This window comes from Hemiscyllium ocellatum (assembly GCF_020745735.1).
Source record: "Hemiscyllium ocellatum isolate sHemOce1 chromosome 27 unlocalized genomic scaffold, sHemOce1.pat.X.cur. SUPER_27_unloc_2, whole genome shotgun sequence".
Lineage (NCBI taxonomy): Eukaryota > Metazoa > Chordata > Chondrichthyes > Orectolobiformes > Hemiscylliidae > Hemiscyllium > Hemiscyllium ocellatum.
The window spans coordinates 1,438,983-1,583,161 of NW_026867487.1; the positions used below are offsets into that span (position 1 = coordinate 1,438,983).

Consider the following 144,179-nt stretch of genomic DNA (forward strand, 5'->3'; position numbering starts at 1 on the left):
CATCAGATTGATGAAGCAATTGCGATGCTAAAGCAGACTATACCATGAACCAAGGGCAGGGAAATTGAATTAGAACAGTTAGGTGAATGCTTTTGTCCATTGTGCACTCAATCTTTCCAGGAATGTCAGAGGATAGTGTTCTGTATACACAATTTCTCCAACGCATTGCTTGTCACATAAAATTTAAAATGTTGTGACTTCAGTACCAAACTTAAAACATCTTTTTCGACGGTGGAGTATTTTGTCTGGTAGATATTACGGTGTTTTTGAAAAGTAGCCAACTAGCTGTTCAATTCCATCATCATCTTCCTGCAGCAGTCCAGATCCAACTCCAAAATCGCTACTATCAGTTGCAACATTGAAGTGTTTAAAACAATTTGGTGTTGCTAAAACTGCTGCATTTGTTAGTACATCTTTTAAATTACCAAATGCCTCTTGGTGTTGTTCTGCTCAACAATCCATCAGCAGTGTCACGAGACAGCTGATGTTTGGAAGAAACTTCCGGTAGATTCCGTTTGATGCACCTCCTTCTTCGAGGGTCGTGATAGAAATTTCATGACGCCCATCGTCTTCACGTTCCTTGGGGTCAACTGTCCATGACTGATGTTCAATCCGCGGAACGGCACCTTTGTCTTTGCGACATCGGTTCTCTTTAGGTTTATTGTCAGTTTTGTTTCACTTTATCGTTCCAAGAGCTCTGCCAGCCGAACCATGTGATTTTTGTATGACTCGATAAAGATCACTGGATCATTCACATAAAGTGCATAATTTGTTAATCCGGCCATAACTACATTTGTGAGTCTTTGGAATGTGACTGATGCGTTCTTCGTTCCAAAATGCATCACTTTGAATTGATATAGCTCAATTTTGTCATGGCGTTGACCTTCCAAAAGTCCACAAAAGACCAAAAGTCTCTTTACGGCTCATATCTTCTAAGCCAGGAAGCAACCTGCTGAACCACTTCTGCGCCCTCTCCAAAACCTTCTCGAATCTCCTGTAATGCGGCAAACAATATTGAATGCAACACTATAAGTGTGGCCTCAGCAAAGTCTGATAAAGTTGCTCCATCACGTCCTGACTGTTGTGCTCAATCCCCTGAGCAATAATGTCAAACATGCGATATGCCTTTTTTAACAACCTATCTACTTGTGTGGCCACTATCCGGGAGCTATGCATTCATATCCCAACATCCGACCGTTCGGAAATGCTGTTCAGAGGCCTGTCATTAACTGTAAAATCTTATGTTCGAGTCCCCTGAATGTCGATGCATGCCATTCGGCCCATTGAGGTGACATCAGCTCTCAGAAGAGCCTCCTACCGAGACACATCCCCCTCTAAATTGTTTCACATGAGCAATCTTCCAAACCAACATGTCCCTTAACATTGATTAGTTTAGATTAAATTAGATTAGATTAGATTCCCTACATTGTGAACAATTTACAAGGCCAATTTACTTAACCTTTGAAAGCACACAGATATGGAATAATGTGAAAACTCTACATATACAATCACCCGAGCGTGGAATTGAATTCACATGCCCAGCAATGTGAGGCTACAGTGCCAACAGCTGAGACACTGTGACGCCCTCTTAACATTTGATCTCCCAAAGTGCAACACCTCACACTTCCCCGGATTAAACTCTGCAACTGATCCATGACCCGCAGTATCATTTGATAATCTTCTTGAACCGCTGCAATCCATGTGCAGTCCATCGACCCGCAATGCCCTCGGTGAGGGAGTTCCAGGATTTTCCAACTGTTGAAAGTCGGTTCTGCCAAAGGGAAAATCCTTACATTCACTGGTGTGCGGGAAGTATTGGACACTCTCCACAGCAAGGTAGCCGTCCTTTTCCTTTCTGGTGGATTGCCTTAATCATTGTCGTCAGGGCGATTACGGTGAGAAGATGGGCCAGCTCTGAATCCCGCACAGGGACTGCCATGCTCAGCTGCTGATTTGACGCATTGCGGTTCTCAGTTTCTCAGATGTGTGTTGCTGTGGGTACTCTGTAGGTCCCGACGATATTGTATGACATTAAACACCAAATGCAGAGAGAAATTCTGAGCCTTTGTTGATTCATTTTTGATTCATTCACACTTTCAAACTTCACTCCAGCACTAAGTGTGCCTCATTACAGTCAAAGATTGTCAGACACAAATGCACAAAAGAACAGTGGTGCACACATGTCAGAATTTGTCTACATGATCATTGGCATTGTATCACTTTAACCACACGAGGGACAGACAAGGAGAAAGGTGTGAAGGAGTTAACCTCATTTCAGTGGACTCAACCCCAAAACAGCAGACATCACACTGCACAGAGAGACAGGCACAGGCATAATCTCTGTAACGTTGTTTTTTTTTTCGCGTTCTGCCTTGTTTATTTTTTTCTCTCGCCATGTCTCTTTGTTTCCCCATTTTGACTTCAAAATATTGACTCAAAGTTTCTGCTCTCTCTCCAAAGTGCACCCTTCAAAAGTTTCATCTCCAGAATTTGTGTCCCTCCAAAATGTTGTGACCTCCAACTTTCCACCAACAAAAATTTAACCTTCCCAATTATGTCGTGCAGCGCAAAATTTGTGACCCCTCCCCGTTTATTTAGATCCACACCTCCCATTTTTCAAGACTCTGCCAATACTGCACCACACATTGGACAGGATCCCATAGCTGCACCCTGCTCCATCAGTGGTAAGGACTTTCTGACGTGTCAGATTCTGCGCGTTCTTGCCAATTGTTTGAATATTTTGAGCGCACATCTAACAATGGGACGTCAACCTAGTGAAGCTAAAAATCAAATTTACTTTCATGACCAATAGTACAGGCTATAAGTGGTAGACAAAGCTCAGCTATCCCACATCGATGTATAAAAGAAAGAGGAACAATCCACCACAAGAATTGGCCCTTAAACCTTCCATGTCTGTGGAATAAATGACACGTTTCTAAACTAAAAACCTTTTTGCTGCACATCATCCGTATCCCTGCCTATTCATAAGCCTGTCAAGACGCCTCCTAACAGTTGCTATTGTACATGTCATCATCACCTCCTCTGACACCACATTCCAAACACTGACAAACATCTGTGTTAAATAAACGTGTCCCTCACATCGCCTTTAAATTTACCTGTTTTACCTTTAATGTATGTCCCCTACTAATGGATATTTCTAACCTGGAACAAAAAGATTCCAACTCTCTGACAATTCTATCCGTGCCTCTCTTCATTTTGTAATCGACCTACAGTTCCCCCCGTCCCGGTCCGCGACCCCCTCAGCCTCGGAAGTTCAAGTGACAACAAACTAAGTTTGTCCAATGTGTCCTTGAACATAATACCCTCCCAACCAAGCAACATCCTGATGTAGCTATCCTGCAGCCTTTGCAAAGCCTCCACAAACCCCTGGCAATATGGCGACCTGAACTGTGTGTAATATTCCAAATGAGGCCTCATTAATGTTCGATAAAAATTTACCTGACTTCATAAAAATTAGACCATATGTCAGGAATGTTGCGGGAAACATGCCAGATGACTACTTGACCATGTTACCAGTGCGCGTTGCCATTTTCAGAGAACTCCAGCTCTGAGGTTGAGATCCATCCGTACGTTAACTTTTCTAAGTTCCCATCCATTTACTTCCTTCAATGAGCCTTCCAGAGTACTCACACAAACTAATACACTCACACTCAGAGATACAGTTGCTCAATCATAGATAATTCTATCTACTCTGACTCACTCACTGCCCCTCATGCACATTCACGTAGAGACATAACCCCGTCCATCGAGAATATGGCGATGGAGGGGAACATTTCATTCAATGTGGAAAAAAAAGAGAGTCATAGAATGTTTTGACTCGACACGTTTGAAAACCTCCTTCATGGAGTATGAGAAAGCATAGCATAGCACATGGAATTTCTTCATTACTTATTTGATAAACCATACGACCACTATCCACAACAGTGAGCAAATTAATTCACACTGAGAAATGAACTGCATAATATATATACACATTAAAAATAACGAAAAAGCAATCTGTTTATTTTCACTTCCAACTTGAACTTTACAAGGATAGAGAATTCAAATATAGTCATTTCAAAGCCAAAGTAAACACTGATAAATTACAATCAAATGCAGTTTGTGTTGAGTAAATTATTTAGTCGTTTTGTAACGATCGTCTGTGATTTTCTCGCATCTGTCTCCGGCCATCCCGTCGTGAAATAGACTCTAACATTTACCTGAAAAGATAAATATAATAATTTGAGTCCACTTAAGTTCAAGTCACCTGTGCCTCTATTAACAGCACTTGAACCTGCTCATTCCCAGCTGAAGCTGTCACTCCAGGAGTTCGGGGAATAAAAGGTTTCTGCAATGTCTGTCTGATGATGGGCCATATTTGGAAGGCACGTTGACTTGTATCTCTATCTACGCACTCACCTGTAATCAAAAGTCAGCCTGGAACCTATTCTGAAGAGTAGCAGAGGCGTGACCAGCAAGGGATCACGCGGTCAATATTTATTCTACAAACAAAAGTCACTGAACTTATTATATAGTAACTATCGCCTTCAGATTTGCAGAAGTTTTCTGTGCATATGCTGATTGTGCCTTATACTGAATTACAACAGAGATTTTGCAAACAGGATGTTGTTAAAAAGTTCAACATAAAGAAGTGTCTGTGCTTTCTTTCACACTGATGAAACAATTTCAATAATCTCTGTGACTCGGTAAAAATTGTTTTGCTGACTAATTACAAAATTCCCATCGCATCTATCAATCAATTAACTGAAAAATAATTGTCAAGCTTTCTATGGTGATTTTCAACATTAAATAATGCTCAGTGTATTTCAGAATTCAGTAGAAAGTCAAGGAACTCCATTCTCTCCTCTCCATCAGGAACACAGGAACTGAGAGCAAAAGGTCGTTCTTATTGGTGAAATGGGTACGTTGTAAAAGTTTGTATCACAATTTCACTGCATGTCAATACCAAAGGCACCATAGATACATGAGTTATCAGTAGGAAAAGGATGGGGTTTTCTGAGAGGGCAAAAGAAGTAACATTGCAAGGCTAGCCATTGCAAGTGGTAACCTGGGCTGGGCTGATTCAAGTCACAAAATGACTCCTTTCAGAGGTTTCCAGACTATGCTGGCTTGGCGTTCAGGAGGATCGCAGCCATATCACAGGCTGTTTTATGAAGATATCGAATCATGCAGTACAGTAAATTTCCTTCAGACCATCGAGTCTGTACTGTCAAAAAAACTGTTATGACCTACAACTGTCTCAAATTCCTGCATCCCAGACATTCCAGACACCCACCAGCCTCTGTGAAGTGAATAATTTCCTCAAATCGCTTCGAAAATGTTGTCTTTCATTGTTAACTATGTCTCCTTGTTAGTGACACGATCATCAGTTTAATAAGAATGAGCAACAATATTCAATCATTTTCACGGTCAGTTAGGTTTTTATCTGTCACTTAGATAGGATTTATGGAAGTATTGCAACATTTAAAAATGTATCGAAGCGATTCAAACACACCATTACATTATAGAATTCGCAGACATTTAGCCAGCTAGTTTATATACAGTGAAGCGAAACAGGAAGGAAGTTTGAGAGGAGATGCAGAACACTTAAAGAAATGTGGATGGTGGCAAACAGAAACAGAAAAGGAAAATGCTAGAAAACTCAGCAGGTCTGGCATCATCAACAAAGAGAGAGCAGAGTTGATGTTACGTCTCCCATGACCCTTCTTCAGTGAAAATGCCAGAGCTTCGTTGGCAGTGTGGTGAAAGGCACATGTTGAAGGTGGGATACCACGATAGGTAGTTCAACAAGTCAGAGAAACGACCTCAGTGGGAGAGAATGTGGAGAATGATGAAAGCTGTATCAGGAGGGAAATCAGGAATATTGTAGCAAATTTCTTCCATTGGCCAGTTGTCAATATTTAAATAGCTGAGATGCTGATTGGATGGTCTGGGTTTTCACCTGGATGGCACGAGTTGCTGGCATTTATGATGTTCAACTTAGCGAGACTCATTCTTCCTCGGGAATGGGTATGAGTGCAGTTCCTCAGAATAACCAGATCAAACACGCCTCTATTTGTACTTTACAAGTGAAGGTCCTCAGGCTCTGTATTCCCAGTGACCACAAAGAACTAAACATTTAAAACGTCGAGCACTTCAAACCCCATTGTTCATATTCTCCAACCAGCCAGTTGACGATTCATTGTTTTGCAGATTTGGAATCAATTCAATGAGCTATAAAACGGGGTGTATGATCAAGATCATCGAATTTGCTTTTTCAAAGGTAATTCTTCATGTTATTGAAATTAATTTCGCTTCCAAGTGCTCCAGCGCTTCTTTCGTGACAACTTGTGGACCTAAGGCTCAGATAGTTTTGGATGGCGTTCTTGGATTTTCACTAAAAATTATGTTGGTCACAAAATGGAAAGAAGTGAAGGCAGTGTGAATGCACAGAGAGCTGGAGAAGATGCAAGTATCAGAAATTCAACTCACCAAGTGAAGAAAGACAATTGTCAGCATCTGTCAATGTGAGGGGTTCATCAGGATCACTGTCCACGTGTAACTGGCCTTCCTCCAATTTAGCGTCTTCAGCCTCAACATCGTCATAGTCACCACGAATTTGACCTGGAGGAAAAGGTGAGTATCACTGACAGAAATTGCAACCCACAACACTTAGAACAAGAAATTGAGATGCATGCTGCCAGATAAGTGCTGGAAAGTGGGATCCAAAGAGTCAGGTGGTTTAACATAATTCAGCAATAGCAGCACGAGCAGGCAGTACGCAAATTAGGAATGAGAAAGTTAAGTGTTAACTGATCGAAATGTTCCAGATATTAAGCGGATAAGACTGGGTGGATGAAGAAAAACCAATATCAATAAGTTGGGCTATTCCAGAACTAGGGGGTGTATTTTAATCGCTAATGTCAGACCGTTCAGCAAAGGTACAAGCAAGAGTAAGGAGCTGTACAAAGTTTAGAATTCTCATTGGAAAGCAGAAGGCTAAGAGGGGATTTGATAGAGACGTACAAGATGATCAGAGGATTAGATCGGTTAGACAGTGGAAGTATTTTTCCTCGGATGATGACGTCAGCTTGTATGAGGCGGCATAACCACAAATCGAAGGATGGAAGATTTAAGACAGATGTTTGAGGCAGGTTCTTTACGCAGAGAGTGGGAAGGGCGTGGAATGACCTACCTGTTAATGTAATTAACTCAGCCACATTAGGGAGATTTAAACAATCCTTAGATTAGCACAGGTATGATTTTGGGATAGTGTAGGGAAACAAACTGAGAACAGTTCACAGGTCGGCACAACATTGAGGGCTGAAGGGCCTGTTCTGCGCTGTATTGTTCTATGTTCTACGTTCTATGTTCTACATTCTACGTTCTCTGTCTTATGTTCCCCAAAAGACAGTTGATGTCAGATCAATTCTTAATTTTATATGCGAGCTAGATTATTGTGGATCAAATGTATTATGGGATGTGTTTCAAAGACAGATATCTGGATTTAGGTCAAACCAGAGCCAGAAATCAACTCATTGAGTGGAGCAAGAGCTTCGAGCTGCTAAGCAACTTACAGCTGCATATATCGTCCTGTTGAATGACTTGGAGCAGTGGACACAGTGTCGCGGCCATAGTTGAGGTACATGATAAAATTATGATGGATATAAGTGATGAGGACAGGAAAGAACATATCTTTTTGGTGGAGAGATCAATGATCAGGGTAATCTATTTTAGGGAAGCGATGGGAGAAGTAAAGAGGATGTGAGGAAAATTATTTTCCCCCAGAAGCTATTGTGAATCTGTGACTCGCCACCTGTAAGGGCGACAGAGACAAAAGACACTCATAACATTTAAGAAGTTTTCAGTGGTTCACGTGAGATGCCAAGACATACAAGGCTATGGGTCAAGTGTGCTGGTAATTGCAATTAGAATACTTTGAGTATGCTTTTGACAGGCTCTGTCTGGATGAACCATGTCCATGACCACGTGGTACAAAAACAGCAACTTTCTTTCTACCTGACCCGCCTCATGAAACAGCCAGTAGTGACATTGCCATTCCTCAGTCTTGTGACGTTTCACATCTTTCAAGTTTGGACGGCACAGAAAGTGAATTGTCAGAAAGTGATCACGGACACACATGGAATACTGTTGACGTTGACCTCAGGATTTTCCATTTCTGGATCATTTTCTCTCAAGTTGTGACTGGTGTAGTATTCAAAGTGATTGAGGGAATCAATGGAAGCAGAAATTGCTAAAAACAAAACTGGACAGTTATTGTTAAGTTCAATATCTGAGTGAAGCCATGACTCTTTCGAATTGTAATAAGGTGAAATATCTTCAGCCTAAGGGTGGCGAATCTATGGAACACAAAAGACTATGGACAACAAGTCAGTGAGCATCTTTAAGACAGACACAGAATGGTTTTTGATTGACAAGGGTCTAAGAATTTCCATGTAGAAGGTAGTAGGAAGACGTTGAGACAGATCTCAGCCATGATCGAATGGCAGAATACACTCGATGGGCCAAATGACCTACTTCTGCTCCTACATCATGTGTACACATGGACTATAGATGAAAGTTTTATGTTCTTAACTGGTATTTGAATGAGATTTCGGAAGACAGGAAACCGGTCCAACCTTAGCGACTGCACAAATATTGAATACAGCCAGAGGAAAACGACGAGGCACCGGACGGTTCATGGCCACCCATGGATAAAGCCAAGGCTCCCAATGACTCCGGTACGGCGGAGCATGGCACGGAAACCTGGTTGTCTGGCTTGGAAGGCCATTGCCTGGGAGAGGACAAGTGACAGGAGCCCGAGCCTGAGACCAGTCCCAGAGAAGGTGAGGCCTATGCCCAGCTACAGCAGCTTTGGCTGTGCTTCGAGAACTAGAACATCACCATTTCCCAGCTCTACAAACGTACTGGAGGCGGGGTCGAGAGACAGAAAGAGATCCAGAGGGATGCCGGTGTGAGGTTGGGGTCTGGGGGCAACAGCAGGTGAGGTGGGGAGGCGTCAGTTTGGCAGAAAGTGGAATGGGATCTGGGGTAGAGAAACATGGGCAGATGGTGGAGGGTGAGGGAGAGAGAAAGATGAGAGTGGGGCAGAGACCTGGTTTGGGGGTGGGGGTGTGAGAGTGAGACCTACAATGATGTAAGTTATGTGGGACAGTTTGGTAAGGTGGGGGATTGAGGATATAAATGATATAGGAGTTGAGTAAGGAAAGGAAGATTACGAGAGATGTGGATAAGGAGGGTTGGGAGAGATGTGGATGAGAAGATTTCGGCAAGACGTGTATAAGGAGGGTTAGGAGAGGCGTCGCCCACCGTCCCACCCACCCCCACCCCACCCAACCCACCCACAGGCGGGCTGTTTCCTGGCAAAGAGAAGGAAAATTCTGATTTCCAACCTCCGCTGCCTTGCTGTCAGAACCATTTTTGGGAACGGATTCAGGAGTAAACCTCGAGGCAAAATTCAGAGCCGGGGCCCCAAAGGCAGTTCGTCGTTATCTACAATCTCAATCTCGAATGCCTGAGAGAGACGGATGGTTGTCCAGCAATATAAACGAATCTGGATATTGATGAATGTTTATCTTGAACCGCTGCACCGCTCCGGATCTATTCAGAACATTGCTTCAAATGTGAACAGAGTAAAGTTGCGCTGAAACTTTGGAAGCTGTGTTGTGCATCACTCCCTCTTGAGCAGCACCAAACTACGCTAAACCGTTTTAGTTCGCCGTTGATGTGAGTAACATCGGCTGTGGTGCAGTGAGACAGGGATCAAGTGATCAATCCATCATGTTTGATACAAATTAGACGCATCCCAAAACAAAACACAACACAACTGTGAAAAATAAATTGAATGCTTGCTGTGCATCAACTCGGAGCTGACATATCTACATCTTGTGACAATGCTTTAACGAGGTAAGTTTGATTTTTTTTTAAGAGGAGTCGTAAAAGTAGAGGTGCCATTGGGTCAAGGAAAAGCCTAATTTAACAATTGCAAAGGAGTGGCTGGTCCTCACAATTCAGATTCCTTCTGGTTAAGTTGAGCTGTGGCGGTGACAACATGTTGCAGTCCAGGAAGTTTGAAAACTCAGCAGATGATTCCTGACTGACTATCCCTCTGAACTGCTTTTGGGATGTTGTTCCCTCCTGCCTCTAAGAATCTGTGTTTCAATTTGCCTTTATTGTCAAGAGGCGTGTTTATGGGATGTTGCTCGATTGGAATAGCTCATTACTGCAAATGTGTTGCTGGTCAAAGCACAGCAGGCCAGGCAGCATCTCAGGAATAGAGAATTCGACGTTTCGAGCATAAGCCCTTCATCAGGATACCTGATGAAGGGCTTATGCTCGAAACGTCGAATTCTCTATTCCTGAGATGCTGCCTGGCCTGCTGTGCTTTGACCAGCAACACATTTGCAGCTGTGATCTCCAGCATCTGCAGACCTCATTTTTTACTGGAATAGCTCATTAGTTAAGTTGCGGTATCGTGTCAGTTAAGCTCTCCAATCATTAAGTTATTCTAAATTAGGCTTTATTTTGTTCGTGTTTCAACTATAGTATTTAAATAAATTCTGTTTTGCTTAAAGCCGAGTGGTTTGATCACCTGGGTCACAACTGGAACACACACTTCACATCTGCCTTTAAAAGATGTAGAAGTTAGAGCCTAGGGAAACTTCTTGAAATACTTTGAGGGGGTTCTGGTCTGGTCCATAAGAATATACAGCATAGAAATGTCGGGGATGAATAGCCTCCTTTTGTCCTGTAAATCCTATGATCTTTCACAATCTGCACAGACTGTATTTTGTACTAATTGTAACCCCCTAACTCACCTCCTGACATTTCACGGCAAACCTCATGATGTTTTATTTGGGTTTAGTACTTCAAGCAGATAGTGTTGCAGTGATCCAACAAGAGACAATATGATGGTAAACAAATGTGATGGTCGACATGGGCCAGTATAGAAAATGATTGCTGTGGGACAGCCACTGTGTATTTTCTGCTGCAGAGATCGTAACAAGATCAGCCATGTGGACCTCATAGAATTGGGGCTGTCAACGTGCTCCAATCAGGGAGCCCTGGCTGACAGACATAAACAGGAATGTCAGAAGTTCTGTTTACTCTCTGAGACCTGGCTCTGAAGAAACCGGTTTAATGTCAAGTGCTACGTACATATAAATAAAGGGTGACTCGGTGAGTAGGATACCAGGCTATGTGCATTTATTTCACAATGAATATATTTTTTACAATTGAAGTAAAACGTTTACAATAAAAACAGCGATTATGAGAAGCAATTATCGGAAGAAAGGGGAGTGACGTTGAAATATCAATTTTTCATTTTCTCAACCCCGGAATGTATTCTGAAAGCACAACATCTCTTGTCATTGTTCGAGGAGGAAAAAGTGGTTCTCATTCTCAATTTTATGAAGGTATTTTGTTTTTATTTGATAAGGTCTTGGAATGATCTTTGAACAGTGACACAAATGAAGGGCATTTCCAATAATTGTGGTGATTTTTCACAGAATAGCTGGAAAGCCCTGTGCCGATAATTGATGAGATTTTAGCTGAATTGGATTCTGTACCACAGGAAGTTTTTTTTTCATTTGATTTGATGTATTACTCTCACGTGTACATCAGTACAGTGAAGTTTTGTCTTCCCTGAAGTACAGACAGATCATAACATACAAGGGCAGACAGATGATAGAGCAAGGAGCATCCACGTTTAGGCACAAGCCCTTCATCTGCTCCTCGGTTGCTGTCTGACCTGCTGAACTTTGCCAAACCCACACCTTTCAATTCTGACCTCACTTCTGCCAGGTCCACTCAGGAGTCTAATAACTGCGGGGAAGAAGTGGCTTTTGAACTTGTTGTTGTGTGTGCTTCAGCTTTTGTCTCTTCTGCATGCTGAAAGAGGTTGTAAGAGAGTTTTTCTGGTGTGCGAGGTGTCTGTGATGCTATTATTATTGTAGAAGATTCATTCAATAGTCTGCAAAAAATATTACAGGAAAATCCTTCACGAAATTAAACTGTAGTCTTGCGAAATTAAAGCTGTGACAGTCAGAAAATGTCTTCCCTATCTGCCCATGAGACCTTTGTTTCTCTGCTTTTTATACAGTCTTAGGTTCCCGCACTTATCTGATAGCATTAGCATTCCCAATTATACTGGCTTGCTCTGTCTTCCTAACCTACTCATCTTCTGCCAAACTGGTTCACTACATTACACTGAATCTATTACATTACAACACCAACGTCTTCAGTATTAGCTCATCTAATAGTGATTTAACTAGCCCATCACAATGCACTACCATTATCTCTTACCGCAGCTCTGTAATATGATCCTGTGCATGCATTACAACACTAGGTTACCTGCACAACTGCCAAATTAACTTCCATATTAGGTGCCTTTACGATGTTTGACAGTCGTAGATGGAAGCAATATTTGTGAGATTGGTTTGTGTGATGGTCTGGGTTATGTTCACAGTATTCATATGGTACAGTCAAGAGGAAAGAAGGAAGCTCTCTTGAGATTGAGGAGGCAAGGTTCGGGCAGGGCTTTTGGGGGTTACAAGGTAGCCAGAAATGAATTAGAAAATGGTCGTAGGAGAGCCAGAAGGGAGCACGAAGAAGCTTTAGTGCGTAGGATTAAGGAAAATCCTCAGCAAAATGTAACACATGGCTGTGATGAACCCAGATAGAAAGCTTTCTGTGGTGTATCCGTAAAAATTGGTGAGCGACCTCATGGAAATGGACAATGTCCTGAGCCTGCTGAGGACGAAGAGGTGTTGTTGCACCTTCTTGACCATCGCATTGACGTGGGTGCACATGGACAGTTTGTGGGTGATCGTCAATTCAAGGATTAACGCTGTTGAGCATCTCCATCTCAGCGTCATTCATGTTGGAAGGGGCGTGTACGTCTCCTTGCTTCCTGAAGTCAATGGTCAGCTCTTTCGTTTTTTGACATTGAGGGGAGGGTTGTTTGCACCACGTCATCAGGAATTCTATTTCCTTCCTGCATGCCTTCTCAGCATTGTTTGACATCCGGCCTACAACGGGTGGTGTCGTCAGCCAACTTGTGGGTGGAGTTCAGAAGAATTTGGGTCACGTAGTCAGAAATGTGCAGGGAGTACAGCAGGGGGCTCAGTACCTGCTTTTGTGGGCTGCTGATGTTGAGGATTCGGGTAGGGGGTGCTGTTGTCTGTCTTCACTGATTGTGGTCGATGAGTCAGAAGCTCGAGCATCCAGTTGCAGAGAGTGCAGCCGAGACCAATGTCTCGGAGTTTGGAACTTGAAGTACGTTTGAAGAGGGATGTAGAAGAGGGACCCAGGAACAATGGTACTCAGAGAGAAACGAAGGTCATGGAAAGGGTGGCAGGTTCATTCAGAGAGAGAGGAGCTCATTCACAGCAGAGGGATCGATTAACATCAATTGCTAGAGCAGTTAAGGTCCATGGGGAAGAAAAGGCTGTTTTTATTTTTTTGCTCTGTCTTGGAAGAGAGACAAACTCTGAAATCCGTTGATCCACCAGATCAGGAGATATGAACAGAATCTTCTCTGCATCTTCTCTAGTTCAATCACCTCCTTCCCAACAGTGTAGGGACGAGGAGAGGATACTACACTGGAGGGAAGCATCACCTTCAGCGAGTTTTGGGTGTCTGGAAAGCTGCCAGTTTTGGAAAATACGAGTCAATTTTTTTCTCCTTATGCTTTTAAGGAGTTAATTTCAAGCACTACTTGCGTTGGAGGGTGAGGTTTGGGACTTTCTTTCATTGGTCTGTACTTTCTGGTCTTTTGTTCAAAGTCGCGTTCAGTAAGTGTTCACCATGGTAACTAAGTGGTGCGTCAAACGGGGGTTCACTATGGGATTTGACTTGCCCAGTTTTTCCATCATCTCTCCAATTACTTTCTTCCCACTGAACTCCTCCACCTCGGTTTCTCACCTCTTTCTAAACTCTTCTTTATGCACAATGTGTCATTATGTGTCATTCTCGGACTATCTCTCTTCACCTTCCCTGCCACTAGTGTTTACTTTCTCTTCTTATTTCGCACTTTCCACGTTTCTCAATGTCTGCTACGTTTTGCTTTTGTTTGAATCTCTTCAGTGATAGTGATCGCAACTCCTTAAACTTTACAATACACATGGACGAGGTTAGGAACCGATGGTATGGGGAAGTATCTAATTGGGGGAGGGGGAATTACAATGCTATTAGGCATGAACTGGGGCACCTAAATTGTAATCAAATGTTCTCAGGGAAAGGATGCAACAAATGGGGAGGTTATTTAGGAAGCATCTGCTAATAGTGCTGGACAGGTATGTCCCACTGAGGCAGGGAAGGGATGGTAAGTTGAAGTCCTGAGTGACAATGGATGTGAAACGCCCAGGCAAGAGGAAGAAGGGAGCTTACTTAAGATTGAGGAGGCAAGGAGCAGGCAGGGCTTTAGAGGGCTGCAAGGACGACAGAAAAGAACTGAAGAATGGACTTTGTAGAGCTAGAAGGAGGCTCAAGGAAGCTTTAGTGGTTAGGATTAAGGAAAACCCTAAGACGTTCTCCCCTTCCGTGTGGAACAAGAGGATGGCCAGAGGGACGGTAGGGCCAATCAGGGATAGTGGAGGGAACTTGCAGCTGGAGACAGAGGCAGAGGGTGAGGTCCTTAATGAATACTTTATTTCAGTATTCACCAGTGACAGGGACATTGATGTTTCTGAGGACAGCGTGAAACAGACTGATATGCTAGCACAAGTTGATGTTCGGAAAGACAATGTGCTGAAAAACTTGAAAAACATAAGGGTAGATAAACCCCCAGGGCCAGACGGGATATACCCTAGGTTACTACAGGAAGCAAAGGAAGAGATTGCTGCATCCTAACTGTCCACTGGAGTAGTTTCAGATGATTGGATGGTGGCAAATGTTATTCCCTTGTTAAAGAAAGGGACTAGGAGTAATCATGGGAATCATAGACCAATCAGTCTTACGTCAGTGGTGGGCAAAGCATTGGAGAGAAGTCCGAGAGACAGGATTGATGATGACTTGGAAAGCCATAATCTTATGAGAAACAGTCAACATGGCTTTGTGAGGGGCAGGTCATGCCTCACTAAGCTTACAGAATTCTTTAAGGATGTGACAAAACAGGTTGATACAGGTAAGGCACTGGATGTGATATACATAGACCTTGGCAAGGCGTTTGATAAGGTTTCTCATGGTAGGTTCATCCAAAAGCAAGGAGGCATGGGAGACCAGGAACTTTGTCTGTCTTTCTACATAATTCGCATACCCATAGAAGACAGAATGTGGTGGAAGATGGAAAGCTTCCAGAATGGACCATGTTGAACATTGGTGTTCTAGAGGAATCTGTTCTGGGAACTCTGTTCTTTCTGATTTTTGTAAATGACTTGGATGAGGAAGTGGAAGGGTGGGTTAGTAAGTTTGACAATGGCACGAAAGTTAGTGGATTAGTGGATAGTGCGGTAGGCTGTTCGAGGTTGCAATGAGACATTGACAAGATGCAGAACTGAGCTGAAAGTGGCAGATGGAGTTCAACGTGGAAAAGTGTGAAGTGTTCACTTTTGAAGGTCGAAGTTTGAATGCAGAAATAGGTTTAAAGGCAGGATTGTTAGCAGTGTGGATGAACAAGGAGATCTGGGATCCATGGCCATAGATTACTCAAAGTTGCCAACCAGGCTGATCGGTTTGTTAAGAAGGCGTATGGTGTGTTGGCTTTTATTAGCATGGGGATTGAGTTTAAGAGCTGTGAGGTTATGCTGCAGCTCAATAGAGTCCTGGTTAGACTACACTTGGAATATTGTATTCACTTCTGGTCACCTCATGACAAATACGATATGGAAACCTTAGAGAGGATGCAGAGGATCTTTACCAGGACACTTCCTGGACTGGTGGGCATGCTTATGAAGAAACTTTGAGGAAACCAAGGATTTTTCTCATTGGAGTGCAGAAGAATGAGAGGTGACTTGATGGATGTGTAGAAGATGATGAGAGACAGAGATAGAGTGAATAAATAGAGATTTATTCCCAGGGCAGAAATGGCTATCACAAGTCGGCATAGTTTTAAGTAATTGGAAGAATGTTTAGGGGAGATGTGAGAGGTCAGTTCTTTACTCATTAAGTGGTTGGTGGGTCGAATGCACTGTCGGTAGTGGTATTAGAGTCAGATACAACACGAATACTTTAGCGACTCTTGGATAGTCACATTGAAGTTATTACAATGAAAGGTAAACATGTTAGTCTGATCTGAGAGTAGGATAAAAGGCCAGCACAGCATCGAGAGCGAAAGGGCCTGTACTATGCTGTACAGTTTGATGTTATATGTTCTCTGGTCCTCCCTCTTTCCACCTTCTCTATATTTCCCCTTTCTCTCTCTCTCGCTTATTTGACCCTTAGAATATGTCTCTCCATCTCTTTCTGTGTCATTATGACGTGCTCTACTTCCTTATTCCTTTCTCTCAAGTCATGTCTTTGTGTCTCCCATATGCGATCTCTCCTCTCACCCTGTTGCCTTCAGTGTTTCCTTCTAATACTCTTCCCGTCTTCATTCTCTCTTTTTTTTCCCGAACTCTCTGCCTTTCTCTCAATTCCATAGCTCTCTCTCCCTCTGACCCGTTCTGTTTCTGCCTGTCTATTTCTGATCTGTTGGCTTTCCATGTTGATTTTAGCGTCTCAATTCCTGTCTCTGTCACTCTTGCTCGTTTTCGTCTTCTCTTTCTGTCAGTCTTTCTCTATCTACTCATTGAAATTGAGGAGTTGGGTACTTGAACCACAGTTCTGACTCCACTCCGCTCCTCTGTACACACTACTCGCCAACCCACACATCCATAAAACGAGACACAGCTGGAAATGACTGATCAATGAATACATTGAAGAATTATATTGAAAGGATGTTTTAGTACCTTCTGGAACTGCTCTCTGAAACTAGTCTGGGTCACAGCATATATTCCAGTGTTTGTGCAGCAACTCAAGAGCTGCAGCATGAAGCCTAAGTCGAGCACATATCTATCTATCCACACAGACCGATATCCCAAGAACCACATCCGTCTCCATATGGAATAAACCATTAGCATTGACCACAACAGGATGAAATTGGTCGACATAGCAAACAGTAAAATGATCGATTTTTTTCGACTCTCCATCTCTGCGTCTCTCGATCTCTTCCCACTGCTTCCCGCCCACAGTCTGCGGCGAGCTCTGCTGGCCATTGCAATGTGCCTTACAGTGAGAACATTGAGTAGCAAAATTAACGCAAACGGGATGCAGGGGTTGAGGATGTTGTGGGCGAACTCAAATGCTGCCCAAACTGGAGAATTGGTAACATTCGCCCTGATGAAACAGAACCAGGGGTAGTTCTGCATCCAATACCATCCACTGAACATAAAGTACCAGAAAATGTTCTTTAACAAGCTCAGCACCGACACTGTCCCCAGAACCACAGCCGCCGTTTTCTCATTGCAATATTTACTTTTCAGCTTCTGGCAACAAATGGCCACAAATCGCTCAAACGTGAAGGTGACGGTGAACCAGACAGAACAGTCAGTGGCTGCATAAAGTAGGACGGCGTGGATATTACACACGGGGATTTTGCGAAGGAAAGTAAACTGGTTACGATAAACAATCGGAATGTGTCTCATTATCAGGTCGAGGATAACCACCATTTGATCCGCCACTACCATAGCCGCTAGGTAAAGAGTGACACTTTTGGAGAGACCACATTTCTTACAAGATAGAATCATAATCGTCAGAAAGTTAACTGTCAGGAATGGAAAACAAATAAACAAAAACAAATTTGCACATTTGGATTAGACAAAGTGTGCAGTTTGAACGAGGACTTGTTCAGATTGTTTGCAAAGATCTACAGCTTCCAGTGATGTAATTAATTAACTGTTGGAAACATGGGAAATTAGTGTAAAGTGGGAGAGATGGAATCTCAATACCTGTAAGCCAGTCGTCAATATATTCACGAATATTAATGGGCTGTGATGTGGAGTTTTGGTCAGTGCGTTGATGGATGCAAGTGAGGGAAATGGAAAAATGTTATTGATGCAAGAGGGAGAAACATGGATACTAAGGCAATGGCAAAAACACAGTGGATGGTGGGAGATGTTTCCATTGATCGGAGATACTAGGATCCGAGGACACAGCCTTAGAGTAAAGGGAAGATATTTTAGAATGGAAATAAGGAGAAACAGCTTCAGCCAGAGATTGTCCAATCCATGGAATTGATTGCCACATAAAGCTGTTGATATCAAGTCATTGAGAATATTTAGGACTGAGATAGATAGGTACTACATTATCAATGGAATCAAGGGTTACGGGCAGAAAGTAGGAGATTGGGTTGGAAAAATCTATCAGCCATAATTGAATGGCAGAGTAGACCCACTGGGCTGAATGGCCTAATTTCTACTCCTTCCTCTTATGGTCTTATAGTTTTATCGTTATCAGAGGAAACAAAAGGTTTTCATGATGAAATACACCAGCAGGATCCCAGAACATCAAGAGAGTTGGGGCAGAGGTGATTGTAGTTGCCGTGACTGAGTAGAAAGTGCTGTGGAAGCTAAAATGTCTAAAATCATGAGGGGCTAAGATAGGTTGAATAGGCGATGTCGTTTTTTCTCGGGTAGAGAGGTCCAGATCGAAAGGTTTAAAAAGGGATAGATTTAAAAAGGACCCAATGGGCACTTTTTTCACACAGAGGATGGTTTGTAGATGGAATGAGCTGACAAAAGAACTGGTAGAGACAGTATAACTACAACATTAAAAAGGCACTCGGACAGTTAAATTGATAGGAAAGTTTTGAAGGGACGTAGGGAAAATACAGGTAAGTGCGATTAGTTGAGGGAATCTGGTCAGCACGGGCGGGTTGGACCAAAGGCTCTAATTCCATGCTGTATGACTCAATTACACTGTGGTCAAAAGGAATAGGATATATTATCCGTGCTTTCTGTTGAACTCCAGATGGTCACCTCAAACCATTTTGTATGTCAGAGAGGCCACAATCACTCAGCATATACTTATTGACAATGTCACAGAATTGTGGGCTGTTGGAAGCCAGATTAAATGCAAGAATTTCAGGAAAGACCAATTACATTTAACGCAAACAGAGGGTTATGAAAATTTGGAAATAAGTGAGTAAAGCTGAGTCACATCAAAGTATTGTTTGGATATCCACTTAAAAAGGAGATTGAAATGAAGGATGGGGCAGGTTGCTACATTTGCACAACTGATTAAAAAATGTTTTGAGTACGCCTATGTTGTAACTTGCATGTGGTTAATTGCAATTCTGTCATTGCTAGGTCACTGGAAGTTCATTTTCATGCACGTTAAGACACAAGGAATAAAGGTGGATACAAATTTATGAGTTAAGATTTGCTTTCAAAGCAATTCTCCCGAGAAAATTGCATAAATCCCTTATCCTGAAACCTCATCTCTCTCTCTCTCTATGGATATATTTAGATTAATCATTCCAGATGGTATATCATCCATCACTGGAAACTGTTGAGCGTATTGGGTGTTATTGGAGCTGCAATCATTCAGGCAAGTGGGAAGTATTCCACCATACTCCGGTCTTGTGACTTGCCAACGGGGAAGACCCTTTGAGGAGGTAGGAGGTGAGTTACCTGCTGCAGGATTTCCAGTCGCTGGCCTACTCTTGTGACCACTGTGTTTGTGTGTTTAGTCCAGGTCAGTTTGTGGTCAATGATAACCCAGAATACCGGCAGTGGGGGATTTAATGATGGCAAGACCATTGAATCTGAAGGTGAGATGGTTAGATTTTCTCTCTGTCAAGATAGTAACGCCCAGGCTATTGATGTAGAGTTGATTCAATGTTAGAGACACCGTTGCATATCAAGTAACGATGATTATATTGTCTCTTGTTGAAGATGGTCTTTGCCTGGCGTAAAACTTACTTACCCCTTGTCATCCCAAGCCTGGGTATTGCCCAGATACAATTACATTTGACCACGGACTACTTAACTAACCCAGGATGGTGAAGCAACGACATTGGGGATGGGAATGATTTGGAGTCACAGTTTATCTCAAAGTCTGCAGTACCTGATCGGCAGTGAACAGATTGAACAGCATTGGTTATTGGCTCTGTGGGAGATAGGGGAGCAGGATAGTGAACTCAGCTTTGTGACTAGGATAATATTTCATATATTCCAAAAATTGTAATCACTAGAACGGAAAGGAATTACAAAGTCGTTTTGAAATATAATCTATGGATTGAGAGACTCACCAGGGACTCCAACGAGAGCCAGAATTGGATAGTAACCTGCTTGAATAGCATGAAGTGTATACACGATCCGATGTATCAGAGTTATCCACTCATAGTCTGAGGAAAGCAAGTGAATTGCCGTGGATAAACTCCTCCCAGTTGTTGTGCCGTTCACTTCCATTGCTCCCAGATTCTGATTTCCCATTTCCCTCTCTTTCTCTCTGGACCTGCTGATCTGGAGCTGTTTCTCCCTCTTGCACTGATGCGGTAGCACACTGCATGCACCCTCCACTCTCTTTTGAATAGAAATAGCAAGGTCCTCAGAGGCCCCCGCAGTGAGGATCCACTGGGAGATCCAATGATGACACTCAGTCAGTACACAGGCCGAGTTCGTCCAATTCCACAGTTTCCATCAGCACTGCAATGTGGAACAGGTCCCTGCTCTACATGTGTGGCATGTAGCAAGAAACTGGTCAGGTTCAGCGTGGGATCTAATGCCTAATGGGAACTACAGGGACCAGTGTTCGACCCTCGCTGCTCACAATATGTATCTTCATGAGTTCGTGAAGGGAAGCACATGCATTATCTCCACCTTCACTTCTGACCCCGGCCTGGTTGGGAGAGTGGATAATGTATTGCTGGAAAAGCGCAGCAGGTCAGGCAGCATCCAAGGAGCAGGAGAGTCGACGTTTCGGGCATGTTGTTTGCTTATTATGACGCCAAATTAAACTAATTCATTCTCCTGCCCAACATTCATTTCCCCCCATTCCTTGCATATTCGTGTGCGGATCGAAAACAGCCTTCAACCTCTCTTTAGTATCTCCTTCCAGAACTACACAGGTTCTTTTCAGGAACCGAACATTCTCTGTGCAAAGAAAAAAATCTGCCTCACATCTCCATTCAACATTCCCCTTCCCATCTTGAACTCGTAATTCGTCCTATTAGAAATTTCAAATCTGGGAAATAGATTCCAACTGTCAACCTTATCTATGCCGCTCCAGAGCAAGAAAACACAGATTGTCTAACCTCTCCTAGTAACCCATGACCTCCAATTGAGGCAGCAAACCGGTAAACCTCTCAAGCAAACTCTTGAAAGACTGGACATCTTTCCTGTGATGTGGTGAAGAGAATTGAATGCAACAGGCAAAGTAGCGAACCAAGCAAATTTGCAACTTGACTCCCTGGCACTTGTACTCAATTCACCCACCAATAAACGGAAGCAGAACCTCACACTTGCCCGCATTAAGCTCCAAGTGTCATTTCTCTGCCCACAAACCACAACTCATCTAAATTCCACTCAATTGTTTGACAACTTTTTTTCAATCACTGCAGACCATGAGCTCTAGGCTGACACCTAATGCCCTAATGGGATTTTGGGAGTTCGATCTGATCACCTATGGTCCTGTTATTGCGGGATTTCCTGCATCCCGACTGTGTGGGCGAACTTTTTTGACACTGTCTGCACTGACATCGCCGTCATTTCATCCGTGTAGGTAATACTCTGAATCAAGAGTGAGTTCTGTGCCCGGCATTGGGACTGCCACATTCAGCTCTTGATTCAGCGAAACGCTGCTCCCAGTTTGCAAGAGCTGATTTGCACTATGCACCACGTGGTTCCCGGTGACTGGTAGATGTGCTTCATCCGGTCTCTCGCCACGTCCACCATTTCCAGGTAGGGATAGAGACAGAGAGAGAGGAAGGAAGTCGGCAGAGAAAGGGAGACTGAGAGACTGAGCAAGAGAGAGGGAACTACAAGAAGACACATAGAAGGACGGCTGTGAGGGCAAGAAAGTGAGAATCAGAGAAAAGATGGAGGTGATGGAGAGGGTTTGAGAGCGAGAAAGACAGACAGAAGGAGGCGGGGAAGAGAATGTGTGTGTGTGAGAGAGAGCTAAACAGGAATACAGGGATAGATAAAGAGAGAAGGGGAGGGAGGAAAGGAGAGCGAGAGTGTGAGAGAGAGAAGGAGGGAAGAGAGTGGCAGACAGACAGAGACAGTGCACAGAAGAAACGGGAAGATGCTCGGAGGAGAGCCATTTCGAGAGACAGTGATAATGTGTGAGAGAGAGAGTGAAACGCAGAGAGGGAGGAGGATTGGAGAGGGGTAGATTGAGGGACAGAGAGTGTGAGACAGAGTGAGAAAAGGATAGATCAACAGAGAGAATGAGAGAGAAAAGGGGAGACATTGGAAGAAGGACAGAGGTAGAGAGAGGGTGAGAGCAGGAGAGAAAGTGAAGAAAGAAGGGAGACAGACAAAGAACGAGACAGTGAGAGATATAGAGAGAGGAGACAGAGGAAGAGCGGATGGAGAGAGACGGGTGGGAGAATGAAGCAGCGACAGAGAACAAGGTAGAAAGAGAGGAAATAACATATAGTAGCATTAAAGGCAAAAACACACCAACAGAAACACCACGCTTACTCAAACACATTGATACCACACAGGCACATAAAAGTTGACCCCTGTATCCGTGGAACCATTTTCCGTAGTTTCAGTTACATTGCACCGAACATATTTTCGGGAACATGGGACCAGGAAATTATCGGGAAGGTACTTCTCCCATTAAAATAAATGAAGTTTCTCCTATCTGTGTTTTCGGAATTCTGGGGTAGGTCCTGGAACGTATCCCCTGCGGTTATCGAGAGGCTACTATACACCACACAGCCACAAACATGCTCAAACTCAGACATAGACACACACAAAAAAACATTCTGGTGAGGAATACATTGGCATTGTACTACGTTTTCCCTTAGAATGAAGCATCCACATATTCAGAAAAGTGCGTATTCCCCATGCAATGTGGAAATGATTTATCTTTGGGCTGTATTCCTGACAATTTACACGTTTAAAACTGCATCTTTATTGCAACTGCATCCAGGCAGTTCTGAGTGAACCGTTTTGTAAGGAGACATGATAAACTCTGTCGTGCATTCTACAATTTGTCGTAAGTGAGGGCTGCAGATGCTGGAAAGTCGAAGAGTGCGGTGCTGAAAATGCACAGCCAGTCAGTCAGCATTCAAGGAGGAGCAGATTCGACATTTCGGGCATAAACCCTTCATCATCAGGAATGAGGCTCTGCAATTTGTTATGTTTTGTACTCCACACGTTCAATTGTTCAGTGAGGAAAGAATTCAAAAGTTAGGGGAGCAGACAGGCGCTGGGTTTGTTCCTATCCTTGTCAGGCAGCACCCAAGGAGCAGGAGAATCGACGTTTCGTGCATGAGCCCTTTTTCAGTAATGAGGAATGACACATTCCTCATTCCTGAAGAAGGGCACATGCCCGAAACATCGACTGTCCTGCTCCTTGGATGCTGCCTGGCCTGCTGCTCTTTTCCAGCAACACCTTTTCAGCTCTGATCTCCAGCATCTGCTGTCCTCACTTTCTCTTTGTTCGTATCCTTCCAGTGATATCTGAGGGGCAACGTGGATCAGAACAAACCAACTGCTCCCTCTCTACAAAGACATTGTTTGAAGAATGAAACGATTGTGCAACCTAACAGATTCACAGACTTTGATAATCCCCTAAAAAAGCTGCTTCCGCTTGTGTAGTAGCGTGGCGAGGCCACCAGAGGGCAGCATTGTATCATTTTGAACGAAAGAAGGAGACACGGAACTTTTAATTCGTTTGGTAATTAATTCCACCATTCAAATGTGCCTCCAGTACAGAGTGTGCCATAGTGCAGTATGAAAAAAATGCACAGCCACAAAAACACAGAGACACACAAAGAGAAGCACACATCAACATGACCATCAGCTTTAAACACAAGAAGGACAGACAGAGAGAAAGGTGGATGGGTGTTAACCCCATTTCAGTGGATTCACCCGTAAATGCAACAGAGGCCTCATTGCACACAGACGGAGGCACAGACATGCCATCTGTGTCTCGTTTTCTTTCTTTCAGCCAGTCTCTTTTATGTCGTTTTTTCTCTCTCTGGCTCACTTTGACGCTCAATTTCTGCCCACAAAATGTTTCCCTCAATTTTTGGCCCTCAAATATTGACACCTCAATTCACATACTTCCACAATTTCCCCACCTTCGCACTTGGACCCCTCCAAAACTTTGTAAGACCACCCCCGCCAAATTAGCACCTCTGAAGTTTTGTGCCCTCCCAATTTTCCCCTTCACACCCACAAATTTGGGTTCTCTCAAATATTTATTCCCCACTGACACACCAAAAACACCCCAGTTTGCAAGACCTTGCCAATTTTACACCACAACTGTGCAGGATCCCACAGCTGCGCCCTGCTCTGTCGGTGGTAATGAATTTTCCCAGCTTTCAGAGTATCAGTGTCCTTGATTGTTTTGGATTGTCACAGCACAGCACACCTAAAACGGAGAGGAGGATCTGGTGGAGTTAGCCATCAAGACTACTTTCAAAACGATCCCACTTCCAATTTTTGCAAGCAACCCCCAGATTTGTCTCCTTTCATATATTTAATCGCTCCTCTCCGCCCGGTTTGGAAGTCCCTTCAGATTTTACACCAAAGCCTGTGTTGGATGCCAGGGATGGATCCTGCTCCATCGTCAGTGATCAATTTGGATCACTGTCAGAATCCAAGTGTCCTTGATTTCCTGTATATTTAGAGATTAGGACAGCAGAACTAAAAGTGAAAGGGACAACTTGGTGAAGGTGTCAAACAAGACGAATTGCATGATAAACAGTACCTACTCCAATCGATAGATGGAGCTAAGTGATCCCACAATTGATAGATCAAAGAACAAGAACTCATAAACAGTACCGTTGGCCCTCGAATAATTAATGCAGTATGGCGACTTGCTCAACTGGAAACCTTTCATTTCTAGGTGACAATTTCCTTTTATTCACTGCCTATTTATATGCAATGTCTTTGGCGATAGGCTTCTAAAATCGTTGGCATTGCTGACATGCGCGGGGCGGGGGAATACATTAACTATCCAATCCATCCGTCACTCCCATCAATTTGTAAACATTATCAGCTCGACCCTCAGATTCCGATGTTCAACTGACAAAACGCCAATGTTGCCCAATCTCGCCTCGTAGCCAACAACCTCCAAACCAGGCCTTCGTGATGAACCGTGTCCTTAGTCTCTCCAACATGCCTCCAGCAGCGTGACGACCTGAACTGTACACAGTATTTTAAAGCGGCCGAACTAAATTTTCAAAGCAGTCAACAGTGCAGTGCTGGAAAAGCACAACAGGTCAGGCAGTGCCCGAGGAGCAGGACAATCGATGTTTCGGGCATAATCCCTTCAGGCATAAGAAGGGCTTATGCCCGAAACGTCGATTCACGTGCTCCTCGGATGCTGTCTGACCAGCTGTGCTTTTCCAGCACCACACTATAGACTCTGATCTGCGGTCCTCACGTGCTCCTAGTTAATTGTAATCTTACTGTGAAGCCTCTGCCAAGGATGCTACCTTGAAGACGTTCTCCTGAAGGCCGTACACCCGAAATGTCAATTTTCCTGCTGCTCGGAAGCTACCTGACTTGCTGTGCTTTTCAAGCACCACTCTCCTGACTCTGATCTCCAGCATCTGCAGTCCTCACTTTATCCTAAACTTTGAAAGAAAGCTATCTGACTTTGAAAAAAATTATGCTCTGAGCCCTAACTGATGACGGAAGAGAAATGGCATAGGACATGTTGACCTATAAATGTTGCCACTTTCATTAAATTGTGATTTTGTACACCAGTATCCTCCAGATGTTAATGTTCCAAAAGTTTCTATCATTATTCTGTTTATCCATGAACTTCCCTCCTGCATTAAAACTTCCAAGTATTCACACAAACTCCGTTACACTCGCATTACAATCGCATACATAGTTGCAAAATCACAGAAAATTACACCACTCTCACTCATTCTTCCGCATTCGCACACATTCAGAAAAACACAGATAACTGAACTCACATTCTCGCCCACTGTCTTTCATAAACATTCATTCAAACACAGACAACACTCACTGACACACACATATTCTCTATGGCACTGACGGTTGCCAAGAGACACAGAATTTCAACACAGGAATGAATTCACTGCAATTTTATTCATAAACGGCAACTTACATGATCACTTACAGAAAGATTACAAAGTCACGACAAATACAGCAAATGGAAGGGAAATTTCAGTCAATACATAGCGAAATAATACTTCGGGCAATTGTTTGATTCAAGATGTTTTAAACTCTCCCTCGTGAGCTATGAAAAAGCAAAAAAATTACACATGGAATTCCTTATACTGCTTCATTAACAAACGACAGGAACTTCGCCCCCAATACAGAGGCAATTGATCCATACAGAGAAATGAATTAGATGATGAATACAAACACGATAATAATCGATCCAACCTGCTCACTTCCCATTTTAAGTCATGGCAAAACACACAATTAAACAAAAATAAACGAATGAATGCAAATATAGTTTTTCCAATAAAAAGTAAATGCTGATGAAATGCAATCAAGTGAAGCTTGTATTGAGAAATAAAGATGCTCAGCCTGTTAAAAATGTAAGTGGACGGTTTCTTGCAATATTATCTGCCTCGGGGCAGCCCATGCTGAAATAGACTCTAACATTTACCTGAAATGATAAAGAAAGTAATTTCAATCTACTTGATGCGATATCACTTATGACTCTATTTACAGCACAACAAACTGCCAATGCACAGCTGAAAATGGACTGGGGAAAATAGTAAATCTACACTTGAAATGTCAGACAATGACGGGTTGTATTTCAAACAAGGTGTGACTCTATCTGCGCGCTGTAAAAGACTGCCTGGAATCTGTTCTGAAGACTATTCGCAATGTATTTCAAAGATTCAATACTAAAGGTTGGTCTTATCTGTTTGTTGTGTCTGGTGCAAAATTCAGCGTCACACTTTCAGGGCATGTCAACACTGAAGGCACGATGGACACCTGAGTGATCAGAAGATAATGGATGAATTTTCTGACAGGGCATCTGGGAAAATGCCACAACACCTGGCGTAGCATATGATGCCCTTGACTGAGTTGATTCAAGTAACAATTGGCTCGGTTGAGAGCTGTCCATGAAGCTGGACAGTGCTGATGATGTTGAAGACGATGATGTGTTCATGTCAAAGGTTGTGTCATAGAAACAGGGTCTGCATTAATTTCTAGAAATATTTTAAGGTATCTGATAACACACAACAAAACAAGCTCTATTTGATTTGAAAAATAAGCATCCATAGGTTTTGTCTTCTAAGTGAGCAGTAAGAGCTACATCATTTAAAACCTGGACCACTAAAAATCCTACCTCCTATATTTTCAATCCAGCCAGTCGCTGATTCATTGTGAACAGTAGTTTTATAGACTTTCTCTCTCACCAGTGAATGAAGCCAGTGCCTGCTTTTCAAAGAGCTGACTAAACGCACTGCCTGCTCAATATCAAAGTAGTTTATTTTTCAAAATGATGTAATTTTTCATGATATTGAAATTAAGATCCTCTCAATGAACACTACACCTTCTCAGAGACAATTTGCGGAGATAAGGCTTCGACTTCGCTTTGCTGTAAATGCGATATTGATCTTAGAATGGAAAGGAATGAAGACAGCTTGTACACACAGAGCGGCGATTATGATGTGAGCAACTGTAGTTCAACTCACCGACTGAACAAAGACCATCATCAGCATTTGTCAGTGCGAGGGATTCATCAGCATTACTTTCCAATTGTGACTGACCATCCTGAGATTCAGTCTCAATGTCATCGTAATGGTCCTGAACTGGAGCTTGAAGAAAATGCATGATTGATTGTCATTGATGCAAATTGCAATACATAACATGGAGAAAAGGAGATCCGTGCTGGAATAGAGTATTAGTGCTGGAATGTAGAATTCGAAGAGTTAGATGGTTCAAAGGAGTCCAGTGTTTGGGGAATATATAGACTTTTAAAGCAAATTAGGTCTATTTTCTCTTTAAATTTGAAAACTAAGCACAATTTTGAAGGTATTACAACTTTTTAAAATGAGTAGATAAGGATGAACTACTTCGAATTGTTGTAGATTCTAGATCTCATATTCATAATCTATGATTTAGAGAATGGCAGTTCTGGAGGCATCACAGAAAAGAAACGCTGGGAGGGATGTGGAATTGTCTTCCTCTTAAAGTAGCTGATTCAGATCAGTTGCCAATTTTTAAATCTGAGACAGATTATGCTTTTTCTTCAACGAAGTCAATAAGAGATAAGTGCCAAAGGAGACATCTGTATTTAGACCACACAACAACCAGCCATGATCTCACTGCACGCCACAGCACGATTTGGAGGCTGAATGACTTGCTCCTGTCCAACCATTATTATTTCTTTCCATCGAACTGAGGACACTGAGGCGTTGATATGAAATTACGAAGGACATATGTGGGGTAGACAGGAAGGAATGCTTCTCTTTTGAGGGCGAGATAAAACATCAGGGGAATCGATTTCAGGGAAAGGAAAGAAGAATTAAAGATGATTTGAGGAAAATTGTTTTAGCCAGAAGCTGGTGAGAAACTGCGACTCACTGACCATCATGATGTAACAGGCAAAATATGCTGAGAATATATAACAGTATTCAGTGGTGCACCTGCGATGTCAGCCCATATAAGGCAAAGAACCACGTGCTGGTAAATGGCTTTGGAATATTTAGGTACTTGTTTTTACAGGCACAGTCTCAATGCACCATGCCTCTATGAGTCCAAAACAGCACATTTCTTATTCATTAACTTTGCTCATGTAAGCACGATCAGTGCCAGAGTCATCCTCAGTTTTGTGAGCATTAACAGTTTTATGTTCAGACGGCAGTGGGAGAGTCAAGGACAAAACTGAACTGACAGTAAGTGAACACATATACACCCAAACTTCTGTTGGCGTTCACCTCAAGATCGTCTGATCCCGGATTATTGTCACTGAAGCCATGGCTGGTGTAGTATTCAATGCGATTAACTGAACCAACGGAAGCAGAAATGACTAAAAACGGGAAATGGGGAGTTATTGTCAGATTCACTGTCACAGTGAAGGCATGACCACTTAGAAATTTAATTAGATGAAATTTCTTCAACCACATGGTGGTGGATCCTTAGAATTCATTAACACGAAGAGCTGTGGTTATTAAGTCTTTGACTGTAACAAAACAATGGTGAATGGGCTCTTGATGTGTAAGAGAGTAAAAGGTTTCTGGGAGAACTCAGGAGAAAGAGGTTGAGAAACATATCAGCTGTGATTGAAAAACAGCAGACTGGAGGGGCCGAAAGGTCTAATTCTACTGCTATCTCTCTCAGTCGAATAGACTATGGATTTATAATTTGTAGTCTAATCCGTAACAACAAAGACGAAAACATAATTCTTTCGTCTTCTCTTTAACAATAACGGGAATATTTTCAATGCAACCTATTATAGAAAAAGCATTCAATGCACAGATTGCAGAGAGTCAATGGAAATTTACTCAAGTCCAATTTAACTGCAATGAGAGATTTGAAACAAACTTTTATCCTCACATCGGACAAACATTTTCCCAAACATTACGTTTAATGACTTAATTCTCAATATCATAGTACGTGAGAAAGTGAAAGTATTGCCTTCAGTCTCTGGACAACTCCTTTGTGTCTGATTCGCCTTTAAGTGTTCTTAATTAGGTAACACAATGTGCATTTGTTGAATCTATTAAACACCATTTCTACACTTTTGTTTATCGTTGTATGCCATTCTTTGAGAATGCTTTGATACATTATTTTTCAGTATTATTCTCAGTTTGACAACTTAGTCAATCATTTCAAGCGATGTCGTGTAATATTCCCTCTCATCTCTATCGTAATAATCCTAAGATGAAGATCAAAGTCTCGAGTTCTAACCTAAATTCTACGTTCTATTTGATTTGTCTCGTCCCTCGTCAGCAGGTTTATTAGGCAGTGGTTCCCATGCATGCCAGCCTCGGATGTTTTAAGCATCCACTTTGCACGCAGTATCAGTCAAGTAAAAATGTTGCAGCACAAATTCTCGTTTGATAATTATTTTACTGCCGATCAAATGGATAATGGATGATTATTTGAATATAAATTGTGTTCAGAGACATGGGGAAAGACAGGCGAATCTGCAACAGGCATTCGAATTTGTGCTGACACATTGCGGCAAACGACTTCTCTTTGCACTGATGACATTTCGGTGATTATCTATATTAAATCGTTAAAAAATCCTACCAGAATGAAGGCATGTGTAACTGACAGTATTGCCTATGATTATATTATTGTACAGTCAATCAATGATTCGATTGATTATTCACAGTATCGGAAATCTGATATCGTCAATTTGGAATCAGGGTTGAGCTAGAAAATGTCATCCTGCTCGTATTTAATGACAAGTGTCAGAAATATTCTTCTTTCATCAATTATAGGAAATGGTGATTATAATATATCAAATATGTCTGTCACGAAACACAGACAAATACTCATTCCCTATGATAACATCTTTCACACGAGGACAAGGATTTTATAACTAGCCATTTTTACTTAGTTCACAGACCATTCAAAACTACAAATTCAAGGGAAGCCAAACTTTTCCGGTTAAGATTAACTATGAGATCGTAAATACATACATTACCTGACCCATGTTTCTCAGAAGTCTTCTTGACAGGGGGAATGTCCGCAATTTCTTCATAAATTCCTTGATACAAACCAAGGCTTGAGCCACCAGTGTAACGGCCTGTTAAAGGAGGGATAGACAGGTCAGCATTAGTAACTAAACACCCGTGACAACACTGAGTTTATTTCTGAAACAACATTACTGCACAACACATGTAGTTCATGAATTCCAGGAAAATAGAGTCTTGGCACAATATTGACTGATCACTGATGGCAGCAACAATTTGGACAAAAAAGTGAACAGGCCATGATTAATTTTCATTTCTCATCAGTATGCAATGCTTATTTAGTTGAGGGTGTAGTGTGAAATGTTGCTTGTTGGGATCTATACCTCAGTTCTGTTCGAATCAGGAATGATTAATTCCAGATGCAAATGTTTACTAAAAAAAAGAATTCTCAGGTCATAATGGAGCATGTGAGGGAAAATGATGGCTTTCAAAACTAAAACTTCTTAACGCAAAGAAAAAAAATTTTTTATCATTATTTGATGAACAATAGAAAAACTCCTTGATGATTATGGGGCGGTTACACATCAATGTTGTGTAAAACAAAAGGAAGCTTCAAGTACAATGATGTATTTAGAATCTGAATATTGTAACTAAACAATTATATGGCAGCTAATACTAGTTGAGTGCAAAAATGTGAGCACGTGAAATATGGAGAAGCTTTTTGACATTGATAACCATACAGGAAGTTTGTATCTTTGACGGATGGCTGTAAACTATTCTTAAGATAACTTAATATGGACAGAAGCTGACGCATTTTATAATTCGTAGGAGAAAATTCATGCCTATGCTGGAATCTATTGTGACAGCAAAAAAGTCTGGAGATCACAGCGGGTCAGACAGCATCCATGGAGAGACAGCAAAGTAATGTTTCAAGTCGAGATTATTCTTCATCAGAATTGCGTGGATGTCTTCTGACCCGCTGTGATCTCCAGCGTTTGTCATTTTCAATATATGACAATATTCGTGTTGATCGTCATCGCTCACCTAGTGGAAGACAATTTATTTGCAATTGGTATAAATAGTGAACAGGTATGATCCGGTTACTCAAGAGAACGATGACCGAGAATTGCAATTAACCTTTTCATTGACCACAACTTCTGTCATCAGCACCAAGAATCTGAAAAACCGTCAAGGAAAACTAACTGATGAATAAATAATTAGAGGCAGAGGGCCAACCTCTCAATGAAAACTAAAGTCACATTGTAACGCTTAGTAATTTATTCTGGAGTGTCACGGACAGATTAATTAAATTAAGGGGTATCCAATATTTATGTTTCTTGCTCATTAAAAGTGATTCAGGAAAAATATTGTCTTAAGGGTTAATTCAGCTTCGCGCTCCAGGTATTGAAGGACTTGATGAATATTTAATGCAATTCTGATTTCAAAATAACTCTTCTTTGAAGTAATTTAAAGTTTCATCTTTGTGCCAATTAAAATTTGGCGCTTCAAGAGATGAGAAGACAGCCAGAAACGACCTCATCCTCATCATCATCAAGGCCAAATGATGGAAAAGTGCAGCAACAATCTACAACACCGACACAACATGAAACACGAGCAGAGGGTCACTGTTAGCTCAGTTCAGTCGGGAGACGAGAGGCTCACCTTTCCTTTGATATTTTCTCTGCATTACGACCAGCAGCGCGATCACATCACAGATTAACAGGACTGCCAACGCTAAGCAGATGATGCCAGGTATGGAAATAGATGCCCTTGCCTGTCCTTAAAGAAAGGATTAAAGAGAGATTTCGCTGAGTTACCATCTGCATTGTATAACTGTAAAGAAACCATGCATCAGAAAACGTTGAAATTAGCTTCAACACCGCGAAATGCCAAAAGTATCAAAGTCTCTAATCAGGATTGGAACAACACAAATGTTAATGATAGTATCAATCATAACTACCAGCAAGTGGAGTTGAACGGGATGGCAGCAACAAATCAGGTCCTGTGGAAGAGATTATACAAATATTCGTGAAGGTGCAATTTAATTCAGGAGGACAAATGCCAAAATGTATTTTGAAAACTTAATGACAAGCGATCGTCACAAAGTCAACATAATGCTTACCAGAACAGATCACATGGGCAATTCCCTTGTGATCACACTCCTTTTGCTTTAGCTCCAGGGAGAGACAGTCTGACAGAGAGGATTCACTTCCCTTACACTTCACATCGTTCTGCCAGATTATGCCTTTAGCCTGGGAATAAGCGGACCCTCCTTGGGATGATAGAGCGAAGCCACATCCCAGCTGTCTGCAGACAACATTGGCCTCAGTTATATCCCAGGAATCGCCACACAACGCGCCCCAACCTTCATCGCACATTATCTCCACTCTCCCAGCACAGTTGCTGCTTCCTCCAACCAGGCTCACGCTGTGTTGCGAATCTGTGGTAAAGAACTGGTTATTACTGAAAGCAGACAAAGCAGAAACGCCATTCCGAGAGTTGACACATTCATGAAACGCACCTGCTTGCTGATGGCAAGAACTTGAATTGAGGGACTGCTCCTTTGTTGCATTGGTCTCTGTGAAGAGGAGGAACATGTTGACTCCATTGTAAATCAGTTTTTGAAATGACAACTGAAAATTTAGATTTGCTGTGTTACCTGAACAAACAACACCTGCATCTTCCCTGTGGTCGCAGTTGTGTTGACCCCACGGATTTCTCTTACATTGCCACAGCGTTGGCTCGTGTGACAGGCACTCCACGTCATCGAGCCAAATAGGTCCCGTTCCTGCTCCGAATAACTTAGTGTAATAATCAATGTCCTGGAGAGCACCGCACTGCAACTGTTTACAAATCACTTCCCCATCGTGGAAGTCCAGACTTTCTGAGCACACCGTTCCCCAGGCCTCATTGTAGAACACTTCCACTCTCCCCTCGCACCGATGCTTTCCATTCACCAGCCGCATCTCCTTGTGTTCTGTTCAAGGAGAAGCAAGAGTTTGAGTTTTAGAATACATTGAACAATGTGCCAGGAGTACCTTAATAGGATTGATAATGCAAAGTTGTAGAGAAAGAAAACTGACAGCAAACCGAAAGTCTGGCGTCACAATAGGTTGTCAGATTTACAGAAGAGCGGAAGTGATCTGCTGGAATTGGGACAGTCGCATGGCTATTTAGTATTGCAGGAAGCAAATTAGATTCGGGAACCCCAAGCCAATTCCAAACATTCTGATTGGCAACAAATTACAGTGAATGGTTGCAGTTCAAGACAATCGCCAAAAACAAAAATGCATAGTAATAAATGGGCAGTATGGGTGTCCAGTGCGTGATAGAATTTTAATTCACTTAAGTCTAATGTGGTGAAATCTGACAGAAAGTATGAAGAGGGCAGAGACGAATTGTAAACAAGAAATGCTTCTGTTACTTGGTTGCAGACAGATCAAGGGAGACACAGAAGGGTGGGCTGACCATTGGCTGTGTATAAAACTTGAAATCATAAATAACAGCCTGTGACACGTAAGTCCCTTTCGACATCACGGAGAATATTCACTTCACCCAGACTAGTGATGCTGGTCCATCAATTACACATTTCACACTTAGCATGACGTATTATTTGGAGAAATATATGCATGGGAAGACAGTTTATTACTGATACAACCAGAAAGTCATAGAGATGTCCAGCTCAGAAACAGACTCTTCGGTCCAACTCATCCATGCTGAGCTGTTATCCTCACCTAATCTCGTCCCATGTGCCTGCACTTACCCCACATCCATCTAAACATTTCCTGTTGGTATACCCGTCCAGATGCCTTCCAAATACTGCAAATGTAGGAACCTCCACTACCTCCTCTGGAAGTTTTTTCTATCCAAGCACCACACACTGAGTTAAAAAGATGCCCCTTAGTTCCCTTTTATATTTTCCCCTCTCACCTTACACCTATGCCATCTATTTCAGAACACACTCACCCAGGGCAATCCTTTCCATGCCCCTTATGATTTTATCAACCTCAATAAGGTCACCCCTCTGTCTCCGACACTTCAGGGAAAATACCTCCAGAATATACAGTCGCTCACTATAGCTCAAATCTTCCAACCTCGCAATATCTCCTTGCAAATAACTTTTTAATGCACCCTTTCAGGTTTCATAACATCATTCTGATACGAAGGAGACCAAAATTGCACGCAATATTCAAAAACTGGCCGAACCAATGTTCCTTGCAGCTGCAACATGACCTCCCAACTACTGTACTCAGTACTAGTGGGCGGCACGGTGGCACAGTGGTTAGCACTGCTGCCTCACAGCGCCTGAGACCTGGTTTCTGTTCCCGACTCAGGCGACCGACTGTGTGGAGTCTGCACGTTCTCCCCGTGTCTGCGTGGGTTTCCTCTGGGTGCTCCGGTTTCCTCCCACAGTCCAAAGATGTGCGGGTCAGGTGAATTGGCCGTGCTAACTTGCCCGTAGTGTAAGGTAAGGGGTAAATGTAGGGGTATGGGTGGGTTGCGCTTCGGCGGGTCGGTGTGGACTTGTTGGGCCGAAGGGCCTGTTTCCACACTGTAAGTAATCTAATCTACTCTGAGCAAGAAAGGAAAGCCTACCTAACGTCTTCTTCACTATCCTTTATATCTGCGACTCCACTTTCAAGGAACTATCAGCATGAACTCCAAGGTTTCTTTGCTCAGCAACGCTTCTGAGGACCTTGTCATTGCGTGTATAGTTCCTGCCCTGACTTGCTTTTCCAAAATTCAGCACCTCGTATTCATCTAAATTAAAATCCATCTGACACTCCTCAGCCTATTTCCCTATCTTATCAAGATCCCATTTTATTCTGAGGTAACACTTTTCACTGCCCACTACACCTCCAATATTGGTGTCATCTGTAAACTTACTTTCTATGCCTCCTATCTCCATATACAAATCATTTTTTTATAAATGGCTAAAAGGAGTGAACCCAGCACAGATTCTTGTGGCGCACATCTGGTCACAGGCATCTAATCTGAAAACCAATACTCCACCACCACTCTCTGTCTTCCACCTTGGAGCCCGTTCTATATCCAAATGGCGAATTCCCATTGTAATCCGTGAAGTCTAACCTTGCTAAACAGTCTCCCATGGGGAAAATTGTCGAACACCTTACTGAAGTCCACAAAGACCACCTCTACTGCTTTGCCTCATCAATCATCTTTGTTAATTCTTCAAAAGCATCAATCAATTTCATGAGACATGACTTACCGTGCACAAAGCCATGCTGATTATCCATAATCTGTCCTTGCATTTCCAAATTCATGTAAATTCTGTCTCTCAGGATGCCCTCCAACAACCTGCCCAGCACCAATGTCAGGCTCACCTCGGTCTCCCGTTCCCTGGCTTTTCCTTATGGCATTTCTTAAATAGTGGCACCACGTCAGCATACCTCCAGTCTTCCAGCACCTCACCTATGACTATTGACGGTGTGAATGTCTCAGCAAGGGGGCCAGCAATCACTTCCCTAGCATCCCACAGGGTTCTAGGGTACACCTGATCACTCCTGGTGATGTAACCACTTAATATCAATTTCAAGACATCCAGTAACTTCTCCTCTGTAATATGAACATTTTTCAAGATGTCACCATCTATTTCCCCACATTCTGTCTTCTATGTCATTCTCCATAGCAAACTCTGAACTCAATTCAGCATTGGCATGATCGGGACCACGGAATTCAATTGCTGCCTCTGCTGTAAATACTCCCTAATTCACTATACAATCCTTCATATGAAGCTTGGTTGATGACATTGTATGCCACTGACAACATTGAGAGTGTCCTCACCTGAGCACATTATTTTTACGTCCTCTTTATGAGAACAGTCGTCTTGCTGACCGAATGGTGCTGAAGGGCATTCCCAGAGAAATGATTCGTTTCCAGAACAGTTCACGTCTTTCAACCAAACTGGCCCTGTGCCCGGCCCGCAGGAGGAAGGAAGGACCCTTTCCAGTGCACCTCCACAACCCAGTTGTTTACAAACCACTTCAGCGTCTCTCACATCCCAGGAGTCATCACAAACTGATCCCCATGTCCCTTTGTAGTAAATTTCCAATCGACCAGCACAACGGGTTCCTCCATCTGACAGCCTTAACTGGATATGTTCTGTTTGACAATAACACAGATGATTATAATTTCAATACCCACTCCCTTCCTCGTTCACAGTTTCCTGCGAGATGGAATAAAACCCTGAAACAGAATATCTGGCAACATGAGCAGACTAAATCAGACCTTCATCTGTGAAGAATCTTCTCACCTGAACAGAGGATGCCTACGCCCCCGCTGTCAGTCACAGACGATTTCAAAGAATTGGAAATGTTGCAATCTCGGATCTGTGATTCCTGTCCGTGACACTGGATACTATGCATCAATGGACGCTCATTGCTATCCACGTAGTTTGAAGAGTTATGCGTTTCCAAGGCATAACCGCATCCCAGCTCTCTGCACACAACATGAGCAGCATTCAGATCCCACAGGGAGTCCTGTACTCTTCCCCAGATTCCATTGTAGTAAACCTCAACTTGGCCATCACAGCGGTTTCTCCCATTCACCAGTCTTGGTGACCAACTATCATCTGCAACATGAGATTTAGTTAGAACAATCATTGCACTGAACAAGATGCAATTGAGAAATAACAATTATAGGTAAATGTACCATGTTTAAAAATCATTAGTGATGGCTGTTCCGATAGTTTTAAAGAAAGTTTTAGTATTGCAATCACCTTTCTTTTCCAAACATTTGAGAACAGGAAGTGGAATGGCCTGTGAAAGGCACAGAATGTTGGTTGGGAGGTGATACGAAGAAACTGAGAAGCAGGGAATTGAAATGATCCCTGCCTTTTCCCAACAGATCACTGCAGTCTGGCTACATTTTATCTCAGGAAACATTCGTAAAAATTCCAAAAAATGCACTCAACGTCTTTGTTTCTGACAGGTCCATTCTGATGCTGCAAACTCCCCTCCCCGCCTGCCACCCCCCACCCATCACTTCCCCCATCCCACACACCCAGACATCATGCCAATGTGTCAGAGTATTTCTAAATCGGATTTCCTCACCACCTCTGAAGCACGCATAGAATGTGCTAGAGGAACGCAGTGAATCTGTAAACATCGTCGGAGAGAAAGGGGATTTGACGTTTGAAGTATGTTCGAGATACATGCAGAGATGAAGATAGTTAAGTGTCATCTCACGTGGTATTTGTAAAAGATTTAGCGGATTTCAGACGCATTAAGTCCGAGAAAAAAAAAGCTGTGATATCTCAGAACACCGTTGTGCCAAATCAAACATGAAACTTTGAATAATAAAACGATGGAATGTGAGGTTTAGGAAGGATGTCACTTTTTTACATTTCAGAATGGCAGCTGATGGTGTTCAAACTCAGTGAATAGTCCCAGCATGAAATTTAGTCGAAGTAATAGTGACAAGGAAACCAACGTCAATTATCGCCAAATTTCACCTGATTAACTATCTTCCCTCAGGAAGGACATCTACCAGACTTACCAGACACACCCGAGCAGATGACATTGGCGACATTTCCATGGGAGCAGTTGAACATTTCCCCCTGTGAAATTGGACAGTCCCACAATCGTCTCGCGTTTCCATGGCAATTGTACTTATCCGTCCACACTGGTCCGGCTTCCCTCCCAAATCGATCATCGCTGTGAATCGACTTGACAGTCCCACATTGAAGATGCTCACAGACTACTCTAGCAGTTTTTGAGTCAAAGAAATCACCACACAGCGTTCCCCACTGCTTCCCGTGCAGAACCTCCACTCGCCCAGAGCACCTGTTCTTCCCACCAACCAATCGGGGTCCATGGTTTCCTGTTTTGGAGCAAATATAAGTGCGCAGACAGACTTATGTGGGAAGATGAATTGTTTGAACAAGGAAGTTGAAGAAAAAAATTAATCATAATCGTTGATCACCAGAAGCATGGTGGACACACATGTCAAGTTCGAGGGCAAGAGATGTGGTCTGCATTTGAATCATATTGATTCGGACAACTGAACACTATTGTCAAATACAGATTGATATTAAACTAAAATCATCGTGAAAGGTGATGGAACTAAAATGATAGCCTTCAGGATCAATATTAGGTTCAGAATACGATGGTGGAAAAAATGACCATGACGACATATGTCAGATGACCGGGTATTGTGAACTAGAAATTCTTGCTGAAGGATTTGTTGGAAAGAAAGGTATCCAATTGCTTTAGAGAGTTTGGAACCGTCCTTCAAACTATTACTGGGGCCAGGAAGACAAAAAAAACACTGTGTTCATGTGAATTTAATTGTCCGATATTCACTCCAATATACTTATATTAACTTGTGCTTACTAGTATTCTCATTCAAGAATCACACAACGACAGATTATCGTCCCCACAGATTTAATTGGAAGCAATAGCTTTTGGAGCGCTGTTCCTTCATCACAACCACCTGATGAAGGAGCAGCGCTTCAAAAGCCAGTGCTTCCAATTAAACCTGTTGGACTATAACCTGGTGTTGTGTGATTTTTCACTTTGTACACCCCAGTCCAACACCGGCATCTCCAAATCATCATATTCTCGTTATAGATTTTTAGACAATCTGGACAATACAATACGTTGTGTGCAGACAATTTACAATCATGAAGAAATCTCTTTTCCAATTCAAGTGTGATACATTTCAAAACATCCTGATTTCCAATAATTACATGTATATTTTACCAATTAAAATTAATGCACGACTACATTGGAAAACGCTGGGATTAGTTTAAATTTGGCACTGATCGAGCAATGCCAGAAATCCCAGCGCCATCACTTTCACCAACATTAAAGTGAAATGTGTCTTTTTGCCCAGTTAAATCTGTACTCACCGGAACAGATCAGGGTAACATTGTTGTGTCTATTGCAATCGAAGTGAGTTGTTGAAGACCGACGACAATTCCCCAGTTGAGTCTCGTTGCCCGTACATTCAAAGACTTTCGATCCCATGAGCACAGTACTGCCTCCAGAATGAGCAGAGCTTGAGACAGACACGGCCACTCCACAACGAAGCTGCGCACAGACCACATTGGCGTTTTTCAAATCCCAGTCAAGACCACACACCGTTTTCCAGGTGTCACCAAACAGGACTCCCAGTCTTCCGTGGCATTGAGAATATTCAGGTACTAACATGACTTGCTCTGTAGAAAGATCACTGAATCATAGTGAATTGCAAAAACAATAATTAACATTATTGACCGATTAATGTTCAATCGATTGATGTCAGATTCGAACGGGAATCATTCCATCACTCTGTGTTGGTGTAGTCACCTTACAATAAAATTTATATTCACCTCCCACATTCCTCCCCATCAACTGGTCCAACACAAAGCGATTTTCAGCCTGTAGATAAATTATATAAACTGATTCTGTCAGGTAACACAACGCAGAATCTTATTAGTCATTGAGTTAAATGTGCGATGGTTACAGCAGTGCAACTCTGTCAATGAAGCTTCAAGTGAAATCACAAAGTACACCTGTCCTGCATCTTCACCGGAGTGTACACAGTAACAGGAACTCAACTCTGTGATTACCTTTTGAAGTTCAACACTTTATATAATGATACCGAATAAATCGGTGATTCTATTATTACGACATTAATTGTGACTGGCACTTGCCATTCTGTTAACATATCCCTTTCTTGTTTTAGACAGCAACAGGTTCTGATGCAACTACACAGAAACAACAGTAGATTTTTACCTGAACAGATGACACCAGCATCATTGGAATGGGGAACGGTGTAGTGACCCCATTCATGTGATGGACAGTCCCGCAGAGTGCGCTCTGTCCCCTTGCACCAAACCATTTTAGTCACAATGGGTCCAGATCCTTCTCCAAAGTGAGCCCCAAGTGGGGCAGAAAGCGCGATCCCACAGTCCAGCTCCCGACACACAACAGTAGCAGCATGCATGTCCCAATAATCATCATGCACAGTCCCCCACAGACCCATGAAGTGAATCTCCACTCGACCAGCGCAAGGACTGCTCCCATTCTCCAGTCTCAGACTCACCGTCTCTGCAAAGTACAGAAATAGTAACTACGATTGATAATGTTTGAACATGAAAACTCTCAACACAGTCCAGATTCACCGTTCAGCATGCAATGGCTCTGAGGGAGTGGGACGAATGCACTTTGCCACAAATAACTCAGAAACCAAACTGTATAGGGTGGAAGAGGAAGGGACGTTTTAATAAGGGATAATCACACACAGGTGTCAGAGAAATGTTTCCACAGAAACACTTACCCTAAACTGGCCAAGTTGAGAAGATAGTTATTAAGCATTCAGTGGATATGGGCGTCAGCATTTATTACCCACCCCAAGTCGCCTCCTTGAGTAGGTCGTGGGGATGAACTGCTGTAGACCAGGTGCTGTAGGCGGAGTCACACTGTCCTCGGGGAAGTGGGGAGGGGAATTCTAGCATTCTGACTCAGCAATACATCTCCAGCACCAGATGGTGAGTGGTTTAGAGGAGGGACTTGCAGGTGACGGTTACTCCCTGTACATGCTGACCCTTGGCCTTCTAAATGGAGGAGGACTCAGCAGCTTTGGTGAATTTCTGCAAAGCCTCTTGTTGAAATTAGATTGGATTACTGACAGTGTGGAAACAGGTCCTTCGGCCCAATAAGTCCACACCCACCCAGAACCATTCCCCTACATCAAACACGACGGGCAATTTAGCATGGCGAATTCACCTGACCTGCACAATTTTGGACCTTGGGTGGAAACCGGAGCACAGAATGAAACCCGCGCAGACACGGGGAGAATGTGCAAACTCCACACAGAGAGTCGCCTGTGGCGGGAATCGAACCCGGGTCTCTGGCGCTGGGAGGCAGCAGTGCTCTCCACTGTGCCACGTGCCACGTGCCACCCACTGCTGGGTTACACTGCTGCGAGTGTACATCGATGGTGAAGGGAATGGATGTGGTGCCAATCAAGCAGGCTGATTTTCCCTGAATAGTGTCGAGAATCCAGTGTACTGTTGAAGGTGCACACATCCAGGCAAGTGTTCAGAATATATTTCAACTTCAGGAAAAACAAGAGGAACGGGTCGGTAATGGTTTCCATTCCATTGTGCTCAGCACTGACTGGCAAGAAAAAAACATGGACCCACGCTGAAACGTCAGCAAATGTCACGGTACTTTCATCTATCACGGCCAGAACTATTGTCGGATGTATGGGTATATGAAACTGGTGCACAATGAAATAATTTAAACGAGTTTCAAAAAGCGGCGTTGCGTTTCTCGCTGACCTTCCTCACTCTCCTGATTCACCATCTCTTTATCTGAGAACGCCCAATGGGAGATTACCGCTCATAATCTCGTCTTCAGGATTCTTGAAGATGGAGAACTTCGAGAGTAATGCATCCACCTTCCGTGTTGAACGGACGTACCAGAACTTAATGATGCCAATGCATATGATAATGACATGAAATTACCTGTGCTATCGGCCTGAGTGTCGACAGGTCTGCCTGAAATAGAGGAATAAGAATAAAGTGTCAGGGAGCAATGTAACCCTTAGAAATGAATTCAATAAATGCCAATAAAGTGAGAGTAGCAACTGTAATCATTTTGCGAAATAAATGATAACCAGTCTTGTGGACTCATAATTTCAAGCAATATATAGAAAACAGGAAATGAAGTTTCAGGAGCAAACACAAATGGTCATTTATCTTCCTAAATGTAACTTATTTTTGTCCACACAGGCTGACACACTGCCAACTCAATGCGGTGGGGCACTGGTGAGCCTCTTTGCATCCATGAGTTGTCAGTGTGAAGCTCTTGGAAAATTACTGAACGTTCTGCTTGGTGCTGCGCTGCCGACTTACTCAACATTGTTATGATCCCCATACAGAGCATTAACATTTCTCAATGACCAAAGCAAGGCGCCCCCATCGAAAGTTTACATATGTTTAAGATGCTTGTTCGAGCAACAAGGCTCAAATAAATAACAATTCAAAGTAACTAGTCAGCAAATAAATCCAGAAAGTGCGATTCTCTTTTCAACGTGTTGCATTTGACACCTGAAAGATTAGGTTACATTCTGTTCCCCTATCTACATAGCTGCAAAGGGTCAGTCGTGAATAATATCTGCTAGGAATCCTCAGTTTACCCAAGTCCAAGACATGCGGTTTGACCATGGATCAATTCAAACAGTTCAATATATAAATGTCTGTAAACAATTCCATTAGTCAAAACAAACCAAGAAATGTATTCGGTCCAAGCATATGATGCTACCTCTTTGAACACGCTGCTTCATTAATTCCATCACCTTTCCTCGTTGCCCATGTATGCATTACTCACGTTGATTTGCACTGGGGGCAGGATGGTGACGAGCCCATAATGCACTTCTGTAAAAATTCAAGGGTTTGCTGAGCTTGCCCTGTTAATGATGTTCATTATTAATAACATTGACTTCTATCTAAAGTCAGCGCAGGAACTGAAACATCTTTCAGATTTAAATTAAGTTAAAATTTCTCTGATTGTGTGGCAAACATAGGTGATTTCTAGCTTCCTACAAGTTATTTGCCATGCAACTTCTAAATATTCATAAACTACGAATTGTTTGTTTTCAATCTCTGAATATTTTGATTTCTGCTTTCACGCCTTCAGCCAACACGGGCCATCTGCCGGATATGTTCACAGATGGTCACTCAGCGCTGATTGTGATTCATTCACTCCCTGCTCTATGGCTTCTCTAATAACCTGCATTCACCGAACTGACTCATTTTCTTTTATCCGTTTAAGATGCGTGAGCAACGTCCCTTCAAGTCAATGCTGCATATTTACTACTTGCTTCTCAGAATGAAGGTCGTCCTGGAAAATGAAGTTTCGAAATCTGAAGCAATGTATTGTCAACAGCAGCAAGCACTGGGACATTGTCCGCCTTCAACCAATAAAATTTCCGCCTTTCCTATTTCTCTGCCTGCTTTTTTTTTCATTTCATTAGAACACGCACCGGATCACCTATGTACTGCTGAATAATTACTATGGTTGTGAAAATGTCAAACTTTGTTTCATACACTGTTGCATACATTGCAAAATACTAAAAATGACAAGAGTTCTTTTGAGTTAGTAGAAACAAATATAGTAACGATGTTAATTATCTTTTGAGACTCACGACACAATATTGTATCAGATAAGCTGTTGACCTGAATGTGATATATCAGACATTTGATGATCCTCACTAACTAAAAAGGTTTGTAATATAATGAATATATGATAGATCAGTGCCATTTTTTGAACGCAGTAACTGTTTGCAGCTCTGTTACACACTGAGACAGCTGACGTAATTTTGTTTGTGTCTCCAGACGGGATATTATGAGCGAATAATTCTGGCTGTTCCAGAACATGCCGAAGCGTTTGTAAACTGTTTTAAAATTTGCAATCTCACATGATAATTCTATCCCAGTGTTGCAGAGGGCGTAATTTTCAATGTGGAATGAGCCAGCAGTAGGTGTAATCACTGTGTTCTACACATGTCACTCTGAAATACTTTATCCATACGCAGTCTTCTCCCTCCATCCAGCTAAATGAGTGCAACTAGCAAGATGTCAAGTTCACATGGGGGATAGGAGCTTTCATTTTTAACATGCCATTTATTTAGATTTCAAAATGTAATCGCAGTTTGAAAGAAGTCACTGTAATTCAATCAAACGTCAATCGTGATGGAGACAATACAGAAACAAATTACAGGCAGTGAGAGAAATGCAGACCAGTTGTCACTTTTGAATGTGAATTAACGAAAGTAATACCCTAAATAAATAAAGTGCTCGATATTCAGAATACAATGGTGGAACAAATGACCATGATGATACACATCTGATGATGACATATTGTGAGATGGAAGTTCCTGCTGAAGAATTTATGGAAAGCGTGATGTTCAATAATTTCGAACAGTTTAAGAAAAGTTATTCAAAATCATTATTGGTGCAAAAGAAAACCGTCTGGGCATAAATTTAATTGTACGATATTCACTTCAATGTCTATATATTCACTCATGCTTACTATTACCGCGATGATCTACCTTTAGACAATCCAGGCAATAACTTATGTTGACTACAGACAGTTAACGAACTTGAAAACATTTCTTTTCCAATGCAAATACAGACATTTCAAAACATCTTAAATTTCCAATAATTGCGGGTATATTTTTAATGACTTTGTACTTAGCGCATGATCACATTGGAAATCACAAGGATTGGTTTAGATTTGGCACTGTTAGACCAATTGAGGAATCCCTGCGCAAACCTTAAAGTGAAATGTATCTCACTTTCTTTCATTACCTCTGGACTCACCAGAACATATCAGGGTGACATTGTTGTGTGCACTGCAATCCTGGTGATTGGCTGGAGACCGCGGGCACTTCCCCAGATGAGTCTCGTTGCCAGTACATTGAATGACCTCAGATGCCATGAGCACATTACCGCCTCCAGAATGAGCAGAGCTTGACACAGACACGGCGACCCCACAATGAAGCTGTGCACAGACCACGTTGGCGTTTTTTAAATCCCAGTCAAGACCACACACTGTTTCCCAGGTGTTAACGAACTGTACCTCCAGTCTGCCGAAGCACTGGGAATTTCCAGGCACCAATCTTGGAAGGATGTGATCTGAAAAAAAGCCCACAGAATCAGAAAAAAAAGTAACAGGAGCAATAATTGACAGATGAACATTCATCTGATTAATGACAAATTGGTGCATTTTTTTATGAAATATTCCATTATTCTATGTGGGTCTGGTGTCCTGTCGACCTCGTTTATAGTCACCATCAGATTCCGGAGTCTTAGCTCGTCTGATAGAGAGGGGGAAAAACACTTTCAGCCTGCAGATAAATGACACAAAGTGATTCTGCCGGCAGGCACAATATCGAATCGCATGTTCCATTGGGATGTATATATGATAGTTGCAGCGGTGCAGCTCTCTCAATGTGGCTTCAAATGACATCACAATGGACACCTGCTCCAGCTGCGTCACCGGAGTGGAAACAGCAGCAGGTACTCATTTCTCACATGATCTTCAAATATTCAACACGTTATGTAATGGTAACGAACAAATCAGTGGTACTGTTATAATGATTTTGATAGTTGTTGAACAACAGCCGTTCAGTCACAGTATTACTTTCTGGATTCACACAGTGCCGGGTTGTGATACAACTGTACTGAAACGGCGGCCTATTTTTACCTGAGCAGATGACACCAGCATTGTTGGTGTATGACGCGGTGTAGTGATCCCATCGCACTGATTGACAGTCCCGCAGAGCGCGCTCGATCCCATTGCACTCAACGTTCCAGGTCATAATGGGTCCGGATCCTTCTCCAAAGTAAGCCTGCCTTGGGGCAGAGACCGCACTCCCACAGTCCAGCTCCCGACAAACAACAGAAGCATCCAGAAGGTCCCATTTATCATCATCCACAGTCCCCCACAGCCAATCGTAGTGAATCCCCACTCGACCAGCACAAGGACTGCCTCCATTCTCAAGTCTCAGCCTCACTGTCTCTGTAAAACACAGGAATAGCAACGGACGTTAACAACTTATAAATATGAAAACTCTTATCACAGCCCAAATCCCCACTTCATCGTGCAGTAGCAGTGAGGGGATGGCACACCCTACACTCTGCAATAATATAACTCAGAAAATGAACCGAATATGTTGAATGTGGAAGGGACGTTTAATTGAATGGGGCTCACTCACAGAGAGTGGGAGTAAGAGAAATGTTTCCAAAGAAACAACTATTCAAAACGGGCCAACTAGAAAATTTTTGTATTATTCATTCATGGGACATAAACGTTGCTTCCTTAGACAGCATTTATCAAACATCCCTCCCAACCTCCTTCAGTAGGTCATCGTGAGCTGCCTACGTGAACCACTGCAGTTCATGTGCTGTCGGTAGAGTCATAATGTCCTTAGGGAAGGAATTCTAGGATTCTCAATCAGCAATATATCTCCAAGACAGGACACTGAGTGTTTCAGAAGGAGAGTGCACGAGCAGTGATTATCCCATGTATCTGCTGCCTCTTGTCCCTGTCGATGGAAGTGGTCCAGTGCTTGGCAGATGCTCACCTAGGAGCTTTGGTGCGTTTCTGCAGTGCCTTTTGTCGGTAGGTCACACTGCTGCAACTGAGCGTCAATGATGGAGGGCGTCGATGTTCATTGATATTGTGTAAATCAAGCGAGGGCTGCATTGTCCTAAATGGTGTCGAACCTCTTGTGTAATGTTGAAGCTGCACTCATCCAGGCAAGTGTTCAGAAAGTATTTCAATTCAGTGAAGCCGAAAGGGGAGGGTCAGGAATAATCTGTTTTCCATCGTGCCGAGAAAGCACCATGGACACGCCCTGGGAACATCAGAAAATGCAACAGCATTTTCGACTATTACAGCCAGAAATATTCTGGGTTGTGTTGTTACGTGAGACCCATTTCACCGGTCAGTAGTGACTGAAATAATAAAAATGAGTTTCCAACAGCAGCACTGTCTCTCTAACTGAGTGCAGCAATGCAAGTAGAAGCTGATCCTTCAGACTCTCCTCCACAGGAACCCTCATTCATTCACTTTCTACCTGAGAACAGCAGTGTGAGTGGGAGATCAAAGCTCACACTGTCATCACCAGGAATCTTAGAAATACAGACCTTCAGGTGTAAAGCATCCCCTTCAGTTATATAGACATGGTATTTTAACACATGAAGTTGAATACATGAGGATGAACACCACAGCATGGTATTTTGGACGGTTGCACCAGAATATAGCAGTTCTACTCCATGTGATAATGACGTGAATTTACCTGTGCTATCAGCCTGAGTGTCGACAAGTCTGCCTGAAATAGAGGAATAAGAATAAAGTGTCAGGAATCAATGCAACACATGGAAATAGATTCGATATATGCAACTGAATTGTAGGTAACAATAGTCATTAATTTTCGAAATAAATTTTAAATTGAAGTGTGAAATCCTGATGTCAAGCAATACACAGAAAACAAGAATTGTGACTTATGCAGCAAACATCGATGCTCATTTCTTTGCAAGAATTTAACCGAATTGTTTCCACACTACTAAGATCCGGGTGAGCCTCTTTGTGATCCATGAGTTGGCAGCTTGGAGTTTTCACAAAATTACTTATTGTTCTGCTCGATACTGCACTGACTACATACTTAACATAGTTATGAAATCCATGCAGAGCATTAATATTTCCTCGTGACCAAAGCAATGCGCTCCTGTCAAACACTTGCTGGAGTGTCAGGTTTTCATTCGAACAATACTGGAAGAGACAATGATACACAATAACTAGTCAGCAAATGAGTGATTCTTTCTAAATGTTGCATGTGGCATCGTACACATTAGGTTTTATCGTGTTTCCCATCTACAAAGCAGCAACAAGGGTCAGTCATGAATAATGCCTAACAGGCGGTAAGTATTGCTGCCACAGAGCGCTAGGAAACCCGTGCTCAACTCCAGCCTCAGGTGAAAGCCTATGTGGAGTTTCTACATTAGTCATGTGTCTTTGTGGGGTTCTTCCGTGTGCTCCGGTTCCCTCCCACAATCCAAAGATATGCAGGTTAGGTAAATTGGCCGTGCTAAATTGCCCTTAGTGTCCTGGAATGTATAGTTTAGTTGCATTAGTCAGAGGTAATGTAGGGGAACGGGTGCAGATGGGATACTCTTTGGAGGGTCGGCTTGGACTTGTGGGGCCGAAGGGCCTTTCTCTTCATTATTCAGATTCTATGATTCTATCATTCAAACTCCAAGATATGCAATTCTACTTTTGATAAATGGTGAGAGTTTGATAAGTTTTTGTCTAAAAAAAGAGTTTCAGTGATCAAAGCAAAAAAAGATGGCCATTCTGTGAAAAAAAGTCAGTCCTCCCTCTTTCAACAGACTGCTGAGTTCGTTGCAGTGCCTTTCCTCATCACCCTTAAATCAGTACTCTGAGTAGATACTATTCACTTTCATTTGCACTGAGGACAGGATGGTCACAAAGCCATTTGCATTTTATAAAAGTTCAGATATTTACTGAGCGTTCCTTGTTAGTTATGACCATTGATAATATTTTGTACTCCTTTCCCAATTTTCCCTCATGTGTCATAAACGTTGAGGATTTTTCGTTTCCTGCAAAGTCTCTCCCAAGCAAATTCTAAATAATCTGTAAGACTCTAATTTATTGATTTCCATATCTAAATTGTTTTTTTAAGCGCTAAACCAACACGGTATGTTTGACAGATGTGTTCACAAATGGCCACTCAACACTGGCCGTGACTCATTCCAACCCGTATCTGTAGATTCACTTTTAAAATCATTCATCGACCTGAACCATCTTCTTGCCGTTTTATTGTGATTTGACAGTGTCCTTACCATGATGTGTTAAATATATATTGTTTTTTTTTAGAATGCAGTTAGCCATGGTAAATGAACAACAAAATTCTAATCCAGTGTTTTATTGCCTGATGCAAAACACCAAGAAATTGTATTTATTCATCCAGTAAAATTTCAGTTCTTCTATTTTCTCAGAATGAACTTATTCACTGCATTAAACCACACACTTGGATCACTGGTTCTCCCAAATACTACTAATTAATACATTTGGCTGTGAGAATTTGTAACAATTGTTTCGTACACTGTTCCATATATTCCAAACACTTACAATATTAAATATCTTTTGAAACACTCTGCACAATATTGCACAGATTGGTTGCTGACCTCAATGTGATGTATCAGACCTTTACCATGCCTCACTAACTGGGCAATTTTGTAAACAATAAATCCACATCAGATCAGTGGCATCATTTCGAACACAGTAACTAATTGGAGCACTGTTGCAAACTAAGGCTACAGAAGGAATTTTGTTTGCAACACTAGACAGGATGCTATCATATAATAATTCTGATTATTCCAGAACATGTGCGTGCGTTTGAACACCTTTCCAAATGTACTACTTGACATGATAATTCTGTGGCAATGTTGTGGCGGACACAATTTTCAATGTGGAATAAACAGAGTGGGTGCAATCACTGAGTTCAACACAGTTTACTCCAACATGCTTTATCCTTACGATTAATGCTGTCTTTTATCAGCTGAATCCGGCTAACTAGCATGATGACACGTTCATTTCCGTGACTACTTCAGCGAGACACGGGGGACAGTTATTTTTATTCAGAAACTTGGACTGTTTAGTTTAATTTCAAATGTAATTGCAATTTGTCTGAAATCTCCGTAATTCAATGGATAGTCAGTCGTGATGGGCAATATATCAAAATAAATTACTGACAGAAACACAGGTCCGTTGTCACTTTTGCATGTGGATTATATTAGGTTCCTTACAGTATGGAAACAGACCATTCAGCCCTACAAATCCATACCGACCCTCCGAAGAGTAACCCACCTAAATCGATTTCCCTATCCTATATGGACGCTTGTCTAATGTAACTAACATTATGGGCAATTTAGCATGGCCAATTCACCTGACTTGCTCATCTTTGGAATCTTGGTGGGCGGCACGGTGGCACAGTGATTAGCACTGCTGCCTCACAGCGCCTGAGACCCGGGTTCAATTCCCGACTCAGGCTCGGGTGCTCCGGTTTCCTCCCACACTCCAAAGATGTGCGGGCCAGGTGAATTGGCCATGCTAAATTGCCCGTAGTGTTAGGTAGGGGTATGGGTGGGTTGCAATTCGGTGGGTCGGTGTGGACTTGTTGGGCCGACGGTCCTGTTTCTACACTGTAAGTCTAATCTCATACGGGGAGAATGTGCAAACGCCACACAGTCACCCAAGGCAAGAATAGAGCCCGGGTCCCTGGTGCTCTGAGGCAGCAGCGCTAACCACTGAGTCACCATGGATTAACGTTGAGCATAAATTACACTCAAAATGTCAGCATCAATTTATTCACGGCTCCTTTTGTCTGATTTTCGTCATTGATCGAAAAGAAAATAACGTCCTGATTGGATTTTCAATTATCCCCGGATAGTGAGTAGTTTGGAAATAATGTATTCAATTCAAATAAAAGAAATTAAAAAGAGTTCGAAGATAGAACAATACAGTGCAGAACAGACCTTCAGCCCTCGATGTTGCACCCACCTGTGAACTAATCTAAGCTCATCCCCCATGTGTTTATCTAAGGATTGTTTAAGTCTCCCTAATATGGCTGAGTTAACTACATACTCTCTGAGTAAAGAATCTGCCTCTGACATCTGTCTTAAATCTGTCAACCCTCAATTTGTAGTTATGCCCCTTCGTACTAGTCGTCTTTCACTTTCTACCCTATCCAACCCTCTGATCAGTTTGCATATCTCTGTCAAATCCACTCTTAACTCTTCTTTTCCAAAGAGAACAGACCAAAGCCTCTCCGACTTTCCTCATAAGAGCTTCCCGCCAGACCAAGTGACATCCAGGTAAATCACCTCTGCGCTTTTTCCAATGCTTCCACATCCTTCCTGCAATGGGGCAAACAGAACTGTACACAATATTCCAAGTGCGGCCACACTTGCATTTTGTACAATTGCAACATGACATTGTGACTCCGGAACTCAATCCCTCTCCCAATGAAACCGGTCTCACCATGTGTCTTCTTGACAGCACTATCAACCTGGGTGGCAACTTTCAGGGATCTACATGCATGGACTCCAAGGTCCTTCTGCACATCCACATTACCAAGAATCTCTCCATTGACCCAGTACTCTGCCTTCCTGTTATTCTTCCCGAAGTGAATCACCTCACATTTAGCTGCACTGAACTCCATTTGTCACCTCTCAGACCAATTCTGCAGTTTATCCAAGTCCCCCTGCAACCTGTAACGTTCTTCCATACTGTCCACTGCTCCATCAACTTTAGTGTCATCTGTAAACGTACTAACCCATCGACGTATTCCAGCGTCTAGGTCATTTATAAAAATGGCAAAGTGGCCGCAAAACAGATCTCTGTGGCACGCCACAAGTAACCGAAATCCAAGCTGAATATTTTCCATCAACCACCACTCGCTGTCGTCTTTCAGAGATCCAGTTTCTAATCCAAATTGCTAAATCACACTCAATCCCATGCCTCTGAATTTTGTCCAACGTACATATGAAACAAACCAACGTGTCTAACCGTTCACAACTTTGAAAGATTGAACTCGAATGAAAAATAAAAATATACAAGAGACCCAGACCCGGAGTAATTTTACTAATCTTACAAATCTGCTGGTTTCTCTTAGCAGTTTCTTCTCATTTCTTTTTTCTTTTGGGGAGGGGGAGCGATACTGAAAGGTCTACATCTGGGATACTCACACCCTTGAAATGTTAGAGATTCGCAGCATTTTTAATTCTATCTAAACACTCCTGTTCACGAAGGCTCACAAACTAAGTGTTGAAAGTTTTATTTTCAGTTGTTCTGAACACCTTCCTTGACTATGAGAAATGATGCTTGCATCATATTCCTTCCAAGTGCACTCCAAGATTTCAAATTAAATTGCCTACAAGGATTTCATAATTTTTCTCTCTGGTTTAGAACCACTATTTCGTGCAAAAATATAAATGTGTTCACAAAAATAGACCAAACCAAGTCAGACACCTGGTGAATGGATAAGTATTTTAGCGTCTGGAAGTCTGAAACAGATACAGAAAACGCTGGAGAAACCCCGGAGGTTCAGCAGGATCTGATCAAAGAGCGACAGTGTTAACTTTACGAGTCTGGTAGGACAGTTTTATTCTCTGTGCTTCACGTCTGAAGAATATTCATACCAGACTTGAAATGTTAACCATGCTTCTGTCTTTATAGATGCTGCTCAACCTTCAGAGTTTTTCCAGAATTCTCTACGTGTCTTCAAGGTACGAACCTGTTATCCAAACACTCCAAAACTTGTTGTGAGCAGAAAGGCATAAAACTGCGTTCTCTATGTATTAAACAGTTGCTTCATGAAAATTATCCCGTGACCTCGAAAACACCATGAATCCATGGTCAATGCTCAGCTATGGAATTAGCATATTAAAAGTTGACTAACACAACTCAACTCAGCTCCTTGAGACAACCTAACAAAACAGCAATCACACCACCTACAAAGGAAAATGGAACTCTGCCAAATGGAATTGCCAATCCTGACTGGAATGACATTGGTCTTAATTGACTGATGCTTGAACAAGGCTTTGTAATTCTCTTCCTCAGGTATTGTGCATATGCTTAGATTCAATAGAATGCAGTGTTTCCAGAATTAAGATCACCAACACTAATTTGGAATTTCAGTACTGCTGACCAAATCAGATATTGACATATTTTTGAACAAACAGTAAAAAAGAATCGCAGGATTGCTATCCTAATATTTATTGTCATTTAATCCAATCACTATTAAAAATAAACAAAGCAAGCGCTTTCAGTCAGGATGTTTCTGTGATATGGCTTTTGGAACAATTACGGTATAAACGAATATCTATAGCAAAATATCTGTACTGCAACAATATGTTTATACAAATTATGAATGCAGAATCGGTGACTTAAAATAACAGTTCCATTACCTATGTCACAGCCTGGTCAAGCAGCCCTTCCTCTAAGCACGACTGAGAGAAATTCTATGCCTGTGTCAGTTCAAACCATATTAAACACAGTATTGGCTCGTGTTTTACAGACACCAAGTTCAGTGTTAGCCCAGAATCTGCTGAACCCGCATGTAAAAGAGAATCGTTCTCGACGTTGAGATTATCTTAACAAGGTGGGACTATATTGGGTTGGGATATCTGATTGGCATGGACAGATTGGACCGAAGGGTCTGTTTCCATGCTGCACATCTCTATGACTATGACTGCAAGGTGATTTACTGTTTGCTTGACTTAAGCGAGAACACTCCTGGCATAAAACAAAACAAACAAGACAGGACACGTAAACTGCCTCGATATTTCAGTTCAGGTCGTCTCTAAAACCAAGTTTTGCACAACTCTAACGAGAGAAAAGGAAATATCTTTAAAATTTATTTAAATTTTCGAAGCGCTAACACTCTATGATTGTCAGACTTGCTTAAATTTGCAGCAGTTTGGCTGTTGGTTCGGAAAGGCAATTGTTCAAACACATTTCCAACAGCAAGAGGTATATTTACAACGCTGAATGAACAGCTCAGTAGTGTGTGCATTTTGCGTAAGTTTTAGTGTCCTGTAGATTCGGTTGGAAGAGGAGAGGTTGGATAGTGTTGGGTAATTCACTGAGCAGCATTTGCAAGTCATTTTTCAGATCGCCTCATCACGAGAACATTCCAATATATAACAAGGCATCAGTTGGGCTCGTGGTGAGAAGGGCAATTTCTGTGAAATGCCTCATGCACAGTCAGTAGGTCTGTGCCACCACACGGTGCCCTCGAATCAGCCGCCTGGGTGGACTGGGGGACGTGAGACTGTCACACATCTCCTTCCGAAATGCGCCTTTGCAAATGAAGGCTGGAGGAAGGTTCGGGACGTTGGTCGAGGTGAACCTGAGCTGCTCTGTGACGCAGGGCGGTGTAGTCATCAATCTGTTGCTGGGACACACACCGAGACAAATAACAACTGCGTCTGGCGGACAATTAACTATTGGAAGACATTGTTTGCCCTGTCTGAAACGTGTTCATCTTTCAGAGCAAGGAGACCACTTCAGCCAAGTGTTGCCGACTGGTGCATTCCAAGCCCAGGATTGAGCACTTCGGGATGCACCAAAGCATGGGGTGCAGTGAGGAAAGACCACTGCCTGAGATCTTCCTGCTTCAGTCAAATGGGGATCCGTTCAGGTATCAGACTCTCATGAAGCCTGAAATATATGTAAATACGATATAATCCAAAAAGAGATGCCATGAATTTCTCTGCTGGATAGAATCAAACTCCAGTATGGTTGTTTTAAGTTCAACATGAGACAGCACAGAACCGAAGTGTTTGAATGACTACTTCTACGGTAAAGATATTTTATCAAGACAGCAACATATTTTTTGGAAAAGAAAGAAAAGATTTTTTTTTGAAAAGACGTTAAATGGGATAATCTGCCTGAACTCTTAAAGACAACTGTTCTGAAACAGGTAGTGGACCTTATACAAGTTGAACTGGTCAGTCACAAACTTTCGAACACATTAAAAAAAATGCGAAAAACACCTCAAGATGAAGAAGAACTGCACATGCTGTGGATCAGCAACAAAATCAGAAATTTGCTGGAAATAATCAGCGGGTCTGTCCGCATCTGTGGTAGAAAAGCAGAGTGAACGTTACCGGTTTCAGAGCTCCTTCTGTCTTTCCAAGCTAATCAGCTAACTGGGACCCTTATCACAGTAATCTTGTAACACTTGCCTCCGAATACTTTGCCTGTCACGTTTCCAAAATTGCACAACAAGAAAATGCATCGAACTGGCGCCCAACTCCTTCATTCCAAGAAGGGCGGAAAATAAACGCAATGCTTTCTCCAAAATGGTGGTGGAATCTAAACAGCCGAAATACTGTGCAAAATTACTGCCAGCACATGCTTGCAAAAATTCAAAAAAGTCAGTTTATATTTTACATTGTCCCTGGTATTGACAAATAAATGAAGGAAATTTTCTGTTTGTCAACAGTGTTCTCTGTTACACACAATGTCAAACAAACGAGAGACACGATTAATAACAGACCCAAATTGACTTGAGGCTTTCAAATCCAATACCTGTACAGAAACTGTGAATAAAGTGCCAGGAATGGAGAGTAGAGTTGGGGATTGTGATCCCTCAGGAACAGTTGCATAAAGAATGAGAAAAATAATGAAGAGAACATAATTGTCATGACACGTTATATCAATATTTCCTCTCGCAAAAACTGGTCATTATATTATTCCTAACTGTATCTAAGTAATGGTTGAAGTGTCGATGGTTCAGGAAATATAGTAAAATAGACCATAACTCACAGTTCAATAGCTGAAGAAGAAGCAAGTTCAGGAGGGTTACAAACATCGTCCCAGTTGCTGGTAATAGGTGAAATCTGAACATTAGGTGAATGATACTTTACACATACAGAGCTTCATTTAACGCATCTATTGACTCATCGGTTTCTGTAAGAGTTAGTTCGTCAGCCACTGTTTGCAAAGAGGCACGTGTTTCTTTCCAACAACCAATAGGTTTTGATATGTGTGCACTGTGAAATTTACTCGGGTCTTCTACACCAATCGGAGGTGATGTGACCATTAATGGTTACAATGAAACCGGGTTCCAAACATCAGCTCATTTTGAGAGATCAATGACGTTTACGATTTCGAGTTGGAAGTGAGTCCTCACTCCGGAATCCATGTCATAGAATCACACAACCACAGGAAGTTACTGTGCTGGCTTGTTTGAAAACATTTTGCAACTGAACATCTCCTCGGGCAGGTGAAGAAACAACTCAGTTTCTGCTTCTGCACTCCACACTCTTCATGACGCAAACTGAACTCCAACAGTTTCAGAGCAGAATCTCTATCCTTCCTTTCGAATACTATTCGCCCTCTTTCTCCTTTACATATTTGTCTCTTTTCGGCAGACCAAACCCATTTTCACATTATCACTCCAATCACTAGCATCCACGTTTGACCCACACAAAGGCCTTGCTGATGTCTGTGCAAACTACATTAACTGCAATAATCTCAGACAGATATTTAATCAACGTTCCAACAGCCTCAGCTAAATTTAGCAGACAGGATCTCTCTCTCTCTCTCTCTCTCTCTCTCTCTCTCTCTCTGTCTCTCTCTCTCTCTCTCTCTCTCTCTGTCTCTCTCTCTCTCTCTCTTAAAACAAATCAATACTATGAGATAATAAGGACTTATTTTCCAATAACCTCCCTCCGCTGACATCAGAATAACTTGTCAGATACCAGCTCGCCATTTCCTCCTGCCTTTCCCAAACACCACCGTCAGCTATCGCCCAGTCACCTGGCACTTCCCTCGTGCAAGCAAAGTGTTTAATATGTCCTTCAGGGCTCCAATAATCCCCTCTTTTGCTTCACACAACGGCTTGGGATAGATGTCACCATACTCTGTGATAAAAGCAACTTGCTGCCCGCCACAGCATGGAACAGGTCTTCCTTATTGATCTTAACATTTACTGGAACTTCACCATTCTAACCGAATTCCCCGGCTACAATGTCTTTCCCCTTTCTTAATCGAGATGCGAAATATTCATTTGAAACCCCACTCACGTCTTCTGGCTACACACACAGGTCACTCCTTTGCTTTCCGTTCGGCTGCACTCTTCCCAGTTCGTCATTGTACACTTATAAAATGACTGGGGTGGTAGGTGAACATAGTTTCCTGAATCATATCTGCCAAAGATACCTCGTTGCTTCTCGTTTGATGTTAACTTCTACTTCAATAACCTCTCTGCATTCTTTATCCTTTTGAAAGGCCTCTCCTTCCTTTAACATACAATTATATCTGACATATTGCTCTATCTTTTGCTTTATCAAAAGCTCAACAGTCCTTTTACATCCAAAGTTGCCGAGAAGCTTAGGCCCTGGCCCTTCTTAACTTCCCACGTTGCCCTCGAATTCTCATTGCGCCAGAGTTGAAAGTCTCCCACTTCCCAATTGAAGACTTAGACAGAGTAGCGACTCCAAGTCGACGCTTGCCACTTCCGGTCTAATGATACTGAATTTATCCTCACTTCAATCTAAAAACTCTGCCATTGCTCCATCTCTTGCACGGTCTTGCAGAACGTTCTTCTCGATACTCTTTCAAAATTCCACGCTGTCTCATCCTTCCACACTGACATAAGCTCATTTAAATAAGCGAAGGTGAAACACTTGACAATTATCCTGTCACGTTATATATGATGGAACAGAATTTTTGGGTCGGATACCCTAATACTACTCCTATTGTATGTTTATCTACATGAACTCTTGATACAAATTGACACGGTAAGTCAACTTTCCCATAACAAACGTTTGGACAGGCAATTACCATTATTTTGTTTTCATATAGTTATAGATTTTTCGATGCGATTTAGAATTCTCCAGCTTGGTCGGCGTTTTTACTCGCACCTAAGTGACTTGGAAATGAATGGTTTGTGAAACGAACTCAGAATTCAGTTCAGATACAACGCTGAAAGTTATTGTAGCTCCAAGTATAAAAAATTGGCAACACTATGAGGATTTCCTTCCCTCTGTATTATGAGCAGATCAGATGGATTGCCACGGTAATTGGTTTCAGTAATTGATTTGAAATTTCATCATCCACAAGGCATGATTTGTAATCAAGTCCCTTCGACCTTAGAATTACAGATGCAGTGTCAATTCATTCCAGTCACTGTCTTGCCTCGGAACCCACGTTCCAATAGGCCAACGGCCTCATGGAAGTAACATATCGAAGTAGACCCCCGAACACCACTTATGCGTATGAAAGATTAGCTAAGGTAACCTCAATTTGACAACAGTTTCAGAGAAATGGATGGAGTAGCGAATGAGAAATTTAGTGATCCATTCAGGCCAGTTTGGAGTTTTGGCAATTACTTTCTTTGCTCTTTAGAACACGTGGGACAGACAGGTGAACTAATCGGACTTCTCATGCATTCAGTTATTAAAGTAGAACAAATAACGTAGAACAGGACAGTACAGTACAGTCCCTTCAGCCCACGATGCTGCGCCGAAAATTTCTCTTCATCTAAGATCAACCTAACCTACACAGCCCTCAGTTTAATGCCGTCCATGTGCTTGTCCAGCAGTCGCTTAAATGTCCCTAATGTCTCTGACTGTACTACAACCATTGAGAGTGCATTCCCCGCACCCACCACTCTATACGAAAAGAATCTACCTCTCATATCTCCGCTAAACCTTCCTCCAATCTCCTTAAAATTATACCCGCTCGTGACAGCCATTTCTGACCTGGGGAAAGGTCTCTGGCATTCACCTCTATCAATGCCTCTGATTCCTTTGTACACCATTGGCAAGTCAGCTGTCTTCCTTTTTCTCTCCAGTGCAGTACGAAAAGCACTCGCGCACTCAACCTCTCTTCACAAAACAAGTCCCTAATCCAGGCAGCAGGCTGGTAAATCTGCTCTGCACCCTGTCTAAAATATCTACATTATTTCGACAATGCAGTGAACAGAACTGGACACAACATTCCTCGTGTGGTTTAACCAAGATGTTATGGAGCTGCAGTATAACCTTACGGCTCTTCAACTCAATCCCCCTGTTAATGAAAGCCAAAACACCATGTGCCTTCTGAACAACCCTACCACTTTGGGTGGCAACTTTGACGGATTGATGTACGTGGACCCTAAGATCCCACTGTACCTTTATTCAGCCAAGAATCCTGTCATTAACCGTGTATTCAACATTCAAATTCGACCTTCCAAAAATTAATCACTTTGCACTTGTCCAGGTTGATCTCCATCGGCCACTTCTCTGCCCAGCTCCGCATCTTGTCAATGTCTTGTTGCAGCCTGCAACAGTCCTCCACACTATCTATATCACCACCAACATTTGTGTCATCGGCAAACTTACTGACATATTTTTTCCACTTCTTCATCCACAACATTTAAAAAAAAATACAAAGAGCAAAGGCCCAATAACAGATCCCTGTCGGACAGGACTGGTCACAAACCTCCATATAGAATGCTTCTCATTCACTAGCACTTGCTGCCTTCTTTCGACCAGACAATTCACCCATAACAATATAGCGAAATTTCCCTATATTCTATACCTGATAACATTCGGAATAAGTCAACGGTGGGTGGGTAACCTTACCAATGCCTTACTGCAATCTATACACACCACATCCACTGTTCGACCTTTGTCAACTTGGCTTGTCATATCTTCAAAAATCTCAAGAAGGTTTGTGAGGCATGACCTGCCCCTCCCAGAGCTTTCCTGACTCTCTTGGATCAAACTATGTTTTCTTCTTCAAATATTCGTAAATCCTATCTATCAGAATCATTTCCAGTACCTTGCTTACCACAGGCGTAAGATTGCCCCAAGGATTTCCCTATTCATTTCTCGCTTCCCGGAGTACACTTGGATACATGTGGTCCGGCCCTGGGAATTTCCTACCTTGACCCTGCCCAGAATTTCCAGCGCATCGAATTTCTTAATATCAACGTGTTCAAGTCTATTAAACTGGCCCACGATGTTCTCACTATCAAAAAGGTCCCTCACCCTAGTGAATCCTGAAGCAAAAAACTCATCTACTGCCTCTTCTTACCCCTTCGGACTGCAGGCACAGGGTCCCCTACTATCTCTGATTGGTTCTCCACACTGTCTGATCATTCTCTTATTTCTAGTCGAAGTGTATAAAGCCTTTGGGTTTTCACTAATCCTTCCCGCCTAGCCATTTTTGTGCCCCTCCTTGCTCTCCTCAGTCCATTTCTGAGTTTATTCCCAGCTATCCTGAAATTCTCCGAAGCTGAGCCAGGTCCTTGTTTCCTCAACCTTGCCTGTGATTACCTCGCTTATTGTTGCTGCCTTTCTCAATGAACAATAATATCTGTCTCTCGTCATCTGGCACTATACCGCTGCCCAGCGAAGTGTTCAGTATGTCCGCCAGGATCCCAACAATCTCCTATCATCCATCACATAGAAGCTTGGAAGAAAATAATAGGCCTTAGGATTTTATGCAGCTTTACAACACCACAGGATCAAATCCCTCTTCCCCATTAATTATTACATATTCTACAGCTTCACTATTCCAAATAAAATCCCCAGCTACAATTTATTTCCCTTTTCGGAATATAGTTGAGAAATATTCTGTTAACACCGCACCTAAGTCGTGAGGCTCCACGCTCAGTTTGCTACTTTGATCTCAAAGACTGCAGTCTTTACCTCTTCCTGTAATATGCTTACAAAGTGCCTGGTGATGTGTTCTCCTTCATCCTCTTGCGAAAGATATGCAGTGGTTCCTCTCTTACCTCCTAAGAGATTTTTTTTTACAAAACAACCGACATCCACACACACAGAGAGAAACACACGCACATACACAAAAACAAACACATATACATACACACTCAGACACACATACACACACAATCAGACACACATACATAAACACTCAGACACATAAACACACACTCAGAAACAAACGCAAACACTTACGGAGAAAGCACACGCTTGATGTCTTTTCCAGCTTTGTTTTTCATGCGCTCTCCCTGACATATCGTTCCACTTTTTTCATTATCAAAATCTCGAGATCTCTTGAATTGTAGTGCTTCCTGGACTTTCATATGCTTGCTTTTCACTCTTACCGAAGTATACTGGAAATATTACGTTTAAACACTCCCTCTTTCCAAAAGTAGACTGAGCTACAATTAACGGTTCCAATTCCATGTTTGCCAGCTGCTATCTAATCATGTTCAAATTATTCCTACCTCAACTCAGACATCTAAATTTCTCCACTCTCCTGATCTCTTTCCAGAATGACTTTCAAACTTGTGGATTTACGATCATTATTCCCAAAAATGGTCGCTGAAAGATGCTCGATAATTTGAGAAGATTCATTTTTTTGTTGTTAGGTCTCACACTGCCCGATCTCCAAAACGACAATCTTCATAAAGGTTCAAAATGATGTCCTAGAGACGTTATGAAATATCAACCCTGTCCACGGTGGCTCAGTGGTTCGCACTGCTGCCTCACAGCACCAGGGTCCCCGGTTCAATTCCAGCCTCGGGCAACTGTCTGCGTGGAGTTTGTATATTCTCCCCGTGTCTGTGTGAATTTCTTCCCCCCTCCCGCCCCCCACCATGTGGAGGTTAGGTGAATTGGCCGTGCTCAATTGCCCAAAGTGTTAGGTGCGTTAGTCAGACGGAAAATGTGTCTGGATGGGTTACTAGTAGGGCAGAAGGGTCTGTTTCCACACTGTAGTGAAGGTAGCCTTTTCAAACTGACGTGATACCAGGTAATATAAGCGAGGCTGAAAGACCTTGTATGCATTATTCCATTGATCTGACTTAAATAAAGATGGAGCAGTATTTTTCGTTCGAACACCCTAACCCTGCCGCCTATATTGTGTTTGGCTACGTGAATCTACCGTACATTAACAATTTTACATGCTCAGTCAACTAGCCAGTGGATGCTTTTTCCTTGCAAACTGTCCAATGCTAAACGGTTGGGTAGGCAACCACAGTGGCAGATTCATACGTTTCTATTCTTTTTTATGAGATTTAGAATTCTTTAGCTTGCAGCATTTTTTCCCACTGCTAATTAGACTTGCACTAAGAGGCTTGCTAAGCGCATTCAGAGAACAGTTAACACCTTATTCCTGTTCTAGTGTTAAAAATGGGCAAGACATATTAAAGATAGCACATTTCTTCCCTCAGTTACATAAGTAGATCAGGTGAATTGTTAGGACAATTGATTCATGTTCAGACACCAGTTAATGTATTTTTAAATATTAGTTTGAAATTCCACCATCTGCCATATTGTGCTTTGTGATCCAGTTCCAGGGCCTCAAGATGACTGGCCGAGTATAATTTCATCTCCTTCACTGTCCCTCATCAGAGCCCATATTCCATTCGATGCACGACCTCGTGAATACAAAATATTGAACTTCCACTGAGGAAACCTGTTGGCCCATCAGAATCATGTCCTATCTAAGTTCACTTTAGTCTGGCAACAGTTTCCACGAAATTAGGAGAGAAATGCAGGAGGTGATGATCAATAACTTTTGACCAATTCTCAAAGTTTGAACAATTCTTTCTTTGCACTTTAGAGCATGTGAAGCAGGAAGAGGGACATATCAGAATTTGTGGTGCATTCCATCGAGAAAGGAAATACAGATTATGATGTGTACTCCAAAGAATTTCTCTGTAGCTGACTTCGCATAACTACTTAAAAGTTATTGATGGGATATGGGTATCACTCATTCCGCCAGCATTTATTTCCCACAGATTTTTGCCACTTGAAAGCGTGCTGGTGAGCTGCCTTCTTGAATCTCCGCAATTTGTATGGTGTACGTGCACCCACAATGCAGTGAGGGAAGGAAATCAGGTGTTTGACACAGAAATAGTGAATGAATAGCAATATATGTCCAACTCAGGATAATGGGTGGTGGTGATAGGAACTTGCAGTGTTTTCATATGTCCTTCTGGATGGAAAAGGTCATGAGTTTGGAAGGAGTACTCTGAGAAGCTTTGGTGAATTTCGGCATTGTATTTTGAAATTAGTACACACTGCCATACCTGAGTGTTTGCAGTGGATGTCTATGGATATGGTGCCAATCGAGCGGGCTGCATTGTCCTCGATCGTGTCAAGCTTCTTGTTTTTGTTGGAGCTGCCTGGCAACCATGACATTTGCAGAATATTCCATGCATCAGTCTCTCTCTTCTTGAATGCGACCAGACATGCTGAGCTTTGTCCAGCATTGTCTAAGTTTAATTGAGAGGTAATGTTTTTGAGGACTGAGACTAGGTATTAGTTTGTAGTTTACTACGAAGTAAATATTGCTTGATAGCACTGCTGATGATCCGTTCAACAACATCTTTTGCTGAAGGAGTGTGTACTGCTTTGAAAACAATCGGCCTTGTTAGATTTGTCCTGCTGTTTATGTGCGACCACGCATGGTCAATTTTCAACACTGACAGTCGACAGAAAAAAAAAATCAGCCAATCCGAAACAAAGGCCAGTATGTCCAATTACCCTTCCCCAGGTGAACACTTCCGATTGAAATGTGGGTCACATAGTTTGTGATACAAAATTAGCTTGCTTGCAGAAGACAAAAGCAAGTTTAGAAGTAGGCTGTTAGTTCAAAATCTGTGATTAATATTGTTCTAACACCGTCAGTGTTGGGTCGTCGGTTGTTTGAAACGCAAATAAGTGATTGGGATGAAAATATAAATGGACTGATCAGTAACTTCTTGGTAACCACAATTATCATTAGTACCTCTTTAAATTCCACATGACCCCTTTACTACTATAAAACCAATCTTTGCCTTTTGCTCTGGTTACTCTTACAATCAATTTCACTGGAGAATCTTAGATGAACAGCAGATAAACCAGCAGTACTCCGCCCCCTTCAGGTCTGAGCAAGGGATTGCAGACTCGAAATATTAACTCTGCATTTGTTCCAAGATTCTGCAGCTTTTTCTGTTCTTAATTCAAACTTCCAATACTCGCAAAACATTAATTGCGTTATCATGTTGACAAACGTGCATCCATTTTAGTCTGTTTGGTGACATTCACCCACATGATAAACAATATTCAGCTTCACTTGCGCTGTGTTGCTCTATTTGTTCACAAGACAGCGGCTGAGCCATGTCTGACAGACCTGCTGCAGAATTTAACATCATATATGGGTTGTGTTACGATAGAGGGCAACTTGCCAACCATGTGAAGAAACCTCATCGTTCAGAGAGAGCAAAACACATAAACACCGATACTATTATAAGAAATGCTGGGCATTCTCCAGCAATAAATCGCTCCCAGGCAGACATGGAATGATGCCTGAAAACACGCAGAAGCATAGTTTACAGCAGGTCATAATTTGGAATTCGACAGCATTTTTGGAAGTTTCAATAGGTGAAAAACACTTTCTCAGTCGGCAGAACCAAAGAACCACAAAACTGTCACTGTGCACTTTGCATTTTCTGTTGAATCAACAGGAAACACCTGGCACTGTGGTAAATTCTGTGCTCAAATGTTGTCGCCTGTTTGTCCTTCAAAATTAAAAACTGCACAAGGAAAAATTTGGCAAATTCGGAATTATACTTCAGACTCCACATAATCTCATTGAGTATTTCATCAGGGCACAGCTCAACCTTCTTCACTAACCGTGATACAAACGGTCTTGGTGTCATCTGCTAACCTATTAACCATGTCTCCGATATTCTCAGTTAATAAAGTGAGGCGCTGGATAAAGCATAGCAGGTCAGGCAACATCTGAGAAGCAAGAAAGATAACTCTTTATCAGGACTTGGAAGGGGAAGGGGATGAAAAATAAATAGGGGGAGGGAGCGTGGGGCTAAAAGAAAGGTAGGCGAGTTGGTGAAAAGTGGATGCAGGGAGGAGGTGATGGTGATCGGTTGGTGGTAAGTGTGGAGCGAATAGGTGGAAAGGAAGATGGGCAGGTAGGTCAGGACAAGAGGCCGGTGCGAAGTCAGAGGGTTGAATCTGGGATGGGGTTGCGGGGACGGGGAGATTTGGAAAGTGGTGAATTCAATGTTGAGGCCGTGTGGTTGGAAGCTCTCGAGGCGGACACAGAGGTGTTCTTCTCCAGTTATGGATGTGATAGAGGCTCCAAATAGACATGTCATGGGGGATGTGGGAGGGTGAGATGAAATTATTGACCACCAGAAATTGAGTTTGGTTGGCGCATACAGACCAGAGATGAGCCCTGAACAATTCTATATGCTTGCGCTCAGTGTCTCATTTAGGGGAGACCTCATCGAGGGCAATGTATGCAGTAAATGAGGTTTGAGGATATACAAGTAAATCACTACCAGATTTGGGCTGAATCTTTGGCGCCATGGATGGAGGTGATGGAGGAGATGTGGGCACACGTTTTGCACCTCTTACAGCAGCAGGAGAAGTTACCAGGTGTCAAGTGGAGATTGGTGGGTAGGGCTGACCTAACAAGGGAGTTGCAGAGGGGACACTCCATACGTAACACAAATAGGGGTAGGGAGGAAAACATATTTTTGGTGGTGGGATCTGATTGCAGGTGGTGAAAATCGCGAAGGATAATTGGGAGATTCGTGGGTGGAAAATTATGTCCAAGGGGATTCGATTCTTGTTTAAGTTGGGCGGATGGCTCATCATGGACAGTGGGGCAGGAAATGGGGAGACACAATTGAAGGCACTATTGATCACGGTGGAGGTTAAACTACCACACTTGAAGTAGGAGGACTCCTGGGATGTCCTGGAGTGGAAGTGCTCATCCTGAGAACAGATACAGCAGAGGTGGAGGAATTGGAAGTAAAGGATCATATTCTTACAGGAGGTGGGGTGGTAGAAAGTGCAGTCAGCACCAGACTAACAGCAACTGGGAATCTGTATATATATCAACACCTTAAATCTTGATCTGCCATGCAAAAGTTTCGCAATTATTGCATAGGAAGGCAAATGTGTAAGAGAACAATGCAGCTTGACAGAAAAGAAAAACACTTTGAAGTCCAGTAAGTCAGAACAATCTTGCATTGTGATCAAAGACTGACATTGGAGATTTGAAGGGAATCTGTAATCACAAAATCACTGATCGCAATGGTGTTACAATGTGGAATGAAGCTGTTCGGCCAATCATGTCTGTACTGGCTCTGCAAACATTCATGATTACCCAGTGCCAGCATCCTTCTTTCAACACATAACCTTGCATATATTTGTTTGCATTCTCTTCCAATGCCTTCTGGAGCTGCATATTCCAATCTGGATTCCCCAGATTTCCAGGCAAAGCCTTCCATGTCTGAACTATATGAAAGAAAAAAATCCTCACTTAACTTTTGCTGCTGGTACAGATCACTTGGATCTATGCTGTCATGTCCATGTAACATTTATGATCGGGAGAGTCTCTTCCCCATCTACTGTGTCAATGTTTCCTTGATCAATGGCATATACATTTGCAGCATGACTTACCAACTTACTAATCAGATCTCTGATATATTTTGTTCACAATACAGTTTGCAGCAATGATTCTTGTGTAACACGACTGGTCATAGATCTCCAGTCAGAAAAACAGCCCGAAAATTTGCATCCTCTCTCTTCTCTGAAAAAGAAATTTTTTCGATCAACTTTACCAACTCACAGCCATTGATCCCCTGTCGTTTTATCTGATAGATTCCTGGAGCCTATTCATTGCTTTCGTGAAGTCGTTGTCGTCAATGACATCTACTATTGCATCCTCATCAATTATCTTCATCATTTCCTCAAAATACTCAATCAACTTCCCAACGCAAACGTTTGTTACTATTTCTAATAGATCCTTTCTTTTCCAAATATGTGTTAGTGCTGTCCTTAAGACTTTTCTCCAAGAAGTTGCCTATCATGGATGTAAGACACAGCGACCTGTATTTCCCTGAATTAATCATGCTTCTCTTTCTAAACAAACGAAAGGCAATGGCTATTGTCCAGTGTCAGCGTCCTCATTTGTGGCTAAATAGGATCTAGAGGTCTCTGACAAACGCCTCAGTGATTATCCCTACTCCAAGTCCTTAAATATCTATCTGTCCTATGGGATAGATCTCAGCAGGCCCAGGGAACATATCTAAACTAAGATTCTTTAACACATCAGAAATCTCCTCCCTCCTAATTTTGAAATGTCACGAAACATCAACATTTTCCTCCCTAATCTTGCCATAATTCATCCCACTGTCCTTTGTGAATACTGATGGGAGGTATGCATTAACGAGCTAACCCCCTTCCTCTCACCCTAGACATAAACATCCGCCTTTGCCCTTCAGTCTTTTTACAACCAACTCTTGCTCATAACACAACAATAAGTTGCCTTGAGTCGAGAGTGTGGTGTTAGTAAAGCTCAGCAGGTCAGGCAGCATCTAAGGAGCAGGAGAATTGATGTTTCACACATAAGCCCTTGATCATGAAACAGGAATCACGATGAATGGCTCATTCCTGAAGCGTCTATTCTCCTGCTCCTTGGATGCTGCATGACGTGCTGTGATTTTCCAGCACCGCATTCTCGACTCTGATCTTCAGCATCTGCAGTCCTCATTTAGGAGAAAATACCTTGATCCTCCTTGCCAAGAATATTTCCTGGTCTCTTTTAGCACTCCTAATTCCTCTGTTACCGTCTTTCCAGCTTCCTTTGTACCCGTCAAGGGTTTTGCTTGATTTCAGCTTTCTAGACCCGTGCTTGGTTTTCGTGTTCCGACTAAACATTCGATGACTCCTGTCATTCACAATTTGCGAATCATGCCATCCTGAACTTTCAGCCTCACAGGAACACGTTGATGCAGGCACAGTTACAAAATTGAAAAGACATTTGGATAGTTACGTGAATAAGAAATGTTCAGAGAGAAATTGAACAAATGCAGACAAATGGGATTGGTTTAGTTTGGAAAACATGACCAGCATTGATGAGTGGACCAACGAGCCTGTTTCCGGTTTAGACAACTCTGATTCAGTGTTGATTCTGAATTCTTATCAATTGGACTTTAAATGACTCCTTCCTGTTAAAAATAGATTTCCCATGAAAACATGTCGTTCGTATCTAATTTCCCCAGGACCTGCCTAATACTGTTATCTTTTGCATTCACCTGTTTTGAAACTTTTACTGGTGTGATCCCTTATTCATAATTATGTTAAACTTATCACTACCAACATGTCATGGCGCTGAAGCTTTCATTGCAAACAAACACAGAAATTGCTGGCAAACGAGCAACAGGCCTGGCAGAATTTGTAGAGACTAAACAAGGTTAACGTTTCCGGTTCAGCAACCCTTCCTTCGCACTTATTATGACCAGGAAAAGTTTGGTTTTTATGCTGGAGAATCTGTGGGGGAGGATGAAGGAGTGAACGATACTTGGAAGCGCGATGAAAAATAAAGTTGGGCAGACAAAGGAATGCTTAAAGGTCAGTTTGGGAATATTCTCAATACCACCATGTTCTCTGGCAAGTATCTCTTGCAGGCTTTCGATTGTACCCCAGTAAAGCTCAGCACAAGCTGGAAGAACAACGTTTTATTTTCCCCTTGGAAGCTCTGCACCTGTCTGGGCTCAAACTCGAGTTCAGTAAATTCAGTGCCTGGGCAACCTCCGCAGTATCTGTGACACAGCTTCGTCATCATGTAGGCTGCTCCTGCACATACTCAAACAAACACAGACAATTGCACTCACTCACATGGACTCACTGACACACTCATTCACACTCATAATATCAAGAACAGTTGCACTTACATTCTCGCACTCACTGATGCACTCACACTCGCTCACTGATATTCACACAGACAAAACAGGCAATTGCACATTTACTTACTCTGTGACGCACAGAGAAACACAACTTCACCCCGACTGTCACTCACACACACTCAGTGACACAGATATTTCCACTTCCACCCTCACTAACTGACATACACACAATTTCACCCATCTCTAAGTCAGACACTCACTAATGCCCCCAGAGACAATCGCACTCACACTCCTGATGATACTCATTCACTGACACTCACTCATGCACACAAGCATGGATCATTACCGTCCTGTTTGCAAATTAACATCGTGTATTTGAACAAATCCGTTGTGCAAATTAACATAAGTTTATTCTACAAATGAGCATGCCTTTATTTAACAGATGAATCCATTACCTCCGAATCTATCCACAATCATCAGGTATTTGTTTGTGGGTATCTCTACATGCATGGGCCTGGATTTATGTGTCCGGACGTGTGTGTGTGCATGTGTTCTTTTCTGTGCTTGAGAAGTTGGTGGTGAGATGACTTTTTGAACCACTGATGTCCATGTGGTTTAGGTTAAATGAATGATATCGTTTAGGGAGGGAATTCTAGGATTCTGACTCAGCCACACTGAAGGAATGGCGATAGATTTCCAAGTGGGATGGTGAGTGACTCAGAGGGGAAATTGCAGGGCCTGGCATTCCCCATATCTGTGACCCCTTGTTCACCTAGTTCCACTCCAAGTCGCACACCACCACTTTCTCAAGGGGGAACGAGGTACAGGGTAATATATGTTGAGTCCAACCTGCGATGTCCTAGGTCTGGTGAACGAATGAAAAATAAAGCGATTCCATTGTAGTTTACTAAACGGGATAGACTATCTACAACCCTGTATCCCTTGACCTCACTCCAATATCAGAGACATATTTAAATGTGACGGTCACTATTACTTCACCTTCTCCCATGCACTCACTCATTGACTCACACATGTAGCAATGAAACTGGGAAGATATTCATTTTTCTTCTGTTATTGACTGTACATGACAGTGACCTGAATACCACAGAGCCAGCTCTCAGACTGAGCAAAACCCCTGACACTCCTGATTTTAAAAATCTTTTATTTACATGTGGAAAGTCCTTGACAATGATCCAGCTCCCTCAGAGCCAGCTCTCAGAGTGAACAGAACCTGCCTTTTTTTATTCTTCTTTTTTTTTCTATGCTGTATGTGGGCAGGTGTGAGACCCAGTGGAAGGCATATAGTGTACAAAGTGTTATTCAATTTCCGCCACTAGGATGAAAAGAAACACCCAAGTGATCAGTGACAAGCAGTGCTGTTCACATCAAAGGGCAATGTTGTGTGATCAAACAGTGAAGGGGAGGGGAGGGATTAAATCAAAACAGATTTGGAGGGGGAAATAACACACTGCAATCCCTGCGGTGCCCATCTCTCCCTGAACAGCTCAAGGGTGTTGGCAGACACCGCACAATCCTTCTCCAGAGATGATATTCAGTTTTCTTGTGGCGTAGAACGCTCCTGGAATTGGATGGGTTAATGGAACATGTTTGTACATCAGCTGTCATTAAAATCGGTCTCAACACATCTTCATTGTGTCCCTGGAGGGCGCTTCCCTCCTTTAATAATGGGGGACCCTTTGCAGCCTTTAACCCTACCAAGCCAGCGGTAGTGCCAGGTCCCTCACTATCCAGGAAGCAGTGTCTGGACAGAGAGAGCAAGAGATTGGAATCTGAGAGTGACCAACTGGGATCATTAAAACAATGGGTAGACGTTACTACGATGGACTTTACTGGCTTTCCCAGGATTGGATATCTCTAACATCACGCATTCAGGATATGCTTTGGATTATTCAGGGCGTCTACTACCCCATTCCGGCTTTTGTCGGCGTTCCTGGTATGTATCTGGTGATGCCATAACATCCAATAAGGCCGCATTTGATGTGCCACACACAATTCTGCTCGCCCTGCAAAAGGAAGGATATTATTAATTGGAAAGAAATGAGAAATTATTTACAACGCTGTTATCTAAACTGGAAGGTTTGCGTTGTCCGGAGAGGTTAGATAGGCTAGGACTTATTTCTCCCTGGACTGTAGGAGACTGAAGGATGACCTTAAAAATGTTTATGAAGTCACGGTGGACATAGGTGACATGAACACGCAAGGCTCCGCACCACAAACCCGCACACACACCCAGGGTGGCTGAGTGCAAACCTAAAGGGCATAAGCTCAAGGTAAGAGAGGCAAGCCTTACATGAGTGGCAGGTTTTTCATGTGATTCGTGTGTAGAATGAGCTGCCAGAGGAAGTGGTGAAGGCTGGTCCAATTACAATATATAAAAGGGATCTGGATGGGTATATGGGGTCAGAATGTCTTAAATGCAAATGGGACTAGTTCATATTGGGAATTGTGGTCGGTATGGACGAGTTGGGCCGATGGATCTGTTTGCTTCTTGTGTGACTCTATGACACAATCGTCAACCCTCCAAATTTCTCGGGAAGCTCGTTCAACTCCAGTGTCATTTTCTCCATCCATGTTTTCTACACATCCATTTCCCTTGGCTAGCTCTGAACCCCATTCCGTCTGCACCACAATAGCATAAGTCATAGAAACATACACATCTACAACACAAAAGAGGAAAATAATTTGTCCCATTCAATGACAAATCTGATACTCTTCAATTGATTCTCTTTCCTGGTTCCAAAAAATAAGAATTCTCTCAGCCTCGAGCTTATTCGAGTTGAGGTGATGACTCAGTGATTTTGGCATTGAATTATTCATGCGGGAAGAGCCGTTAATGCAAGGGAGGATGATGGCCATTTGGAATTCACAATCTGCATGAACCAAAAACCTTCATCAGATTGATGAAGCAATTGCGATGCTAAAGCAGGCTATACCATGAACCAAGGGCTGGGAAATTGAATTAGAACAGTTAGGTGGATTCTTTTGTCCATTGTGCACTCAATCTTTCCAGGAATGTAAGATGATAGTGTTCTGTATACACAATTTCTCCGACGCATTGCTTGTCACATAAAATTTAAAATGTTGTGACTTCAGTACCAAACTTAAAACTTCTCTTTCGTTGGTGGAGTATTTTGTCTGGTAGATATTAAGGTGTTTTTGAAAAGTAGCCAACTATCTGTTCAATTCCGTCATCCAGAAATGCAGCAGTCCAGATCCAACTCCAAAATCGCTAGTATCAGTTGCAACTTTGAAGAGTTTTAAACAATTTGGTGTTGCTAAAACTGCTGCATTTGTTAGTACATCTTTTAAATTCCCAAATGCCTCTTGGTGTTGTTCTGCTCAACAATCCGTCAGCAGTGAAACACGACAGCTGAGGTTTGGAACAAACTTCCGGTAGATTCCGTTTGATGCACTTCTTTCTTCGAGGGTCGTGACGGAATTTTCTCGACGCCCTGAGACTTCACGTCAACTTTCCATGACTGATGTTCAATCCACGGAACGGCACCTTTGTCTTTGCGACTTCGGTTCTCTTTAGGTTTATTTCCAGTTTTGTTTCACTTCATCGTTCCAAGAGCTCCGTCAGCTGTACCATGTGATTTTTGTATGACTCGATAAAGATCACTAGAAAATTCACATAAAGTGCATAATGTGTTAATCCGGCCATAACTACATTTGTGAGTCTTTGGAATGTAACTGATGCGTTCTTCCTTCAAAAATGCATCACTTTGAATTGATATAGCTCATTTGGTTTGCTTTCTCTGATTTGGGTACCTGCCACGAAGGGGCAGCAGGTCCAAGTTTATGATCAAATTGGCTTTTCCAACTTTCTCTACCCAGCCTTCCAATCTTGGTTATGAATAGGAGACGTTTTGGCACGGCGTTCCTCTTCCAAAAGTCCACGCAAAATGGTCTAGTCATGTCAGGTGTCAGAACTAACACGATCGATTTTTGTCCATTTCTTCCAAAAACTGTGACCCACTCGGGTAACATGTCAGAATGTATGCAGATGTTTTTGTCACTTCCGATTAGAAACTGACCAGATCCAGTAACTCTCAAAATTGTAACTTCTTTCTCTTCTGCTTTTGCTCTTCCTCAGTAAATTTTATCGACAGAGATAATGTCTTTCTAGACCTCGGTCACTAACTCAATACCCGGGTTTATACATACACCATGGCTCATTAAATGCTTGTAATTTGATATATTTCAAGGTGGCAAATCAATAAAATTCAGTTTCCATTGGTTTCTGGTATCCTGGACACAATTTGAAATAATAGGTCAAATCCTAACTGCTTCCAAAACAGCAACCAGGTATCCATGTGCCTATGTGTACCTATGCTGGAATAACCCATCTCCCAAATTTTCTATTACGACAGCTGAGACTCCACTTTAAGCAAACTTCAAATTTCCCAACACAATTTCTATTTTAAAGTGACCATACATACTTTCCACTTGACAATAGTGTCTTTGTGCACGAATCCAAGAAAGTCGGCATTCAGCTGTCGGGTATAAGAAGAAAAACAAATGGAATCCTGGCATTCATTGCAAAAGGACTGAATTATAAAAGCACAGACATACTGGTGCAAATAGATAAGGCGTTGGTAAGATCTTACCTTGTGTATTGTGTCGGGTTTTGTGCACCTCGTGTCATATAACTGTCCTTCCTCACAGTTAACACACTGACGATTATGTTCCTATCTCGGAGCAAGTGTGGTCTCTCCAAATGTGTCACCTGTTACCTGGTGGGTATGGCAACGACAGACCTACTGGTTATTATCTTCGACTTGATATTGAGACACATACCAATCGTTTATTATCCACTTTATCTTCCTGGAGACCATCCCTGCGTGCAACATCCATGCAGTCCTGCTTTATGCAGTTACTGACTGTTTTGTTTGGTTCACTGTCACTTTCACCTTTGATCGATTTTTGGCCACATATTGCCAGGAGCTGAAAAGCAAATATTGCAATGCGAAAACAGTACCTGTGTTTCTCGGAACAGTGACTGTGCTGAACTGTTTTAAGAACACTTTCTGGTATTTCATATTAACAAATCTGTACTGGTTGATGAATAGGCCCTGGTTTTGCCGTGTCACAAATGTTGTGCAGGAATCTCGTGTCCGGGTCACAATAGAGTTTCTCCATCATATTCTCACCTCAGCTCTCCCCTTCGTCCTGATTCTGCTGCTGAATGCTTTCACCGTCCGATACATTCTCATGAGTAGCACAGCACGTAAGAGACTTATTCGTCAGAGTGCCAGAGACCCAGAAATGGAGAATCGAAGGAAATCCATCATTTTACTATTGGTTATCTCAGCAAATTCATCTTACTGTGGGTAATGATAATGCTGTATTCGATTTGGAACCAAATGGTGTCATTAGGCCATTGGTCTGTCTGGATACATGATTTTGTCCAGGAATTAGGCTTCATGCTACAGCTCCTCAGTTGCTGTACAAACGCTGCGATTTATGCCGTGACCCAGAATCAGTTTCGAGAACAGTTGACGAGTGCATTGAAATATCCCTTTTTCAATTTCTTCAAGGCGCTCAGTAGCTCTGGGAAAATAAACCAGCCAACGCTCAAAGATACCAGGAAAGTTTCCAATTTCATTTCACTTTGGCAATGGTAGTGCCCAAAACTGATATGACTGCGCCCGATCTGCTGGCAATAGCACAACAGACAAGACACTTTACGTGAGCAGCTTCTTTAGAACACTGAACTGTACGGCAAAGCAACAGGCCCTTTGTCCCATGATGCTGTGTTGTTACGACGCCAAATTAAGCTAGTCCCTTGTGTCTTCCCACGGTCTATATCCCTCCATTCCTTGCTTATTGATGTCCTGCTCTAAAAGCCTCTAAAACGCTTTTATCATCTCTGACTCTCCCACAACCTTTGACAGTCCGTTTCAGTCAAATGCCACTCTCTGTCTAAAAAAAACTTGCCCCTCATATCTCCTTTGAACTTTCCCCCTCTCACCTTTAATGCATGCCCTCTAGTGTTCGAATTTTGAACTCTGAGGATAGCATTCTGAGTCTAAACTCTACCTGTCCCTGTCATCATTGTATAAACTTCTATCATGAACCCCCTCATCCGCCCGAGATCAAAAGAAAATAACTGAGGTTTCTCTAGCCTCTCTTTAGGCTCATATCTTCTAAGCCAGGAAGCAACCTGCTTAACCTCTTCTGCACCCTCTCCAATAACTTCTCGAATCTCCTGTAATGCGGCAAACAATATTGAATGCAACACTCTAAGTCTGGCCTCAGCAAAGTCTGATAAAGTTGCTCCATCACGTCCTGACTCTTGTGCTCAATCCCCTGAGCAATAATGTCAAACATGCGATATGCCTTTTTTACCAACCTATCTACTTGTGTGGCCACTATCCGGAAGCTATGCATTTACACCCCAAGATCCGACCGTTCGTAAATGCTGTTCGGAGGCCTGTCATTAACTGTAAAATCGTAGGATCGAGTCCTGTGAATGCTGATGCATGCCATTCGGCCCATTGAGGTCACATCATCTCTCTGAAGAGCATCCTGCCGAGACACATCCCCCTCTAACTTGTTTCACATGAGAAATCTTCCAACCAACATGTCCCTTAACATTGATTAGATTAGATTAGATTCCCTACATTGTGAACAATTTAGCAAGGCCAATTTACTTAACCTTTGAAATCACACAGATATGGGAGAAACGTGAAAACTCTACATAGACAATCACCCGAGCGAGGAATTGAATTCACATGCCCAGCAATGTGAGGCTACAGTGTCAACAGCTGAGACACTGTGACGCCTTCTTAACATTTCATCTCCCAAAGTGCAACACCTCACACTTCCCCGGATTAAACTCTGCAACTGATCCATGACCCGCTGTATCATTTGATAATCTTCTTGAAACGCTGCATCTGTTGAAAGTCAGTTCTGTCAAAGGGAAAATCACTGCATACACTGGTGTGCAGGAGGTCTTGGACACTCTCCACAGTGAGGTAGCCGTCCTTATCCTTATCCTTCCTGGTGGATTGCCTGATTCCTTGTCGTCAGGGCGATTACGGTGAGAAGATGGGCCAGCTCTGAATCATGCACAGGGACTGTCATGCTCAGCTGCTGATTTGAAACTTCGCGGTTCTCAGTTTCCCAGATGTGTATTGCTATGGGTACTCTGTAGGTCCCGACGATATTGTATGACATTATACACAAAATGGAGGGAGAAATTCTGAGCCTTTTGTTGAGTCACTTTTTGATTTATTCACACATTTAAACTTCACTCCAGCACTAAGAGTGCCTCATTACAGTCAAAGATTGACAGACACAAGTACACAAAAGAACAGTGGTGCACACATGTCAGAATTTGTCTACATGATCTTTGGCATTGTATCACTTTAACCACACGAGGGACAGACAAGGAGAAAGGTGTGAAGGAGTTAACCTCATTTCAGTGGACTCAACCCCAAAACAGCAGACATCACACTGCACAGAGACACAGGCACAGGCATACTCTCTGTAACATTGTTCCTTTTTTTCGCATTCTGCCTTGTTTAATTTTTTCTCTCTCGCCATCTCTCTTTGTTTCCGCATTTTTGACTTCAAAATATTGACTTAAAATTTCTGCTCTCTCTCCAAAGTGCACCCTTCAAACATTTACCTCCAGAATTTGTGTCCCTCCAAAATGTTGTGACCTCAACCTTTCCACTAACAAAAATTTAACCTTCCCAATTATGTCGTGCAGTGGAAAATTTGTGACCCCTCCCCGTTTATTTAGATCCACACCTCCCATTTTGCAAGACCCTGCCAATACTGCACCACACATTGGACAGGATCCCATAGCTGCACCCTCCTCCATCAGTGCTAAGGACTTCCTGACGTGTCAGATTCTGCGCGTTCTTGCCAATTGTTTGAATATTTTGAGCGCACATCTAACATTGGGACGTCAACCTAGTGAAGCTAAAAATCAAATTTACTTTCATGATCAATAGTACAGGCTATAAGTGATAGAGAAAGCTCAGCTATCCCACAGCGATGTAAAAAGAAAAAGGAACAATCCACCACAGGAATTGGCCCTTAAACCTTCCATGTCTGTGGAATAAATGACACGTTTCTAAACTAAAAACTTTTTCCCTCCACATCATCCGTATCCCTCTACTCCCTACCGATTCATAAGCCTGTCAAGACGCCTCGTAACAGTTGATATTGTACATGTCATCATCACCTCCTCTGACACCACATTCCAAACACTTACAAATATCTGTGTTAAAGAAACACGTCCCTCACATCGCCTTTAAATTTACCTGTTTTACCTTTAATGTATGTCCACTACTAATGAATATTTCTATTCTGGGACAAAAAGATTCCGACTCTCTGACAATTCTTTCCGTGCCTCTCTTCATTTTGTAAACGCCCTCCAGTTACCCCCGCCCCCGAACCCCCTCAGGCTCGGAAGTTCAAGTGACAACAAACTAAGTTTGTCCAATGTGTCCTTGAATATAATACCCTCCCAACCAAGCAACATCCTGACTTAACATTTCTGTAGCCTTTGCAAAGCCTCCATATACCTCCGGTAATATGGCGACCTGAACTGTGTGCAATATTCCAAATGAGGCCTCATTAATGTTCGTTAAAAATCTACCTGACTTCATAAAAATTAGACCGTATGTCCGGAATGTTGCGGTAAACCATGCCAGAAGACTACTTAACCATGTTACCCGTGCGCATTGCCACTTTCAGAGAACTGCAGCTCTGAGGTTGAGATCCATCCGTAAGTTAATTTTTCTAAGTTCCCATCCACTTACTTCCTTCAATGAGCCTTCCAAAGTACTCACACAAACCAATACACTCACACTCAGAGATAGATTTGCACAATCATAGATAATTCTATCCACTCTAACTCACTCACTGCCCCTCACGCACATGCACTGTGGCACTGGAATCCACAAACGGACACAGAATCCCAACACAAACTTGTAATCACCGAATGTTAGCTGATGACCTGCAACCTGCATTATTCATCATCACTTAGAGACAAAACCCCAGTCCATCGAGAATATGGCGATGGAGGGGAACCTTTCATTCAATAAACAGTAAAAAAAAAAGTCGTAGAATGTTTTGAGTCGACACGTTTGAAAACCTCCTTCATGGTGTATGAGAAAGCAAAGCATAGCACATGGAATTTCTTCAATACTTCTTTGATAAACCATACGACCACTATTCACAACAGTGAGCAAATTAATTCACACTGAGTAACAATCGGCATAATATATATACACATAAAATAACTAAAAAGCAATCTGTTTATTTTCACTTCCAACTCATTAAAACACACAAAATTGAAGTTTACAAGGATACAGAATTCAAATATAGTCATTTCAAAGCCAAAGTAAATACTGATAAATTACAATCAAATGCAGAAACGATCATCTGTGAATTTCTCGCATTATTATCTGTCTCCGGTCATCCCGTGTTGCAATAGACTCTAACATTTACCTGAAAAGATAAATATAATAATTTGAGTCCACTTGAGTTCAAGTCACATGTGACTCCATTAACAGCACATGAACCTGCTAATTCCCAGCTGAAGCTGTCACTCCAGGAGTTCGGGGAATAAAAGGTTAAACCTGCCCCTGCAATGTCTGTCTGATGATGGGCCATATTTGGAAGGCACGTTGACTTGTTTCTCTATCTGCGCACTCATCTGTGTGCAAAAGACAGCCTGGAACCTATTCTGAAGAGTAGCAGAGGAGTGACCAGCAAGTGATCACGCGGTCAATATTTATTCTACAAACAACAGTCACTGAACCTATTATATAGTAATTATCGTCTTCAGATTTGCAGGAGTTTACTGTGCATATGCTGACTGCGTCTTATACTGAATTACAACAGAGATGACATTTCCAAAAACACATCACTGGCTCATGCATGATTTTTCAGACAGGATGTTGGTCAAAGGTTCAACATAAAGAAGTGTCTGTGCTTTCTTTCACACTGATGAAACAATTTCAATAATCTCTGTGACTCGGTAAAAATTGTTTTGCTAACTAATTAGAAAATTCCCATCGCATCTGTCAATCGTTTAACTGAAAAATAAATGTCAAGCTTTCTATGGTGATTTTCAACATTAAATAATGCTCAGTGTATTTCAGAATTCAGTAGAAAGCCAAGGAACTCCATTCTCTCCTCTCCGTCAGAAACACTGGAACTTATAGCAAAAGGTAGTTCTTGTTGGTTGGATGGGTACGTTGTAAAAGTTTGTATCACAATTTCACTGCATGTCAATACGAAAGGCGTCATAGACACGTGAGTTATCAGTAGGAAAAGGATTGGTTTTCTGAGAGGGCAAAAGAAGTAACATTGCAAGGCTAGCCATTGCAAGTGGTAACCTGGGCTGGGATGATTCAAATGACTCCTTTCAGAGGTTTCCAGACTATGCTGGCTTGGCGTTCAGGAGGATCACAGCCATATCACAGGCTGTTTTATGAAGCTATCGAATCATGCAGTACAGTAAATTTTCTTCAGAGCATCGTGTGTGTACTGTCAAAAAAACTGTTATGATCTACAGCTGTCTCAAATTCCAGCATCCCAGACATTCCAGACACCCAACAGCCTCTGTGAAGTGAATAATTTCCTCAAATCGCTTCGAAAATGTTGTCTTTCATTGTTAACTATGTCTCCTTGTTATTGACACGGTCATCAGTTTTATAAGAATGAGCAACAATATTCAATCATTTTCACAGTCAGTTAGGTTTTTATCTGTGACTTAGGTAGGATTTATGGAAGTATTGCAATATTTGAAAATGTATCGAAGCGATTCAAACACACCATTACATTATAGAATTCGCAGAGATTTAGCCAGCTAGTTTACATACAGTGAAGTGAAAGAGGGAGGAAGTTTGAGAGGAGATCCAGAACACTTAAAGAAATATGAATGGTGGCAAACAGAAACAAAAAAGGAAATTGCTAGAAAACTCAGCAGGTCTGGCATCATCAATACAGAGAGAGCAGAGTTGATGTTACGTCTCCCATGACCCTTCTTCCTTGAAAATGCCAGAGCTTCGTTGGCAGTGTGGTGAAAGGCACATGTTGAAGGTGGGATACCACGACAGGTAATTAAACAAGTCAGAGAAACGAACTCAGTGGTAGAGAATATGGAGAATGATGCAAGGTATATCAGGAGGGAAATCAGGAATATTGTAACAAATTTCTTCCAATGGCCAGTTGTCAATATTTAAATAGCAGAGATGCTGATTGGATGGTCTGGGTGTTCACCTGGATGGCACGAGTTGCTGGCATTTATGATGTTCAACTTAGCGAGACTCATTCTTCCTCGGGAATGGGTATGAGTGCAGTTCCTCAGAATAACCAGATCAAACACGCCTCTATTTGTACTTTACAAGTGAAGGTCCTCAGGCTCTGTATTCCTAGTGACCACAAAGAACTAAACATTTAAAACGTCGAGCACTTCAAACCTCATTGTTCATATTCTCCAACCAGCCAGTTGACGATTCATTGTTTTGCAGATTTGGAATCAATTCAATGAGGTATAAAACGTAGTGTATGATCAAGATCATCGAATTTGCTTTTTCAAAGGTAATTCTTCATGTTATTGAAATTAATTTCGCTTCCAAGTGCTCCAGCGCTTCTTTCGTGACAACTTGTGGACCTAAGGCTCAGATAGTTTTGGATGGCGTTCTTGGATTTTCACTAAAAATTATGTTGGTCACAAAATGGAAAGAAGTGAAGGCAGTGTGAATGCACAGAGAGCTGGAGAAGATGCAAGTATCAGAAATTCAACTCACCAAGTGAAGAAAGACAATTGTCAGCATCTGTCAATGTGAGGGGTTCATCAGGATCACTGTCCACGTGTAACTGGCCTTCCTCCAATTTAGCGTCTTCAGCCTCAACATCGTCATAGTCACCACGAATTTGACCTGGAGGAAAAGGTGAGTATCACTGACAGAAATTGCAACCCACAACACTTAGAACAAGAAATTGAGATGCATGCTGCCAGATAAGTGCTGGAAAGTGGGATCCAAAGAGTCAGGTGGTTTAACATAATTCAGCAATAGCAGCACGAGCAGGCAGTACGCAAATTAGGAATGAGAAAGTTAAGTGTTAACTGATCGAAATGTTCCAGATATTAAGCGGATAAGACTGGGTGGATGAAGAAAAACCAATATCAATAAGTTGGGCTATTCCAGAACTAGGGGGTGTATTTTAATCGCTAATGTCAGACCGTTCAGCAAAGGTACAAGCAAGAGTAAGGAGTTGTCCAAAGTTTAGAATTCTCATTGGAAAGAAGAAGGCTAAGAGGGGATTTGATAGAGACGTACAAGATGATCAGAGGATTAGATCGTTTAGACAGTGGAAGTATTTTTCCTCGGATGATGACGTCAGCTTGTATGAGGCGGCATAACCACAAATCGAAGGATGGAAGATTTAAGACAGATGTTTGAGGCAGGTTCTTTACGCAGAGAGTGGGAAGGGCGTGGAATGACCTACCTGTTAATGTAATTAACTCAGCCACATTAGGGAGATTTAAACAATCCTTAGATTAGCACAGGTATGATTTTGGGATAGTGTAGGGAAACAAACTGAGAACAGTTCACAGGTCGGCACAACATTGAGGGCTGAAGGGCCTGTTCTGCGCTGTATTGTTCTATGTTCTACGTTCTATGTTCTACATTCTACGTTCTCTGTCTTATGTTCCCCAAAAGACAGTTGATGTCAGATCAATTCTTAATTTTATATGCGAGCTAGATTATTGTGGATCAAATGTATTATGGGATGTGTTTCAAAGACAGATATCTGGATTTAGGTCAAACCAGAGCCAGAAATCAACTCATTGAGTGGAGCAAGAGCTTCGAGCTGCTAAGCAACTTACAGCTGCATATATCGTCCTGTTGAATGACTTGGAGCAGTGGACACAGTGTCGCGGCCATAGTTGAGGTACATGATAAAATTATGATGGATATAAGTGATGAGGACAGGAAAGAACATATCTTTTTGGTGGAGAGATCAATGATCAGGGTAATCTATTTTAGGGAAGCGATGGGAGAAGTAAAGAGGATGTGAGGAAAATTATTTTCCCCCAGAAGCTATTGTGAATCTGTGACTCGCCACCTGTAAGGGCGACAGAGACAAAAGACACTCATAACATTTAAGAAGTTTTCAGTGGTTCACGTGAGATGCCAAGACATACAAGGCTATGGGTCAAGTGTGCTGGTAATTGCAATTAGAATACTTTGAGTATGCTTTTGACAGGCTCTGTCTGGATGAACCATGTCCATGACCACGTGGTACAAAAACAGCAACTTTCTTTCTACCTGACCCGCCTCATGAAACAGCCAGTAGTGACATTGCCATTCCTCAGTCTTGTGACGTTTCACATCTTTCAAGTTTGGACGGCACAGAAAGTGAATTGTCAGAAAGTGATCACGGACACACATGGAATACTGTTGACGTTGACCTCAGGATTTTCCATTTCTGGATCATTTTCTCTCAAGTTGTGACTGGTGTAGTATTCAAAGTGATTGAGGGAATCAATGGAAGCAGAAATTGCTAAAAACAAAACTGGACAGTTATTGTTAAGTTCAATATCTGAGTGAAGCCATGACTCTTTCGAATTGTAATAAGGTGAAATATCTTCAGCCTAAGGGTGGCGAATCTATGGAACACAAAAGACTATGGACAACAAGTCAGTGAGCATCTTTAAGACAGACACAGAATGGTTTTTGATTGACAAGGGTCTAAGAATTTCCATGTAGAAGGTAGTAGGAAGACGTTGAGACAGATCTCAGCCATGATCGAATGGCAGAATACACTCGATGGGCCAAATGACCTACTTCTGCTCCTACATCATGTGTACACATGGACTATAGATGAAAGTTTTATGTTCTTAACTGGTATTTGAATGAGATTTCGGAAGACAGGAAACCGGTCCAACCTTAGCGACTGCACAAATATTGAATACAGCCAGAGGAAAACGACGAGGCACCGGACGGTTCATGGCCACCCATGGATAAAGCCAAGGCTCCCAATGACTCCGGTACGGCGGAGCATGGCACGGAAACCTGGTTGTCTGGCTTGGAAGGCCATTGCCTGGGAGAGGACAAGTGACAGGAGCCCGAGCCTGAGACCAGTCCCAGAGAAGGTGAGGCCTATGCCCAGCTACAGCAGCTTTGGCTGTGCTTCGAGAACTAGAACATCACCATTTCCCAGCTCTACAAACGTACTGGAGGCGGGGTCGAGAGACAGAAAGAGATCCAGAGGGATGCCGGTGTGAGGTTGGGGTCTGGGGGCAACAGCAGGTGAGGTGGGGAGGCGTCAGTTTGGCAGAAAGTGGAATGGGATCTGGGGTAGAGAAACATGGGCAGATGGTGGAGGGTGAGGGAGAGAGAAAGATGAGAGTGGGGCAGAGACCTGGTTTGGGGGTGGGGGTGTGAGAGTGAGACCTACAATGATGTAAGTTATGTGGGACAGTTTGGTAAGGTGGGGGATTGAGGATATAAATGATATAGGAGTTGAGTAAGGAAAGGAAGATTACGAGAGATGTGGATAAGGAGGGTTGGGAGAGATGTGGATGAGAAGATTTCGGCAAGACGTGTATAAGGAGGGTTAGGAGAGGCGTCGCCCACCGTCCCACCCACCCCCACCCCACCCAACCCACCCACAGGCGGGCTGTTTCCTGGCAAAGAGAAGGAAAATTCTGATTTCCAACCTCCGCTGCCTTGCTGTCAGAACCATTTTTGGGAACGGATTCAGGAGTAAACCTCGAGGCAAAATTCAGAGCCGGGGCCCCAAAGGCAGTTCGTCGTTATCTACAATCTCAATCTCGAATGCCTGAGAGAGACGGATGGTTGTCCAGCAATATAAACGAATCTGGATATTGATGAATGTTTATCTTGAACCGCTGCACCGCTCCGGATCTATTCAGAACATTGCTTCAAATGTGAACAGAGTAAAGTTGCGCTGAAACTTTGGAAGCTGTGTTGTGCATCACTCCCTCTTGAGCAGCACCAAACTACGCTAAACCGTTTTAGTTCGCCGTTGATGTGAGTAACATCGGCTGTGGTGCAGTGAGACAGGGATCAAGTGATCAATCCATCATGTTTGATACAAATTAGACGCATCCCAAAACAAAACACAACACAACTGTGAAAAATAAATTGAATGCTTGCTGTGCATCAACTCGGAGCTGACATATCTACATCTTGTGACAATGCTTTAACGAGGTAAGTTTGATTTTTTTTTAAGAGGAGTCGTAAAAGTAGAGGTGCCATTGGGTCAAGGAAAAGCCTAATTTAACAATTGCAAAGGAGTGGCTGGTCCTCACAATTCAGATTCCTTCTGGTTAAGTTGAGCTGTGGCGGTGACAACATGTTGCAGTCCAGGAAGTTTGAAAACTCAGCAGATGATTCCTGACTGACTATCCCTCTGAACTGCTTTTGGGATGTTGTTCCCTCCTGCCTCTAAGAATCTGTGTTTCAATTTGCCTTTATTGTCAAGAGGCGTGTTTATGGGATGTTGCTCGATTGGAATAGCTCATTACTGCAAATGTGTTGCTGGTCAAAGCACAGCAGGCCAGGCAGCATCTCAGGAATAGAGAATTCGACGTTTCGAGCATAAGCCCTTCATCAGGATACCTGATGAAGGGCTTATGCTCGAAACGTCGAATTCTCTATTCCTGAGATGCTGCCTGGCCTGCTGTGCTTTGACCAGCAACACATTTGCAGCTGTGATCTCCAGCATCTGCAGACCTCATTTTTTACTGGAATAGCTCATTAGTTAAGTTGCGGTATCGTGTCAGTTAAGCTCTCCAATCATTAAGTTATTCTAAATTAGGCTTTATTTTGTTCGTGTTTCAACTATAGTATTTAAATAAATTCTGTTTTGCTTAAAGCCGAGTGGTTTGATCACCTGGGTCACAACTGGAACACACACTTCACATCTGCCTTTAAAAGATGTAGAAGTTAGAGCCTAGGGAAACTTCTTGAAATACTTTGAGGGGGTTCTGGTCTGGTCCATAAGAATATACAGCATAGAAATGTCGGGGATGAATAGCCTCCTTTTGTCCTGTAAATCCTATGATCTTTCACAATCTGCACAGACTGTATTTTGTACTAATTGTAACCCCCTAACTCACCTCCTGACATTTCACGGCAAACCTCATGATGTTTTATTTGGGTTTAGTACTTCAAGCAGATAGTGTTGCAGTGATCCAACAAGAGACAATATGATGGTAAACAAATGTGATGGTCGACATGGGCCAGTATAGAAAATGATTGCTGTGGGACAGCCACTGTGTATTTTCTGCTGCAGAGATCGTAACAAGATCAGCCATGTGGACCTCATAGAATTGGGGCTGTCAACGTGCTCCAATCAGGGAGCCCTGGCTGACAGACATAAACAGGAATGTCAGAAGTTCTGTTTACTCTCTGAGACCTGGCTCTGAAGAAACCGGTTTAATGTCAAGTGCTACGTACATATAAATAAAGGGTGACTCGGTGAGTAGGATACCAGGCTATGTGCATTTATTTCACAATGAATATATTTTTTACAATTGAAGTAAAACGTTTACAATAAAAACAGCGATTATGAGAAGCAATTATCGGAAGAAAGGGGAGTGACGTTGAAATATCAATTTTTCATTTTCTCAACCCCGGAATGTATTCTGAAAGCACAACATCTCTTGTCATTGTTCGAGGAGGAAAAAGTGGTTCTCATTCTCAATTTTATGAAGGTATTTTGTTTTTATTTGATAAGGTCTTGGAATGATCTTTGAACAGTGACACAAATGAAGGGCATTTCCAATAATTGTGGTGATTTTTCACAGAATAGCTGGAAAGCCCTGTGCCGATAATTGATGAGATTTTAGCTGAATTGGATTCTGTACCACAGGAAGTTTTTTTTTCATTTGATTTGATGTATTACTCTCACGTGTACATCAGTACAGTGAAGTTTTGTCTTCCCTGAAGTACAGACAGATCATAACATACAAGGGCAGACAGATGATAGAGCAAGGAGCATCCACGTTTAGGCACAAGCCCTTCATCTGCTCCTCGGTTGCTGTCTGACCTGCTGAACTTTGCCAAACCCACACCTTTCAATTCTGACCTCACTTCTGCCAGGTCCACTCAGGAGTCTAATAACTGCGGGGAAGAAGTGGCTTTTGAACTTGTTGTTGTGTGTGCTTCAGCTTTTGTCTCTTCTGCATGCTGAAGAGGTTGTAAGAGAGTTTTTCTGGTGTGCGAGGTGTCTGTGATGCTATTATTATTGTAGAAGATTCATTCAATAGTCTGCAAAAAATATTACAGGAAAATCCTTCACGAAATTAAACTGTAGTCTTGCGAAATTAAAGCTGTGACAGTCAGAAAATGTCTTCCCTATCTGCCCATGAGACCTTTGTTTCTCTGCTTTTTATACAGTCTTAGGTTCCCGCACTTATCTGATAGCATTAGCATTCCCAATTATACTGGCTTGCTCTGTCTTCCTAACCTACTCATCTTCTGCCAAACTGGTTCACTACATTACACTGAATCTATTACATTACAACACCAACGTCTTCAGTATTAGCTCATCTAATAGTGATTTAACTAGCCCATCACAATGCACTACCATTATCTCTTACCGCAGCTCTGTAATATGATCCTGTGCATGCATTACAACACTAGGTTACCTGCACAACTGCCAAATTAACTTCCATATTAGGTGCCTTTACGATGTTTGACAGTCGTAGATGGAAGCAATATTTGTGAGATTGGTTTGTGTGATGGTCTGGGTTATGTTCACAGTATTCATATGGTACAGTCAAGAGGAAAGAAGGAAGCTCTCTTGAGATTGAGGAGGCAAGGTTCGGGCAGGGCTTTTGGGGGTTACAAGGTAGCCAGAAATGAATTAGAAAATGGTCGTAGGAGAGCCAGAAGGGAGCACGAAGAAGCTTTAGTGCGTAGGATTAAGGAAAATCCTCAGCAAAATGTAACACATGGCTGTGATGAACCCAGATAGAAAGCTTTCTGTGGTGTATCCGTAAAAATTGGTGAGCGACCTCATGGAAATGGACAATGTCCTGAGCCTGCTGAGGACGAAGAGGTGTTGTTGCACCTTCTTGACCATCGCATTGACGTGGGTGCACATGGACAGTTTGTGGGTGATCGTCAATTCAAGGATTAACGCTGTTGAGCATCTCCATCTCAGCGTCATTCATGTTGGAAGGGGCGTGTACGTCTCCTTGCTTCCTGAAGTCAATGGTCAGCTCTTTCGTTTTTTGACATTGAGGGGAGGGTTGTTTGCACCACGTCATCAGGAATTCTATTTCCTTCCTGCATGCCTTCTCAGCATTGTTTGACATCCGGCCTACAACGGGTGGTGTCGTCAGCCAACTTGTGGGTGGAGTTCAGAAGAATTTGGGTCACGTAGTCAGAAATGTGCAGGGAGTACAGCAGGGGGCTCAGTACCTGCTTTTGTGGGCTGCTGATGTTGAGGATTCGGGTAGGGGGTGCTGTTGTCTGTCTTCACTGATTGTGGTCGATGAGTCAGAAGCTCGAGCATCCAGTTGCAGAGAGTGCAGCCGAGACCAATGTCTCGGAGTTTGGAACTTGAAGTACGTTTGAAGAGGGATGTAGAAGAGGGACCCAGGAACAATGGTACTCAGAGAGAAACGAAGGTCATGGAAAGGGTGGCAGGTTCATTCAGAGAGAGAGGAGCTCATTCACAGCAGAGGGATCGATTAACATCAATTGCTAGAGCAGTTAAGGTCCATGGGGAAGAAAAGGCTGTTTTTATTTTTTTGCTCTGTCTTGGAAGAGAGACAAACTCTGAAATCCGTTGATCCACCAGATCAGGAGATATGAACAGAATCTTCTCTGCATCTTCTCTAGTTCAATCACCTCCTTCCCAACAGTGTAGGGACGAGGAGAGGATACTACACTGGAGGGAAGCATCACCTTCAGCGAGTTTTGGGTGTCTGGAAAGCTGCCAGTTTTGGAAAATACGAGTCAATTTTTTTCTCCTTATGCTTTTAAGGAGTTAATTTCAAGCACTACTTGCGTTGGAGGGTGAGGTTTGGGACTTTCTTTCATTGGTCTGTACTTTCTGGTCTTTTGTTCAAAGTCGCGTTCAGTAAGTGTTCACCATGGTAACTAAGTGGTGCGTCAAACGGGGGTTCACTATGGGATTTGACTTGCCCAGTTTTTCCATCATCTCTCCAATTACTTTCTTCCCACTGAACTCCTCCACCTCGGTTTCTCACCTCTTTCTAAACTCTTCTTTATGCACAATGTGTCATTATGTGTCATTCTCGGACTATCTCTCTTCACCTTCCCTGCCACTAGTGTTTACTTTCTCTTCTTATTTCGCACTTTCCACGTTTCTCAATGTCTGCTACGTTTTGCTTTTGTTTGAATCTCTTCAGTGATAGTGATCGCAACTCCTTAAACTTTACAATACACATGGACGAGGTTAGGAACCGATGGTATGGGGAAGTATCTAATTGGGGGAGGGGGAATTACAATGCTATTAGGCATGAACTGGGGCACCTAAATTGTAATCAAATGTTCTCAGGGAAAGGATGCAACAAATGGGGAGGTTATTTAGGAAGCATCTGCTAATAGTGCTGGACAGGTATGTCCCACTGAGGCAGGGAAGGGATGGTAAGTTGAAGTCCTGAGTGACAATGGATGTGAAACGTCCAGGCAAGAGGAAGAAGGGAGCTTACTTAAGATTGAGGAGGCAAGGAGCAGGCAGGGCTTTAGAGGGCTGCAAGGACGACAGAAAAGAACTGAAGAATGGACTTTGTAGAGCTAGAAGGAGGCTCAAGGAAGCTTTAGTGGTTAGGATTAAGGAAAACCCTAAGACGTTCTCCCCTTCCGTGTGGAACAAGAGGATGGCCAGAGGGACGGTAGGGCCAATCAGGGATAGTGGAGGGAACTTGCAGCTGGAGACAGAGGCAGAAGGTGAGGTCCTTAATGAATACTTTATTTCAGTATTCACCAGTGACAGGGACATTGATGTTTCTGAGGACAGCGTGAAACAGACTGATATGCTAGCACAAGTTGATGTTCGGAAAGACAATGTGCTGAAAAACTTGAAAAACATAAGGGTAGATAAACCCCCAGGGCCAGACGGGATATACCCTAGGTTACTACAGGAAGCAAAGGAAGAGATTGCTGCATCCTAACTGTCCACTGGAGTAGTTTCAGATGATTGGATGGTGGCAAATGTTATTCCCTTGTTAAAGAAAGGGACTAGGAGTAATCATGGGAATCATAGACCAATCAGTCTTACGTCAGTGGTGGGCAAAGCATTGGAGAGAATTCCGAGAGACAGGATTGATGATGACTTGGAAAGCCATAATCTTATGAGAAACAGTCAACATGGCTTTGTGAGGGGCAGGTCATGCCTCACTAAGCTTACAGAATTCTTTAAGGATGTGACAAAACAGGTTGATACAGGTAAGGCACTGGATGTGATATACATAGACCTTGGCAAGGCGTTTGATAAGGTTTCTCATGGTAGGTTCATCCAAAAGCAAGGAGGCATGGGAGACCAGGAACTTTGTCTGTCTTTCTACATAATTCGCATACCCATAGAAGACAGAATGTGGTGGAAGATGGAAAGCTTCCAGAATGGACCATGTTGAACATTGGTGTTCTAGAGGAATCTGTTCTGGGAACTCTGTTCTTTCTGATTTTTGTAAATGACTTGGATGAGGAAGTGGAAGGGTGGGTTAGTAAGTTTGACAATGGCACGAAAGTTAGTGGATTAGTGGATAGTGCGGTAGGCTGTTCGAGGTTGCAATGAGACATTGACAAGATGCAGAACTGAGCTGAAAGTGGCAGATGGAGTTCAACGTGGAAAAGTGTGAAGTGTTCACTTTTGAAGGTCGAAGTTTGAATGCAGAAATAGGTTTAAAGGCAGGATTGTTAGCAGTGTGGATGAACAAGGAGATCTGGGATCCATGGCCATAGATTACTCAAAGTTGCCAACCAGGCTGATCGGTTTGTTAAGAAGGCGTATGGTGTGTTGGCTTTTATTAGCATGGGGATTGAGTTTAAGAGCTGTGAGGTTATGCTGCAGCTCAATAGAGTCCTGGTTAGACTACACTTGGAATATTGTATTCACTTCTGGTCACCTCATGACAAATACGATATGGAAACCTTAGAGAGGATGCAGAGGATCTTTACCAGGACACTTCCTGGACTGGTGGGCATGCTTATGAAGAAACTTTGAGGAAACCAAGGATTTTTCTCATTGGAGTGCAGAAGAATGAGAGGTGACTTGATGGATGTGTAGAAGATGATGAGAGACAGAGATAGAGTGAATAAATAGAGATTTATTCCCAGGGCAGAAATGGCTATCACAAGTCGGCATAGTTTTAAGTAATTGGAAGAATGTTTAGGGGAGATGTGAGAGGTCAGTTCTTTACTCATTAAGTGGTTGGTGGGTCGAATGCACTGTCGGTAGTGGTATTAGAGTCAGATACAACACGAATACTTTAGCGACTCTTGGATAGTCACATTGAAGTTATTACAATGAAAGGTAAACATGTTAGTCTGATCTGAGAGTAGGATAAAAGGCCAGCACAGCATCGAGAGCGAAAGGGCCTGTACTATGCTGTACAGTTTGATGTTATATGTTCTCTGGTCCTCCCTCTTTCCACCTTCTCTATATTTCCCCTTTCTCTCTCTCTCGCTTATTTGACCCTTAGAATATGTCTCTCCATCTCTTTCTGTGTCATTATGACGTGCTCTACTTCCTTATTCCTTTCTCTCAAGTCATGTCTTTGTGTCTCCCATATGCGATCTCTCCTCTCACCCTGTTGCCTTCAGTGTTTCCTTCTAATACTCTTCCCGTCTTCATTCTCTCTTTTTTTTCCCGAACTCTCTGCCTTTCTCTCAATTCCATAGCTCTCTCTCCCTCTGACCCGTTCTGTTTCTGCCTGTCTATTTCTGATCTGTTGGCTTTCCATGTTGATTTTAGCGTCTCAATTCCTGTCTCTGTCACTCTTGCTCGGTTTCGTCTTCTCTTTCTGTCAGTCTTTCTCTATCTACTCATTGAAATTGAGGAGTTGGGTACTTGAACCACAGTTCTGACTCCACTCCGCTCCTCTGTACACACTACTCGCCAACCCACACATCCATAAAACGAGACACAGCTGGAAATGACTGATCAATGAATACATTGAAGAATTATATTGAAAGGATGTTTTAGTACCTTCTGGAACTGCTCTCTGAAACTAGTCTGGGTCACAGCATATATTCCAGTGTTTGTGCAGCAACTCAAGAGCTGCAGCATGAAGCCTAAGTCGAGCACATATCTATCTATCCACACAGACCGATATCCCAAGAACCACATCCGTCTCCATATGGAATAAACCATTAGCATTGACCACAACAGGATGAAATTGGTCGACATAGCAAACAGTAAAATGATCGATTTTTTTCGACTCTCCATCTCTGCGTCTCTCGATCTCTTCCCACTGCTTCCCGCCCACAGTCTGCGGCGAGCTCTGCTGGCCATTGCAATGTGCCTTACAGTGAGAACATTGAGTAGCAAAATTAACGCAAACGGGATGCAGGGGTTGAGGATGTTGTGGGCGAACTCAAATGCTGCCCAAACTGGAGAATTGGTAACATTCGCCCTGATGAAACAGAACCAGGGGTAGTTCTGCATCCAATACCATCCACTGAACATAAAGTACCAGAAAATGTTCTTTAACAAGCTCAGCACCGACACTGTCCCCAGAACCACAGCCGCCGTTTTCTCATTGCAATATTTACTTTTCAGCTTCTGGCAACAAATGGCCACAAATCGCTCAAACGTGAAGGTGACGGTGAACCAGACAGAACAGTCAGTGGCTGCATAAAGTAGGACGGCGTGGATATTACACACGGGGATTTTGCGAAGGAAAGTAAACTGGTTACGATAAACAATCGGAATGTGTCTCATTATCAGGTCGAGGATAACCACCATTTGATCCGCCACTACCATAGCCGCTAGGTAAAGAGTGACACTTTTGGAGAGACCACATTTCTTACAAGATAGAATCATAATCGTCAGAAAGTTAACTGTCAGGAATGGAAAACAAATAAACAAAAACAAATTTGCACATTTGGATTAGACAAAGTGTGCAGTTTGAACGAGGACTTGTTCAGATTGTTTGCAAAGATCTACAGCTTCCAGTGATGTAATTAATTAACTGTTGGAAACATGGGAAATTAGTGTAAAGTGGGAGAGATGGAATCTCAATACCTGTAAGCCAGTCGTCAATATATTCACGAATATTAATGGGCTGTGATGTGGAGTTTTGGTCAGTGCGTTGATGGATGCAAGTGAGGGAAATGGAAAAATGTTATTGATGCAAGAGGGAGAAACATGGATACTAAGGCAATGGCAAAAACACAGTGGATGGTGGGAGATGTTTCCATTGATCGGAGATACTAGGATCCGAGGACACAGCCTTAGAGTAAAGGGAAGATATTTTAGAATGGAAATAAGGAGAAACAGCTTCAGCCAGAGATTGTCCAATCCATGGAATTGATTGCCACATAAAGCTGTTGATATCAAGTCATTGAGAATATTTAGGACTGAGATAGATAGGTACTACATTATCAATGGAATCAAGGGTTACGGGCAGAAAGTAGGAGATTGGGTTGGAAAAATCTATCAGCCATAATTGAATGGCAGAGTAGACCCACTGGGCTGAATGGCCTAATTTCTGCTCCTTCCTCTTATGGTCTTATAGTTTTATCGTTATCAGAGGAAACAAAAGGTTTTCATGATGAAATACACCAGCAGGATCCCAGAACATCAAGAGAGTTGGGGCAGAGGTGATTGTAGTTGCCGTGACTGAGTAGAAAGTGCTGTGGAAGCTAAAATGTCTAAAATCATGAGGGGCTAAGATAGGTTGAATAGGCGATGTCGTTTTTTCTCGGGTAGAGAGGTCCAGATCGAAAGGTTTAAAAAGGGATAGATTTAAAAAGGACCCAATGGGCACTTTTTTCACACAGAGGATGGTTTGTAGATGGAATGAGCTGACAAAAGAACTGGTAGAGACAGTATAACTACAACATTAAAAAGGCACTCGGACAGTTAAATTGATAGGAAAGTTTTGAAGGGACGTAGGGAAAATACAGGTAAGTGCGATTAGTTGAGGGAATCTGGTCAGCACGGGCGGGTTGGACCAAAGGCTCTAATTCCATGCTGTATGACTCAATTACACTGTGGTCAAAAGGAATAGGATATATTATCCGTGCTTTCTGTTGAACTCCAGATGGTCACCTCAAACCATTTTGTATGTCAGAGAGGCCACAATCACTCAGCATATACTTATTGACAATGTCACAGAATTGTGGGCTGTTGGAAGCCAGATTAAATGCAAGAATTTCAGGAAAGACCAATTACATTTAACGCAAACAGAGGGTTATGAAAATTTGGAAATAAGTGAGTAAAGCTGAGTCACATCAAAGTATTGTTTGGATATCCACTTAAAAAGGAGATTGAAATGAAGGATGGGGCAGGTTGCTACATTTGCACAACTGATTAAAAAATGTTTTGAGTACGCCTATGTTGTAACTTGCATGTGGTTAATTGCAATTCTGTCATTGCTAGGTCACTGGAAGTTCATTTTCATGCACGTTAAGACACAAGGAATAAAGGTGGATACAAATTTATGAGTTAAGATTTGCTTTCAAAGCAATTCTCCCGAGAAAATTGCATAAATCCCTTATCCTGAAACCTCATCTCTCTCTCTCTCTATGGATATATTTAGATTAATCATTCCAGATGGTATATCATCCATCACTGGAAACTGTTGAGCGTATTGGGTGTTATTGGAGCTGCAATCATTCAGGCAAGTGGGAAGTATTCCACCATACTCCGGTCTTGTGACTTGCCAACGGGGAAGACCCTTTGAGGAGGTAGGAGGTGAGTTACCTGCTGCAGGATTTCCAGTCGCTGGCCTACTCTTGTGACCACTGTGTTTGTGTGTTTAGTCCAGGTCAGTTTGTGGTCAATGATAACCCAGAATACCGGCAGTGGGGGATTTAATGATGGCAAGACCATTGAATCTGAAGGTGAGATGGTTAGATTTTCTCTCTGTCAAGATAGTAACGCCCAGGCTATTGATGTAGAGTTGATTCAATGTTAGAGACACCGTTGCATATCAAGTAACGATGATTATATTGTCTCTTGTTGAAGATGGTCTTTGCCTGGCGTAAAACTTACTTACCCCTTGTCATCCCAAGCCTGGGTATTGCCCAGATACAATTACATTTGACCACGGACTACTTAACTAACCCAGGATGGTGAAGCAACGACATTGGGGATGGGAATGATTTGGAGTCACAGTTTATCTCAAAGTCTGCAGTACCTGATCGGCAGTGAACAGATTGAACAGCATTGGTTATTGGCTCTGTGGGAGATAGGGGAGCAGGATAGTGAACTCAGCTTTGTGACTAGGATAATATTTCATATATTCCAAAAATTGTAATCACTAGAACGGAAAGGAATTACAAAGTCGTTTTGAAATATAATCTATGGATTGAGAGACTCACCAGGGACTCCAACGAGAGCCAGAATTGGATAGTAACCTGCTTGAATAGCATGAAGTGTATACACGATCCGATGTATCAGAGTTATCCACTCATAGTCTGAGGAAAGCAAGTGAATTGCCGTGGATAAACTCCTCCCAGTTGTTGTGCCGTTCACTTCCATTGCTCCCAGATTCTGATTTCCCATTTCCCTCTCTTTCTCTCTGGACCTGCTGATCTGGAGCTGTTTCTCCCTCTTGCACTGATGCGGTAGCACACTGCATGCACCCTCCACTCTCTTTTGAATAGAAATAGCAAGGTCCTCAGAGGCCCCCGCAGTGAGGATCCACTGGGAGATCCAATGATGACACTCAGTCAGTACACAGGCCGAGTTCGTCCAATTCCACAGTTTCCATCAGCACTGCAATGTGGAACAGGTCCCTGCTCTACATGTGTGGCATGTAGCAAGAAACTGGTCAGGTTCAGCGTGGGATCTAATGCCTAATGGGAACTACAGGGACCAGTGTTCGACCCTCGCTGCTCACAATATGTATCTTCATGAGTTCGTGAAGGGAAGCACATGCATTATCTCCACCTTCACTTCTGACCCCGGCCTGGTTGGGAGAGTGGATAATGTATTGCTGGAAAAGCGCAGCAGGTCAGGCAGCATCCAAGGAGCAGGAGAGTCGACGTTTCGGGCATGTTGTTTGCTTATTATGACGCCAAATTAAACTAATTCATTCTCCTGCCCAACATTCATTTCCCCCCATTCCTTGCATATTCGTGTGCGGATCGAAAACAGCCTTCAACCTCTCTTTAGTATCTCCTTCCAGAACTACACAGGTTCTTTTCAGGAACCGAACATTCTCTGTGCAAAGAAAAAAATCTGCCTCACATCTCCATTCAACATTCCCCTTCCCATCTTGAACTCGTAATTCGTCCTATTAGAAATTTCAAATCTGGGAAATAGATTCCAACTGTCAACCTTATCTATGCCGCTCCAGAGCAAGAAAACACAGATTGTCTAACCTCTCCTAGTAACCCATGACCTCCAATTGAGGCAGCAAACCGGTAAACCTCTCAAGCAAACTCTTGAAAGACTGGACATCTTTCCTGTGATGTGGTGAAGAGAATTGAATGCAACAGGCAAAGTAGCGAACCAAGCAAATTTGCAACTTGACTCCCTGGCACTTGTACTCAATTCACCCACCAATAAACGGAAGCAGAACCTCACACTTGCCCGCATTAAGCTCCAAGTGTCATTTCTCTGCCCACAAACCACAACTCATCTAAATTCCACTCAATTGTTTGACAACTTTTTTTCAATCACTGCAGACCATGAGCTCTAGGCTGACACCTAATGCCCTAATGGGATTTTGGGAGTTCGATCTGATCACCTATGGTCCTGTTATTGCGGGATTTCCTGCATCCCGACTGTGTGGGCGAACTTTTTTGACACTGTCTGCACTGACATCGCCGTCATTTCATCCGTGTAGGTAATACTCTGAATCAAGAGTGAGTTCTGTGCCCGGCATTGGGACTGCCACATTCAGCTCTTGATTCAGCAAAACGCTGCTCCCAGTTTGCAAGAGCTGATTTGCACTATGCACCACGTGGTTCCCGGTGACTGGTAGATGTGCTTCATCCGGTCTCTCGCCACGTCCACCATTTCCAGGTAGGGATAGAGACAGAGAGAGAGGAAGGAAGTCGGCAGAGAAAGGGAGACTGAGAGACTGAGCAAGAGAGAGGGAACTACAAGAAGACACATAGAAGGACGGCTGTGAGGGCAAGAAAGTGAGAATCAGAGAAAAGATGGAGGTGATGGAGAGGGTTTGAGAGCGAGAAAGACAGACAGAAGGAGGCGGGGAAGAGAATGTGTGTGTGTGAGAGAGAGCTAAACAGGAATACAGGGATAGATAAAGAGAGAAGGGGAGGGAGGAAAGGAGAGCGAGAGTGTGAGAGAGAGAAGGAGGGAAGAGAGTGTCAGACAGACAGAGACAGTGCACAGAAGAAACGGGAAGATGCTCGGAGGAGAGCCATTTCGAGAGACAGTGATAATGTGTGAGAGAGAGAGTGAAACGCAGAGAGGGAGGAGGATTGGAGAGGGGTAGATTGAGGGACAGAGAGTGTGAGACAGAGTGAGAAAAGGATAGATCAACAGAGAGAATGAGAGAGAAAAGGGGAGACATTGGAAGAAGGACAGAGGTAGAGAGAGGGTGAGAGCAGGAGAGAAAGTGAAGAAAGAAGGGAGACAGACAAAGAACGAGACAGTGAGAGATATAGAGAGAGGAGACAGAGGAAGAGCGGATGGAGAGAGACGGGTGGGAGAATGAAGCAGCGACAGAGAACAAGGTAGAAAGAGAGGAAATAACATATAGTAGCATTAAAGGCAAAAACACACCAACAGAAACACCACGCTTACTCAAACACATTGATACCACACAGGCACATAAAAGTTGACCCCTGTATCCGTGGAACCATTTTCCGTAGTTTCAGTTACATTGCACCGAACATATTTTCGGGAACATGGGACCAGGAAATTATCGGGAAGGTACTTCTCCCATTAAAATAAATGAAGTTTCTCCTATCTGTGTTTTCGGAATTCTGGGGTAGGTCCTGGAACGTATCCCCTGCGGTTATCGAGAGGCTACTATACACCACACAGCCACAAACATGCTCAAACTCAGACATAGACACACACAAAAAAACATTCTGGTGAGGAATACATTGGCATTGTACTACGTTTTCCCTTAGAATGAAGCATCCACATATTCAGAAAAGTGCGTATTCCCCATGCAATGTGGAAATGATTTATCTTTGGGCTGTATTCCTGACAATTTACACGTTTAAAACTGCATCTTTATTGCAACTGCATCCAGGCAGTTCTGAGTGAACCGTTTTGTAAGGAGACATGATAAACTCTGTCGTGCATTCTACAATTTGTCGTAAGTGAGGGCTGCAGATGCTGGAAAGTCGAAGAGTGCGGTGCTGAAAATGCACAGCCAGTCAGTCAGCATTCAAGGAGGAGCAGATTCGACATTTCGGGCATAAACCCTTCATCATCAGGAATGAGGCTCTGCAATTTGTTATGTTTTGTACTCCACACGTTCAATTGTTCAGTGAGGAAAGAATTCAAAAGTTAGGGGAGCAGACAGGCGCTGGGTTTGTTCCTATCCTTGTCAGGCAGCACCCAAGGAGCAGGAGAATCGACGTTTCGTGCATGAGCCCTTTTTCAGTAATGAGGAATGACACATTCCTCATTCCTGAAGAAGGGCACATGCCCGAAACATCGACTGTCCTGCTCCTTGGATGCTGCCTGGCCTGCTGCTCTTTTCCAGCAACACCTTTTCAGCTCTGATCTCCAGCATCTGCTGTCCTCACTTTCTCTTTGTTCGTATCCTTCCAGTGATATCTGAGGGGCAACGTGGATCAGAACAAACCAACTGCTCCCTCTCTACAAAGACATTGTTTGAAGAATGAAACGATTGTGCAACCTAACAGATTCACAGACTTTGATAATCCCCTAAAAAAGCTGCTTCCGCTTGTGTAGTAGCGTGGCGAGGCCACCAGAGGGCAGCATTGTATCATTTTGAACGAAAGAAGGAGACACGGAACTTTTAATTCGTTTGGTAATTAATTCCACCATTCAAATGTGCCTCCAGTACAGAGTGTGCCATAGTGCAGTATGAAAAAAATGCACAGCCACAAAAACACAGAGACACACAAAGAGAAGCACACATCAACATGACCATCAGCTTTAAACACAAGAAGGACAGACAGAGAGAAAGGTGGATGGGTGTTAACCCCATTTCAGTGGATTCACCCGTAAATGCAACAGAGGCCTCATTGCACACAGACGGAGGCACAGACATGCCATCTGTGTCTCGTTTTCTTTCTTTCAGCCAGTCTCTTTTATGTCGTTTTTTCTCTCTCTGGCTCACTTTGACGCTCAATTTCTGCCCACAAAATGTTTCCCTCAATTTTTGGCCCTCAAATATTGACACCTCAATTCACATACTTCCACAATTTCCCCACCTTCGCACTTGGACCCCTCCAAAACTTTGTAAGACCACCCCCGCCAAATTAGCACCTCTGAAGTTTTGTGCCCTCCCAATTTTCCCCTTCACACCCACAAATTTGGGTTCTCTCAAATATTTATTCCCCACTGACACACCAAAAACACCCCAGTTTGCAAGACCTTGCCAATTTTACACCACAACTGTGCAGGATCCCACAGCTGCGCCCTGCTCTGTCGGTGGTAATGAATTTTCCCAGCTTTCAGATTATCAGTGTCCTTGATTGTTTTGGATTGTCACAGCACAGCACACCTAAAACGGAGAGGAGGATCTGGTGGAGTTAGCCATCAAGACTACTTTCAAAACGATCCCACTTCCAATTTTTGCAAGCAACCCCCAGATTTGTCTCCTTCCATATATTTAATCGCTCCTCTCCGCCCGGTTTGGAAGTCCCTTCAGATTTTACACCAAAGCCTGTGTTGGATGCCAGGGATGGATCCTGCTCCATCGTCAGTGATCAATTTGGCTCACTGTCAGAATCCAAGTGTCCTTGATTTCCTGTATATTTAGAGATTAGGACAGCAGAACTAAAAGTGAAAGGGACAACTTGGTGAAGGTGTCAAACAAGACGATTTGCATGATAAACAGTACCTACTCCAACCGATAGATGGAGCTAAGTGATCCCACAATTGATAGATCAAAGAACAAGAACTCATAAACAGTACCGTTGGCCCTCGAATAATTAATGCAGTATGGCGACTTGCTCAACTGGAAACCTTTCATTTCTAGGTGACAATTTCCTTTTATTCACTGCCTATTTATATGCAATGTCTTTGGCGATAGGCTTCTAAAATCGTTGGCATTGCTGACATGCGCGGGGCGGGGGAATACATTAACTATCCAATCCATCCGTCACTCCCATCAATTTGTAAACATTATCAGCTCGACCCTCAGATTCCGATGTTCAACTGACAAAACGCCAATGTTGCCCAATCTCGCCTCGTAGCCAACAACCTCCAAACCAGGCCTTCGTGATGAACCGTGTCCTTAGTCTCTCCAACATGCCTCCAGCAGCGTGACGACCTGAACTGTACACAGTATTTTAAAGCGGCCGAACTAAACTTTCAAAGCAGTCAACAGTGCAGTGCTGGAAAAGCACAACAGGTCAGGCAGTGCCCGAGGAGCAGGAGAATCGATGTTTGGGGCATAATCCCTTCAGGCATAAGAAGGGCTTATGCCCGAAACGTCGATTCACTTGCTCCTCGGATGCTGTCTGACCAGCTGTGCTTTTCCAGCACCACACTATAGACTCTGATCTGCGGTCCTCACGTGCTCCTAGTTAATTGTAATCTTACTGTGAAGCCTCTGCCAAGGATGCTACCTTGAAGACGTTCTCCTGAAGGCCGTACACCCGAAATGTCAATTTTCCTGCTGCTCGGAAGCTACCTGACTTGCTGTGCTTTTCAAGCACCACTCTCTTGACTCTGATCTCCAGCATCTGCAGTCCTCACTTTATCCTAAACTTTGAAAGAAAGCTATCTGACTTTGAAAAAAATTACGCTCTGAGCCCTAACTGATGACGGAAGAGAAATGGCATAGGACATGTTGACCTATAAATGTTGCCACTTTCAGGGAATTGTGATTTTGTACACCAGGATCCTCTCGATGTTAATGTTCCAAAAGTTTCTATCATCATTCTGGTTATCCATGAACTTCCCTCCTGCATTAAAACGTCCAAGTATTCACATAAACTCCATTACACTCGCATTACAATCGCATACATAGTTGCAAAATCACAGAAAATTACACCACTCTCACCCATTCTTCCGCATTCGCACACATTCAGAAAAACACAGATAACTGAACTCACATTCTCACCCACTGTCTTTCATAAACATTCATTCAAACACAGACAACACTAACTGACACACACATATTCTCTATGGCACTGACGCTTGCAAAGAGACAGAATTTCAACACAGGAATGAATTCACTGCATTTTTATTCATAAACGGCAACTTACATGATCACTTACAGAAAGATTACAAAGTCATGGCAAATATAGCAATGGAAGGGAAATTTCAGTCAACAAACAGCGAAATAATACTTCGGGCAATTGTTTGATGCAAGGCGTTTTAAACTCTCCCTCGTGAGCAATGAGAAAGCAAAAAAATTACACATGGAATTCCTTATACTGCTTCATTAACAAACGACAGGAACTTCGCCCCCAATACAGACGCAATTAATCCATACAGAGAAATGAATTAGATGGTGAATACAAACACGATAATAATCGATCCAACCTGCTCACTTCCCATTTTAAGTCACGGCAAAACACACAAGTAAACAAAAATAAACGAATGAATGCAAATATAGTTTTTCCAATATAAAGTAAATGCTGATGAAATACAATCAAGTGAAGCTTGTATTGAGAAAAAAAAAAGATGCTTAGCTTGTTAAAAATGTAAGTGGACGGTTTCTTGCAATATTATCTGCCTCGGGACAGCCCATGCTGAAATAGACTCTAACGTTTACCTGAAATGATAAAGAAAGTACTTTCAGTCTACTTGATGTTATATCACTTATGACTCTATTTACAGCACATCAAACTGCCAATGCACAGCTGAAACTGGATTGGGGAACATAGTAAATCTACACTTGAAATGTCAGACAATGACGGGTTGTGTTTCAAACAAGATATTGAGGTGTGACTCTATCTGCGCGCTGTAAAAGACTGCCTGGAATCTATTCTGAAGCCTATTAGCAATGTATTTCAAAGATTAAATAGGTAAGGTTGGCCTTTTCTGTTTGTTGTGTCTGGTGCAAAACTCAGCGTCACACTTTCAATGAATGGCAACACTGAAGGCACGATGGACACCTGAGTGATCAGAAGACAATGGCTGAATTTTCTGACAGGGCATCTGGGAAAACGCCACAGCACCTGGCGTAGCATGTGATGCCCTTGACTGAGATGATTCAAGTAATAATTGGCTCGGTTGAGAGTTGTCCATGAAGCTGGACAGTGCTGATGATGTTGAAGACGATGATGTGTTCATGTCAAAAGTTGTGTCATAGAAACATCGAATCATATAGTGGAGAAGAGGGCCTTCGGCCAATCGGGGCTATACTTCCAAATAGATGCTACTCTCTAAATTAGTCTCGCAGTCCTGCACTAGAACAGAACCTTTCATGTAATAATAATTCCAGTCCTGAGGGAAGTGTATTTTCAAAGGTTTAAGAATTCCATCTCCTCTACCTTACAAACAATGTATGCCAGTCACTCACCGCAATCTGGGGAGTGATGTTGCCTCACGTCCCTTCTCAACCCCTTGCCACTCTCTTTTTCATTATGCCACCCTTATAATTGACTCTATAGTCAATAATTATGAGCAACGTTTGTTAATAATTTTCGCAATCACGTAGCATTTTACATAGAACATAGAATATTACAGCGCAGTACAGACTCTTCGGCCCTCGATGTTGCGCCACCCTGTAAGACGAATCTGAAGCCCATCCCACCTACACTATTCCATGTACGTCCATATGTCTGTCCAATGCAGACTTAAATGCACTTAAACTTGGCAATCTATGCTGATGCAGGCAAAGCATTCCATAGCCTTACTACTCTCTCAGTAAAGCAACTACCTCTGAATCTGTCTTACACCTATCCCCCTCACTTTAAAGTTGTGTCCCCTCGTGTTTGCCATCACCGTACTTGGAAAAAGGCTCTCCCTGTCCACCCTACCTAACCCTCTGATTATCTTGTATGTCTCTATTAAATCACCTCTCAACCTTCTTCTCTTTAACGAGAACAATCAAGGCCGTCAGCCTTTCATCGTAAGACCTTCCTTCCATACCAGGCAACATTCTAGTTAATCTCCTCTGCAAGCTTTCCAAAGCTTCCACATCCTTCTTATAACGCAATGAACAGAACTGTACACAATACTCCAATGTGGCCGTACCAGAGCTTTGTACAGTTGCAGCATAACCTCCTGCTTCCGGAACTCAATCCCTCTATGAATAAAGGCCAAACCATTGTATGCCTTCTTAACAACCCTGTCAATCTGGGTGGCGACTTTCAGGGGTCTGTGTACATGTACACCAAGATCTCTCTGCTCATCTGCACTCACAAGAATCCTACCATTATCCCAGTACTTTGCATTCCAATTACTCTGGCCAAAGTGTATCACCTCACACTTATCCACATTAAACTCCATTTGCCACCTGTCAGCCCAGCTCTGCATCCTATCTCTATCTCTCTGCAACCTACTACATCCTTCATCACTATCCACAACTCCACTGATCTTAGGATTGTCCACAAATTTACTAACCCACCCTTCTAAGCCCTCATCCAAATCATTTATAAAAATGACGAACAGCAGTGGACACAACACTGACCCTTTAGATACGCCGCTATTAACTGGACACCAAGATGAGCATGTTTTATCAACTACAACCCTCTGTTTTCTTTCAGCAAGCCAGTTACTGATCCAAACTGCTCTGTCTCCCACACTCCCATTCCTCCGTGGGGAATCTTATCGAATGCCTTGCTGAAATCCATATAAACCACATCAACTGGTTTACTCTCATCTCCCTGTTTGGTCACTTTGATATAAAAGTCAATAAGATTAGTTAAGCCCACCCTACCCTTCACAAAATCGTGCTGACTGTACCTGACCAGATTATTCTTTTCTGGATGGTTATAAATCCTATCTCTTATAACCTTTTCCAACACTTTACCAACAGCTGAAGTGAGACTCACTGGTCTGTAATTACTAGGGTAGTCTCTCCTATCCATTTTGAATAAGTGAACCACAGTTGTTATCCTCCAGTCCTAAGGCACTACGCCTGTAGACAATGATGATTTGAAGTACACTATTCCATGTACGTCCATATGCCTGTCCAATGCAAACTTAAATGCACTTAAACTTGGCAATCTATGCTGATGCAGGCAAAGCATTCCATACCCTTACTACTCTCTCAGTGAAGAAACTACCTCTCAATCTGTCTTATACCTATCCCCCCCCTCCACCCCCCTCACTTTAAAGTTGTGTTCCTGGTGTTTGATGGGATTGTTGACAATATTGGAACCCCATTATTAAGTTGGAAAATTATGTTGGGGTTTCGAATAGGTTAATTATTCTTTGCTCTATTCTCTTTTGTTTGGCGATGGAATAGTGGCATTATCGCTGGAATGTTAATATTGAGACCCAGAAAACTTTGGGACCTGGGTTCGAATCCTGCTTCAAAAAATTCTGGAAGTAAGAGCCTAACGATGACCATGAATCCATTGTTGATTGTTGGTAAAAGCCCATCTGGTTCACTAATGACCTTTAGGAAGGAAACTGACCTTCTTGCCTGGCCAGGCCTATATATGTATGATACCAGACCAACATCAATTATTTTAACACTTAACTGCCCTCTGGGCAATTAGGGGTGACCAGCAAAGTCCTAGTCCCGATAATGAACAAAGGAAAAACAAAGGTAATATTGTAACTAAATTCTGTTTTGTTTATAACTAAGAGGTTTGACCAGAAGCATGTCTCCTGGAATAGTCACAATATTCCTTCTGAAAATAATAACGTCAGGGTCTGCATTAACTTCTAGAAATATTTTAAGCTATCTCATAACACACATCAAAACAAGCTCTATTTGATTTTAAAAATAAGCATCCATAGGTTTTGTCTTCTAAGTGAGCAGTAAGACCTACATCATTTAAAACCTGGACGACTAAAAATCCTACCTCCTATATTTTCAATCCAGCCAGTCGCTGATTCATTGTAAACAGGAGTTTTTTCGACGTTCTATTTCACCAGTGGATGAAGCCAGTGCCTGCTTTTCAAAAAGCTGACTAAACGCACTGCCTGATCAATATCAAAGTATTTTATTTTTCGAAATGATGTAATTTTTCATAATATTGAAATTAAGATCCTCTCCATGAACACTACACTTTCTCAGAGACAATTTGCGGAGATAAGGCATCGATCTTAGATTTTCTGTAAATGCGATATCGATCTTAGAATGAAAAGGAATGAAGACAGCTTGGACACACAGAGCGGCGATTATGATGTGAGCAACTGTAATTCAACTCACCGACTGAACGAAGACCATCGTCAGCATTTGTCAGTGCGAGGGATTCATCAGCATTACTTTCCAATTGTGATTGACCATCCTGAGATTCAGTCTCAATGTCATCGTAATGGCCCTGAACTGGAGCTTGAAGAAAATGCATGATTGATTGTCATTGATGCAAATTGCAATACATAACATGGAGAAAAGGAGATCCGTGCTGGAATAGAGCATTAGTGCTGGAATGTAGAATTCGAAGAGTTAGATGGTTCAAAGGAGTCCAGCGTTTGGGGAATATATAGACATTTAAAGCAAATTAGGTCTTTTTTCTCTCTAAATTTGAAAGCTAAGCACAATCTTGAAGTTATAAAAACTTTTTAAAATGAGTAGATAAGGATGAACTACTTCGAATTGTTGTAGATTCTAGATCTCATGTTCATCATCTATGATTTAGAGAATGGCAGTTCTGGAGGCATCACAGAAAAGAAAGGCTGGGTGGGATTTGGAATTGTCTTCCTCTCAAAGCAGCTGTTTCAGATCAGTTGCCAATTTTTAAATATGAGACATTGTGCTTTTTCTTCAACAAAGTCAATAAGGGATAAGTGTCAAAGGAGGCATCTGTATTTAGATCACACAACAACCAGCCATGATCTTACTGCACGCCAGAACACGATTTGGAGGCTGAATGACTTGCTCCTGTCCAACCATTCTTATTTGTTTCCATCGAACTGAGGACACTTGGGCGTTGATAAGAAATTACGAAGGACATATGTGGGGTAGACAGGAAGGAATGCTTCTCTTTTGAGGGCGAGATATTAGATCAGATGCATCGAAATCAGGGAAGGGAAGGAAGAATTGAAGAGGATTTAAGGAAAATGGTTTTCGCCGGAAGCTGGTGAGAAATTGCGACTCACTGACCATCATGATGGAAGAGGCAAAATATGCTGAGAATATGTAACAGTATTCAGTGGAGCACCTGCGATGTCAGCCCATACAAAGCAACGAACCACGCGTTGGTAAATGGGTTTGGAATATTTAGGTACTTGTTTTTACAGGCACAGTCTCAATGCACCATGCCTCTATGAGTCCAAAACAGCACATTTCTTATTCATTAACTTTGCTCATGTAAGCACGATCAGTGCCAGAGCCATCCTCAGTTTTGTGAGCATTAACAGTTTTATGTTCAGACGGCAGTGGGAGAGTCAAGGACAAAACTGAACTGACAGTAAGTGAACACATATACACCCAAACTTCTGTTGGCGTTCACCTCAAGATCGTCTGATCCCGGATTATTGTCACTGAAGCCATGGCTGGTGTAGTATTCGATGCGATTAACTGAACCAACGGAAGCAGAAATGACTAAAAACGGGAAATGGGGAGTTATTGTCAGATTCACTGTCACAGTGAAGGCATGACCACTTAGAAATTTAATTAGATGAAATTTCTTCAACCACATGGTGGTGGATCCTTAGAATTCATTAACACGAAGAGCTGTGGTTATTAAGTCTTTGACTGTAACAAAACAATGGTGAATGGGCTCTTGATGTGTAAGAGAGTGAAAGGTTTCTGGGAGAACTCAGGAGAAAGAGGTTGAGAAACATATCAGCTGTGATTGAAAAACAGCAGACTGGAGGGGCCGAAAGGTCTAATTCTACTGCTATCTCTCTCAGTCGAATAGACTATGGATTTATGATTTGTAGTCTAATCCGTAACAACAAAGACGAAAACATAATTCTTTCGTCTTCTCTTTAACAATAACGGGAATATTTTCAATGCAACCTATTATAGAAAAAGCATCCAATGCACAGATTGCAGAGAGTCAATGGAAATTTACTCAAGTCCAATTTAACTGCAATGAGAGATTTGAAACAAACTTTTATCCTCACATCGGACAAACATTTTCCCAAACATTACGTTTAATGACTTAATTCTCAATATCATAGTACGTGAGAAAGTGAAAGTATTGCCTTCAGTCTCTGGACAACTCCTTTGTGTCTGATTCGCCTTTAAATGTTCTTAATTAGGTAACACAATGTGCATTTGTTGAATCTATTAAACACCATTTCTACACTTTTGTTTATCGTTGTATGCCATTCTTTGAGAATGCTTTGATACATTATTTTTCAGTATTATTCTCAGTTTGACAACTTAGTCAATCATTTCAAGCGATGTCGTGTAATATTCCCTCCCATCTCTATCGTAATAATCCTAAGATGAAGATCAAAGTCTCTAGTTCTAACCTAAATTCTACGTTCTATTTGATTTGTCTCGTCCCTCGTCAGCAGGTTTATTAGGCAGTGGTTCCCATGCATGCCAGCCTCGGATGTTTTAAGCATCCACTTTGCACACAGTATCAGTCAAGTAAAAATGTTGCAGCACAAATTCTCGTTTGATAATTATTTTACTGCCGATCAAATGGATAATGGATGATTATTTGAATATAAATTGTGTTCAGAGACATGGGGAAAGACAGGCGAATCTGCAACAGGCATTCGAATTTGTGCTGACACATTGCGGCAAACGACTTCTCTTTGCACTGATGACATTTCGGTGATTATCTAATTAAATCGTTAAAAAATCCTACCAGAATGTAGGCATGTGTAACTGACAGTATTGCCTATGATTATATTATTGTAAAGTCAATCAATGATTCGATTGATTATTCACAGTATCGGAAATCTGATATCGTCAATTTGGAATCAGGGTCGAGCTAGAAAATGTCATTCTGCTCGTATTTAATGACAAGTGTCAGAAATATTCTTCTTTCATCAATTATAGGAAATGGTGATTATAATATATCAAATATGTCTGTCACTAAACACAGACAAATACTCATTCCCTATGATAACATCTTTCACACGAGGACAAGGATTTTATAACTAGCCATTTTTACTTAGTTCACAGACCATTCAAAACTACAAATTCAAGGGAAGCCAAACTTTTCCGGTTAAGATTAACTATGAGATCGTAAATACATACAGTACCTGACCCATGTTTCTCAGAAGTCTTCTTGACAGGGGGAATGTCCGCAATTTCTTCATAAATTCCTTGATACAAACCAAGGCTTGAGCCACCAGTGTAACGGCCTGTTAAAGGAGGGATAGACAGGTCAGCATTAGTAACTAAACACCCGTCACAACACTGAGTTTATTTCTGAAACAACATTACTGCACAACACATGTAGTTCATGAATTCCAGGAAAATAGAGTCTTGGCACAATATTGACTGATCACTGATGGCAGCAACAATTTGGACAAGCAAGTGAACAGGCCATGATTAATTTTCATTTCTCATCAGTATGCAATGCTTATTTAGTTGAGGGTGTAGAGTGAAATGTTGCTTGTTGGGATCTATATCTCAGTTCTGTTCGAATCAGGAATGATTAATTCCAGATGAAAATGTTTACTAAAAAAAAGAATTCTCAGGTCATAATGGAGCATGTGAGGGAAAATGATGGCTTTCAAAACTGAAACTGCTTAACGCAAAGAAAAAAGGTTTTTTATCATTATTTGATGAACAATAGAAAAACTCCTTGATGATTATGGGGCGGTTACACATCAATGTTGTGTAAAAAAAGGAAGCGTCAAGTCCAATGATGTATTTAGAATCTGAATATTGTAACTAAACAATTATATGGCAGCTAATACTAGTTGAGTGCAAAAATGTGAGCACGTGAAATATGGAGAAGCTTTTTGACATTGATAACCATAAAGGAAGTTTGTATCTTTGACGGATGGCTGTAAACTATTCTTAAGATAACTTAATATGGACAGAAGCTGACGCATTTTATAATTCGTAGGAGAAAATTCATGCCTATGCTGGAATCTATTGTGACAGCAAAAAAGTCTGGAGATCACAGCGGGTCAGACAGCATCCATGGAGAGAGAGCAAGGTAATGTTTCAAGTCGAGATTATTCTTCATCAGAGTTGCGTGGATGTCTTCTGACCCGCTGTGATCTCCAGCGTTTGTCATTTCCAATATATGACAATATTCGTGTTGATCGTCATCGCTCACCTAGTGGAAGACAATTTATTTGAAATTGGTATAAATAGTGAACAGGTATGATCCGGTTACTCAACAGAACAATGACCGAGAAGTGCAATTAACCCTTTCATTGACCTCAACTTCTGTCATCAGCACCAAGAAGCTGAAAAACCGTCAAGGAAAACTAACTGATGAATAAATAATTAGAGGCAGAGAGCCAACCTCTCAATGAAAACTAAAGTCACATTGTAACGCTTAGTAATTTATTCTGGAGTGTCACGGACAGATTAATTAAATTAAGGGGTATCCAATATTTATGTTTCTTGCTCATTAAAAGTGATTCAGGACAAATATTACCTTAAGGGTTAATTCAGCTTTGCGCTCCAGGTATTGAAGGACTTGATGAATATTTAATGCAATTCTGATTTTAAAATAACTCTTCTTTGAAGTAATTTAAAGATTTATCTTTGTGCCAATTTAAATTTGGCGCTTCAAGAGATGAGAAGACAGCCAGAAACGACCTCATCCTCATCATCATCAAGGCCGAATGATGGAAAAGTGCAGCAACAATCTCCAACACCGACACAACATGAAACACGAGCAGAGTGTCACTGCTAGCTCAGTTCAGTCGGGAGACGAGAGGTTTACCTTTCCTTTGATATTTTCTCTGCATTACGACCAGCAGCGCGATCACATCACAGATTAACAGGACTGCCAACGCTAAGCAGATGATGCCAGGTATGGAAATAGATGTCCTTGCCTGTCCTTAAAGAAAGGATTAAAGAGAGATTTCGCTGAGTTACCATCTGCATTGTATAACTGTAAAGAGACCATGCATCAGAAAACGTTGAAATTAGCTTCAACACCGCGAAAATGCCAAAAGTATCAAAGTCACTCATCAGGAATGGAACAACACAAATGTTAATGATAGTATCAATCATAACTACCAGCAAGTTGAGATGAACGGGATGACAGCAACAAATCAGGTCCTGTGGAAGAGATTATACAAATATTCGTGAAGATGCAATTTAATTCAGGAGGACAAATGCCAGCATGTATTTTGAAAACTTAATGTCGAGTGATCGTCACAAAGTCAACATAATGCTTACCAGAACAGATCACATGGGCAATTCCCTTGCGATCACACTCCTTTTGCGTTGGTTCCATGGACAGACAGTCTGACAGAGAGGATTCACTTCCCTTACACTTCACATCATTCTGCCAGATTATGCCTTTCGCCTGGGAATAAGCGGACCCTCCTTGGGATGATAGAGCGAAGCCACATCCCAGCTGTCTGCAGACAACATTGGCCTCAGTCAAATCCCAGGAATCGCCACACAACGCTCCCCAACCTTCATCGCACATTATCTCCACTCTCCCAGAACAGTTGCTGCTTCCTCCAACCAGGCTCACGTTGTGTTGCGAATCTGTGATAAAGAACTGGTTATTACTGAAAGCATGACAGAGCAGAAACGCCATTCCGAGAGTTGACACAATCATGAGGACGCACCTGCTTGCTGATGGCAAGAATTTGAATTGAGGGACTGCTCCTTTGTTGCATTGGTCTCTGTGAAGAGGAGGAACATGTTGACTCCATTGGAAATCAGTTTTTGAAATGACAATGGAAATTTGAGATTTGCTGTGTTACCTGAACAAACAACACCTGCATCTTCCCTGTGTTCGCAGTTGTGTTGACCCCACGGATTTCTCTTACATTGCCACAGGGTTGGCTCGTGTGACAGGCACTCCACTTCATCGAGCCAAATAGGTCCCGTTCCTGCTCCGAATCGCTGAGTGTAATAATCAATGTACTGGAGAGCACCGCACTGCAACTGTTTACAAATCACTTCCCCATCGTGGAAGTCCAGACTTTCTGAGCACACCGTTCCCCAGGCCTCATTGTAGAACACTTCCACTCTTCCCTCACACCGATGCTTTCCATTCACCAGCCGCATCTCCTTGTGATCTGTTTATATAATAACAGACAGCCATATTGACAGATAGTTTATGGCTTCAGTACGAAACAGTGACTATCCTCTGATATGCAGCACAGGTGTCATAAATTAAGGTGGTACATAAGCAAACTTATTACGCGATTGGAAGGAGTTCAAGACATATCAAGGAGAAGCAAGAGTTTGAGTTTGAAAAGACATTGAACAATGTGTCACTAGAACCTTCAAAGGATTGATAATGCAAAGTTGTAGAGAAAGGAAACTGACAGCAAACCGAAAGTCTGGCGTCACAATAGGTTGTCAGATTTACAGAAGAGTGGAAGTGATCTGCTGGAATTGGGACAGATCGCATGTCTATTTAATATTGCAGGAAGCAAATTAGATTCGGTAACCCCAAGCCAATTCCAAACATTCTGATTGACAACAAATTACAGAGGATGGTTGCAGTTCAAGACAATCGTCACAAAGAAAAATGCATAGGAATAAATGGGCAGTATGGGTGTCCAGTGCATGATAGAATTTTAATTCACTTAAGTCTCATGAGGTGAAATCTGACAGAAAGCATGAAGAGGGCAGACACGAATTGTAAACAAGAAATCCTTCTGATACTTGGTTGCAGAGAGATCAAGGGAGACACAGAAGGCTGGGCTGGCCAGTGGCTGTGCATAAAACTTGAAATCATAAATAACAATCTGTGACATGTAAGTCCTTTTGGACATCGCGGAGAATATTCACTTCACCCAGACTAGTGAGACTGGTCCATCAATTACACATTTCGCACTGAGCATGACGTATTATTTGGAGAAATATATGCATGGGAAGACTGTTTTTTACTGAAATAACTAGAGAGTCATAGAGATGTCCAGCGCAGAAATAGACTCTTCGGCCCAACTCATCCATACCAACCAGTTATCCTAACCTAATCTAGTCCCATGTGCCTGCACTTTCCCCACATCCGTCTAAATATTTCCTGTTGGTATAGCCGTCCAGATGCTTTCCAAATACTGCAAATGTAGCAACCTCCACTATGTCCACTGGAAGGTTTTTCTATCCAAGCACCACACACTGAGCTAAAAAGATGTCCCTTAGTTCCCTTTTATATTTTCTCCTCTCACCTTACACCGATGCCATCTATTTCTGAACACACTCACCCAGGGCAATCCTATCCATGCCCCTTATGATTTTATAAACCTCAATAAGGTCACCCCTCTGTCTTCGACACTTCAGGGAAAATACCTCCAGAATATACAGTCGCTCACTACAGCTCAAATCTTCCAACCTTGCAAATTGCCCTTGCAAATTATTTTTTTTTCTGGACGGTTTCAAGTTTTATAACATCCTTCCGATAAGAAGGACACCAGAATTGCACGCAATATTCAAAAAACTGGCCGAATCAATGTCCTTTGCAGCTGCAACATGACCTCCCAACTCGTGTACTCAATACTCTGAGCAAGAAAGGAAGGCATACCTAACGTCTTCTTCACTATCCTGCCTACCTGCGACTCCACTTTCAAGGAAGTATGATCATGAACTCCAAGGTTTCTTTGCTCAGCAACGCTTCTGAGGACCTTGTCATTGCGTGTATAATTACTGCCCTGACTTGCTTTTCCGAAATGCAGCACCTCGTATTTATCTAAATTAAAATCCATCTGACACTCCTCAGCCTATTTCCCTATCTGTTCAAGATCCCATTTTATTCTGAGGTAACCTTATTCACTGCCCACTACACCTCCAATTTTGGTGTCATCTGTAAATTTACTAGCTATGCCTCCTATATCCACATCCAAATCAGTTTTTGTAAATGTCGAAAAGTAGTGAACCCAGCACCGATTCTTGTGGCGCACAACTGGTCACAGGCATCGAATCTGAAAACCAATACTCTACCACCACTCTCTGTCTTCCACCTTCGAGCCAGTTCTATATCCAAATGGCTAGTTCCCATTGTAATCTGTGAAATGTAACCTTGCTAAACAGTCTCCCATGGGGAAGATTGTCGAACACCTAACTGAAGTCCATAAAGACCACCTCTACTGCTTTGCCCCATCAATCATCTTTGTTACTTCTTCAAAAGCATCAATCAATTTCGTGAGACATGACTTACCGTGCACAAAGCCATGCTGACTATCCATAATCTGTCCTTGCCTTTCCAAATTCATGTAAGTTCTGTCTCTCAGGACGCCCTCCGACAATTTGCCCAGCACCAATGTCAGGCTCACCTCGGTCTGCCGTTCCCTGGCTTTTCCTTATGACATTTCTTAAATAGTGGCACCACATCAGCATACCTCCAGTCTTCCAGCACCTCACCTATGACTATTGACGGTGTAAATGTCTCAGCAAGGGGGCCAGCAATCGCTTCGCTAGCATCCCACAGGGTTCTAGGGTACACCTGATCACTCCTGGTGATGTAACCACTTTTTGTCAATTTCAAGACATCCAGTAACTTCTCCTCTGTAATATGGACATTTTTCAAGATGTCACCATCTATTTCCCCACATTCTATGTCTTCCATGTCGTTCTCCATAGTAAACTCTGAACTCAATTCAGCATTAGCATGATTTGGACCACGGCATTCAATTGCTGCCTCTGCTGTAAATACTCCCTAATTCACTACACAATCCTTTATATGAAGCTTTGTTGATATCATTGTATGACACTAACAACATTGAGTGTCCTCACCTGAGCACATTATTCTTACGTCCTCTTTATGAGAACAGTCGTCTTGCTGACCGAATGGTGCTGAAGGGCATTCCCAGAGAAATGATTCGTTTCCAGAACAGTTCACATTTTTCAACCAAACTGGCCCTGTGCCCGGCCCGCAGGAGGAAGGAAGGGCCTTTTCCAGTGCACCTCCACAATCCAGTTGTTTACAAACCACTTCAGCGTCTCTCACATCCCAGGAGTCATCACAAACTGATCCCCATGTCCCTTTGTAGTAAATTTCCAATCGACCAGCACAACGGGTTCCTCCATCTGACAGCCTTAACTGGATATGTTCTGGTGGACAATAACACAGATGATTATAATTTCAATACCCACTCCCTTCCTCGTTCATTCCAGCATGGTATATTGATTCTGGTAAAGCGAGTTTCACAGTTTCCTGCGAGATGGAATAAAACCCTGAAACAGAATATCTGGCAACATGAGCAGACTAAATCAGACCTTCATCTGTGAAGAATCTTCTCACCTGAACAGAGGATGCCTACGCCCCCGCTGTCAGTCACAGACGATTTCAAAGAATTGGAAATGTTGCAATCTCGAATCTGTGATTCCTGTCCGTGACACTGGATACTATGTATCAATGGACGCTCATTGTTATCCACGTAGTTTGAAGAGTTATGCGTTTGCAAGGCATAACCGCATCCCAGCTGTCTGCACACAACATGAGCAGCATTCAGATCCCACAGGGAGTCCTGCACTCTTCCCCAGATTCCATTGTAGTAAACCTCAACTTGTCCATCACAGCGGTTTCTCCGATTCACCAGTCTTGGTGACCAACTATCATCTGCAACATGAGATTTAGTTAGAACAACCATTGCACTGAACAAGATGCAATCGAGAAATAAAAATTATAGGTAAATGTATGATGTTTAAAAATCATTAGTGATGGCTGTTCCGATAGTTTTACAGAAAGTTTTAGTATTGCAATCACCTTTCTTTTCCAAACTTTTGAGAACAGGAAGTGGAATGGCCTGTGAAGAGCACAGAATGTTGGTTGGGAGGTGATACGAAGGAACTGAGAAGCAGGGAAATGAAATGATCCCTGCCTTTTCCCAACAGATCACTACAGTCTGGCTACATTTTATCTCAGGAAACATTCGTAAAAATTCCAAACAATGCACTCACCGTCTTTGTTTCTGACAGGTCCATTCTGATGCTGCAAACTCCCCTCCCCGCCTATCACCCCCCACCCACCACTTCCCCCATCCCACACACCCAGACATCATGCCAATGTGTCAGAGTATTTCTAACTCGGATTTCGTCACCACCTCTGAAGCACGCATGGAATGTGCGAGAGGAACGCAGTGAGTCTGGAAATATCGTCGGAGAGAAAGGGGATTTGACGTTTGAAGTATGTTCGAGATACATGCAGAGATGAAGATAGTTAAGTGTCATCTCACGTGGTATTTGTAAAAGATTTAGCGGATTTCAGACGCATTAAGTCCGACAAAAAAAAAGCTGTGATATCTCAGAACACCGTTGTGCCAAATCAAACATGAAACTTTGAATAATAAAACGATGGAATGTGAGGTTTAGGAAGGATGTCACTTTTTTACATTTCAGAATGGCAGCTGATGGTGTTCAAACTCAGTGAATAGTCCCAGCATGAAATTTAGTCGAAGTAATAGTGACAAGGAAACCAACGTCAATTATCGCCAAATTTCACCTGATTAACTGTCTTCCCTCAGGAAGGACATGTACCAGACTTACCAGACACACCCGAGCAGATGACATTGGCGAAATTTCCATGGGAGCAGTTGAACATTTCCCCCTGTGAAATTGGACAGTCCCACAATCGTCTCGCACTTCCATGGCAATTGTACTTATCCGTCCACACTGGTCCGGCTCCCCTCCCAAATCGATCATCGCTGTGAATCGACTTGACAGTCCCACATTGAAGATGCTCACAGACTACTCTAGCAGTTTTTGAGTCAAAGAGATCACCACACAGCGTTCCCCACTGCTCCCCGTGCAGGACCTCCACTCGCCCAGAGCACCTGTTCTTCCCACCAACCAATCGGGGACCATGGTTTCCTGTTTTGGAGCAAATATAAGTGCACTGACAGACTTATGTGGGAAGATGAATTGTTTGAACAAGGAAGTTGAAGAAAAAAAATTAATCATAATCGTTGATCACCAGAAGCATGGTGGACACACATGTCAAGTTCGAGGGCAAGAGATGTGGTCTGCATTTGAATCATATTGATTCGGACAACTGAACACTATTGTCAAATACACATTGATATTAAACTAAAATCATCGTGAAAGGTGATGGAACTAAAATGGTAGCCTTCAGAATCAATATTAGGTTCAGAATACGATGGTGGAACAAATGACCATGATGACATATGTCAGATGACCAGGCATTGTGAACTAGAAATACTTGCTAAAGGATTTGTTGGAAGGAAAGGTATCCAATTGCTTTAGAGAGTTTGGAACCGTCCTTCGAACTATTACTGGGGCCATGAAGCTAAAAAAACAATGTGTTCGTGTGAATTTAATTGTCCAATATTCACTCCAATATACTTATGTTAACTTGTGCTTCCTGGTATTCTCATTCAAGAATCACACAACGACAGATTATAGTACCAACAGATTTAATTGGAAGCAATAGCTGTTGGAGCTTTGCTCCTTCATCACAACCACCTGATGAAGGAGCAGCGCCCCAAAAGCCAGTGCTTCCAATTAAACCTGTTGGGACTATAACCTGGTGTTGTGTGATTTTTGACTTTGTGCACCCCAGTCCAACACCGGCATCTCCAAATCATGGTATTCTCATTATAGATTTTTAGACAATCTGGACAATACAATACTTTGGGTGCAGACAATTTGCAATCATGAAGAAATCTCTTTTCCAATTCAAGTGTGATACATTTCAAAACATCTTAATTTCCAATAATTGCATGTAAATTTTACCAATTAAAATTAATGCACGACTACATTGGAAAACACTGGGAGTAGTTTAAATTTGGCACTGATCGAGCAATGCCAGAAATCCCTGCGCCATCACTTTCGCCAACATGAAAGTGAAATGTGTCTTTTTTTCCCGTTAGGTCTGTACTCACCGGAACAGATCAGGGTGACATTGTTGTGTCTATTGCAATCGAAGTGAGTTGTTGAAGACCGACGACAATTCCCCAGTTGAGTCTCGTTGCCCGTACACTCAAAGACTTTCGATCCCATGAGCACAGTACTGCCTCCAGAATGAGCAGAGCTTGAGACAGACACGGCCACTCCACAATGAAGCTGCGCACAGACCACATTGGCGTTTTTCAAATCCCAGTCAAGACCACACACCGTTTTCCAGGTGTCTTCAAACAGGACTCCCAGTCTTCCGTGGCATTGAGAATATTCAGGTACTAACATGACTTGCTCTGTAGAAAGATCACTGAATCATAGTGAATTGCAGAAACAATAATTAACATTATTGACCGATTAATATTCATTCGATTAATGTCAGATTTGAATGTGAATCATTCCATCATTCTGTGTTGGTGTAGTCCCCCTACAATAAAATTTACATTCACCTCCCACATTCCTCCCCATCAACTGGTGCAAAACAAAGCGATTTTCAGCCTGTAGATAAATTATATAAACTGATTCTGTCAGGTAACACAACGCAGAATTTTATTAGTCATTGAGTTAAATGTGTGATGGTTCCAGCAATGCAACTCTGTCAATGAAGCTTCAAGTGAAATCACAAAGTACACCTGTCCTGCACCTATACCGGAGTGTACACAGTAACAGGAACTCAACTCTGTGATTACCTTTTGAAGTTCAACACTTTATATAATGATACCAAATAAATCAGTGATTCTATTATTACGACATTAATTAATGACTGGCACTTGCCATTCTGTTAACATATCCCTTTCTTGTTTTAGACAGTAACAGGTTCTGATGCAACCTCACAGAAACAACAGTAGATTTGTACCTGAACAGATGACACCAGCATCATTGGAATGTGGATTGGTGTAGTGACCCCATTCAACTGATGGACAGTCCTGCAGAGTGCGCTCTGTCCCCTTGCACCAAAACTTTCCAGTTATAATCGGTCCAGATCCTTCTCCAAAGTGAGCCCCACGTGGGGCAGAAAGCGCGATCCCACAGTCCAGCTCCCGACACACAACAGTAGCATCTCGCTTGTCCCAATTATAATCAATCACAGTACCCCACAGACCCATGAAGTGAATCTCCACTCGGCCAGCGCAAGGAGTGCTCCCATTCTCCAGTCTCAGACTCACCGTCTCTGCAAAGTACAGAAATAGCAACTACGATTGATAATGTTTGAACATTAAAACTCTCAACACAGTCCAGATTCACCGTTCAGCATGCAATGGCTCTGAGGAAGTGGGACAAATGCACTTTGCCACAAATAACTCAGAAACCAAACTGTATTGGGTGGAAGAGGAAGGGACGTTTTAATAAGGGATAATCACACACAGGGGTCAGAGACATGTTTCCACAGAAACACTTACTCTAAACTGGCCAAGTTGAGATGATAGTTATTAAGCATTCAGAGGATATGGGCGTCAGCATTTATCACCCACCCCAAGTCGCCTCCTTGAGTCGGTCGTGGGGATGAACTGCTGTAGACCAGGTGCTGTAGGCGGAGTCACACTGTCCTCGGGGAAGTGGGGAGGGGAATTCTAGCATTCTGACTCAGCAATACACCAGATGGTGAGTGGTTTAGAGGAGGGACTTGCAGGTGACGATTACTCCATGTACATGCTGACCCTTGTCCTTCTAAATGGAGGAGGACTCAGCAGCTTTGGTGAATTTCTGCAAAGCCTCTTGTTGAAATTAGATTGGATTACTTTGAGTGTGGAAACAGGTCCTTCGGCCCAATAAGTCCACACCCACCCAGAACCATTCCCCTGCATCTAACACGACGGGCAATTTAGCATGGCGAATTCACCTGACCTGCACAATTTTGGACCTTGGGTGGAAACCGAAGCACATGAATGAAACCCGCGCAGACACGGGGAGAATGTGCAAACTCCACACAGAGAGTCGCCTGTGGCGGGAATCGAACCCTGGTCTCTGGCGCTGGGAGGCAGCAGTGCTATCCACTGTGCCACGTGCCACGTGCCACCCACTGCTGGGTTACACTGCTGCGAGTGTACATCGATGGTGAAGGGAATGGATGTGGTGCCAATCAAGCAGGCTGATTTTCCCTGAATAGTGTCGAGAATCCAGTGTACTGTTGAAGGTGCACACATCCAGGCAAGTGTTCAGAATATATTTCAACTTCAGGAAAACCAAGAGGAACGGGTCAGTAATGGTTTCCATTCCATTGTGCTCAGCATTGACTGGCAAGAAAAAAACATGGACCCACGGTGTAACGTCAGCAAATGTCACGGTACTTTCATCTATCACGGCCAGAACTATTGTCGGATGTATGGTTATATGAAACTGGTGCACAATGAAATAATTTAAACGAGTTTCAAAAAGCGACGTTGCGTTTCTAGCTGACCTTCCTCACTCTCCTGATTCACCATCTCTTTATCTGAGAACGCCCAATGGGAGATTACCACTCATAATCTCGTCTTCAGGATTCTTGAAGATGGAGAACTTCGAGAGTAATGCATCCACCTTCCGTGTTGAACGGACGTACCAGAACTTAATGATGCCAATGCATATGATAATGACATGAAATTACCTGTGCTATTGGCCTGAGTGTCGACAGGTCTGCCTGAAATAGAGGAATAAGAATAAAGTGTCAGGGAGTAATGTAACCCTTAGAAATGAATTCAATAAATGCCAATAAAGTGAGAGTAGCAACTGTAATCATTTTGCGAAATAAATGATAACCAGTCTTGTGGACTCATAATTTCAAGCAATATATAGAAAACAGGAAATGAAGTTTCAGGAGCAAACACAAATGGTCATTTATCTTCCTAAATGTAACTTATTTTTGTCCACACAGGCTGACACACTGCCAACTCAATGCGGTGGGGCACTGGTGAGCCTCTTTGCATCCATGAGTTGTCAGTGTGAAGCTCTTGGAAAATTACTGAACGTTCTGCTTGGTGCTGCGCTGCCGACTTACTCAACATTGTTATGATCCCCATACAGAGCATTAACATTTCTCAATGACCAAAGCAAGGCGCCCCCATCGAAAGTTTACATATGTTTAAGATGCTTGTTCGAGCAACAAGGCTCAAATAAATAACAATTCAAAGTAACTAGTCAGCAAATAAATCCAGAAAGTGCGATTCTCTTTTCAACGTGTTGCATTTGACACCTGAAAGATTAGGTTACATTCTGTTCCCCTATCTACATAGCTGCAAAGGGTCAGTCGTGAATAATATCTGCTAGGAATCCTCAGTTTACCCAAGTCCAAGACATGCGGTTTGACCATGGATCAATTCAAACAGTTCAATATATAAATGTCTGTAAACAATTCCATTAGTCAAAACAAACCAAGAAATGTATTCGGTCCAAGCATATGATGCTACCTCTTTGAACACGCTGCTTCATTAATTCCATCACCTTTCCTCGTTGCCCATGTATGCATTACTCACGTTGATTTGCACTGGGGGCAGGATGGTGACGAGCCCATAATGCACTTTTGTAAAAATTCAAGGGTTTGCTGAGGTTGCCCTGTTAATGATGTTCATTATTAATAACATTGACTTCTATCTAAAGTCAGTGCAGGAACTGAAACATCTTTCAGATTTAAATTAAGTTAAAATTTCTCTGATTGTGTGGCAAACATAGGTGATTTCTAGCTTCCTACAAGTTATTTGCCATGCAACTTCTAAATATTCATAAACTACGAATTGTTTATTTTCAATCTCTGAATATTTTGATTTCTGCTTTCACGCCTTCAGCCAACACGGGCCATCTGCCGGATATGTTCAGAGATGGTCACTCAGCGCTGGTTGTGATTCATTCACTCCCTGCTCTATGGCTTCTCTAATAACCTGCATTCACCGAACTGACTCATTTTCTTTTATCCATTTAAGATGCGTGAGCAATGTCCCTTCAAGTCAATGCTGCATATTTATTACTTGCTTCTCAGAATGAAGGTCGTCCTGGAAAATGAAGTTTCGAAATCTGAAGCAATGTATTGTCAACAGCAGCAAGCACTGGGACATTGTCCTCCTTCAACCAATAAAATTTCCGCCTTTCCTATTTCTCTGCCTGCTTTTTTTTTTCATTTCATTAGAACACGCACCGGATCACCTATGTACTGCTGAATAATTACTATGGTTGTGAAAATGTCAAACTTTGTTTCATACACTGTTGCATACATTGCAAAATACTAAAAATGACAAGAGTTCTTTTGAGTTAGTAGAAACAAATATAGTAACGATGTTAATTATCTTTTGAGACTCACGACACAATATTGTATCAGATAAGCTGTTGACCTGAATGTGATATATCAGACATTTGATGATCCTCATTAAATGTGAAGTTTTGTAATATAATGAATATATGATAGATCAGTGCCATTTCTTTGAACGCAGAAACTGATTGCAGCTCTGTTACACACTGAGACAGCTGACGTAATTTTGTTTGTGTCTCCAGACTGGATATTATTAGCAAATAATTCTGGCTGTTCCAGAACATGCCGGAGCGTTTGTAAACTGTTTTAAAATTTGCAATCTCACATGACAATTCTATCCCAGTGTTGCAGAGGGCGTAATTTTCAATGTGGAATGAGCCAGCAGTAGGTGTAATCACTGTGTTCTACACATGTCACTCTGAAATACTTTATCCATACGCAGTCTTCTCCCTCCATCCAGCTAAATGAGTGCAACTAGCAAGATGTCAAGTTCACATGGGGGATAGGAGCTTTCATTTTTAACATGCCATTTATTTAGATTTCAAAATGTAATCGCAGTTTGAAAGAAGTCACTGTAATTCAATCAAACGTCAATCGTGATGGAGACAATACAGAAACAAATTACAGGCAGTGAGAGAAATGCAGACCAGTTGTCACTTTTGAATGTGAATTAACGAAAGTAATACCCTAAATAAATAAAGTGCTCGATATTCAGAATACAATGGTGGAACAAATGACCATGATGATACACATCTGATGATGACATATTGTGAGATGGAAGTTCCTGCTGAAGAATTTATGGAAAGCGTGATGTTCAATAATTTCGAACAGTTTAAGAAAAGTTATTCAAAATCATTATTGGTGCAAAAGAAAACCGTCTGGGCATAAATTTAATTGTACGATATTCACTTCAATGTCTATATATTCACTCATGCTTACTATTACCGCGATGATCTACCTTTAGACAATCCAGGCAATAACTTATGTTGACTACAGACAGTTAACAAACTTGAAAACATTTCTTTTCCAATGCAAATACAGACATTTCAAAACATCTTAAATTTCCAATAATTGCGGGTATATTTTTAATGACTTTGTACTTAGCGCATGATCACATTGGAAATCACAAGGATTGGTTTAGATTTGGCACTGTTAGACCAATTGAGGAATCCCTGCGCAAACCTTAAAGTGAAATGTATCTCACTTTCTTTCATTACCTCTGGACTCACCAGAACATATCAGGGTGACATTGTTGTGTGCACTGCAATCCTGGTGATTGGCTGGAGACCGCGGGCACTTCCCCAGATGAGTCTCGTTGCCAGTACATTGAATGACCTCAGATGCCATGAGCACATTACCGCCTCCAGAATGAGCAGAGCTTGACACAGACACGGCGACCCCACAATGAAGCTGTGCACAGACCACGTTGGCGTTTTTTAAATCCCAGTCAAGACCACACACTGTTTCCCAGGTGTTAACGAACTGTACCTCCAGTCTGCCGAAGCACTGGGAATTTCCAGGCACCAATCTTGGAAGGATGTGATCTGAAAAAAAGCCCACAGAATCAGAAAAAAAAGTAACAGGAGCAATAATTGACAGATGAACATTCATCTGATTAATGACAAATTGGTGCATTTGTTTATGAAATATTCCATTATTCTATGTGGGTCTGGTGTCCTGTCGACCTCGTTTATAGTCACCATCAGATTCCGGAGTCTTAGCTCGTCTGATAGAGAGGGGGAAAAACACTTTCAGCCTGCAGATAAATGACACAAAGTGATTCTGCCGGCAGGCACAATATCGAATCGCATGTTCCATTGGGATGTATATATGATAGTTGCAGCGGTGCAGCTCTCTCAATGTGGCTTCAAATGACATCACAATGGACACCTGCTCCAGCTGCGTCACCGGAGTGGAAACAGCAGCAGGTACTCATTTCTCACATGATCTTCAAATATTCAACACGTTATGTAATGGTAACGAACAACTCAGTGGTACTGTTATAATGATTTTGATAGTTGTTGAACAACAGCCGTTCAGTCACAGTATTACTTTCTGGATTCACACAGTGCTGGGTTGTGATACAACTGTACTGAAACGGCGGCCTATTTTTACCTGAGCAGATGACACCAGCATTGTTGGTGTATGACCCGATGTAGTGAGCCCATCTCTCTGATTGACAGTCCCGCAGAGCGCGCTCGGTCCCATTGCACTCAAGGGCCCCGGTCATAATGGGTCCGGATCCTTCTCCAAAGTAAGCCTGCCTTGGGGCAGAAACAGCTGTACCACAGTCCAGCTCCCGACAAACAACAGAAGCATCCAGAAGGTCCCATTTATCATCATCCACAGTCCCCCACAGCCAATCGTAGTGAATCCCCACTCGACCAGCACAAGGACTGCCTCCATTCTCAAGTCTCAGCCTCACTGTCTCTGTAAAACACAGGAATAGCAACGGACGTTAACAACTTATAAATATGAAAACTCTTATCACAGCCCAAATCCCTACTTCATCGTGCAGTAGCAGTGAGGGGATGGCACACCCTACACTCTGCAATAATATAACTCAGAAAATGAACCGAATATGTTGAATGTGGAAGGGACGTTTAATTGAATGGGGCTCACTCACAGAGAGTGGGAGTAAGAGAAATGTTTCCAAAGAAACAACTATTCAAAACGGGCCAACTAGAAAATTTTTGTATTATTCATTCATGGGACATAAACGTTGCTTCCTTAGACAGCATTTATCAAACATCCCTCCCAACCTCCTTCAGTAGGTCATCGTGAGCTGCCTACGTGAACCACTGCAGTTCATGTGCTGTCGGTAGAGTCATAATGTCCTTAGGGAAGGAATTCTAGGATTCTCAATCAGCAATATATCTCCAAGACAGGACACTGAGTGTTTCAGAAGGAGAGTGCACGAGCAGTGATTATCCCATGTATCTGCTGCCTCTTGTCCCTGTCGATGGAAGTGGTCCAGTGCTTGGCAGATGCTCACCTAGGAGCTTTGGTGCGTTTCTGCAGTGCCTTTTGTCGGTAGGTCACACTGCTGCAACTGAGCGTCAATGATGGAGGGCGTCGATGTTCATTGATATTGTGTAAATCAAGCGAGGGCTGCATTGTCCTAAATGGTGTCGAACCTCTTGTGTAATGTTGAAGCTGCACTCATCCAGGCAAGTGTTCAGAAAGTATTTCAATTCAGTGAAGCCGAAAGGGGAGGGTCAGGAATAATCTGTTTTCCATCGTGCCGAGAAAGCACCATGGACACGCCCTGGGAACATCAGAAAATGCAACAGCATTTTCGACTATTACAGCCAGAAATATTCTGGGTTGTGTTGTTACGTGAGACCCATTTCACCGGTCAGTAGTGACTGAAATAATAAAAATGAGTTTCCAACAGCAGCACTGTCTCTCTAACTGAGTGCAGCAATGCAAGTAGAAGCTGATCCTTCAGACTCTCCTCCACAGGAACCCTCATTCATTCACTTTCTACCTGAGAACAGCAGTGTGAGTGGGAGATCAAAGCTCACACTGTCATCACCAGGAATCTTAGAAATACAGACCTTCAGGTGTAAAGCATCCCCTTCAGTTATATAGACATGGTATTTTAACACATGAAGTTGAATACATGAGGATAAACACCACAGCATGGTATTTTGGACGGTTGCACCAGAATATAGCAGTTCTACTCCATGTGATAATGACGTGAATTTACCTGTGCTATCAGCCTGAGTGTCGACAAGTCTGCCTGAAATAGAGGAATAAGAATAAAGTGTCAGGAATCAATGCAACACATGGAAATAGATTCGATATATGCAACTGAATTGTAGGTAACAATAGTCATTAATTTTCGAAATAAATTTTAAATTGAAGTGTGAAATCCTGATGTCAAGCAATACACAGAAAACAAGAATTGTGACTTATGCAGCAAACATCGATGCTCATTTCTTTGCAAGAATTTAACCGAATTGTTTCCACACTACTAAGATCCGGGTGAGCCTCTTTGTGATCCATGAGTTGGCAGCTTGGAGTTTTCACAAAATTACTTATTGTTCTGCTCGATACTGCACTGACTACATACTTAACATAGTTATGAAATCCATGCAGAGCATTAATATTTCCTCGTGACCAAAGCAATGCGCTCCTATCAAACACTTGCTGGAGTGTCAGGTTTTCATTCGAACAATACTGGAAGAGACAATGATACACAATAACTAGTCAGCAAATGAGTGATTCTTTCTAAATGTTGCATGTGGCATCGTAGACATTAGGTTTTATCGTGTTTCCCATCTACAAAGCAGCAACAAGGGTCAGTCATGAATAATGCCTAACAGGCGGTAAGTATTGCTGCCACAGAGCGCTAGGAAACCCGTGCTCAACTCCAGCCTCAGGTGAAAGCCTATGTGGAGTTTCTACATTAGTCATGTGTCTTTGTGGGGTTCTTCCGTGTGCTCCGGTTCCCTCCCACAATCCAAAGATATGCAGGTTAGGTAAATTGGCCGTGCTAAATTGCCCTTAGTGTTCTGGAATGTATAGTTTAGTTGCATTAGTCAGAGGTAATGTAGGGGAACGGGTGCAGATGGGATACTCTTTGGAGGGTCGGCTTGGACTTGTGGGGCCGAAGGGCCTTTCTCTTCATTATTCAGATTCTATGATTCTATCATTCAAACTCCAAGATATGCAATTCTACTTTTGATAAATGGTGAGAGTTTGATAAGTTTTTGTCTAAAAAAAGAGTTTCAGTGATCAAAGCAAAAAAAGATGGCCATTCTGTGAAAAAAAGTCAGTCCTCCCTCTTTCAACAGACTGCTGAGTTCGTTGCAGTGCCTTTCCTCATCACCCTTAAATCAGTACTCTGAGTAGATACTATTCACTTTCATTTGCACTGAGGACAGGATGGTCACAAAGCCATTTGCATTTTATAAAAGTTCAGATATTTACTGAGCGTTCCTTGTTAGTTATGACCATTGATAATATTTTGTACTCCTTTCCCAATTTTCCCTCATGTGTCATAAACGTTGAGGATTTTTCGTTTCCTGCAAAGTCTCTCCCAAGCAAATTCTAAATAATCTGTAAGACTCTAATTTATTGATTTCCATATCTAAATTGTTTTTTTAAGCGCTAAACCAACACGGTATGTTTGACAGATGTGTTCACAAATGGCCACTCAACACTGGCCGTGACTCATTCCAACCCGTATCTGTAGATTCACTTTTAAAATCATTCATCGACCTGAACCATCTTCTTGCCGTTTTATTGTGATTTGACAGTGTCCTTACCATGATGTGTTAAATATATATTGTTTTTTTTAGAATGCAGTTAGCCATGGTAAATGAACAACAAAATTCTAATCCAGTGTTTTATTGCCTGATGCAAAACACCAAGAAATTGTATTTATTCATCCAGTAAAATTTCAGTTCTTCTATTTTCTCAGAATGAACTTATTCACTGCATTAAACCACACACTTGGATCACTGGTTCTCCCAAATACTACTAATTAATACATTTGGCTGTGAGAATTTGTAACAATTGTTTCGTACACTGTTCCATATATTCCAAACACTTACAATATTAAATATCTTTTGAAACACTCTGCACAATATTGCACAGATTGGTTGCTGACCTCAATGTGATGTATCAGACCTTTACCATGCCTCACTAACTGGGCAATTTTGTAAACAATAAATCCACATCAGATCAGTGGCATCATTTCGAACACAGTAACTAATTGGAGCACTGTTGCAAACTAAGGCTACAGAAGGAATTTTGTTTGCAACACTAGACAGGATGCTATCATATAATAATTCTGATTATTCCAGAACATGTGCGTGCGTTTGAACACCTTTCCAAATGTACTACTTGACATGATAATTCTGTGGCAATGTTGTGGCGGACACAATTTTCAATGTGGAATAAACAGAGTGGGTGCAATCACTGAGTTCAACACAGTTCACTCCAACATGCTTTATCCTTACGATTATTGCTGTCTTTTATCAGCTGAATCCGGCTAACTAGCATGATGACACGTTCATTTCCGTGACTACTTCAGCGAGACACGGGGGACAGTTATTTTTATTCAGAAACTTGGACTGTTTAGTTTAATTTCAAATGTAATTGCAATTTGTCTGAAATCTCCGTAATTCAATGGATAGTCAGTCGTGATGGGCAATATATCAAAATAAATTACTGACAGAAACACAGGTCCGTTGTCACTTTTGCATGTGGATTATATTAGGTTCCTTACAGTATGGAAACAGACCATTCAGCCCTACAAATCCATACCGACCCTCCGAAGAGTAACCCACCTAAATCGATTTCCCTATCCTATATGGACGCTTGTCTAATGTAACTAACATTATGGGCAATTTAGCATGGCCAATTCACCTGACTTGCTCATCTTTGGAATCTTGGTGGGCGGCACGGTGGCACAGTGATTAGCACTGCTGCCTCACAGCGCCTGAGACCCGGGTTCAATTCCCGACTCAGGCTCGGGTGCTCCGGTTTCCTCCCACACTCCAAAGATGTGCGGGCCAGGTGAATTGGCCATGCTAAATTGCCCGTAGTGTTAGGTAGGGGTATGGGTGGGTTGCAATTCGGTGGGTCGGTGTGGACTTGTTGGGCCGACGGTCCTGTTTCTACACTGTAAGTCTAATCTCATACGGGGAGAATGTGCAAACGCCACACAGTCACCCAAGGCAAGAATAGAGCCCGGGTCCCTGGTGCTCTGAGGCAGCAGCGCTAACCACTGAGTCACCATGGATTAACGTTGAGCATAAATTACACTCAAAATGTCAGCATCAATTTATTCACGGCTCCTTTTGTCTGATTTTCGTCATTGATCGAAAAGAAAATAACGTCCTGATTGGATTTTCAATTATCCCCGGATAGTGAGTAGTTTGGAAATAATGTATTCAATTCAAATAAAAGAAATTAAAAAGAGTTCGAAGATAGAACAATACAGTGCAGAACAGACCTTCAGCCCTCGATGTTGCACCCACCTGTGAACTAATCTAAGCTCATCCCCCATGTGTTTATCTAAGGATTGTTTAAGTCTCCCTAATATGGCTGAGTTAACTACATACTCTCTGAGTAAAGAATCTGCCTCTGACATCTGTCTTAAATCTGTCAACCCTCAATTTGTAGTTATGCCCCTTCGTACTAGTCGTCTTTCACTGTCTACCCTATCCAACCCTCTGATCAGTTTGCATATCTCTGTCAAATCCACTCTTAACTCTTCTTTTCCAAAGAGAACAGACCAAAGCCTCTCCGACTTTCCTCATAAGAGCTTCCCGCCAGACCAAGTGACATCCAGGTAAATCACCTCTGCGCTTTTTCCAATGCTTCCACATCCTTCCTGCAATGGGGCAAACAGAACTGTACACAATATTCCAAGTGCGGCCACACTTGCATTTTGTACAATTGCAACATGACATTGTGACTCCGGAACTCAATCCCTCTCCCAATGAAACCGGTCTCACCATGTGTCTTCTTGACAGCACTATCAACCTGGGTGGCAACTTTCAGGGATCTACATGCATGGACTCCAAGGTCCTTCTGCACATCCACATTACCAAGAATCTCTCCATTGACCCAGTACTCTGCCTTCCTGTTATTCTTCCCGAAGTGAATCACCTCACATTTAGCTGCACTGAACTCCATTTGTCACCTCTCAGACCAATTCTGCAGTTTATCCAAGTCCCCCTGCAACCTGTAACATTCTTCCATACTGTCCACTGCTCCATCAACTTTAGTGTCATCTGTAAACGTACTAACCCATCGACGTATTCCAGCGTCTAGGTCATTTATAAAAATGGCAAAGTGGCCGCAAAACAGATCTCTGTGGCACGCCACAAGTAACCGAAATCCAAGCTGAATATTTTCCATCAACCACCACCCGTTGTCTTCTTTCAGAGATCCAGTTTCTAATCCAAATTGCTAAATCACACTCAATCCCATGCCTCTGAATTTTGTCCAACGTACATATGAAACAAACCAACGTGTCTAACCGTTCACAACTTTGAAAGATTGAACTCGAATGAAAAATAAAAATATACAAGAGACCCAGACCCGGAGTAATTTTACTAATCTTACAAATCTGCTGGTTTCTCTTAGCAGTTTCTTCTCATTTCTTTTTTCTTTTGGGGAGGGGGAGCGATACTGAAAGGTCTACATCTGGGATACTCACACCCTTGAAATGTTAGAGATTCGCAGCATTTTTAATTCTATCTAAACACTCCTGTTCACGAAGGCTCACAAACTAAGTGTTGAAAGTTTTATTTTCAGTTGTTCTGAACACCTTCCTTGACTATGAGAAATTATGCTTGCATCATATTCCTTCCAAGTGCACTCCAAGATTTCAAATTAAATTGCCTACAAGGATTTCATAATTTTTCTCTCTGGTTTAGAACCACTATTTCGTGCAAAAATATAAATGTGTTCACAAAAATAGACCAAACCAAGTCAGACACCTGGTGAATGGATAAGTATTTTAGCGTCTGGAAGTCTGAAACAGATACAGAAAACGCTGGAGAAACCCCGGAGGTTCAGCAGGATCTGATCAAAGAGCGACAGTGTTAACTTTACGAGTCTGGTAGGACAGTTTTATTCTCTGTGCTTCACGTCTGAAGAATATTCATACCAGACTTGAAATGTTAACCATGCTTCTGTCTTTATAGATGCTGCTCAACCTTCAGAGTTTTTCCAGAATTCTCTACGTGTCTTCAAGGTACGAACCTGTTATCCAAACACTCCAAAACTTGTTGTGAGCAGAAAGGCATAAAACTGCGTTCTCTATGTATTAAACAGTTGCTTCATGAAAATTATCCCGTGACCTCGAAAACACCATGAATCCATGGTCAATGCTCAGCTATGGAATTAGCATATTAAAAGTTGACTAACACAACTCAACTCAGCTCCTTGAGACAACCTAACAAAACAGCAATCACACCACCTACAAAGGAAAATGGAACTCTGCCAAATGGAATTGCCAATCCTGACTGGAATGACATTGGTCTTAATTGACTGATGCTTGAACAAGGCTTTGTAATTCTCTTCCTCAGGTATTGTGCATATGCTTAGATTCAATAGAATGCAGTGTTTCCAGAATTAAGATCACCAACACTAATTTGGAATTTCAGTACTGCTGACCAAATCAGATATTGACATATTTTTGAACAAACAGTAAAAAAGAATCGCAGGATTGCTATCCTAATATTTATTGTCATTTAATCCAATCACTATTAAAAATAAACAAAGCAAGCGCTTTCAGTCAGGATGTTTCTGTGATATGGCTTTTGGAACAGTTACGGTATAAACGAATATCTATAGCAAAATATCTGTACTGCAACAATATGTTTATACAAATTATGAATGCAGAATCGGTGACTTAAAATAACAGTTCCATTACCTATGTCACAGCCTGGTCAAGCAGCCCTTCCTCTAAGCACGACTGAGAGAAATTCTATGCCTGTGTCAGTTCAAACCATATTAAACACAGTATTGGCTCGTGTTTTACAGACACCAAGTTCAGTGTTAGCCCAGAATCTGCTGAACCCGCATGTAAAAGAGAATCGTTCTCGACGTTGAGATTATCTTAACAAGGTGGGACTATATTGGGTTGGGATATCTGATTGGCATGGACAGATTGGACCGAAGGGTCTGTTTCCATGCTGCACATCTCTATGACTATGACTGCAAGGTGATTTACTGTTTGCTTGACTTAAGCGAGAACACTCCTGGCATAAAACAAAACAAACAAGACAGGACACGTAAACTGCCTCGATATTTCAGTTCAGGTCGTCTCTAAAACCAAGTTTTGCACAACTCTAACGAGAGAAAAGGAAATATCTTTAAAATTTATTTAAATTTTCGAAGCGCTAACACTCTATGATTGTCAGACTTGCTTCAATTTGCAGCAGTTTGGCTGTTGGTTCGGAAAGGCAATTGTTCAAACACATTTCCAACAGCAAGAGGTATATTTACAACGCTGAATGAACAGCTCAGTAGTGTGTGCATTTTGCGTAAGTTTTAGTGTCCTGTAGATTCGGTTGGAAGAGGAGAGGTTGGATAGTGTTGGGTAATTCACTGAGCAGCATTTGCAAGTCATTTTTCAGATCGCCTCATCACGAGAACATTCCAATATATAACAAGGCATCAGTTGGGCTCGTGGTGAGAAGGGCAATTTCTGTGAAATGCCTCATGCACAGTCAGTAGGTCTGTGCCACCACACGGTGCCCTCGAATCAGCCGCCTGGGTGGACTGGGGGACGTGAGACTGTCACACATCTCCTTCCGAAATGCGCCTTTGCAAATGAAGGCTGGAGGAAGGTTCGGGACGTTGGTCGAGGTGAACCTGAGCTGCTCTGTGACGCAGGGCGGTGTAGTCATCAATCTGTTGCTGGGACACACACCGAGACAAATAACAACTGCGTCTGGCGGACAATTAACTATTGGAAGACATTGTTTGCCCTGTCTGAAACGTGTTCATCTTTCAGAGCAAGGAGACCACTTCAGCCAAGTGTTGCCGACTGGTGCATTCCAAGCCCAGGATTGAGCACTTCGGGATGCACCAAAGCATGGGGTGCAGTGAGGAAAGACCACTGCCTGAGATCTTCCTGCTTCAGTCAAATGGGGATCCGTTCAGGTATCAGACTCTCATGAAGCCTGAAATATATGTAAATACGATATAATCCAAGAAAGAGATGCCATGAATTTCTCTGCTGGATAGAATCAAACTCCAGTATGGTTGTTTTAAGTTCAACATGAGACAGCACAGAACCGAAGTGTTTGAATGACTACTTCTACGGTAAAGATATTTTATCAAGACAGCAACATATTTTTTGGAAAAGAAAGAAAAGATTTTTTTTTGAAAAGACGTTAAATGGGATAATCTGCCTGAACTCTTAAAGACAACTGTTCTGAAACAGGTAGTGGACCTTATACAAGTTGAACTGGTCAGTCACAAACTTTCGAACACATTAAAAAAAATGCGAAAAACACCTCAAGATGAAGAAGAACTGCACATGCTGTGGATCAGCAACAAAATCAGAAATTTGCTGGAAATAATCAGCGGGTCTGTCCGCATCTGTGGTAGAAAAGCAGAGTGAACGTTACCGGTTTCAGAGCTCCTTCTGTCTTTCCAAGCTAATCAGCTAACTGGGACCCTTATCACAGTAATCTTGTAACACTTGCCTCCGAATACTTTGCCTGTCACGTTTCCAAAATTGCACAACAAGAAAATGCATCGAACTGGCGCCCAACTCCTTCATTCCAAGAAGGGCGGAAAATAAACGCAATGCTTTCTCCAAAATGGTGGTGGAATCTAAACAGCCGAAATACTGTGCAAAATTACTGCCAGCACATGCTTGCAAAAATTCAAAAAAGTCAGTTTATATTTTACATTGTCCCTGGTATTGACAAATAAATGAAGGAAATTTTCTGTTTGTCAACAGTGTTCTCTGTTACACACAATGTCAAACAAACGAGAGACACGATTAATAACAGACCCAAATTGACTTGAGGCTTTCAAATCCAATACCTGTACAGAAACTGTGAATAAAGTGCCAGGAATGGAGAGTAGAGTTGGGGATTGTGATCCCTCAGGAACAGTTGCATAAAGAATGAGAAAAATAATGAAGAGAACATAATTGTCATGACACGTTATATCAATATTTCCTCTCGCAAAAACTGGTCATTATATTATTCCTAACTGTATCTAAGTAATGGTTGAAGTGTCGATGGTTCAGGAAATATAGTAAAATAGACCATAACTCACAGTTCAATAGCTGAAGAAGAAGCAAGTTGAGGAGGGTTACAAACATCGTCCCAGTTGCTGGTAATAGGTGAAATCTGAACATTAGGTGAATGATACTTTACACATACAGAGCTTCATTTAACGCATCTATTGACTCATCGGTTTCTGTAAGAGTTAGTTCGTCAGCCACTGTTTGCAAAGAGGCACGTGTTTCTTTCCAACAACCAATAGGTTTTGATATGTGTGCACTGTGAAATTTACTCGGGTCTTCTACACCAATCGGAGGTGATGTGACCATTAATGGTTACAATGAAACCGGGTTCCAAACATCAGCTCATTTTGAGAGATCAATGACGTTTACGATTTCGAGTTGGAAGTGAGTCCTCACTCCGGAATCCATGTCATAGAATCACACAACCACAGGAAGTTACTGTGCTGGCTTGTTTGAAAACATTTTGCAACTGAACATCTCCTCGGGCAGGTGAAGAAACAACTCAGTTTCTGCTTCTGCACTCCACACTCTTCATGACGCAAACTGAACTCCAACAGTTTCAGAGCAGAATCTCTATCCTTCCTTTCGAATACTATTCGCCCTCTTTCTCCTTTACATATTTGTCTCTTTTCGGCAGACCAAACCCATTTTCACATTATCACTCCAATCACTAGCATCCACGTTTGACCCACACAAAGGCCTTGCTGATGTCTGTGCAAACTACATTAACTGCAATAATCTCAGACAGATATTTAATCAACGTTCCAACAGCCTCAGCTAAATTTAGCAGACAGGATCTCTCTCTCTCTCTCTCTCTCTCTCTGTCTCTCTCTCTCTCTCTCTCTCTCTCTCTCTGTCTCTCTCTCTCTCTCTCTTAAAACAAATCAATACTGTGAGATAATAAGGACTTATTTTCCAATAACCTCCCTCCGCTGACATCAGAATAACTTGTCAGATACCAGCTCGCCATTTCCTCCTGCCTTTCCCAAACACCACCGTCAGCTATCGCCCAGTCACCTGGCACTTCCCTCGTGCAAGCAAAGTGTTTAATATGTCCTTCAGGGCTCCAATAATCCCCTCTTTTGCTTCACACAACGGCTTGGGATAGATGTCACTATACTCTGTGATAAAAGCAACTTGCTGCCCGCCACAGCATGGAACAGGTCTTCCTTATTGATCTTAACTTTTACTGGAACTTCACCATTCTAACCGACTTCCCCGGCTACAATTTCTTGCCCCTTTCTTAATCGAGATGCGAAATATTCATTTGAAACCCCACTCACGTCTTCTGGCTACACACACAGGTCACTCCTTTGCTTTCCGTTCGGCTGCACTCTTCCCAGTTCGTCATTGTACACTTATAAAGTGACTGGGGTGGTAGGTGAACATAGTTTCCTGAATCATATCTGCCAAAGATACCTCGTTGCTTCTCGTTTGCTGTTAACTTCTACTTCAATAACCTCTCTGCATTCTTTATCCTTTTGAAAGGCCTCTCCTTCCTTTAACATACAATTATATCTGACATATTGCTCTATCTTTTGCTTTATCAAAAGCTCAACAGTCCTTTTACATCCAAAGTTGCCGAGAAGCTTAGGCCCTGGCCCTTCTTAACTTCCCACGTTGCCCTCGAATTCTCATTGCGCCAGAGTTGAAAGTCTCCCACTTCCCAATTGAAGACTTAGACAGAGTAGCGACTCCAAGTCGACGCTTGCCACTTCCGGTCTAATGATACTGAATTTATCCTCACTTCAATCTAAAAACTCTGCCATTGCTCCATCTCTTGCACGGTCTTGCAGAACGTTCTTCTCGATACTCTTTCAAAATTCCACGCTGTCTCATCCTTCCACACTGACATAAGCTCATTTAAATAAGCGAAGGTGAAACACTTGACAATTATCCTGTCACGTTATATATGATGGAACAGAATTTTTGGGTCGGATACCCTAATACTACTCCTATTGTATGTTTATCTACATGAACTCTTGATACAAATTGACACGGTAAGTCAACTTTCCCATAACAAACGTTTGGACAGGCAATTACCATTATTTTGTTTTCATATAGTTATAGATTTTTCGATGCGATTTAGAATTCTCCAGCTTGGTCGGCGTTTTTACTCGCACCTAAGTGACTTGGAAATGAATGGTTTGTGAAACGAACTCAGAATTCAGTTCAGATACAACGCTGAAAGTTATTGTAGCTCCAAGTATAAAAAATTGGCAACACTATGAGGATTTCCTTCCCTCTGTATTATGAGCAGATCAGATGGATTGCCACGGTAATTGGTTTCAGTAATTGATTTGAAATTTCATCATCCACAAGGCATGATTTGTAATCAAGGCCCTTCGACCTTAGAATTACAGATGCAGTGTCAATTCATTCCAGTCACTGTCTTGCCTCGGAACCCACGTTCCAATAGGCCAACGGCCTAATGGAAGTAACATATCGAAGTAGACCCCCGAACACCACTTATGCGTATGAAAGATTAGCTAAGGTAACCTCAATTTGACAACAGTTTCAGAGAAATGGGTGGAGTAGCGAATGAGAAATTTAGTGATCCATTCAGGCCAGTTTGGAGTTTTGGCAATTACTTTCTTTGCTCTTTAGAACACGTGGGACAGACAGGTGAACTAATCGGACTTCTCATGCATTCAGTTATTAAAGTAGAACAAATAACGTAGAACAGGACAGTACAGTACAGTCCCTTCAGCCCACGATGCTGCGCCGAAAATTTCTCTTCATCTAAGATCAACCTAACCTACACAGCCCTCAGTTTAATGCCGTCCATGTGCTTGTCCAGCAGTCGCTTAAATGTCCCTAATGTCTCTGACTGTACTACAACCATTGAGAGTGCATTCCCCGCACCCACCACTCTATACGAAAAGAATCTACCTCTCATATCTCCGCTAAACCTTCCTCCAATCTCCTTAAAATTATACCCGCTCGTGACAGCCATTTCTGACCTGGGGAAAGGTCTCTGGCATTCACCTCTATCAATGCCTCTGATTCCTTTGTACACCATTGGCAAGTCAGCTGTCTTCCTTTTTCTCTCCAGTGCAGTACGAAAAGCACTCGCGCACTCAACCTCTCTTCACAAAACAAGTCCCTAATCCAGGCAGCATGCTGGTAAATCTGCTCTGCACCCTGTCTAAAATATCTACATTATTTCGACAATGCAGTGAACAGAACTGGACACAACATTCCTCGTGTGGTTTAACCAAGATGTTATGGAGCTGCAGTATAACCTTACGGCTCTTCAACTCAATCCCCCTGTTAATGAAAGCCAAAACACCATGTGCCTTCTGAACAACCCTACCACTTTGGGTGGCAACTTTGACGGATTGATGTACGTGGACCCTAAGATCCCACTGTACCTTTATTCAGCCAAGAATCCTGTCATTAACCGTGTATTCAACATTCAAATTCGACCTTCCAAAAATTAATCACTTTGCACTTGTCCAGGTTGATCTCCATCGGCCACTTCTCTGCCCAGCTCCGCATCTTGTCAATGTCTTGTTGCAGCCTGCAACAGTCCTCCACACTATCTATATCACCACCAACATTTGTGTCATCGGCAAACTTACTGACATATTTTTTCCACTTCTTCATCCACAACATTTAAAAAAAAATACAAAGAGCAAAGGCCCAATAACAGATCCCTGTCGGACAGGACTGGTCACAAACCTCCATATAGAATGCTTCTCATTCACTAGCACTTGCTGCCTTCTTTCGACCAGACAATTCACCCATAACAATATAGCGAAATTTCCCTATATTCTATACCTGATAACATTCGGAATAAGTCAACGGTGGGTGGGTAACCTTACCAATGCCTTACTGCAATCTATACACACCACATCCACTGTTCGACCTTTGTCAACTTGGCTTGTCATATCTTCAAAAATCTCAAGAAGGTTTGTGAGGCATGACCTGCCCCTCCCAGAGCTTTCCTGACTCTCTTGGATCAAACTATGTTTTCTTCTTCAAATATTCGTAAATCCTATCTATCAGAATCATTTCCAGTACCTTGCTTACCACAGGCGTAAGATTGCCCCAAGGATTTCCCTATTCATTTCTCGCTTCCCGGAGTACACTTGGATACATGTGGTCCGGCCCTGGGAATTTCCTACCTTGACCCTGCCCAGAATTTCCAGCGCATCGAATTTCTTAATATCAACGTGTTCAAGTCTATTAAACTGGCCCACGATGTTCTCACTATCAAAAAGGTCCCTCACCCTAGTGAATCCTGAAGCAAAAAACACATCTACTGCCTCTTCTTACCCCTTCGGACTGCAGGCACAGGGTCCCCTACTATCTCTGATTGGTTCTCCACACTGTCTGATCATTCTCTTATTTCTAGTCGAAGTGTATAAAGCCTTTGGGTTTTCACTAATCCTTCCCGCCTAGCCATTTTTGTGCCCCTCCTTGCTCTCCTCAGTCCATTTCTGAGTTTATTCCCAGCTATCCTGAAATTCTCCGAAGCTGAGCCAGGTCCTTGTTTCCTCAACCTTGCCTGTGATTACCTCGCTTATTGTTGCTGCCTTTCTCAATGAACAATAATATCTGTCTCTCGTCATCTGGCACTATACCGCTGCCCAGCGAAGTGTTCAGTATGTCCGCCAGGATCCCAACAATCTCCTATCATCCATCACATAGAAGCTTGGAAGAAAATAATAGGCCTTAGGATTTTATGCAGCTTTACAACACCACAGGATCAAATCCCTCTTCCCCATTAATTATTACATATTCTACAGCTTCACTATTCCAAATAAAATCCCCAGCTACAATTTATTTCCCTTTTCGGAATATAGTTGAGAAATATTCTGTTAACACCGCACCTAAGTCGTGAGGCTCCACGCTCAGTTTGCTACTTTGATCTCAAAGACTGCAGTCTTTACCTCTTCCTGTAATATGCTTACAAAGTGCCTGGTGATGTGTTCTCCTTCATCCTCTTGCGAAAGATATGCAGTGGTTCCTCTCTTACCTCCTAAGAGATTTTTTTTTACAAAACAACCGACATCCACACACACAGAGAGAAACACACGCACATACACAAAAACAAACACATATACATACACACTCAGACACATAAACACACACTCAGAAACAAACGCAAACACTTACGGAGAAAGCACACGCTTGATGTCTTTTCCAGCTTTGTTTTTCATGCGCTCTCCCTGACATATCGTTCCACTTTTTTCATTATCAAAATCTCGAGATCTCTTGAATTGTAGTGCTTCCTGGACTTTCATATGCTTGCTTTTCACTCTTACCGAAGTATACTGGAAATATTACGTTTAAACACTCCCTCTTTCCAAAAGTAGACTGAGCTACAATTAACGGTTCCAATTCCATGTTTGCCAGCTGCTATCTAATCATGTTCAAATTATTCCTACCTCAACTCAGACATCTAAATTTCTCCACTCTCCTGATCTCTTTCCAGAATGACTTTCAAACTTGTGGATTTACGATCATTATTCCCAAAAATGGTCGCTGAAAGATGCTCGATAATTTGAGAAGATTCATTTTTTTGTTGTTAGGTCTCACACTGCCCGATCTCCAAAACGACAATCTTCATAAAGGTTCAAAATGATGTCCTAGAGACGTTATGAAATATCAACCCTGTCCACGGTGGCTCAGTGGTTCGCACTGCTGCCTCACAGCACCAGGGTCCCCGGTTCAATTCCAGCCTCGGGCAACTGTCTGCGTGGAGTTTGTATATTCTCCCCGTGTCTGTGTGAATTTCTTCCCCCCTCCCGCCCCCCACCATGTGGAGGTTAGGTGAATTGGCCGTGCTCAATTGCCCAAAGTGTTAGGTGCGTTAGTCAGACGGAAAATGTGTCTGGATGGGTTACTAGTAGGGCAGAAGGGTCTGTTTCCACACTGTAGTGAAGGTAGCCTTTTCAAACTGACGTGATACCAGGTAATATAAGCGAGGCTGAAAGACCTTGTATGCATTATTCCATTGATCTGACTTATATAAAGATGGAGCAGTATTTTTCGTTCGAACACCCTAACCCTGCCGCCTATATTGTGTTTGGCTACGTGAATCTACCGTACATTAACAATTTTACATGCTCAGTCAACTAGCCAGTGGATGCTTTTTCCTTGCAAACTGTCCAATGCTAAACGGTTGGGTAGGCAACCACAGTGGCAGATTCATACGTTTCTATTCTTTTTTATGAGATTTAGAATTCTTTAGCTTGCAGCATTTTTTCCCACTGCTAATTAGACTTGCACTAAGAGGCTTGCTAAGCGCATTCAGAGAACAGTTAACACCTTATTCCTGTTCTAGTGTTAAAAATAGGCAAGACATATTAAAGATAGCACATTTCTTCCCTCAGTTACATAAGTAGATCAGGTGAATTGTTAGGACAATTGATTCATGTTCAGACACCAGTTAATGTATTTTTAAATATTAGTTTGAAATTCCACCATCTGCCATATTGTGCTTTGTGATCCAGTTCCAGGGCCTCAAGATGACTGGCCGAGTATAATTTCATCTCCTTCACTGTCCCTCATCAGAGCCCATATTCCATTCGATGCACGACCTCGTGAATACAAAATATTGAACTTCCACTGAGGAAACCTGTTGGCCCATCAGAATCATGTCCTATCTAAGTTCACTTTAGTCTGGCAACAGTTTCCACGAAATTAGGAGAGAAATGCAGGAGGTGATGATCAATAACTTTTGACCAATTCTCAAAGTTTGAACAATTCTTTCTTTGCACTTTAGAGCATGTGAAGCAGGAAGAGGGACATATCAGAATTTGTGGTGCATTCCATCGAGAAAGGAAATACAGATTATGATGTGTACTCCAAAGAATTTCTCTGTAGCTGACTTCGCATAACTACTTAAAAGTTATTGATGGGATATGGGTATCACTCATTCCGCCAGCATTTATTTCCCACAGATTTTTGCCACTTGAAAGCGTGCTGGTGAGCTGCCTTCTTGAATCTCCGCAATTTGTATGGTGTACGTGCACCCACAATGCAGTGAGGGAAGGAAATCAGGTGTTTGACACAGAAATAGTGAATGAATAGCAATATATGTCCAACTCAGGATAATGGGTGGTGGTGATAGGAACTTGCAGTGTTTTCATATGTCCTTCTGGATGGAAAAGGTCATGAGTTTGGAAGGAGTACTCTGAGAAGCTTTGGTGAATTTCGGCATTGTATTTTGAAATTAGTACACACTGCCATACCTGAGTGTTTGCAGTGGATGTCTATGGATATGGTGCCAATCGAGCGGGCTGCATTGTCCTCGATCGTGTCAAGCTTCTTGTTTTTGTTGGAGCTGCCTGGCAACCATGACATTTGCAGAATATTCCATGCATCAGTCTCTCTCTTCTTGAATGCGACCAGACATGCTGAGCTTTGTCCAGCATTGTCTAAGTTTAATTGAGAGGTAATGTTTTTGAGGACTGAGACTAGGTATTAGTTTGTAGTTTACTACGAAGTAAATATTGCTTGATAGCACTGCTGATGATCCGTTCAACAACATCTTTTGCTGAAGGAGTGTGTACTGCTTTGAAAACAATCGGCCTTGTTAGATTTGTCCTGCTGTTTATGTGCGACCACGCATGGTCAATTTTCAACACTGACAGTCGACAGAAAAAAAAAATCAGCCAATCCGAAACAAAGGCCAGTATGTCCAATTACCCTTCCCCAGGTGAACACTTCCGATTGAAATGTGGGTCACATAGTTTGTGATACAAAATTAGCTTGCTTGCAGAAGACAAAAGCAAGTTTAGAAGTAGGCTGTTAGTTCAAAATCTGTGATTAATATTGTTCTAACACCGTCAGTGTTGGGTCGTCGGTTGTTTGAAACGCAAATAAGTGATTGGGATGAAAATATAAATGGACTGATCAGTAACTTCTTGGTAACCACAATTATCATTAGTACCTCTTTAAATTCCACATGACCCCTTTACTACTATAAAACCAATCTTTGCCTTTTGCTCTGGTTACTCTTACAATCAATTTCACTGGAGAATCTTAGATGAACAGCAGATAAACCAGCAGTACTCCGCCCCCTTCAGGTCTGAGCAAGGGATTGCAGACTCGAAATATTAACTCTGCATTTGTTCCAAGATTCTGCAGCTTTTTCTGTTCTTAATTCAAACTTCCAATACTCGCAAAACATTAATTGCGTTATCATGTTGACAAACGTGCATCCATTTTAGTCTGTTTGGTGACATTCACCCACATGATAAACAATATTCAGCTTCACTTGCGCTGTGTTGCTCTATTTGTTCACAAGACAGCGGCTGAGCCATGTCTGACAGACCTGCTGCAGAATTTAACATCATATATGGGTTGTGTTACGATAGAGGGCAACTTGCCAACCATGTGAAGAAACCTCATCGTTCAGAGAGAGCAAAACACATAAACACCGATACTATTATAAGAAATGCTGGGCATTCTCCAGCAATAAATCGCTCCCAGGCAGACATGGAATGATGCCTGAAAACACGCAGAAGCATAGTTTACAGCAGGTCATAATTTGGAATTCGACAGCATTTTTGGAAGTTTCAATAGGTGAAAAACACTTTCTCAGTCGGCAGAACCAAAGAACCACAAAACTGTCACTGTGCACTTTGCATTTTCTGTTGAATCAACAGGAAACACCTGGCACTGTGGTAAATTCTGTGCTCAAATGTTGTCGCCTGTTTGTCCTTCAAAATTAAAAACTGCACAAGGAAAAATTTGGCAAATTCGGAATTATACTTCAGACTCCATATAATCTCATTGAGTATTTCATCAGGGCACAGCTCAACCTTCTTCACTAACCGTGATACAAACGGTCTTGGTGTCATCTGCTAACCTATTAACCATGTCTCCGATATTCTCAGTTAATAAAGTGAGGCGCTGGATAAAGCATAGCAGGTCAGGCAACATCTGAGAAGCAAGAAAGATAACTCTTTATCAGGACTTGGAAGGGGAAGGGGATGAAAAATAAATAGGGGGAGGGAGCGTGGGGCTAAAAGAAAGGTAGGCGAGTTGGTGAAAAGTGGATGCAGGGAGGAGGTGATGGTGATCGGTTGGTGGTAAGTGTGGAGCGAATAGGTGGAAAGGAAGATGGGCAGGTAGGTCAGGACAAGAGGCCGGTGCGAAGTCAGAGGGTTGAATCTGGGATGGGGTTGCGGGGACGGGGAGATTTGGAAAGTGGTGAATTCAATGTTGAGGCCGTGTGGTTGGAAGCTCTCGAGGCGGACACAGAGGTGTTCTTCTCCAGTTATGGATGTGATAGAGGCTCCAAATAGACATGTCATGGGGGATGTGGGAGGGTGAGATGAAATTATTGACCACCAGAAATTGAGTTTGGTTGGTGCATACAGACCAGAGATGAGCCCTGAACAATTCTATATGCTTGCGCTCAGTGTCTCATCGAGGGCAATGTATGCAGTAAATGAGGTTTGAGGATATACAAGTAAATCACTACCAGATTTGGGCTGAATCTTTGGCGCCATGGATGGAGGTGATGGAGGAGATGTGGGCACACGTTTTGCACCTCTTACAGCAGCAGGAGAAGTTACCAGGTGTCAAGTGGAGATTGGTGGGTAGGGCTGACCTAACAAGGGAGTTGCAGAGGGGACACTCCATACGTAACACAAATAGGGGTAGGGAGGAAAACATATTTTTGGTGGTGGGATCTGATTGCAGGTGGTGAAAATCGCGAAGGATAATTGGGAGATTCGTGGGTGGAAAATTATGTCCAAGGGGATTCGATTCTTGTTTAAGTTGGGCGGATGGCTCATCATGGACAGTGGGGCAGGAAATGGGGAGACACAATTGAAGGCACTATTGATCACGGTGGAGGTTAAACTACCACACTTGAAGTAGGAGGACTCCTGGGATGTCCTGGAGTGGAAGTGCTCATCCTGAGAACAGATACAGCAGAGGTGGAGGAATTGGAAGTAAAGGATCATATTCTTACAGGAGGTGGGGTGGTAGAAAGTGCAGTCAGCACCAGACTAACAGCAACTGGGAATCTGTATATATATCAACACCTTAAATCTTGATCTGCCATGCAAAAGTTTCGCAATTATTGCATAGGAAGGCAAATGTGTAAGAGAACAATGCAGCTTGACAGAAAAGAAAAACACTTTGAAGTCCAGTAAGTCAGAACAATCTTGCATTGTGATCAAAGACTGACATTGGAGATTTGAAGGGAATCTGTAATCACAAAATCACTGATCGCAATGGTGTTACAATGTGGAATGAAGCTGTTCGGCCAATCATGTCTGTACTGGCTCTGCAAACATTCATGATTACCCAGTGCCAGCATCCTTCTTTCAACACATAACCTTGCATATATTTGTTTGCATTCTCTTCCAATGCCTTCTGGAGCTGCATATTCCAATCTGGATTCCCCAGATTTCCAGGCAAAGCCTTCCATGTCTGAACTATATGAAAGAAAAAAATCCTCACTTAACTTTTGCTGCTGGTACAGATCACTTGGATCTATGCTGTCATGTCCATGTAACATTTATGATCGGGAGAGTCTCTTCCCCATCTACTGTGTCAATGTTTCCTTGATCAATGGCATATACATTTGCAGCATGACTTACCAACTTACTAATCAGATCTCTGATATATTTTGTTCACAATACAGTTTGCAGCAATGATTCTTGTGTAACACGACTGGTCATAGATCTCCAGTCAGAAAAACAGCCCGAAAATTTGCATCCTCTCTCTTCTCTGAAAAAGAAATTTTTTCGATCAACTTTACCAACTCACAGCCATTGATCCCCTGTCGTTTTATCTGATAGATTCCTGGAGCCTATTCATTGCTTTCGTGAAGTCGTTGTCGTCAATGACATCTACTATTGCATCCTCATCAATTATCTTCATCATTTCCTCAAAATACTCAATCAACTTCCCAACGCAAACGTTTGTTACTATTTCTAATAGATCCTTTCTTTTCCAAATATGTGTTAGTGCTGTCCTTAAGACTTTTCTCCAAGAAGTTGCCTATCATGGATGTAAGACACAGCGACCTGTATTTCCCTGAATTAATCATGCTTCTCTTTCTAAACAAACGAAAGGCAATGGCTATTGTCCAGTGTCAGCGTCCTCACTTGTGGCTAAATAGGATCTAGAGGTCTCTGACAAACGCCTCAGTGATTATCCCTACTCCAAGTCCTTAAATATCTATCTGTCCTATGGGATAGATCTCAGCAGGCCCAGGGAACATATCTAAACTAAGATTCTTTAACACATCAGAAATCTCCTCCCTCCTAATTTTGAAATGTCACGAAACATCAACATTTTCCTCCCTAATCTTGCCATAATTCATCCCACTGTCCTTTGTGAATACTGATGGGAGGTATGCATTAACGAGCTAACCCCCTTCCTCTCACCCTAGACATAAACATCCGCCTTTGCCCTTCAGTCTTTTTACAACCAACTCTTGCTCATAACACAACAATAAGTTGCCTTGAGTCGAGAGTGTGGTGTTAGTAAAGCTCAGCAGGTCAGGCAGCATCTAAGGAGCAGGAGAATTGATGTTTCACACATAAGCCCTTGATCATGAAACAGGAATCACGATGAATGGCTCATTCCTGAAGCGTCTATTCTCCTGCTCCTTGGATGCTGCATGACGTGCTGTGATTTTCCAGCACCGCATTCTCGACTCTGATCTTCAGCATCTGCAGTCCTCATTTAGGAGAAAATACCTTGATCGTCCTTGCCAAGAATATTTCCTGGTCTCTTTTAGCACTCCTAATTCCTCTGTTACCGTCTTTCCAGCTTCCTTTGTACCCGTCAAGGGTTTTGCTTGATTTCAGCTTTCTAGACCCGTGCTTGGTTTTCGTGTTCCGACTAAACATTCGATGACTCCTGTCATTCACAATTTGCGAATCATGCCATCCTGAACTTTCAGCCTCACAGGAACACGTTGATGCAGGCACAGTTACAAAATTGAAAAGACATTTGGATAGTTACGTGAATAAGAAATGTTCAGAGGGAAATTGAACAAATGCAGACAAATGGGATTGGTTTAGTTTGGAAAACATGACCAGCATTGATGAGTGGACCAACGAGCCTGTTTCCGGTTTAGACAACTCTGATTCAGTGTTGATTCTGAATTCTTATCAATTGGACTTTAAATGACTCCTTCCTGTTAAAAATAGATTTCCCATGAAAACATGTCGTTCGTATCTAATTTCCCCAGGACCTGCCTAATACTGTTATCTTTTGCATTCACCTGTTTTGAAACTTTTACTGGTGTGATCCCTTATTCATAATTATGTTAAACTTATCACTACCAACATGTCATGGCGCTGAAGCTTTCATTGCAAACAAACACAGAAATTGCTGGCAAACGAGCAACAGGCCTGGCAGAATTTGTAGAGACTAAACAAGGTTAACGTTTCCGGTTCAG

General features: G+C 42.3%; 1 protein-coding gene across 1 annotated transcript; it reads right to left on the reverse strand.

The window, feature by feature from the left end:
* Nucleotides 1-26,736: 26,736 nt before the first annotated feature.
* Nucleotides 26,737-104,265, reverse strand: LOC132807653 (deleted in malignant brain tumors 1 protein-like). Its single transcript, XM_060821705.1, has 17 exons — nucleotides 104,127-104,265; nucleotides 80,287-80,418; nucleotides 47,588-47,620; nucleotides 45,991-46,305; nucleotides 45,105-45,419; nucleotides 42,246-42,278; nucleotides 40,510-40,824; nucleotides 38,288-38,611; nucleotides 37,044-37,361; nucleotides 36,575-36,892; nucleotides 33,291-33,746; nucleotides 32,892-33,209; nucleotides 32,730-32,771; nucleotides 32,432-32,548; nucleotides 30,781-30,882; nucleotides 27,818-27,940; nucleotides 26,737-26,775 (listed from the first exon to the last, which is right to left on the reverse strand). Exons 1-17 carry the CDS (start codon nucleotides 104,263-104,265, stop codon nucleotides 26,765-26,767), a joined length of 3,411 nt encoding a protein of 1,136 aa, XP_060677688.1. The 3' UTR covers nucleotides 26,737-26,764.
* Between the last annotated feature and the right edge of the window lie 39,914 nt (nucleotides 104,266-144,179).

What these genes read in the sequence shown, in the direction of transcription:
- LOC132807653 (XM_060821705.1), bottom strand. Translation starts at nt 104,265, where the DNA reads ATGCATTTTCTTCAAGCTCCAGTTCAGGGCCATTACGATGACATTGAG. An exon ending in CACTCAGGCCGATAGCACAG is followed by an intron (nt 40,825 to 42,245) that starts GTAATTTCATGT and finishes TGTACTTTGCAG; the next exon opens with AGACGGTGAGTCTGAGACTG. An exon ending in CGTAAAAATAATGTGCTCAG is followed by an intron (nt 33,747 to 36,574) that starts GTGAGGACACTC and finishes CTCCTTGAACAG; the next exon opens with AACACAAGGAGATGCGGCTG.